Genomic DNA, 116982 nt, shown 5'->3' on the forward strand with positions numbered 1-116982 from the left:
GAATAAAAAGCAAAGACATAATTTTTAATTGTTTTACATTATATTCTTTATTTGTATATTGTTAATTAACCCCCATCAATCAATCAATCAATCAATCAGTACATCTATCTGTCTGTCTGTCTGTCTGTCTCTCTATATATCTGTCTATCTATCTATCTATCTATCTATCTATCTATCTATCTATCTATCTATCTATCTATCTATCTATCTATCTATCTATCTATCTATCTATCTATCTATCTATCTATCTATCTGTCTGTCTGTCTGTCTGCCTGCCTGCCTGTCTGCCTATCTATCTATCTATCTATCTATCTATCTATCTATCTATCTATCTATCTATCTATCTATCTATCTATCTATCTATCTATCTATCTATCTATCTATTTATCTATCTATCTATCTATCTATCTATCTATCTATCTATCTGTCTATCTGTCTGTCTTTCTGTCTCTCTGTCTGTCGATCTATCTATGCCAAGCCACCCAGAGAGAAATAGAAAAGGCGAAAGAGAGAGAGAGAGAGGTAGAGAGCGAGAGAGAGAGAGAGAGAGAGAGAGAGAGAGGGAGGGGAGGTGTGGTGGGTGGGCAGGACCGTGAGGTTAGCGCATGCTTTTATTTTGAAACGGTCTCTCTGACGTGTGTGTACGTGCGCGTGTGTGTGCGTGTGTGTGTGTGTGCGTATGTGAGTGACTTCAGATTGTCTGGAGCGACGCGCGGGCCCTGCCTGTTGCGCACTTGTCGTCACACACCGACAGCAACGCACAGCAGCTGCGTGGATGCGCGGAGCCGCTAATGGACTTTCCCAACTCTCTTTTCCAGGCAGTGGTTTAATGACTAGGAATCCTCTCGGGCCGGCGGCTGCTCTCATCCAACCGGGACTCATTACAACGTGGCACCGTTACGCATCCAGTGGCCGCGGCAAAACACGCGCGCACACACTCGAGGTGCGTGGATTTCTCTTTAAATCTCTTTTTCAGTGTGTGCGTGTGCGTATTTTAGCCTAATTACCTGCCCTCGTGCACTAACAGGTGTGCGTTTAAGTGTGTGTGTGTGTGCGCGCGGGTCTCTCTTTCTTTTCCTTTGTGTGTGCGTGCGTCCAGCAGCACTTTCACTTTCATCAGGTGCGTGTAGGATTTTCATTGCACAAGAGGTGTTTGAGTTCCGCCACAGGACAAACCAACCCCCCCCCCCCCCCTTCCTCCTGATCTGGGTGTTTTGATTTGTGCACGAAGCAAATAAAGTGCGCGCAGCGGAAGCTGCAGGGAGCTGGAGTCCTGCAGAGCAGAGGTCCCAAGCGACTAGGTGAGTCTTTGTGGCTTCCCAGTGGCTTCCCAGTGGGGGATTCACTGGTCCCACTTCGGCAGACCAGTAGCCTGAGGTCCGAGTGCATAAACGTCTGCGCTCAACCAGTGAAACAGAAAAGTGTTCAACAGTTCAGGTTACGCACTCAGCGGAGAAGTCATTTCCAATGAGCGCAGCTTTAGAGGAACAGAGGACAGTCCGAGTTAAGGCTCTGTTTAGAAGGTGGGGAAGAGGCAGAACACGAGGTTTCATCCTTTCTTCCCTCAGGAGTGAAATGAGAGAGAGATCGGGGAGAGGATTGGAGGAGGTTCGCGCTGTCATTTTCTTCGTCGTATCTTAAAACGTTCAGTTTTGGTGACGACTCGCAGCTTCTGCTCCCACTGCGAGATGAAGGCTCGTTTTCCAACTGTGACCAACTGATTGAGCTGTCTGTTCTATCGGATACCCTCCTCTTCTTCACCTCTCCCCAGGAGCCTTCTCATGCTTTCTCCTCTATGATCATTCTCCCTCCTCAAGTGTCTCATATTTCTCTCTCCTCTCCTCTTCTGTCTTTTCTTCTTCTTCTTCGTCCAATTTATCAATTTGCTTCATGAATATAAACTTGTAACCACTTATTTGGACCCACCAGCCAGCAGCAGATCACACAAAGCAAACTGTTCCATCTCCGGCTGTTGTTGCTCATGAGCTGACAGTCCCAGTCGATATTCACATCAACCAGCATCATATTGATATTCCCTCTCATGGATTGATATGTCCCACCATCAGTACAGCAGTTGGTTGAATGGATTCTCTGCTCTGACATCATTCACCTTCTATAACATCATCTCACTGCTGCTCTGTGCTTGTTGCTCGGTCCCGTTTCTCTCCGGCCGCGTCCACACTGATACGGCTTAGTTTTAAAAAAACATTCTTGCCGTTTGTGGCAAGTATGTGGCTTTTGATTTACTCTGCAGCTGAGAAATTCCGGAGTAAACAATCAGCCTCCGGTGTGTTTGTGCGATATGTAGGTTCAGGTGTGTTTGTGCGATATGAATGTTCATGTGTGTTTGTGCGATATGTAGGTTCAGGTGTGTTTGTGCGATATGAATGTTCATGTGTGTTTGTGCGATATGAATTTTCATGTGTGTTTGTGCGATATGTAGGTTCATGTGTGTTTGTGCGATATGAATGTTCAGGTGTGTTTGTGCGATATGTAGGTTCATGTGTGTTTGTGCGATATGAATGTTCATGTGTGTTTGTGCGATATGTAGGTTCATGTGTGTTTGTGCGATATGTAGGTTCATGTGTGTTTGTGCCATATGTAGGTTCAGGTGTGTTTGTGCGATATGAATGTTCATGTGTGTTTGTGCGATATGTAGGTTCATGTGTGTTTGTGCCATATGAAGGTTCAGGTGTGTTTGTTCGATATGAATGTTCAGGTGTGTTTGTGCGATATGTAGGTTCATGTGTGTTTGTGCGATATGAATGTTCATGTGTGTTTGTGCGATATGTAGGTTCATGTGTGTTTGTGCCATATGAAGGTTCATGTGTGTTTGTGCGAAATGAATGTTCAGGTGTGTTTGTGCGATATGTAGGTTCAGGTGTGTTTGTGCGATATGAATGTTCATGTGTGTTTGTGCGATATGAATTTTCATGTGTGTTTGTGCGATATGAATGTACAGGTGTGTTTGTGCGATATGAATGTTCAGGTGTGTTTGTGCGATATGAATGTTCAGGTGTGTTTGTGCGATATGTAGGTTCATGTGTGTTTGTGCGATATGTAGGTTCAGGTTTGTTTGTGCAATATGAATGTTCATGTGTGTTTGTGCGATATGTAGGTTCAGGTGTGTTTGTGCGATATGAATGTTCATGTGTGTTTGTGCGATATGAATGTTCATGTGTGTTTGTGCGATATGAATGTACAGGTGTGTTTGTGCGATATGAAGGTTCAGGTGTGTTTGTGCGATATGTAGGTTCATGTGTGTTTGTGCCATATGAATGTTCAGGTGTGTTTGTGCGATACGAAGGTTCATGTGTGTTTGTGCGAAATGTAGGTTCAGGTGTGTTTGTGCGATATGAATGTTCATGTGTGTTTGTGCGATATGTAGGTTCATGTGTGTTTGTGCCATATGAAGGTTCATGTGTGTTTGTGCGAAATGAATGTTCAGGTGTGTTTGTGCGATATGTAGGTTCAGGTGTGTTTGTGCGATATGAATGTTCATGTGTGTTTGTGCGATATGAATTTTCATGTGTGTTTGTGCGATATGAATGTACAGGTGTGTTTGTGCGATATGAATGTTCAGGTGTGTTTGTGCGATATGAATGTTCAGGTGTGTTTGTGCGATATGTAGGTTCATGTGTGTTTGTGCGATATGTAGGTTCAGGTTTGTTTGTGCAATATGAATGTTCATGTGTGTTTGTGCGATATGTAGGTTCAGGTGTGTTTGTGCGATATGAATGTTCATGTGTGTTTGTGCGATATGAATGTTCATGTGTGTTTGTGCGATATGAATGTACAGGTGTGTTTGTGCGATATGAAGGTTCAGGTGTGTTTGTGCGATATGTAGGTTCATGTGTGTTTGTGCCATATGAATGTTCAGGTGTGTTTGTGCGATACGAAGGTTCATGTGTGTTTGTGCGAAATGAAGGTTCAGGTGTGTTTGTGCAATATGAATGTTCATGTGTGTTTGTGCGATATGAATGTTCAGGTGTGTTTGTGCGATATGAATGTACAGGTGTGTTTGTGCGTTATGAATGTTCAGGTGTGTTTGTGCGATATGAATTTTCAGGTTTGTTTGTGCGATATGAATGTTCAGGTGTGTTTTTGCGATATGAATTTTCAGGTGTGTTTGTGCGATATGTAGGTTCATGTGTGTTTGTGCGATATGAAGGTTCAGGTGTGTTTGTGCGATATGAAGGTTCTTGTGTGTTTGTGCGATATGAAGGTTCATTTGTGTTTGTGCGATATGAAGGTTCAGGTGTGTTTGTGCGATATGAATTTTCATGTTTGTTTGTGTGATATGAATGTTCATGTGTGTTTTTGCGATATGAATTTTCAGGTGTGTTTGTGCGATATGTAGGTTCATTTGTGTTTGTGCAATATGAAGGTTAATTTGTGTTTGTGCGATATGAAGGTTCAGGTGTCTTTGTGCGATATGAATTTTCAGGTTTGTTTGTGCGATATGAATGTTCATGTGTGTTTTTGCGATATGAATTTTCAGGTGTGTTTGTGCGATATGTAGGTTCAGGTGTGTTTGTGCGATATGAAGGTTCAGGTTTGTTTGTGCGATATGAAGGTTCTTGTGTGTTTGTGCGATATGAAGGTTCATTTGTGTTTGTGCGATATGACTTTTCAGGTGTGTTTGTATGGATGCTGATTGACTGATTCACTCTTCTTGTACCAACTGTAGCTTCACCTTGTGGCTGTCATGTCTTCTCTAGCTGCCGTCACACCCCAACAATGACAAGTGATGGTCTGTCGCACAAATAGAACAGTAGTGTGAAGTAGATCTGCAATGACTGGGACGACAGATGAAAAGATCTGTTAAAAGACAGAAAGAAAAGCATCGGAGGGATGATGCAACGCTGTTTATACCTCAATCAGTCAATTCCAACTTGATATATTGTAATAATCACATTTCATGATGGTGTCATCATGACATCATTTCTACAGTATGATGGTGAATGACTGGTTAATCTATTTAAACTGTGGACCATGTCAATAATGTTGCAAAAGTTAAAGCATTTCTACACGATAGGAAGTCATTTATTAGTAAATCATCAGCTTTTCATTCATCACATGACATCTCATGATGGGATTAATCTTCTGATCAATCTAAGCTTTTGATCACGATTATGATAGAAAATTAGATATGTTTTTTATTTTTTGACCATATCGTTGATCTTTGACAGATGCGCTCCAATAGTGAATCATTCGGAGATTCGCTCTCATGTGATATTCACACCAAGTTTAGTGAAAATCTGTCTACAGCAACGTTGAGTTATTTTGCACACACACACACATACACACATACACACACACACACACACAAATGTATTTATATAAGATCTAAAGATAGAAAAGAGAGGGAACTGGAGGAAAGAGAAATGAAAAACGTCCGGTTTATCAGATCCAAGCAAAGTGTTGGTGTGTGTGTGTGTGATTGTGTGTGTGTGTGTGTGTGAGGTTGTTGGCTAAGGTCAATAAGTCGTGTTTGCTTAAGAAAGTTCCTAAATGAGTAAAGTGAGGTGTCATTATCAGTCACAGCCTAGAGGAAAGGAAACACAGCTCCTTGCAGCAGCAGCAGCACATCACTGCAGTTTAATAGTCAGGACAGGTGCATGTAAAGAGATCGTGTTTTTTCATGAATCCCCCCCTTCAGCTGATTTGCAGGATTAATATTTATTTAATAACAGCTCAACTTCTCCAACCCATATAATCCTTTAATATTTGTGTCCTCCCTTGTGTTGAAAGGAGCCAGTTGAAGTGGTTCGATGCCTGCTGGGCGCCTTTCTATAGAGATTTTCCAAGCACTGTCTTGGTGGAGAACCTGTGGTAGACCCACAACTTGCTGGAGGGATTATATGTCCTGTCTGACCTGGTATTGCCTCGGGATCCCCCAGGAGGAGAAGGAAGTGTGGATGGGTTTGGAAAGTTTTTTCAAAATCAGCAGATATCGGTTTAAGCGTTTTTCGGTCGGGAAACGTTTATTTGACAGAATAAACAATCACAAAAAGAGATTATCTTCTTAATTCAGGTTTTATATATTTGGTTTTATTTGTGTTGTCTTTTTATTTTCAGATGTTTATAGTCGAGCCTCAATTACCTTTCTTTGTCGTAAGGGCTGAACGATATTTTATGAATTATTGCTTATATCGGAATCAGAAAGGGGCATGACACCAGTGTTTGTCTACCCAGCAGGATTTCCGATGGCTATGTGTGTGTGTGTGTTTGTCTGAGAAGTGTAAACCTTTTTTGTGGATTCATAATGAAGCTGTGGCGGTTGAAATTGCAAGATGGGTGGGCCGCCACACTCTAGGTAATTAGTGGGAGACACTGTGTACTTGTGCCCTCGCTGTAATTACAACCTGTATCATCCACTGAACATGTGAAACCAACAGTCTGGTTTACTCATTTGAGGCTGGCAGGCTGCCGCGCTGACTTCGCCCCTGGTGGAATATTCATGCATCCAGTTAGTCGAGGAGTCGTAGTGAGCTGGTTGCTCCCCGGGGACGAGGTGCAGCTGTGGACTGTTAAAAAACAACTCTCTCTGAACCTGAGAGTCTCTGAATAGAATGGAAATTCCTCAAACGTCCCTGTATGTGTTTCTGATGTTCTGGCAGAAATAGGGGAAACACTTTTAGCATATAATAGGATGCAATCCATTGCAACACCACCACAAACCGGAGCATGACAAATGATCTTTAAATTCCAGTGTGAACTTTATACACTCGGAATTTATCTCCTTTCTGCTCGTCTCTCTGCTGCGTGCTGTAAATTTAAACTGGGCTCTGGAGCTGCATCTGAATTGACCTTGTGGTTTGTCAGACGATGCGAGATTGTCTTACATGTCGGAAGAGAGAGGACAAACATATTTTCTTAACCAGAAACACATCTGATCACCATATGTGAAGAAGGTGCCCGAAGGGGCAGGTTTGAAACTGAGCTGGTGCAGCAGGACTCCTCTGAACTCCAGAGAGACCTCGTCCTTTAGGTTCTGCTCATGGGAAGGTTCTTCATTGATGATGGGTGGAAGATGTCGTCTCTGTGGGATTCAATCGCTCTCTGGATGCTCCAGTGTGGTCAACCCTGTGATTTGTGGGATTGTAGATGCAGTGATTTCCTTCTGTTATGAGTATGAAGGCCACATTCAATTTAATGAAATTATATTTGTATAGCACCAAATTATAACATACATTATTTCAAGGCAATTTGCAAAGTAAGATCAAGACCTTAAAATTCTAGAAAAACACAACAGTTCCCACAATGAGCAGCACTTCTTTCTTTAATGCTTTTTTTGTGTTGTCTTATGTTTTACAATTTGTCATTATGCCTTTTGTATTGTATGTAATGCACTTTGAACTGCCTTGTTGAAATGTGCTGTACAAATAAACTTGCCTTCAGCCAAGAAAATGTGGAAGAGAGGAGAGAAGAGAGAGAGAGAGATAAAGAGGGAGGAGTAGGGAAGAGAGAGGAGAAAAGAGAGAGAGACCAGGAACAGTTGTGTAACCATAGAGGTGTGAGGTGTATGACGACATTAAATTGTGATTAAATGATTAAAATGTCTCTGCTCCTACATCCTCCCCCACCTGGAGCAAGGAATGTGTTATAAGGATAATCTGGCCAGAGGTGAGGAGATAGCAGCTGGATTTTTATCCATTTTTAAATACTAGTCGTATATGAAGAACATGCAGACACTACAGGTGCTCCATAAATCCAGCGCTTACCTCTGAACATGTGTGGGCCTCTTTCTTTTAGCACTAACTGGTCAAAGCTGTGATTCAGCCCGTGAAATATCCCAAAATGAAATGGTTCAGGCCAAAATAAAAAATTAATTCAAATGCCCCTCGGAATGAACTGTAACGTCTAAATGTTTCACTAAATCAAAATGTTAAATTATAAACAATTTAAAAATACGTTTTAATGATCAAATACCTTGAAAAAAATAAAGCAATTCCCATCAATAGAGTTTACTGATATATAGGCTGGTAGATCTGCACATCTGTTATAGTTTTGTTTTCTTAATTTAAGGTAAATATATATGTGTTTATATATATTTAAATAGGGATGTATTTTTATGGTTTTCCTAAATTATCTACTTTAACCTGCATCCATGTCCACATTCGTCTTTACCAAGTCGACCACACGAGTCAGTGTAGTCGAGTGCAAACCAGTTCCCTCCTGAAGTAAACTGCAAACTGACAAAAGTAAGACAAAAAAAACATCAAAATCGTCGGCATTCGGGGGGGCAGACCTAGTTAAGTGCTGCTGTTCTAATTGGAAACATAACCACAGGAGATCTGGAGCTCATCAGAACCCGATGTGCGCTGTAACTGATTTCTTGCTCATAACATGCCGATGCAGGTGTAGAAACATTTGGGAATAAGTTGGGTTTATTAATAGTCCTACGATTGCAGGCAGCCTGATGAATGGAAAGCACACTGTCTTAAGCAGAGTATTGAAGGGATTGAAAAAAGAAAATGGCTACTTGTGGATGGTTTATTGTTTTGCCTTCTTACATTTTCAGAATCATTTCAGTGATGGATTTTGTAACATTTGTTTTTCTTGTTGCTGTGTGTTAAGCTGTTGGTTGTTTGCGCTGGTATGAGCTCATTGGTTATCACTTGCTCTCCCTGAATCGTCCATGATTTGTGGCACAGACTCCACATTAGATTGACTTTGGGCAACTCATTTCCACATCTGATCATGTAAATGGAAAACGAAAAGCAAAAAGTTTCTCTTAGTAATAAATCCTGAACTTGGGTCTTGTCCAAATATATCATAACATAGCGAAAGCTCATTGAACTCCCTGCACACATGTGACATACTGCTGTAATTTAGTATCCCGCTCGACAGCATAGCCCAGAGCGGCGTACTCTGTTTTCTCCTGTCTCTGTGTGTGTGTGTACAAAATAACTAAAGAACAAATACAAAGATTTTCCCCATCCCTGGCGGAAATTTTAGCCGGGAGCTTCTCTCCAGTTGATCAACTTTTAGAGACGAACAGATGAGTGTCATCCTACACTCTGAAGTCTAAAGGCTGGCGCGTGGTTCTGCTGTTTCAGAGTCAGGCAAGCGCAAGAGCCCCTTGCCTGCTTGCGTACCCCTCCTTGCCTGCTTGTGTACCCCTTCTTGTCTGCTTGTGTACCCCTTCTTGCCTGCTTGCGTACCTCTTCTTGCCTGCTTGCGTACCCCTTCTTGCCTGCTTGCGTACCCCTCCTTGCCTGCTTGTGTACCCCTTCTTGTCTGCTTGTGTACCCCTTCTTGCCTGCTTGCGTACCTCTTCTTGCCTGCTTGCCTACCCCTTCTTGCCTGCTTGCCTACCCCTTCTTGCCTGCTTGCGTACCCCTTCTTGCCTGCTTGCGTACCCCTTCTTGCCTGCTTGCGTACCCCTTCTTGCCTGCTTGCGTACCCCTTCTTGCCTGCTTGCGTACCTCTTCTTGCCTGCTTGCGTACCCCTCCTTGCCTGCTAGCGTACCTCTTCTTGCCTGCTTGCGTACCTCTTCTTGCCTGCTTGCGTACCTCTTCTTGCCTGCTTGCATCCCCCTTCTTGCCTGCTTGCATCCCCCTTCTTGCCTGCTTGCGTACCCCTCCTTGCCTGCTTGCGTACCCCTCCTTGTGTGCGTCCCCCAATTTTATACGACAAAGCTACGAAAGCCTCACGCAGCCCGCAAGGCTGTGATTGGTCTGCTATTTACATCTTTTCCGGAGTCACATTTCCGGTTTCAGGCCCCATGACCCATCAGAAACCACGGAAGATTTACAAGAACGAATATGGACCAAATAGAAGAGGTTTTGGCAGAAGAGATCTATAAATATGCCATCGTTCACTGTATGTGTGGAGAACATGACTAGGAGAAGGTAAATAAATAGTCAATGACGACTGCCACACACAAAGAAGGTGTCTCTAAGTTCGTCTTTGACAAAAAACATTACTCCGCCTAGTGTTCTGGCGGTGAATTGCTTTGCAACACTTGCAACCCTTGGAGAACCATCAATTAAAACGAGTCCGTCGACACAACTGCGTGAAAAGCCGCAGCCGCAGTTGCAGAAGCATGCGCCGGCCTTTAGTGCAGGCTGAGAACGATATGCTTGACATGTGAACAAGGGCAGTATCGACTGAGTTTATGCTGAATCCTGCCTGGCTGCCCAGGATGGTCAAAACTTTACTCCTGTTTTAACAGGCCACAGAAAGAGAGAGAAAGAGAAAGATGTGCCGGTTATGCGTTGCCACTCGGACGCCATTCATTCTAATTTGTGTTACTTCAGCTCGTATTTCTCTCCTTTTCATTGACAATCCGGTTCAAACTGATTCATACTGTTTGGACGTTGGCGGGATAACCTGGTGATGGCTGCGGATAAACCGTCAGACAAACTGTTTAACTATGACTCAGATTGTGTTTAATATTTGGGCTGAGAGATAATTAAATGTTTTGTTTTTTTCACTAGAGTTTTAATTATCAAATAATTATCCATAGTAAATACTGAAAAAGTATCATCCGTCTCTGTTAGAGGAGATGTACAATGAGTTAGAACTCATCTTAGTTTTTTGCAAAGATTTGAGGGAAAATGTCAGAATGTGGAAGCTCAATAGCTGCTTATTTAAATGTGAAGGTGCAGAACCTGAATCGTCGTTGTGTGGTCCTCATCGGTTCACTCTGATCCATAGTCTTTGTAGTTTTCTGTCGACTTCATCTTTAGAGCTAACGTGACGTGTGGACCCACATGTTCCATTCAGGAAGAAACTTTCAGATTCGATTTCCATCCTGTCTGACTGGTTTTGTCTCTTGTTTTCAGACGTTCTACATCAGGAAGCACAGGAGCCGTAGAAGGATCTGTCTCTGCCAGAGATGCACACCAGTGCAATGAAGACCTGAGAATCCATATGTGCCCCGCTGAACACACACACTGACGAGTTACAGACACCGGTGTTGTAGCAGTGTGTGTGTCTGTGTGTGTGTGCGTGTGCCTATGTGTGCATGTATATGTGTGTGTGTGTGCGTGTATGTGTGTGGCCGACCCTGTGTCTGTATTTGTGCCGAAAAATTCAGCTGAGGACGTAAACCAAAGAGTATGATCCAACTGTCCACCTCAGTCTACCTGCTAGGAGGCCTTTTAGGTAAGAAACGTGTGAGTGTGTGTCTGCGCTGCTGCACGCTCTAATTGATGCTTGTGTGTTTATATGCGTGACAGATGTATAAGATATGTGATAATGGTGTGAGACAGAGAGGGAAAGATGATGGTTGTATAGTAATGATATTTCTGTATTTTTTAAATCCTTCTTCAAATCCTGCGTCTTTTCATACCTGACCTTTTTAATGTTCTTTTCATGTTGTCGTCATACACACAGTCATCGGCAAATGTGTAAGTGGCCCTTTGAGGCTCAGTTACTTGCCCAAGGACCAAGAAGATTAGGTGATGCATGCTGGACTTAAACCGATGTTTGGTACATTTTTATTCTCATAACGTCAGAGCCACTATCACTATGTTATTGTTCCCAATAGGGCCTGCAGCTTAACTCATTGCAGTACATGTAGGCAGCAGTGGTATAGCTTTAAACTCCTAGAAGCAAGTTGTACAACAGAAGCATTGGTCTATTTCTTTATTTTCACCTAGATGCAGATAAAGTTTTCACTCCAGTATAAAGTTTCATCCTTCCCAGAGTGAGATGCGTCAACCCCCCTTCAGGCTTAATTCCTTTATAATTACTTTCTCTGTGTTCAGGTTTACGACTATTTCAACACACTAGTAGCATTTGCGGAAGATATAATACATCCTATCAAAAATTATGTGAGTGATATAAGGTACCACCATTCTCAACACGGATCACATTGAAGGCATATGATCAAAGCAGGAATTTTCCACACGTGTTTCATCCTGAAGGGCTGGAATCAAATCTGGAAGTGTCAAGGTTTCATGACATCCCATCAATTCACAGTCATTATCCGAGTCACAGACAGGGTTTTTTCCTGTGCTCGCCCACCTTGGGATGTAGCTAAATGATAGAGTAGAAACACAGAGTCAGCGACAGTATGATTTAAACAGTAACCTATATTTCAAACGGCGCAGCTCCTCATGCAGGTGGTGTGAAGTGCAGTATAAGCTGGGCGATGTTATCATGTGCATCACAGTCAAATACTGTCGGCACACATTTCCCCCTCTTGTCAGAAAGGAAGCACTTCCCTGTTCTTACTTTCCACTGTGGCAGTGAGGACAAGATGCTGAGTAGTGAGGTTTCGGGTTAAAACCAATTTTTGTGCCACTGTTATATTTCACTTGACCTTCTGAGTCTGACACATGTAACCGTGCACCCTGAACTTTTCACAATAATCCATGAGAGAAAAAAACATTCACATTTGTGATAATTGCCACTTTTTAACCACATGTGGTTTTCATCAGTTTCTGCTGATCATGGGAAAAATATCAGTCGTTCTGTTGTTGCAGAGAGAGAAAAGTTGAATCTATCCAAGATGAAGAAAACCATTTGCACCATTGCTGCTATTTCACGACATGTGGTCCTCATCGGGTGATGAACTGTATCGAAATAAAATGAGAGATTAAATTATTATAAATTTATGATCTATTAAGAACATGTTCTGTCTATAAATGTGTGATAATTGGAAATTCCCAGTATAACAATATTCTGATCCCCATTCAAATCGCTGATTTCATGATAGGTTATATATTACATTATGTTTAGAGCAGCAGCTAAACATTGTGTTCATTATTGATTAATGTGCAGATTGTTTTTTCGAATAAGAGATTGATCCTTGAGTCTGTAAAAGGCTGTAAGTCTAAAGACAGGCTACTTTATTATTCATTAATCCTCAAATACAAATCTGATTTATGCTCCTGGAGTGCTTTTCTACTGTTGTCCCAGCGGGGGCAATGTTGTTGTCAGTCACCTTGTGTGCATATCATTGTTAGAACTTGAGATTGAGGTCACAAGTATCTCTCACGATGAGGAACCTTCGTTCTCCCTGTGTCTCCTGCTGCCTCCCACAGTGTGAGGACTCATTGCCCGTAGGTGTGACTGGTTGCCTGTCTCTTTGTGTCGGCCTGTCTCTGTTTCCAGGTTGGACCCTCAAAGGTTAAACTTAAATGTTGTGCTTTGCTTTATTCCAGCTCTTTTACAAGTCAAACAAATCATTACATCATACAACTTAAGCTTCTGCTACACCAGAGTATCTCCTAGAGGCAAAATGTAAATATAGAAATGCTGTCAAAGTACAGTCAGACTAAAAATAAATACACCTGTCTGCTCGGTGCTGTTACTCCTCTCCTCTGCACTGCCGCTGCAGGGTGCGCGTGCAGCGGCATGACACGTCTCCAAAACATCTCATTTACCCTCTGGCAGCTGACTGTCAGTTTAGGAAGCACTTGAAATGATGTTCAGTATTTTTCTTAGACCAGATTCAGTCAATCATGTTCATTAAACTGTGGGAATCCCCAAATCCTGATGGAGATAAATATCTGAGCCCAGCTGTGGATTAGGGTTTGGTACATTTCACCAAACGAAGGATCACTGGCTCACTTATCTTCATTTAAGTCTTTAAGACTATTTTATTCAGTTCTTTCAAAGAGATAATCTCTCTCAACTGGGTCGTGACATTTACTCCTATTACGGTAAATGTTCACTCATTTTCTCTTGATATGGGATGATACGCGATGCAGACCATGTCAGGTCCAATAACTGGGTGTTCAGCAGATCTGTTTTGTCACAGCGCAAATCAAAAAGTTTGTCTGTCAATGATTAACATCAACCGCAAACACTCTTAAACCAGCCATTCCAAAGTACTGCCCATGCTGTGGCTCATGCATCTTTGGCCATGAAAATCCCAATAATCATTGATCAATAGTGTGTGTCTCACAGAATCAGCGCCATGCTTGTCCTCAGGCCATTAAGCAGGCCTCACAAAACATGAAAGCGACTTGTGGTACCTCTCTGAGGAATGGAATGAAGGCACTGCATTTAGATTCCTGTGGGTGATCATGTTGTCATGTGGACCATCAATTAGAAACATGACAACATGAGCTGTTAGTCAGACGGATCATCATACTGCTGTTGGTTTGCTACCGGGCACAGAAACGTGTGAAAATAATATGTTGTAAATCAGTGAATCCAACTAACACTAACCCTACCCTGGAACTTTATTTTCTGATCTATTTGTGACTTCTTCCTGATATTAAGACATTTTCTGAATAAATAGAAGCTTAAGATATCGTTGAAAATGGGTTTCTCTGACAAACAAGGCTGTGGAGCAGCATTAGGAAGACACAAGGACAATATGGACATATTTGTTTAATACTGCACATTCCTCTGTGACTAATGGAGGAAACCTGGAGGCAGATGTTGCAGTTGGCATTGCGCACGTCCTCGCTCATGCACCCCAGCCTTTGATAATAATTCTTTAATAATTATAAAAATCATAATCACCCTTTCCCTGCTGTATCTCTACAAGCCAAAGTTTTGTTTTTGTAACGCTGGCATACCAAGCTCATCTGATTCCCTAACCGTGTCTTTATTGGTTCTAATGCCTCCTGGATTTGTTTTTAAGATAAGAAGAGCAAACGCGTGGTTTGGGTCCTCCCCAAAATCAACAGTTTAGCTCTTGGATTTAAAACCCAAAACAACACGAGTGTGAATAAGTTAGACTGAGGGCACCATGAGAACCAAGAATGCATCAAGAGCAGTAAACAACAGGCTGGATGAGGACGGGACATGATTATAAGACAAATGGCTGAAATTATACTTCTAAAACCATTATGCAGCCTGGAATGTTGTAGGTTTCAGGCTACGAGGACATTGTCCAGGTCAAACAAGGAAAAAAAGCAACCTCGTAACAAATCAAAATATGATTTGGATAATTTAATCTGGTTAAATGTTAAACCTATTTTCAACGCTCACAAGGCCACATTCAAAGTCATGCAACAAAATAGTTTGTATGAGAGAAACAAACGCACAACAATAAAACATCTGATTCCTGTAATACCACCTTTATTTTACACACGGGTGAAATAGTGATGGAGATTCCCACAGTACAACCACACCAGCTAGTGGAAAGGAGTGAAAACTTCAAAAATATAGGTCCTTTTAATGCACAAACCAGAAGAGGACTCGAGTTGTTATCATTTTACTCGAGGACGAGACCTTGCTGTGACACCATTTTATTTTCAAGTGTTGTATAATGACAGGGATGTAAGAAAAAGCTTCCTTCAGCCAACACAAGCTCTACCTGGAGGTATTCAACAGGGCCCCATCTGCTGACCTCAGGGGTCAAGAGGGCACCAGGTCAATACATTTGAGAGGTTTTAAAGAGCAAGGACACTTGTGGAATGAGGCCATATCTGCGCTATGCTCCACTGGAGATGACTCCAGATCCTTTCCTCTTTACAAGGAGGTTATGTTTTCACCCCTGTATGTTTGTTTGTTGATTTGTTTGTTTTGATAGCAAGATTACACAAAAACAACCCTACGGATTTTTACGAAACTTAGTAGGACTCTGCCACTAGAGGCCTCTCACTGCCTTGTCACGTCTTTTCTTAAACACTAATTTAAACTTTTTGTTGTTGCCGGACCTCCCGCCTCACATAGGAATCACAGAATGCCATTCTCATCTGCCACTTTCATCTCCAGTCTGGACACTTTGTTGTTTCCTTGACACACCCTTGTAATAGATTATGGTTATAGATCACAGTCCTGTTCTCTATATCCATCTAAACACTCCAGCTGTGTGTCTAGGTTTACGTGATTTAATGGGCTCGTTCCACTCGAGCCACTCAACCCTAACCCTAAACCTAACCCTGGATGTTTTTGTCTGTCCCCAGTCCTGCAAAGAGGTGTTGACCTAAACCCTGAACCTCTCTTGTTCTGTTTATCCCATAATTGTCCCCATTTACTCATGTTGCAGTCATAATTTCCTCACATGTTTCACCGTCATGCTCGGTCTTCCCTACAATGTCTTGCATTTTCTTGTTTTCTTTTATGTCAATTTTTTTTTCACCAAATTGTTTTATATTCCACACTTGTTGCCTGAAGGCTGCGCATTTGTTCTTGTTTTGTCACCACAAAACTTGCAGCAGATCTTGTTGTGTTTGTCTTGAACTTTCTCCACCATCAGTTATTCCTGTTCTCCCGTGACATATCCCTCTCAGTCCTGGTCAGATTCTCTTCCCTGACTCATTCCTCCCTCGTTTAGCAGAGTTGTTTGTGTTATATGAAAATCAACAGGTGTCCAAATTTCCCAAAATCACAAATGCTTACCCAAATTCTCAGGTCTGTCGCAACGTTTTCATTTCATTCTTGACTCCATACGGAATATCTGTACCTCTTTAGTGTCTCATTTACTCTTGGTTTACCGCATTCATTGTCACAGTCCAGTGGTTCCACAAGACAAAATAACTAGGAACATTATGTACTATTGGTTCAACTGGTCGATCTACAGCCTGCATGATCCCCTGGCTATAGGGTACGCGACAAAGTGAAATAAAGGGCGGAGAGAACTCAGGATTCCTAAATTCTGACCGTGAAGTTTTCTACCCCGCGAGTCAGCAAAACCCCCTTAAACTAAAAACTCAACCTAAGTGTTTCTACCTGCAATAACTTATTCTTTATTGCTAGATGTTAAATGGTGAATATCTAATTTATTACCGACAGATAAATATACAGGAGGATTCTTAACCTCATGCCAAATACTGATAACAGTGTAATTGTATTTTTGGACGAGTTTATAATAGATTTTCTCTGTTCAAATAGCAATTTTATGGAACTTTACCTGGAATAAGTATTTTTACAAATTCTCTATAATATCAGGATCAAAGCTTTACAGCCACTGGAGAAAAACATGCAAACATGTAGGTCAGAATCTTGAGCGATGATTGATGTCACATTTCAAGAAACTCGTCAGTTTATTACAGTCGGACATCTGTGAACATTTATTTGTTTCAGATGTTCCAGACTGAAGCAGAATGTAGAGTTATTTAACTAAAATCAAGTAAGACGTTCTCCTTAACGTTTAATCTTTATAAAGCGATCAGAATGAGAATGTACACAGCTTATGTTGACATGTTCAGCTATTCCCTTTGGACTTGTTTTTGAAAATCTGAACCATACCAGACAAAATGACATTTTCAGACATAGAAAAGGAAATAAAGCATACTGTTTTGAGGTTTTAATGGTATCAAGAAATGGAAACCAATAAAAAAGACAGAAAAGTAAACAAACATGAGTTTTTAGAAGAGTTTCAAAAGAGGCCACCAAGGTAGCTTGTCATTCCACAGTCGGAGTAGCCTTACAGCAAATGCCCTACCATCCCCTTGTCTCAAGCTTTGGCCTTGGGACAGGGAGGAACAGCTGGTCTGCAGATTGGCAAGTACGAGCATGGATGGAGGTGTTGGAAAGGTTGTTAATGGAAGATGGGACAATGCTGCTCTCTAATTTAACAAGCAGCAGTAATTCTTTGTAATCTATTTTGAAAATGTCAGACGCAGTGGAATTTGGAGATGCTAGAGGTAGTCTTTATGGAATTCCTCCTAAATAATATGTCCATCTTTCTATATTGTCTGTAGTTTAATGGGTTAATAGCCTCAGCATCAGAGGCGCTAAGAAAGACACCACAGGAATGATGGGGTTGTCCAAGAATGCACTGACGACCATGTTTCTGGATTTCTTGAAGTTGAAGTCCTTGGCTTCACCTAAGTGTTTGCCAGAACCGTGAGAAGACTTGTGGCAGCATGAGGAGATTTTACAGAAATGCAGACTCGAGGGGATCGCTGTGTAAATGGACTAAAGATGTGTCGCACATCACACACTGGGAGCCATTAACCTTTGAGTTTATATTTGAACCAACCATTTTTGAACCAACTGTTAGTGGATCTGTCGGTTTTGGGGAGTTTCAGCAATGAGTTATCATTCTATTCAGTGAGGACTGGAACATGTATCCTGCTTGACCAGTTTTCAGAGATTGTACAGTATATTGTATATATATGTATATATATATATAAATACAAAAATGGAAGTGTTAAAAGTTTATTTTCATCAATTTACAAAATTCAGTGAATGAACAGAAGAGAAATCTTAATCAAATCAATATTGGGTGTGACCACCCTTTGCCTTCAAACAGCATCAATTCATCTAGGTAGACTTGCACACAGCTTTTGAAGAAACTCGGCTGGTAGGTTGTGCCAATCATACGCCTCCCTTCGTGATGGATGAGTATCTGCCTGTGTTTCTCATCATTGAGGATACCATTAATCCTCTCCAAATCTCCAACTCCATATGCAGAAATGCAGCCCCAAACTTGAAGGATCTCCACAATGCTTCACTGTTGCCTGCAGACACTCATTATAGTACCGCTCTCCAGCCCTTCTGCGATCAACTGCCTTCTTCTACACCCAAATATCTCAACTTTTGACTCATCAGTCCAGAGCACCTGCTGCCATTTGTCTGCACCCCAGTTCCTATGTTTTCATGTGCGTTGAGTCGCTTGGCCTTGTTTCCATGTCGGAGGTATGGCTTTTTGGCTGCAACTCTTCCATGAAGACCACTTCTGATCAGACTTCTCCGGACAGTAGATGGGTGTACATGGATCCCACTGGTCTCTGCCAGTTCTGAGCTGATGGGACTGCTGGACATCGTCCAATTTTGAAGGGAAATAAGCTTGATGTATTTTTTCATCTGCTGCACTAAGTTTCCTTGGCCGACCACTGCGTCTGTGATCCTCAACGTAGCCCTTTTCTCTGTGCATCTTCAAAAGAGCTTGAACAGCACATCTGGAAACCCCAGTCTGCTTTGAAATCTTTGTCTGGGAGAGACCTTCCTGATGCAGTTTAACAACCTTGTGTTGTTGTTGTAGTGCTCAGTCTTGCCATAGTGTATGACCTGTGACATCAAACTGTCTTTCACAACCTCACATTGGTAGCAGAGTTTGGCTGTTCCTCACCCAGTTTGAAGCTTCCTAGACAGCTGTTTCTGTTTCAGTTAATGACTATGTTTCAACCTACATGTGAAATTGATGATCATTAGCAACTGTTTGGTATAATTGGTTGATCATACACCGGACTATAATCCTACAAAAAAAGTTTAACTATAAGAATTGATGCTGGTTTGAGGGCAAAGGGTAGTAACACCAAATATTGATGTGATTTAGATTTTTCTGATGTTCGCTCACTTTGCATTTTGTAAATTGATAAAAATAAGCAATTATTATGTATATTTTTCAAAGCATCCTAAGTTTACAGCATTTTTTCACACCTGCCTCAAACTTTTGCACAGCATTGCATATATTTAAAATTTAATGAGTTAATGCAGCAAAAATTTTCACATTTATCATGGGTACTGCGGTTTCTGTTTGTGGATTGAGGAAAACCAAGAGCCTTATCTTTTTAGAATAGGTTGACCCCACGCTCAGGCTCAGCTCTCCGGTGGAGGCAGCCTCTTAAGCAGCTTTCAGACATGAAACACTGCAGAGGTGCAAGTGTGAGAGCGAGACGCTCAGCAGTTTCTACAGACTTTATCCACCTTGTATAAAGTAATGACATGATCTCTGCAGTGGAGTTAATCCGTCACTTCCTTCCATACGTTGTGGAATCGTCAATACATTCTTTGCATATTGGAAGTCAGTCAAATAGATATGATAGAAGTTTTAGAGTTGTGAGTTATCATTCAAAAGCATTGTGGATGGTTTGCAGTAGTTTCCACATCCTTCATATTTTTTCTATAATTTTCCTGACACCTATGATACTTATTATTATGTATTGATCCCTATTTGTGACTTGCTGCTGTATCATTGCAAATGTTATCTGAAAAACTGTTTGACCAATGAATCACTCCCAGTTGTGTGTTTGTGTGTGTGTGTGTGTGTGTGTGCCTAAAACAGATTCAACAGACTGAAACACTGCTAAAATAATGCCTTCATTGCCAAGAACACTTAATGTAAACATTTTATGTGCAAATTAGTCTACTCAGTCTCTCTCTCCCAGACTAAGACGCAAACACACATGCAGACAGAGTTACAAGCGTTCGCATGTGAAGGGAAATGTGCCTGCACACAGGATCAGATGCAGAAACACATTTTATGAAGCATTTACAGCCTCTATGAACTTTTCACATGTGCAGTTCTTTGACAGCCAGCACAGACTCATACACACATCCATCATCATTTACAACCAAGCTTACCAAGATGACTCAATTCATATTGTTCCACTGCTAAATCAAGGGGCCAGTCGTTTTCGTGTAATATACGAGTAATGTAATGTGAGTAATGACGATTTAAACAATTATAACGAGCTGCTCATCTGCATCAATGGTCTAGATTTAGTGGAATTAATGCAGGTAAAAAGAAGCAGCTGTGAATAAAAACCAAAACAAAGACTTTTCTGGGATATTGAGTTTTTGCATGCTTCATCTGACAGTCATTTTCTGTGCTCTACACGAAGGAAGACTTCCAGATGGAGCAGCAGCTCTTCCGCTCTCTTACCTGTGGGTTAATAGGCTGTCAAAAGAGTGTCGGCATCACATAACACACAGACGCATGATGCAAGGACACATATGGTTGTTCTTATAGAAGATGGAGTGGTCGGAGGTGGTTTTTCACACACTATTCAAATAGTGAAGAAAATTTTTACCACCAATGGTGTGAGAATATGAAATTGAAATTATTGTGACGTTGAATGTGACAATACTGCATTTATTACCTCTGGGAGGGATTGTACGCTTTTGTCTGTGTGTGTTTCGTTAGCAGGTCTGAAAGAATCCACTGGAGGGATTACCATGAAACTTGGTGGAAGGGTGTGGTGTGGGTCAGAGAAGAGCCCAGTTAAATTTGGTGCAGATTCAGATTTCTGTCACTTTCTTTAACATCTTTATGAATTACGTGTTGCGAATGATTGTGTGCAATTTGGAGCAGATCAAAGTATCTTAAGTGAATTTAAATGTGGGTTAATAGGCTGTCAAAAGAGTGTCGGCATCACATAACACACAGACGCATGATGCAAGGACAAATATGGTTGTTCTTATAGAAGATGGAGTGGTCGGAGGTGGTTTTTCACACACTATTCAAATAGTGAAGAAAATATCAAGAAAATAGGATTTTTACCACCAATGGTGTGAGAATATGAAATTGAAATTATTGTGACATTGAATGTGACAATACTGCATTTATTACCTCTGGGAGGGATTGTACGCTTTTGTCTGTGTGTGTTTCGTTAGCAGGTCTGAAAGAATCCACTGGAGGGATTACCATGAAACTTGGTGGAAGGGTGTGGTGTGGGTCAGAGAAGAGCCCAGTTAAATTTGGTGCAGATTCAGATTTCTGTCACTTTCTTTAACATCTTTATGAATTACGTGTTGCGAATGATTGTGTGCAATTTGGAGCAGATCAAAGTATCTTAAGTGAATTTAAATGTGGTTTCATAAAAGGAGTGAACCAGTTCCAGTTCCAGTTATAAATACATGAACTTTTCCTTAAATTGAAAGTGAACACTGCTTATGTAGAAATTGGTAAAAGTGGTAAAGTAATCTATTTAATTTAGATGTGGTTTTCATGGGCCCTGGCAGAGGAATGTGCTCTCAGCGCCCTTCTACTTTGGGATTCAGTGGAAGAATAAATAGATTAATATAATATATCAAGAACAAGAATAATAATGTATCTCATCTTATAGTCTGGCAGATTTTATATACTCACATTGCATGAAGGTTTGGATAGAGTGGCAGCTACAGTTATAGCTCCGGAGGAAGATCTCCCACTCGAGCTCTTAGGTTTCCAAATAATTCATGCTGTGCAGGAACAACTTTGCACAACAAGTGAGATCCCCAGAGTTTTGTGGTCAGTGTGTAAAAGTGGTTTCTAATGAGGTCAAACACACTTTTGAAAACCCTGCAAGGAATTGTTGGAAATCATTTGGACGATGAACTCGTCAATGTTGTTTTTTCCTTATTCGATTATTTGCTTTTGCATTGCAAAAAACCTGAAAATGTGTTAAATGGCAAGACAAGCATTTTCATGTGAGGTGAGATGCAAATCCCTTTTATTGAATTCTTAAAATAAGTGATTTTATTTATTAGATCTTTAGTATTCCCACGACACAAATAGTTCTTGCAAATTTCAAAGGAAGGTTCATCGGGCAAGGTACTGTAACTCAAGTTGTGCTCATCAGCTCAGTTGAGAGCAGGCTCTAGTCTTTACAGGACAACCTCCATTTCCAAACATCTGGTTTTATACATTTTTTTAAGACTTTTTGTTGAGAAAGTTTGCCTGACATGTTTTTATTGCAAAGAGATGCCTGTCAAAATCATTGAAACCTTGTCTTACTTACACAATAACTGAAACATGAAGTAAACTAATTTGATTATCATCAAAGTCAATCAAAGGCTCTTGGGAGCTGTCATAATAAGTTTATATGACTATTTTTTTCCCTTAACCCTCTCCATAGAAGACCTTACACTGTGGCTTTCTATTCAAAAACAAAGTCTGATGCTGTGAACCTGTAGTTTTCATGGAATGTGAAACGATACCAAAAAACATTTCTGTGAGATTCATAGAACTGTTAATGAATATATCGTATAATCATGTCCAGAGGGATCAAAATCGTTTGTATAATGATCACTAAATGATGTAAATTACACTTGATTTGGGACTCTAGTTCAAATTAAGAGCTTTCTGACTCTATCTTTGTGGAATTGACAAACTAAGAAAATGTTGATTGGGGTTCTTATATTTCAGGACTTTCCAATGTTTCGTTATTCCATAATAACCTGCAAGAGTTTCAGAAGAAGCTAGTCTAGCGTGCTGTGCTGCCAAAGGGGAAATAAATCCATGACAAGTGTAAGCTAGCTATTGGCGTCTCGCATGCAGCAGGCTTTCATGCGCACCCCAGTAAAAAGACAATAAAAAGTTAATGGATATTTTTACGGCCCGCTGCCTATGTGGCGGTGCTGAAGGCCAGTCCATTATGAACCAGAGAGAAAATCTGTTAGACTGCCAGGAGTTACGTCAGTCACTGATGATGAAGACTGAGGTAGTAAAAGCCGCTGTCAGAGGGTAACTGTGCCAGAGGAACGAGGGCGAGAAGGAAATCAATCATCAGTGAATATGAATCCCTGAAAAGAGTAAATACTGACGGCAGTAAAGTGATGAACAAGAAGCCATGTAGAAGGAGTGTACCAGATTGAAGTCCTGAAACAACACTCCATCTGTCTGTGATAGACTGACACAAAAGAAGTGCGAATGACTCGCGAGCCCGATTATCTTGAAGCTTTCTGGAAATCTGATCCCTGTGTGTGTTTTACCAATTAGGACTAAGGCTTAGGGACACTGAGTCAATATAAATGAAACAAAGCTCCTGGTGTCCAGGTGACGTTCCCTACTAACTGTGGGGGTTCCCTGACTTTTATAAGTCGCCATGAGGTCGTCCTTTGTGCTTTTGAATCAGTGGCGTGACTGACAGTCCCAGAAGGGCTCAAAGAAGAGGTGCTGAAGTGAGACTTCAAGTCTGAATGATTATTATCAAAGCGCTGTCAAGCCACAACACAAGCATAGAAACACCCTGTGCACATCCACATGTTGCACACATAACGGATTTACTGAGACAGGCCGTATACAGCGGTTTGGCAAGTCAAGTAACCCCATTACTCTATGTGTTGTAGCCAGACTGTAAAACAAAGACAGACCCAGTCCATATGTAGACTGTGAGCATTTACTGTGAGTCCTGGCCCGTGCACGGCAGTTTTACGCTTAGCTGAAAAATGACAGTTCATGCTATCTGTTGCTCTTGTCTCCGTAGGCCTGTGTCTGCTTGAACCTGTTCTGACGGCCCTTACGCCAGCCAGCATGTGCACGCCCTTAAAGACACTCAACGACAGCCTCAGCCACAGACGACGGTACATGGTGAGAGAATAATGACTTGTAAGATTGTCTCCGTGAAGTTGTTGTCAGCTCAGCAAGCGCCTCCAGGTGTGAGTGGTCAGTTGTCATGTCTTCTGACTCAGGCCTGTTATCGTGGTGAAATCAACCTCCTCCCCTGGGGCACGTTGACCAAGACAAAAGCATCTGCTTAAATGGTTCTGTTTAAATGGAAATGATGGTGATTGACAAGAAACCAAATATGACCCACCCCTGGATACGCCCCTGTCTGACTCATTCCTGAATTTTGGTCACTGTCAAAATCACTTCCTAGTGTCTTAAATCAAAATATCTCTGTCTGGTTAAAGTTAAAAAAACTCAACTGTTCAGGGTTTTTCATATTTGCGGTTTTCAAACTCTAATAACAACAATAAAACCTCAGTCGGCTCTTCAGTCTTGATAAAGTATGAATTTGTTCCTATAATAATCAAACATCGTGTTTATACAAATTAAAATACTGTAATAAAACATCGAATTTTAACTCCAGAGGACATAACACAATGGCTGCTTTGTGTCTTACTGAACTGGATTTGTGGGCTATGGAAAAAAATGTTCCTACTAATTTAAAAACATTGATGGATCACTAAGTGTGCAAATTGATCATTTGATGAATAAAATATTAATGGATTTGTAATTTTTCTCTCCCTTATTTTTAACTGTGTTACAGAAGCACAACTTCCCCATCAACTACAGCATCAGGGTTCATCAGAAGGAAATCTTCAAACTGTCAAACATCCGCAGAATGGTAAAAATTATGACAATCTTTTACCCTTTGAGTCTTGAGTTATTGACTCTCTTCAACTTCCTACCAGAGGACATGGTGCTAGTCTCACACATGCATAGTTGAAGCCTTTGGCTTTATTCCAGCATTAATCTGGAGATCTGGAGACATCAGACCATAAAGCCTCCAACTGAACCTGAACCATCAATAATTTAACTTTATACATCCTCTCCTCTCCTCTCCTCTCCTCTCCTCTCCTCTCCTCTCCTCTCCTCTCCTCATTAGAAGTTGCAGGTGGAGGGATTGGATGAGCTGGTTCTCCAGAGGCTGTGGTTCCAGGTCAATCAAGGAGTGTTAAAAAAGGTACGGAAAAAAGCTTCTCCTTTGAGATAAGGTTCACTTCAACAGACCAAGTAGAAAGACGGTGTCTCTCTGTCATTCAAAACCAAAACGAGAGGATAAGAGACACATCAGCAGCTGTCAAAACTCATTTAGCTTTAAATGCTGTAAAATTGAATTGAAGATGATTGAGGGTCATTAAACACAAACAGCCCTATGATGTCCACAAATCACAGGCTGTTCAATTAGAACAAGCTTTCCAGTGAGTGTTTGTTCTACTTAATACACAGCAATATTAATATGTTTGACCAGTAAGTATTTTTGGCTTCCATTATTAAGGAGTAGAAAATCGAAATGCTGATATATTGGCTGATTTATGAAATAAAAAGATGGCAGTGACTCCTAAGATGTCGTTATCAAATACTTAAGACAAATCAGTCGTAGATAAACAAGAACACCCAAATACAACCAATTATAAGAACTTGTTCAAAGTGAATGAAATGTTTTTATATAAAATGTAAACTCTTCTCATTTTAACTATCTTTTCTGGATAGGGTCTGTTCATCCTGTGAAATATAAGTTATCTGAGATCCCAAAATCCTGCAAACAAGTGATAAATTGTTAGACTCAACAATATATTGCACTTTTTAATGTGAATTTATTGTATTACAAACAATTTAAAACGTTGTAAATAAATAGTCGTGTAAATTCAGTTTCTTTCATTGCTTAATAAGAAGAATCAGATGTGTCTGTCGCGTGTGGTCATTGGCGGTGTTTCCTCAGAGAGACTCGTCCAGAGCTGACTGACCGATGAGCTTGAGCTCGCATGTTGAGACCCTTCCCTCCTAAGTGGAAACGCAAAGTATCAGTTACCGTTGGAACATATTAGTTGGTTAAATGCAGAACTCACCATTTTATTAGAGAACTCAATCCCGTCTTCAGTAAATCTGCTTGGACATCAGAGTCCTGACATGTGAAGTATTAATGACCGTTACTGTCGTAAAACGCTTCGGTTCCTTTTATTACAACTCGGCCAATATAATTACGCCGCTCACTAAAACGCCTTTTTGTTTTTACAGTTTGGTCGAAATGCTCCTTGATGTTTTCTATCCCACCTGCTCACACTCGGACCTAAAGAGTGAGGGAGGAGCTCATGTTAAATTGGATCATTCCCGTTCAAACTAAATAGTAACTTACAGTTTATCCACCGAAACAGAGAAAGAATATTGTTCTTGCTATTTATCATTTTCATATCTTAAAATGTCCCAATATCAGCAAATCATAAAATATTACATATAGATTTTAGTTGAAGCTCCTGATTTGAACCTTGGTTTTGCTTTGAACTATCTTTTTTTTCATATGTTGTATTGATAAGTGCTTGCGTCTGCTAGTGTGATTCTAATGTTTGGTTTGGCTTTTATTCTTTATGTTTTTATTCATGCTGTAACGTAAGGTGTGTTTAGATTTTTTTTTTATATGAGATAGATAATGATTGTAAACAAAAATTATTTAAATTAAAGAAAAGACACTTAAACAACGTGCAACACCCTCCTCACCTGCTTTTTGCCTTGAGGTCAAAACTAAACGAGCAAGCTGCTGAGAAACCTAATGAGGCGTGCCCCCCCCGCAGCTCTCTGTTGAGCTCTTTAACCTGTGTTATCTAACCCTTACCCCTAACCCTGCCATAAGTAGGGACTAATTGCACATAACCACCAGTTATTCAAAATGACAACACCCTCAAACAACAGTTGATGCCCACTTAACCTAATACTGACTCATTTAGAGCTAAGTGAGTCTCATGGTTCCTCGCAGTCGCTTGCAACACACCAGGCTCTGTGGACAGTAATGCACTTAGAGGCTGACCACCAACTTAATGAAATCAACCCCCACAAAGCTAAAAATATCAACTTCATTACATGTTGGATCCGGCAGGAATTCCAAGATTCAAGACTTTCTTGTCATGTGCACAAAAATTACATTCGGCAGTCGCTGGAAATGAAAAGCTGTGGTCACAAAATTTGAATTAATATAGAATTTCATATTAAAAAAAAAAAAGAAAAATACGCAGCTGTGCAATGTGCAGTGTTTAGATGAATTTATTGCAGATTGGAGGAGTTTAAGGTCTTATGGCCTGGGGGATGAAACTGTCTCTGAGCCTGGTGGTGCGGCCCCAGATGCTGCGGCACCGTCGGCCAGATGGCAGCATGCAGAGCAGTTTATGGTTTGGGTGATAGGGGTCTTTAATGATCCAGATGCTCTTCTTCCTGCACCGCCGGATGTAGGGGTCCTCCATGGATGCCAGCTCTGTCCTGGTGATGTGCTGAGCAGACTTCACCACCCTCTGTAGAGCTGCAGTACCAGGTGGTGATGCAGCCAGTCAGGATGCTCTCTATGGTGCAACTGTAGAAGCTGCAGAGAATCCTGGGATCCATGTTGAGCCTCTGCAGCCTGCTGAGGAAGATGAGCCGCTGTCTGGCCGTCCTCCTGAAGGAGTCTGTGTGGTGAGTCCAGGTCAAGTCCTCACTGATGTGACTGTCTCCACCTGGACTCACCACAGAGACTCCATCAGGAAGACGGCCAGACAGCGGCTCCAAAGAGAACAACGTTATAAGTTAGCCTGAAAACAAGGCCAACCTTTTACCTACAGCGATGCCCTGCATGCTGCAGATTAGTGTTAGAGGGTCCAGGTCTTTCCCTGTCGTGGGAAACAGCTTCCGTGAGGCTGGTAAGAGTAGCTGTGGCTCATGGGCCTCTTTTGACCTTAAAAGGATTCCACTTCATCAGTGCATTGTAGCATATAGCACATGATAAACGTTCCTCATAGCTAAACCACACATATTCCAAGTGTGAAGCCCATAAGCTGAATGCATTATGTGCACGTCACATACAGACAGATGTTTCTAGAATTATAAGAAAGTAGATACTCTGGACGTCTTTATACTGTCATTCAATGGTTAATGTTGTTAAATACTAACCTAAAGTCTAATTTAAATGTCAGATCATCCGGATGATGGCGGAGAGACATCCTTCGCGGCCATACACCGCTGAGCTGGAGCGACGGTTCAGGGACGCTGAGGGAGTCTTTGTGGACTCGCATCCCGCTGAGGTGAGGCAGAGGTCACGGATCTGCACCTCAGCTGTAGTCACTTCCTCTGCAAATGAAGCAATTCAATAAGTGAATCAACTTCCACCAGACTCTGAGGGTCAGAGGAGATTTGGCAGCAGATGGATATCACATTGATTCTATTTATCAATACAGGGAATGAATGCCCTCATCATTAGAAGATTAAACGAAGCAATTTATGACCCTAAAAACAAAAAGTGAATTGAAGGTGAATTTAGTAAACGCATTGATCATTGAGTGAAATGCGTAAGAGGGGTTTTTCGCCGGGTCATGACGACTTGGATGCTGTTTTTCTTCTTTCTGTGCTTTTAACTCATCTTCACTGTTATTTGATCAAAAAATCAAATGTTCCAGAGCATTTTTCAGCATGAATAAGACCAGTCTGAACTCTGAGTCAAAGAAGCTGGCCTTGAATAAAACTTCAAGGCCAGCTTCTTAACGTCAGACATGGATAATCGAACAAATTAAATTCAGATCCATTTACCTACGGATGTTTTTATCAGGCATCATTACCCCATAACTTAGGCCTAAGCAGTGAGAGTGTTTTTTAATGTTGGAGATTTTGAAAAGCCACATTGATGTCCTCCGTCCAGAAGTTAACCCCTCACTGAATTCAGGAGCTTGTGCTGCACTCCCCTTCTTGAATAATCCACTTTAGGAGAGAATATATATCGAATATATTGATCGACATCAGTTTATTCCGTATGTGAACATGAATAGTTATCTTCCAAAGCTGGATTCTGAAATACTACAACATCAGTGTGAGATGCTATGAAGCGATAAAAACATTTTGGGCCTCCTCAGTGGGTAAAGAGTTGGAAGGAGTTGGAGATTTTACTCCAAAATGAGCTTTATGTAAAGTAAAGAGTCCAAATGCTCATAAAATAATATGAATGCTGTTAATGTGCCTATTGTTTCAGTCTGCTTTGATTTATGGAGCGTCTCCATCGGATCGGCCCTCTTTGGTAGATATTGAGATGTCTTGTTTCGCTGTGGGTCGTCCGTTCACCCCTCTACCCCGACAGCTAATGATACAAATCCCGAGTCAGTATCCACAGGGCCTGCGCCCCACTCGGCTCTTCTCAGCTTTCGTCTTTCTTTCGGCCTTTCTTCCGATGGAAAACGCCACAGTCTGTGAAATAGACAAGATGAGAATCCATTAAGGGTCAAGGAACACGATTGGTTTGCTCATATGCCTAAATTAAGTAGGTAATAACTAATTAAAAAAAACTTAAGGTAAATCATACCAAACTTTTAACAGCTACAAGTTAAAGTAGTTTAAATATCTCAAGAGGGATAATTACCCTGAGTCTCAAGACCCCACAGGCACATTAAAGTCATTTTTTTAACTTAATTAATCCAAAACCCAAACTGTGGCTCAACAATCGAGGTCTAAAACGAACTGTGGATTTCAAGCTCAACTCAAAAGCTGCAGCCCTGATTTTTGTAGAGAGTGAGTTTGATGTCGGCAGAGACAACAACATCAGACGTTCTACGTTTGATCCTAATTTGTCCTTTTCTTGTGGCGTTCCATCGCTATCTCAATCATTTGGTTAAATATATATTAAAAGTCGAAGAGGTCAAGGACGTGCATCTCTTCCATTCATCTCAATTGTCTCAGCTGTCCATCTTCCTGACTCACCTCAGAATCCCTGAGAAACATTTACAAAAAAATGCTTTTTATCTTATCCCAATGACAGTTATCGTTCATGTGTGTGTAGGTGTTCCAGAAAGAGCTTCCAGAGACAATCCAGGACATTTGGGATTGTTTAACAGAGGAGCCTGAACGAGTGCCGGAGACCAGCTGGAAGTTCGCTACTCCAAAATCCCTCTTAGACAACTTCTGCCAAACCATGTACTGCCTCTTCAGCGACTGCTTTGCCAGCGACGGAGTGCAGCAGGACTGTGAGTATAACCGAGCACCATGGCCTACAGCTAGAAACATTTAATCCTAATGTGACTGCTATGTAGTGACCCACATTTGTTGGCATACACTGAATTTTGTTATATTTAAGTTTCAGTTTAGACATGACTCAAATTTATTGGTACGCACAAATAACTTTTGTTTTTGAGGCCAACTGTGATGTGTTAGTGTCCTCTCTGACAAAGCCAAGCCTTTGGTGTTTCAGATGCATTTGGACAAATCCTGGAGATTTACAAGTGATTCTGATATTAATCTGCAGACACACAAAAACACATTTATCACTGGATTTAAATTCCAGACCGACACACACAGATCATATAACTAGACGATATCTCAGTCATTTTTACATCTTCCTGCGTGAACGATTTACAGCACATCACAGAATCAAGGGAATGGACCAAATATGTTTCAGAAAGGCACAGCTGAGGCTGACGGGGTTAATAGTCTACAATTTAAAATATTTTGCATAACACACATTATATCCAGCACCAAATCTAAAAATCATAACCAACACAAGCCGATTTCAGAGGGAAGCTCTGTGGTCTGAAGCAGCCTTCTCCTTCTTGGACGTTGCTCTACTACTAGTGGTTTTTTGGTGGGTGAAACCTCATCATTTGAGAAGTAGACAGCTACATAAGAAAAACTTAGCAGTATTTGTCAAAGTAATATATAATATATTTAATAATACAACTATAAAAAGGTTTAATATTGAAACAGTAGTGAAAACTGCACTTTAACGTTTTTTTCAAGACATTCAGTTATTACATTTGTCGTACACAGAGTTCTGTCCAATGCCGCGTAATGTGTCATTATGAACTGGTTTTGCTAACAGAGGCTAGCTCCTGTGCAACTGGGATGCTATCGACTCCGGTAATTCAGGTGTGATGTCATTCCAAGGGCCGAGAGCCTCTCTCCTCTCTCCTTTTTCCAAGTTTCTGGACATGGGTGGTTCTGAGTCATTGTCATCTCAATGCATGGGTTTCTCCCTGTGCAACAGCTGTTTCTGCTCATCCCAATATTGTAGTGACACCTTCTCCTCTGACATTTTCATGCTGGATTCTCAGTACAGGATTGATGCCCTGGATTCCAGAACTGGAGAATTTGCTGGCCACTTCGTGCTCCTTGACTTCTTTGAACTTCAATCTTGATTTCCTGTTGAAAACTAAACACCACTAACAGTGTATCAAGAAATATGTTACACAGATGTTTTACAAATGTTGCAATGGGCTGTAAATGCACTTATACCAAGGGTAATCATTTTCTAGATGGAACAGTATATATGTTAACATCGGGAAAATATAATATCACTTCATTCCTTGAAGAAACATCTCTCTTGTGGGTTTTAAGTGACAGTATAAGAAGTAGCTCATGATCTTTTGAGATGGATTTAAATCATCTCTGAAAGATGGTCATGAAAACTTTCTTGGGTTTTTTCCTTTGCAACAGTGTCATTGTTCATTGTAGAAAATCCCTGAGGGTAATCCATCACTCCCTTTTCTGTCTTTGAGTCACAGTTTGTTCCGAACACCCAAATATCAATCACGCCTTTGGCTCGAGGCAAACTAACTCATTTATGGCCAAAGTTAAGAATCTTGGCCTCTTTGGGAACAAAAAGCGTCCTGTCCTCAGCAAAAATTGAATCGTGTACTTCGTCTTTAGAATTTAATTTAGAATTCTAAATCCTGGCGATGAAAGGGATACACATCTACGATTTATATACTTGCTATATACTTGTGCTCATCCTTGTCAAGGCAGGCTTGTTGGTTTTGTTCCCGCTCCTTTGTTTCATCGGGGGAGTCAGCCTTAGGAGGGAGTCCATGTTTGAGTGACATGCCAAAGCCAGCCAGTAAGATACAATAGGATTTCACAACAATAAACTATTCATACAAAGTGTGTAAGGTGAGCCAACGACTAAGCCAAGACAGAGCCGGATAAATTACCATGCACTCTTTGTAGTGTTGTGATAACAACATTATTTGTCAACCATGTAATTAGTCAAACTCCTCAGTCAGTCGAAGGGGCACTTGTGTGCACCTGAACAGGATTGCACCAAATAACTTTGAGCCAGGATTAACCCAAATGTTTATAAAAAGCTTCTGAGGCTGAATCCCTCGTCTCAAGAAGAGTGAAAACCTCATAAATCTATGGACATGTTTCTCTATTTAAACTCTCGACCCCAAAAACTTGCTGACTATTAGAGCTGCTCACAGATTTTCACCTTTCAGGGGACACAAGCAAGTCACATTCCTCTTTTATTTATGTGCACGTCATCCACTTTTACAGTTCAAAGTAGTAAATCAGGCTCATATTACCGAACAGAACATCTTGGAATCCAGCTTGAGGTGTGAAAGTCAGTCGTGTGTGGCTTCTCAGTTGTGTGAACACTGTGTGATGTGGGAGAGGACTGCGGCTCTGTGGCAACACCACAAACATTGATAAGCATCTGAGATTTGATAACAATACGATGGGTTTATACGGAGGCGGCCTGAAGAAAAGGAGGAGAAAATTAGACATAATCCAAGTACACAGAGGGAGCATGTTGCTACTGGAATGGTTTACCAGTGCCACTGGTCATGGGAAAGTGAACAACGTATGTCAACACTTCAGCTTGAGCTCCAACAACAGGATTCTTAAAACCCACATTCAGATATATAAATGAAATGAAATAAATATATTCTACAACAAATAACAAAAATCAGGGCTGCAGCTTTTGAGTTGAGCTTGAAATCCACAGTTCGTTTTAGACCTCGATTGTTGAGCCACAGTTTGGGTTTTGGATTAATCAAGTTAAAAAAATGACTTTAATGTGCCTGTGGGGTCTTGAGACTCAGGGTAATTATCCCTCTTGAGATATTTAAACTACTTTAACTTGTAGCTGTTAAAAGTTTGGTATGGTTTACCTTAAGTTTTTTTTAATTAGTTATTACCTACTTAATTTAGGCATATGAGCAAACCAATCGTGTGCCTTGACCCTTAATGGATTCTCATCTTGTCTATTTCACAGACTGTGGCGTTTTCCATCGGAAGAAAGGCCGAAAGAAAGACGAAAGCTGAGAAGAGCCAAGTGGGGCGCAGGCCCTGTGGATACTGACTCAGGATTTGTATCATTAGCTGTCGGGGTAGAGGGGTGAACGGACGACCCACAGCGAAACAAGACATCTCAATATCTACCAAAGAGGGCCGATCCGATGGAGACGCTCCATAAATCAAAGCAGACTGAAACAATAGGCACATTAACAGCATTCATATTATTTTATGAGCATTTGGACTCTTTACTTTACATAAAGCTCATTTTGGAGTAAAATCTCCAACTCCTTCCAACTCTTTACCCACTGAGGAGGCCCAAAGTGTTTTTATCGCTTCATAGCATCTCACACTGATGTTATAGTATTTCAGAATCCAGCTTTGGAAGATAACTATTCATGTTCACATACGGAATAAACTGATGTCGATCAATATATTCGATATATATTCTCTCCTAAAGTGGATTATTCAAGAAGGGGAGTGCAGCACAAGCTCCTGAAATCAGTGAGGGGTTAACTTCTGGACGGAGGACATCAATGTGGCTTTTCAAAATCTCCAACCCTAAAAAAATGCCTGTGATGTGCTCCCATGGGCCTGGATGGTCCAACTCAGAGACCCGACCAGAGGCAACAAGAGAGACTACACATTGGATTGTAATTGGATAGACCGACTTCTCTTCTCTGTTTGCCACATCACATCATGTGTATGTGAACTGAACTTCAAACCTTTAGGCAAACTGATAACTACTGTTTTCTCTTCCTTCTTAAATTGTTGACAATGCATTTCTTAACCTACAGCCTACATTTAAAGTGATATACTACCAGTGTGTCATAGACCCAAACTGCATAAACATCAACTTTCAAAAATGTATTTATTTCTATTTGTTTATCGTGTGTGAGTGAGAGCTGAACCCAGAAAAACTACAACATAGGATCACCTTCCTCCATACGAGCCGTGCATCTTCATATCTACTGTAGAATATAAATCCTGCTTCTAGATTAGATTTTTCCTCAGATGCAAACAGAGTCTAGAGAGTTTGCGGTGATAAAAGCCGACGCCGGTGTCTACGCATGTTAAGAAAAATCCTGTGATCTCCAGCAGAGTTAATAGGCCTAAATAATTCTGAGGATTAGTTGCTGTTGTGAATGCAGGGAACCTCCTGTGTTGTGCAGGTGTGAAAGGAAAAAAGCCGCAGGTCATGTCTGAAAATGGGTTTTGTTTCACTCAGGGTGTTGAACCAAACCAGTCAAGATACCCAATGACCTTATGTACTCACTAAGTAACAAGCAGCAGAAAATGATCAACAGCTGGGCTCAGAAAGTCAAGCACCTGTTTAGTCGAGGTTGAGTTGCGTAACAACTGTGATTTCATTATTTTCTCACTTACAACACATCAGCTCCCTGAAAGAGGAAGTTAGGAAATCCACTCAGCTTTTCTCAGCCATTGTTATCAAGTGCTGAGGACGTTCACTGCTGAGTGGATCAACAGATCACCTGAAGGCCCTCTGCAACTGTCGGGGTTGGAATGCAGCCTTGATCTTGTCTCGCTACTCGACTGAAATGTGATTTTTTGTTTTGAATTCCTCTCGTGGATTTTACATTCCTCGCGCGATTATCGATGATGATGAAGGTGGAGGAATAAGCCGATTATGGTGGACGGTTCCCGGTCGGAGCATACAGAGCAAATATGTCTGGGTGGTGCACAGGAAGGATTTAGTAATTACACATAGAGGATACTGTCTGCCTATTGAGAAGTGTGTAGGAATACAATTTTGTCCCATACAAATTGAACATTGCAATGTTTCACTATTCTTCAGGTATAAATTTGAGTTGCACCCAAGACTGCAGTAAGAATTCACTTGTTTTTGTGAAAGTTAGAGTTTCAGTTGATGCGCTCACTCATGTCACATATGATCTACGTACAAGATATGCAAGTCCAATCGTGTCAGTCTTTAGACAGGAGAATGATGATGTTAAATTATTACTATCTATATATATATACAGCATTGGGTTGAGCAGCTTCCATGCGTTTCAGGAGGCAAAACCAAAGAAGCCCTGTTATAATGTAACAGATGAAAGATAAATATTGGTGTATTTCTATAAATGCAGTAAATGTATTTTATTATACTTTATCGATCTTATGTAACCGTGTGGTTGTTTTTTCGTAACCATAAGAGCATTTAAGGTGTATTCAAAGATCCTTCATTGTAAAGATGTAGTGATATTTACTACCTGACTGACTGGCAACAACAGAAAGATGATAAACTACAAACACGGATGGTTGTTGTCTGTGGTCTGAAGATATGTGTAAGAAACATTTTTTTTTATACACAAGATATTGAATTATTTATTTTTTGGAAATGTATAGTGCTAGTGACAATACTTTTATGAAAGAAAAATAAAAACCAAATTTTGTATCAACTAATCCTGTGTCCAGAGTCCAGTCAGTGTTAAAGATCCATTAAAGACTTTATTATTCCACTGTGTTCAGTTGTCTTGCATAGTAAACTTCGGATCTTTCAATGATGTGTTGATCATATTTAATCTTTTAAGATGATAATCTAACTTTGTTAGGAGTTAATAAGGTGTACATGGAGAATAAGAGAGAAAGAGATAGACTCTTTTTGTGATTCTTCGCTGCTCATGGGAACCAGGTCAGTCTCAGCTTGTTTTGAATTTTTTTTCCACCAGCTGAAAACAGAAGTTGACAGGAACCAGAGCCGGCCTAACAAGAGAACCAGAGGGTAATGACCAAACAGACACAAGGCGGAGAGAGAGCAACCAGGAAAGGAAGACCCTGACTGCACCCTACCACCCGACTGAGAAATGCAACAAAGCCCGTCTTCACTGGGACTGGGTTACACGAAATTCAGAGATGTGATGCCAGCCATGCTCAGAGAAATCGATGACATGTGGGAGCTGCGAAAGACCTTCAGCAGATCAAAGACGTGCATTAAAAGAGCATTGACGACTTCAGCGAGACCACCTACGCTCTACCAGTTGGTCAACGAGCCGAGAGAGGAGCCGGAACACATACCGAGCCAGGGCAGGACAAGAACCTACTGCTGGTCAACAGACAGCCTCTCAACCCACTCCCTACCCTGGACCCTTAAGCCTGAAACATGCTTCTGCGTTTTCACGGGCCCGTAAGCTCAAGAGCCCTTCCGGGTCCCTTACGTGCTTCTGTATCCCTCCTTACGTGCTGACGGGTGTCGACCCCCTTTTCTAAAATTTACGGCAAAGCTCCGCAAGCTCACTCAGCCTGCAAGGCTGTGATTGGTCTGCTCTTCATCCCTTCTGGAGCTGCATTTCCGGTTTCATGCCCCATAATACCGGCAGAAATCATGGAAGATTTAGAAGAACGAATATGGACCAAATAGAAGAGCACTTGGCAGAAGATATCCGAAAGTATGATCACTTGTATAACCTGTCACTGACTGACGGATTTGTCCGGCAGAAAAAGGCTACGAGGAGCCGCAGTGGCTATGTAAATAAACAATCGACGAAGAAGAAAGAAGGCGTCTCTAAGGTCGTCTTCGACAAAAAGCATTACTCCGCCTAGTGTTGTGGCGCGGAATTGCTTTGGAAGACGCGCAACGGTTGGGGAAGCATGAATGAAAACGAGTCTTGCGCCACAGCGGCGTGAAAAGACGCAGACGCGGTCGAAGAAGCATGTTTCAGGCTTTAGCCTTGGTTGAGATAACCCAACACCCCCCCCCCCCCCCCCCCCCCCGCTGAGCAGGTTGACTCTTTCGCTACACCTTCATCTAATGTACCAGCCAAGCTAGAACCACAGGCGGGGCTACTGAAGGACTCCAAACTCCTCTTTTGCCAATGTGTTGATTCCAAGAACCGCAGGACCACTGGACAGTGTTAGAGCGGCTGCTGCAAGATTCCCAAGGTTGTCCCCAGAACATTGAGTGATTTTGGAGAAACCATTAAAGATGCAAAGTTCTTGCATTATACCTCAGCTAAGACACAAGCCAGGCAGTGTCTAAGGCTGCAGTGTCCTCAGGCTGAACTCTGAACCCTAGCTTGCCATATCGGTTTAATTTGGAAAATGATATGTGATTAAAACAGGTGAACTATAGAAGCAATGTATTTTTCACTTTGAGTGATCGTTAAGACTAGAAAAGAGCCACATAAATCCACTCCACTTTCCACAAGGATCCCTGATCCTCAGAAACCACCCATTTCTATGAGCAGTGACAACATGAACAACTCCTGTGTCCTGAGCAGAAGGTGGAGGGAGCCGCTCATTGTCTTGGAGTGGAAATCGAAATCTAATACCCAACAGATTCTTGGTCGTGAGCAATAACTTCCTGGTGTTGTCTTTAACAGTCTGGAGACATTAGCCACTTGAGAGCAGCAAACTGTTGTTTTAAGGGTTTAACAAGATATAACATATTTGCTACGGAGCTTTAGAGGTTCTGGTTTGTGGATTTCCTTATATTTCGGCAGGGCTATATATGCTAACCCCCCCCCGTTTCTAATCCTCATACCGAGCTAAGCTTATCGGTTCTCCGACTTCAGCTGCACATGAAAGCCGTATCAGCCCTCTCATCTATTTCTCAGCAAGACAGAGAATAAATTTATTTCTCAAATATTTAACAACATCTTTATGCACTTTGTTGCGTATAACTGAAACATATAGTTTTCACATATTTCAAAATATTAGCCAAAGATTTTAATGTCTTTCAGATAAACAATCTGCTCATGAGATAAATGTCTATGAGTCTATGTGGAAAGAAGCCAGATAGAATCAGTTAAATATGCAGCGACAGGGCTACAACTTAAAACTCAAAGCATGTGCACACTGTAAGTGAAATATGACAGTGAAGCGGTGCTTAAGCTGAGAAACGCCGGTCCCTTGGATCATGTTGAATATCATGTGGAGACAGTAAAAGAGTGTTGATCCATTACCATAAGGAAGGACTGTGGTGAGAGACACTTACTAATATTCATGAAACATAATCCCTGTGGATTTTTCCCATTCCCATGGTAGCAAGAAAGACTTGAGACTGAAAGAGGAGAGGAGTTTAGGGAGTTGAAGGTCCTGTTCACTCTGATTAGGGATTAAATTTGCCTCCAGCCTCAAGCCTCAAGCCTACCCATCATTTACTCCGACCTTGCTATTGTCCGGACGGACCCACCCATTCACATACCTATTTCCACTTATCATAAACACTGCAGACCCTGGACTTAAAATCCTTGGGTGAGCCTCTAGGGTGTCCAAACTTTTTATCCCGAGGGCCACATATAGAAAAAATTACGAAGGTCTGGGCCACTCACGCCGCCAACCCCCCCTGCCCTGGAGCTGACTGTTGACAGTCAATCGCATGCGGCATGCTGAGGGACAGCAGGCAGGTCAGGGGTGAGTTGGGCGCCACCTAGTTTCTAAAATGAGAAGTGCAATACAGTGGCCCATAGTCCATTACATTACATTACATTTAATTTAGCTGCCACTTTTATCCAAAGCGACTTACAGGGCATTCAACCCCGAGGGTCCAAACCCTGAACAGCAAGATCAACGAAGTACAATTTCTTCAAAAATAAAGAAAAAATACAAAGCGCTATATGTAAGTGCCATTTGAGTGGTATTCAATTGTTAGTTTAAAACATTCTTTTTAAATTTTTTTATTACATTTTGTATTTATTTATTTTTTGATGCGGGCCAATTCAAAATGGATGGTTGGCCGCAGTTGGCCCGCATGCCGTAGTTTGGACACCTACCTCTTGTAGTCTACCTGACCAGACTGGGAAATTTGGGTTTTGATTTTCAAAATAAAATCTCTGGCAACCGAATGGATGTATAACTGTCCATGCCGGTCATGGCCTTGCCACTAGAATACGCTATGAAAAGTATCTATGTAAAATGAGTCAGTATGAGACTGTACAATGTTTGTAATGTTAGCATTTTGGATGTGAAAAATTTGATTAAGATGATCAAATCAAACTTCATTGACGCCAAATACAACAGAGCTTTTACAGGGAAAATGTTTCCAAATGTGTTTTTTAGAAAGTTAACGTTTACCAGTGGCCTGCCAGGGAATGCCAGTGGTACACCTGGGAATGTTAGTGGGCAGCCAAGCACTGTGAGTGACCAGCAAAGTCAGTAACACACCCATATGGTTTGCCAAGGTAGGAATGTGAATTGTCCACGAGGAATGTTGTTTTCCTGCTGAGTAAGTTATCATCCAGTAGGATAGTGAGATACGAATGTGAGTAACTTTCCCATGGTCACGAATAATGGAAATGCGATTAACCCCCAAAATTGTGGCAAAATTGTACAATCAAATAAAAGAATAAAATTTAATGAATAAAATAACAAAAGCATGCAAAGGAACAAAGAACAACATTTTAAAAGACCAAAAAACAGGTTTGGTACGCAAAATGTTAAAAAAACGATGTTTTAGCCTTTCTGTTAAATTGTCCCATACATTTTAAGGACTTAAACTAGTTAAGTAAACACAGTGAAGAATGGGGCACTGCTGTGGATGGTATTTTCCCAGAATAATCACTGAGAGCAATACAACACATGTTATGTGTTCAATCCCTCCCACCTTATAAAATGTAAATCTTCTTCGAAATACAATTAATGACAATGTGAAAGTCGATTTTTCAATGGACCCTTTTTACAGACAATACAACAACATAATTTCTCAGAACCACACAATAATACCTGGTAATGAAGCAGCATGAAGTATTTTTTTTTTTGAAAAACAAGCCATCAAAGGATACTGTGCGTTGATCTACCTGCTTGATAGTATGAACAGAAAACCCCTTAAAGTGTCTGGCATTTAACCTTGACAATGAAAAGGCTTTCAAACATTCACGATGAAAGTTAAGTGGTGGCATGTTTATGCTTGAATGATGAAGTCATAGGATATCTTAAATCCATCACTCACCAACTGCCCAGATCAAATTAAATGGCTGTGTCTTTGGAGACCTCCCCTCGCACAAATTATGGAACCACTCTCTTGAGCATTTAAAGCAGATGTCAAACTGACAAGAATTCCAATTAAAGAAGCAGATCAACTGACCTGTCTGTTTGATGATGACTTTCTTTTCAGCCCCACTAATCCAGACCAGGAAGCGACATTAAGTCCTGCCATGAACACTTTGTTATTTCTATTCAGGATTTAAATAAAACATACAACTCAGGCTTTACGGCATTAAAAACATCTGTGAGTCTATCTAATATTGATAGTTGCATACCTCCACCAAAGCCCAACAGTGCCCTTATAGCGCCACATTTAAATCCACAAAATCCAGGACACACATCTGTGTCACAATCGTTATGTTAGGGAAAACAATCTTAAGTAAAATCTTGCACATGCTCCTTTGTCCGGATCTATGCCAAACTAACATGGCTTCTTTCTTGGCCCATCCGTTTTGAAACATGTTCCCATAAACAAGGTAAAAACACTGTAAAGTAAAAAAAAAGTAAATGAAGCTGCAGGGCTCCAACAGCTGTGTGCTCAATGTGTGAAGGTTGAGGTCACTAGTGTTGCGCAAGTGGAAGACACTTAAAGCTTTCTAAGGGTGAGGCATGGTATTAAGTTTAACTTCTGAGGGCATAATAAATCAAACATGACACTTTCCAGTTTCCCACTGTCAAAGTAGGTCTCGTCTCAGATGCTAAACGATGTTAAATTGATTTAGAGCTTTTCCAGTCTTGATGACAACTCAAAGAGCTTAACAGTACAGTTTCTTTCCCCATTCAAAGACATTCAAACAGTGCATCTATGACAAGGGGCATATTGGGGTTCAGTATCTTGCCCAAGGACACTTCAGCATGCATGTGGGGAAGACTGGGATCGACTTGCTGACCTTCTGGTTAGAGGACAACCGCTACAGCCCCTGGCTTATTCACAATTTCACAGACTCCCACTGATGGAATCTTTGACCTGTTCAGAATATCGCGTGAATAACAGTAGCTATTAAGATTATGTATTTCTTAGAGATATGCTCTATACGCTTACACACAACTCAACAAGAGAGTAACAAAACATATTTTTTATAGCTAAGCAATAAACGTTCCCTCTGATATTCTCGAGCTTTACCTTCTAATGCACCAGGTGCTTGAAGATAAAGATCATCTGGTTGTCAGAGGGGTACAGACGGGTGTGGGATATCAACATCGTGGCTTGAGTTTGGGCTGATGTTTATGTCAGATGATGCCTGTGTGATCTTTTGTCAGGTATTCTGATAAGGTCTGCGTGTTCGTGCTGTGAGGCGACTGAAAGCTCCTGTCACTCACCGTCTGCCTCCTCTGAAGCGGTTTCAACGCTTGCGTTACACACAAAGTTAATAATGTGATGTTTCAGGTATTTGTCTCATATAATTTAAGTTCCTTCACAAATGATCTACCTGTGAAAGGTCTACTTGTGTGAAAGTAAGAGTTTCAGTTGATACGCTCACTCCTCATGTCACATATGATCTACATTCAATCTTTGCAAGTCCAATCGTGTCTGTCTTTATGAGGGATGATGATGATGATGTTAAATCATTGTGATATATATGAATGGGTCTAACAGCTCCTTCCATTTCAGGAAGCTGAACAAAAGAAGCTGTATATTGGTGTTTTTCTATAAAAGAGTGTGACAGACAGACAGACAGACAGACAGACAGACAGATAGATAGAGAGATAGAGAGATAGATAGATATATAGATAGATAGACAGACAGACAGACAGACAGACAGATAGATAGAGAGATAGAGAGATAGAGAGATAGAGAGATAGATAGACAGACAGAGAGACAGAAAGACAGAGAGATAGATAGATTGATAGATCGATAAATAGATAGATCGATAAATAGATGGACTGATAGATAGATAGATAGATAGATAGACAGGTTTAAAGATAGATAGATGACAGATAGCTAGATAGCTAGATAGATGGATAGATAGATAGATAGATAGATAGATAGATAGATAGATAGATAGATAGATAGATAGATAGATAGATAGATAGATAGATAGATAGATAGATAGATAGATAGATAGATAGATAGATAGATAGATAGATAGATAGATAGATAGATAGATAGATAGATAGACAGGTTTAAAGATAGATAGATGACAGATAGCTAGATAGATGGATAGATAGATAGATATATAGATAGATAGACAGACAGACAGATACGAAATGTATGCATTGAGTAGCACATAAACAGTCAAAACCAAGATCATAATAATAATAATAAAAGTATATCATGTATTTTGAACATGTTGAACTCGAACTTCTGCCTCTTCGCGTGTGCGTCTTAGTGTGATGAAGTTTGTCCCTCGGCGCTTACCGTGCAAACAAGAGGAAGCAGGAGGAGGAATAAAGTGTAAAATGATTGATGTCAGAGTGAATAATAACGCGAGAGAATCGAGAATCCGCAGAAATATTGTTTGATTCTCTCTGAAGACGCGTTTTACTGGATTTCTGCTGATTATTCACGAGTTAAAGTCTCCGGGGAGAGTTTTATTTCGTAACTACAACCCGGAAGTCGTATGTTTACATCTGCCCCGCTCGTGTGACAGTCGGACAACTCTCAGCTGTTTGTGTTCGCGGGACTCCTCTCGCAAACCGGGGCTTGTGTTTTAACTAAACACAACAACAACAACATCAGACAATGGCGTCCAGCGACGGGATCCAGATTCCGAGCCGCCTCCCGCTGCTGCTGACCCACGAAGGCGTGCTGCTGCCGGGCTCCACCGTCCGCTTCAGCGTGGACTCCCCCCGGAACATGCACCTGGTCAGCCAGCGGCTCCTGAAAGGCACCTCGCTGAAGAGCACCATCATCGGACTGATCCCCAACACCAGGGACCCGGAGCACGACACCGACGACCTGCCCCCGCTGCACAAGTAACACACTCAGCCCCGCAGCTGCTATGGAGCCTCTGAACCCTTCACTTTGTTGTTTTGGGGGTGGGGGGGGAAGCACAGTTAGACGTGCAGGAGGCCAAGATAAGCCACTTAAATGCAAAAACAAACAGGGTGATGATGATTGATTGATTGACAGGAGAGAAAACGTTTTGAAAGACCATATTCTGTCTGTTGACTCTCCTCTAACATCTGCTCTTGTCCTGTGAAGGAGATACATTTAAACCATCTGGATCACAGATGTAACCGGGCACGTCTCTTGTCTACTTTCTGATTATTTACCCTGCTTCTAAAACAACTAGTCATAATTAGACTCAGTTGTTATGTCCGGGACATGCACAGGTCATATAACGTGTGTGATTTTGTTCCCGAGTTCTAGAAAGGTCTACAGTTCACAAACGGCCCCGGGGTCACAGAGCAGTGGACTTTGACCTTTCGTCAGCAGGCCAGTCGGGACAGTAGAAACTGTTTGTCTCTGTGACACAGCATTTCCTCTGAATAATGCACGTTCAGTGTCAGAGCTGGTCATTGTCAATCTTGCTCATAAAGACATATATAACTTATATATAAGATATAAGTGGAATAGAAGAATTTCATGTGTGTTATTCAACTTTTCACTCATTTCACATGTCCTTGATTTAAAATGAGACGTCTCCGTCTTGGATGAACGTAACTGTGGTGACTGACCCTGTGCCTGTGGTGACTGACCTCTGTGTGTGGGTTGATTTAAATCACCAAAGACAGTTGACTAATACACATGTCAAGTGAATAAATGGTTGACGAATATAATTTAAATAGTTATGGTAATGAATGCATTCGTTTTTGTATTTGTGTTATTATTTTTCCGTCTTAAAATGTATATTTCGTTGAGTAAGATACTGAATATTTGGTCGATAGAACTAAAAAATCCGCAAAATTTATAATGGCGTAGGCAGTGTACCCTCTCATTAGCCAAAGATTTAACTTCACCTTAGAATAAACTACTGGCCCAGTAAAATACAAGAAGCTTGACTGGCTGAAACCAGCAAGTCTTTCCATCAGATGTTGCATCAATGCAGCAATCACTGAGGCCCCTGACACTGCATGTCAGTTCATCTCATTTCCCTGGAAGTCTGTTTTACCACCAGAGAAGTTCAGATCTCCTGGAAGCTGTGAACGCTGCAGGCAGACGGGGGTTTTATAGATGGAAGTGGGAAGAAGTGGGTTTCCACTGTCCTCTCACAGGAAGGAGGTTCTTTCCTTGTGTGGGTTTCTCTGGGCACTCCAACTCAAACCCCAAAACATTCAGGCTGGTGTGAGGTTAACTGGAGATTTGGAAATTAGTACGTTAAGCTATTAGTACTCAAAAGGCACGTCTGGCAAGAATGAGACTTATATAATATGGGACAAGTATTATTTACAGACGTCAGTATTCATGATTGAAAATCAACAATTACTATATATTATATCACCTCAATCCTAACAGCTATCTACCACTTCAGGGTTAAGGACAGAGGATGTCACACCGTGTTAAAGCCCTATGAGACAAATGGGATTTGAGAATATGGGCTATACAAATAAGATTTGATTGATCAGTTAACATGACCTCTACCGTAGCCTGGCCTCACTGGGGTCGACCCAGATGGTCAGGGTTCACTTGTGAGGAGCTTTCATGTCGTCTACCTTTACATACATCTGTGGTTGGGATTTTCTTTAAGTGAGTCGTCTCTCAACACTTACCTCCCGTGTCTAAAGCGCTCTGACACTCTGTCTCCGTGTAGGATTGGAACAGCGGGGATCGCGGTGCAGGTGGTGGGCAGCAACTGGCCCAAGCCCCACTTCACCCTCCTCATCACCGGACTGTGTCGCTTCAGTGTGTCAGGTCTGCTGAAGGAGAGGCCCTTCGTCCTGGCAGAGGTAAACACTGATCAGACTTTGTCTCATGAATCAGAGGATGTCAAACATTTGGAGATTAACCTAATATTAATTATTGCTACATGTCCTTGCACTGTATGTCTTAGTTCCTTCTTTATTTTGGAGGTAATATATAAGATTAAAAAACACAGAGGTCTCTCATTAATAAAATTGCAGGTGGAGCAGTTGGATAAACTGGAGCAGTACACAACACCAGCATCACGAGGGGTCACCACTGATGATGGAGAGCTGGGGGAGCTGTCTGACAAATTCTACCAGACGGCTGTACAGGTGTGTAGGTGTGTAGGTGTGTAGGTGTGTGTGTGTAGGTGTGTGTGTGTGTGTGTGTGTGTGTGTGTGTGTGTGTGTGTGTGTGTGTGTGTGTGTGTGTGTGTGTGTGTGTGTGTGTGTGTGTGTGTGTGTGTGTGTGTGTGTGTGTGTGTGTGTGTGTGTGTGTGTGTGTGTGTGTGTTTATTGTTATTGTTATTGATTGCTTGTCTAATCAGATTTAGGGAAGAAAACAGTGAATTTTTAAGTGAATAATAAGACTTATTAATTCGATAGACTTGCACCCGTCAGTTATTTAATTATTATTATTTATGATAATGTTTATGCTTAATCCGCATCTATTGATAGATTTCTTTTTTTCTTCATCATAAATTTGATGAACACATCTTTCTGTTTCTATATCACTATTTGAATTTTTCACTCCCTAATATTGGAATGGGCAAATATCCATATGGTGAAGTTTGGGCTCTAAACATCAAGTCATTTGATATCAGACCTTTTCCTCTCATTAGCCTGATTTCACATCATTATTGTTTTCTATTTAATTGTGTTTTGCTTTTCCCTGCTAATTTGTGACGGGTGGACTCTAAGCTCTGTCGTGGGAATTCTTTCTTTTCACTGAGGTGTAGGGATTAAAGTTCTTTGCCGCTCTGAAGGATTTCCATCGTTTGGATTCCTGAAGATCCCAGCATGCAGTCAGTAAAGATCACCAATCTTAAAAAAGCAACGGCTGGGGGGGACGGACTCTGTTAGATGTAGAAGATAAACAATTTGAAAGGTAAACAGTTTATGACCCAAACACAAACGCTAATTTAGGCAAAGGGCCTGTCTGCTTGTTTTCTCAGCTGCCTCCAGGTTCGTACATGAAAACCTCTGGGAAGTGACCAAAGGGCAGATCACCGTCTAAGTCCAGCCGGCTTCTCTACTTTATTAAGTTTTGAATCCAATAAAACAGTTTGAATGAACATGTAGTGTGAGCTTAGAGGGTCTGTCCTGCTGAGTGGAGCAGCGTTTGACAAATAATAGCTAAATAAGTTATGACAGATCACCTCAGGAATTAGATTGACAGCACAGACAGAGGACATCAGACTGGAGTCCTCTGAGAATGATGCTTTTTCAATGAACATCCACAGAGAAGTGTGAGGGTTTTAATAAATGAACAAACTGATGAATTTATAAAACTGAGTTGTCTGTTCTAAACCCGCCTGTTTGGAATGAGCTGCATCAGAGTCCCAGCCCCCCCTTGCTGTTCATTTGGCTCCAGTGTCTCCTGAGACGGAACAGCTTTGGCTCGGCTGTTTTGTCAGGTCCAGCTCGTTTGTGTAGCAGATTGACTCCAGGATTGAGGGTCATTGTGTTGTTGTATCACCCAGTGTCCACTGAGCTTCAGCTGCAGACAGCCACCCTGGGAGCTCATTTCCTCTCCTTCATGCCAAGCTGTTGTCGCTCAGAGGCAGAGGAGCAGCTCGTGATCCTGTCTCCACTATATTTAAGTGTTGGCTTAATGTTTTTTATTTTTATTTTGCACTGCTCTTTCTCACAGCGTTTATAGGATCTTAGTTTCATCACAACACATTTTCGCAGTAGTGCTGTTTTTATTCACAGTCCATGAATAAAGCTGCTGACGAACTTCAGGTGTGCAATTGAAGTGTCCGAGGGTCCCTGAACGCGTCTTGAGGGAAATCATATGCAGATATTTATAACACAGTGTAAATTTGCTTGTTTCATGTCAGCAACAGACCTTACTTTCAAACACCCCCCTGTCTTGTTTCTTCTCTCTGGTCTTGCAGGTTGCAGCACCTGGACTTTGTCAAACCTTTAAGTTCTCAAGTACTAAAAAGCTCATTCTTCCTTCAGCAAATGAATCACATTTTGACGTCTGTCTTTGCATTCTCTGTTCATGATGAAGCTGGTCGCACTCCCACTGGGCGTGATCCTGGAAAACTCTCAATGGACACTTTAAATCTTGAGATTTGTCACAGTAACAAGAAACAGGCAACTTTTACCTTTTCCAACATGGACTTAACTGGTGATGGATCGGAACAACTACTCACTTGCTTAATTGTGTCAGTAAATCAAGTTCCACTGTTTCTCCACTGTGTGTGTGTGTGTGTGTGTGTGTGTGCATGTGCGTGTGTGTAGTTGTTAGGAATGCTGGACATGTCCGTTCCAGTGGTGGCTAAGTTCAGGCGTCTGCTAGACAGCCTGCCCAGGGAAACGCTGCCTGATGTGGTCGCCTCCATGATCCGAACGTCAAACAAGGAGAAACTAGAGGTGAGGTGACACTTCGATGTGTGTGTCAGTGAATTTCTAAGAACCGGACGTCCACTATCAGCTGCTGGGAAATGTCGTGCAGGCTTCTGGTGACTGGGACCAGAGACACTAGTACAAATTGTTGATTTCCCAACACAAATGACCGGTGCTCTATTTACCGTCTTTTGCTGTGAAGGTCTTGGATGCGGTGAGCCTGGAGGACCGTTTCAAGACGGCTCTGTCCATGTTGACCAGACAGATAGACGGACTGAATCTGCTGCAGAAGACCAGGAAGAAGAGTCCTGATAATGAGAAGAGGGTAACTGACGTTTGCATTTCGGTTCTTTAGGTTCAGACTGTGTGTGTGTCCGCGCACACAGTATATACCTCATGATCTCTCATCGTCCAATCAGGTGTTATCGGTGCGTAAAGGTGGTGTGTTCCCAGGCCGGCAGTTCAATGTGGATGAGGAGGATGAAGATGATGGAGATGACACCTCAGTCCTGGAGAGGAAGATTCATGCAGCAAACATGCCTGAGGCTGCTCTGAGAGTTTGTCTGAAAGAGCTCAAGAGGTGAGCTTTCTTTTTTTCATCTAAATCGTATAACTTACTATAAGTAAGTAAGGTTTATTTCAAATCTTGAAAGCCCCCTGGTGGCTTGCTACGGTATAGGTCGCAAACTCCTCCCTGTCCGCACGCAGCTAAGTCTTTTTCTAAATCGGCTTCTGTCATTTTAAGGTAGCTTTTAATCAAACTGATGCATATTTGTTTTTCCATAAGTTAACTTTTATTCTCCGTCTTCCTCGGTTCTTCTACTTCTATGATTTTTTGCTTATCTTATCTTGGACTGGTGCAAGTGAGGATAAGAGCCAGACAGCGAGCAATCACATTTCAGGCTGCAGACGCACATTAATGCCAGATGTAAATGCCATCAGGCTAAAATGTAAGAAGAATCTGGATACAAGAAACATTTTCATAGCAGTTTGAAACACAGTCAAGACATTTGCAGCTGCTTTTGTGTACTTCATGCAGATCCAGTATTATTGAATTAAATTGAGATCCCATTTTCTGAGAAGAGAAGTCAAACATTAGGAAGAATCCAACATTTTAAAACTTTCTGAACCGTATTTAGGACTTTTGATCTTTTAAATCACTGCTCTCATGTGGTTTAGTCTTAAATAAACACAAGTGTCTGTTTTTGTGTGATTCCCCCCCGAGGAGCCAGAAACAACAGGCCCAGATGTTAAATTTATCCTTGTCATCTGTTTTCAGATTGAAGAAGATGCCTCAGTCCATGCCTGAGTCTGCCCTGACCAGAAACTACTTGGACCTGATGGTTGAGCTGCCATGGAGTAAAAACACTAAAGGTAAATGAAGGTGACCTTTTGAAAGGTCCAGGTCGAGAGGTCAAAAATGTTTCTTTAGCTACTTTGAACCACCGCTTATTATTATTGCTTTGCTGCTGTCAAAAGATTGATTTCATATTCAAAGGAATGCTTCATGTTTTTATTCTGAGTAATGTTTGACATGTGGTGACTGAGAAATTGTTGCAATAACTGTGTTAAATACTTCAGTCAGGATTTTACTGATGCAGTAATTTGCTTAAAGTACTGCTGGGGCTTTTGAAACCATTTGAATATTAACGGTTAATGATCATTGAGCTGTTCCTTTAAGATGTTCATCGCTTAAGTTGACTCACAATTTAATTCAAAATGTTATTATTCTTTGTATCGCACAACTCGAGAACCGTAAACTTGAGAACACAATCGGCTTTTGTAATGCTTAGAGGTCATGGAAGTGCAGTGATTGAATAAACATGTGCTTTTTTGCAGTGGCGGTTCTTTTTATATTTTAAGAAAGAAATCTGCCACCAGCAGCAAACAAAGAATCGTGCCAAAAAAGTGTAAAATTCTTGAGCTTTTACTTTGTAGACAAATTGGTAAAGAGGACTCGATTCTATGTGTGTCGTTGCCAGGACAGATCAGCACCTGTTTGTGGAATAGAGTCAAATCTAAATTTGTAAACTTCTTGCCAATGGGTCAGATCTTTCATCCCGGATCGCTCACGTGTAAATGTGAACCCAGAATCATTTCTATTTTAATTTCATGGTGATCAAATTACTCGGACAGAGCGTGCTGTGCTCCACACGAGGACATGAAGTTTATGTGGTGTCCAGCCACAGCAACGAAGACGGCCCACTGCCAACAGATGTCACACACGGACTTGTATTGTGCCAAGACCCACAGTCACCACTTTGCATTGTGTCTCTCTCTGTGCAGACCACAGACTGAACCTTTAGTCAGCAACAGCAAGTCCCTCCAGGGCAAAGTCTATTCAGTGGCAGGGGCGGAGGGTATAATCAGGGGGGTATTATGACCTGCGATAAACATTAAGTGCTTTTATTTATCGGTTTGGGAGAAACATCTCGAACAGACGGGGGGGGGGGGGGTCTACCTTTCATCTTCTCTGGTGCGTGTGTTTTGTGTTTTTTTTATGATTAGCTGCAGCTGCTAGTTTCTAAAGCTCCACCTGGTAGTAAACTCTCATTTTCTACTGTCCAAGCTTCCGTCATTTTTTCTAGAGTTGCAAGTGAATCATTCATCGGCTCTCTCTTCACCGACTTTAATGCTTTCTCCCTTTCCCCCCCCTCCCCGACTCGCACCTCCTCAGACTGCCTGGACATCCGATCTGCTCGCACTCTGCTGGACAACGACCACTATGCCATGGAGAAGCTGAAGAGGCGTGTGCTGGAGTACCTGGCTGTCAGGCAACTCAAGACTTCTCTCAAGGTGCTGCAGCCTATTAGACACATATAAACGCAAATCTTATGTGTTATATGAAGCTATTTATTTAATGCCTCACATGTGTATCTGCTGTTTTGCCTCCAGGGCCCCATTCTGTGCTTTGTGGGGCCCCCAGGAGTCGGTAAGACCAGTGTGGGCCGCTCCATCGCCAGGACTCTGGGCAGAGAGTTTCACCGCATCGCTTTAGGAGGCGTCTGTGACCAGTCGGACATCCGGGGACACAGGTAGGCTCAGAGCGGCTCCACAGGAGGCTCTGGAACAGCAGATGCTTTAGAAGCCACATCGAATTTAATGGGGCTTCCTTTTGTCATTAGCAGAAGGAAATATAGTAAGTTAGTCTCAGGATAATTGAAGCACAGGATATAGCAGTGTCCCACATCAGTTGTGGTTTTGATGGTGTAGTCGAACGCAGGACTCTCTGCTGCTCAGTGGAACATGAACTCTTGTGGTAATATATTTAGATAACATTTCAAACACGATCACAATCACACTGACAGAAAATAAAAGAGACTAGAAAACCATGAGGGGAAGTATTTGGATGGAAGCAGCTTGTGAGCATTTAGATTTTTCATGCGTAAATTTCAACTTTCCCCACCAAGGGATTCAAACCCGGGACCTTTGTGCCGCCACAGAATGTGTCTGACTGTGATACTGGGGAGACGCGTTTTCCACAAAACTTCTCAAATCTCAACTGAGGCAATGACAGCAAACGTGCAGAAGTCGGGTATTTTTGACAGTCTTAAAGATTTTCAGAAAATATCAGATGCTCTGCTGGTTTTGCTTTTGTCTTCAATTAATTTGAAGTTTGATCAAACATTTGGCGAAATGAAAAACACTTCATACAGTAACAAATACAGAGTGACACTGAATGACACATTTTGAACACAACAGATTCTGAATTCTCTTAAATCGGTTCTCAAAAAGGCTTCTAAGAAACTTGCCGCATTCTCAAACTGCAGAATTGTTTGCATCTGTGTTGTGATATCGATGAATTCCAAGTCTTCGTAAGTTCCCAATAAGCTTTGACAAACTCCACATCAATGACCATAGAGGAGCATCAGGCGTGTGTGCGTGTGTGTGTGAAGAATAAACATCGCTAATAGATGAGAAACATGTGTCTGACATACCAACGGGGGGGTGAAGGGGCTCACTCCTGGAAGATTTGTGGTTGATTTTACATTTTCAACTCAGAAGCTGGTATTTTGTCACAGAGTTTCTGTTTCACGCGTTCAACACAACAGGGGACGTGTTCTCACCGACTGGGAACCAGCTCGTGAGGACGGTGCGCAGAGAGGAACCAGCGCTCACACGTTATCGTCTCGGGTTAACACCGGTCGCATGATAGCTTCTCCTTTGAGTCCTGTGGCGGTGGCCTGCTCCATTCTCACATGGATTCATCTGGACGTCACACTGAGCTGCTGGAGTCCAACTGTCTCAGATATTTCCGAGCCTGTGTTCAAGCATTAGCTGGGACATGGAGGTTCTGTTACCGTTTCTCTGTTGCCTGCAGGATTAACCACTGAACAGATTTCCATGAAGAAGAACATTCTACTCTCTTCAGTTGTCAGCTGGATTTCGCAGAATTGACTCGATGTGTATTTATTTTGTTGACGTGTTCAGTTACACACAGAATCTGGTTTCCCTGTTGAGAAGGGTTTTGTTCTGGTAGTTTTTCCTGACTCTTGCTGAAGGTTAAGAACAGAGGATGTTGCATTTTGTTAAGTCCCATGGGACAAATAGTAATTTGTGAACATAGGCTTTACAAATAAGATTTGATTGATCGAACATGGACCAAGAAGGAACCCATTCGATTTCAGGGCAGATCCAGGATTCTTTCTCTCCTGTTTTTAACCTTTTCAGATTGGTATTTTTTTTCATGGATCTTGATTAAAACAATCAGGTTCATTCAGGGGACCGACATCCGTGAGTGTGTGGAATCTGGTGCAGCCTGATTGAGTTTAAGGAGGCATGGCATACTTATTGTTCTATTTTAAATTTTGATATTCTATTTTATTCTATTTTATACTATTTTATACTATTTCTATTTTATTTTTTTAGGTTGTAATTACTTGAGCATTGCTGGAAGAGAGCCTGTGACTCAAGCATTTCACTTCCAGCGACTGCTTAATGTTATTGTTGTGCATTTGATAATAAAAATCTTGAATCTTGAATCAGCAGTTTAATTTCCTGCCTCTGTCTCCAGACGTACGTACGTGGGGAGCATGCCCGGTCGCATCATCAACGGCTTGAAGACGGTGGCTGTGAATAATCCTGTCTTCCTGTTGGACGAGGTGGACAAACTGGGGAAGAGTCTCCAAGGGGACCCTGCAGCTGCTCTGCTGGAGGTGAGTCTGCTCTTCTTCCGTCTGGAGTCGTGTCAGACGTCTTCCCTGCATTTCAACTCTCTGATGAGAACCTCCCCCTTTCCTAATAAGGACTCATTACTCCTCTAACTGTGTTTGTCCTTCGCTGTTCTTCAGTTTCCTCACTTTTCCATCTAAGTTTGATTTAGTGTGAGGAACTGAAACCAGCGTCCGTCTGTTTCCCGAGGTCCTGGATCCGGAGCAGAACCACAGCTTCACAGACCATTACCTCAACGTGGCCTTTGACCTCTCACAAGTGCTCTTCATCGCCACGGCAAACAGCACAGCCACCATTCCCCCGGCCCTGCTGGACCGGATGGAGGTGCTGCAGGTTCCAGGTGGGTTCAGGCTCGGGTCAGACATTTCGAATAGATTCACTGACCCGTCTGGTTATCTAGATTAAGATTCCGATGGATTTGACATTTGTATCCAGTTCTCACACTTTGTTCTGAGTGTTTTGACAAGGTTAAGCTCAACCGATTTGACCTTGCGTTTGTTTTTCCAGGTCTTGAGGTTTTGCAGATCGCTTTTCCCAAGTAATTGTAAAAAAGGCAGTTTTCAGTCTGAACTGAGGATTTAAAAATCAGATAGGTTTGAAGCTGGGGGCATTGCCCTGGGGTTGCTCCTCTGAGACTGATGTGGATGTGGATCTTATCACTTTACCTTCTCACAACAGAATTTAGCTGTGAAACGTGGGGCAAGCTCCTCCTAAACTGACCTGAGAGATCATCTTACTTCTACGCTTAACGTTTGAGGTGATAGGTTAAGGTAACAAAGAAAAGATCATTTGTACCCATTAAGCCTTTATTGATGAGAAAAAATGAAGATGTGCAGCAAAGGGCCGAGTTGGAATGGTTTCAGGCCTCGAGACCTTGGGATTCCACTCTATCAAGTCTCTGTGCAGGTGTGGGAAGCACATCTGCATACACTGAAGAGAAAGTCTTCTTGTGGCTCCGCAGGGACATGTGTCGGGTCTGATGAATTGTCGACGGGGGATGAAATATACTGAGTTTGAAAAGGGGGAGCGTGAAGTGAGAGAGAAGTGAGATCACCAGACCTCTGATCAGCCCAGTGGCTGCTCACCTTGATTTCACCTCCTGGTGGGGGAGCTGCTGATTTGTCCAGAGTCCTCTCGGTTCTTTTGAAACCAGAAGTAGGAGCCAGACTGAGAACTTTAGATCTGTGACCTGCACCTATTGGACGATACAGGCTGTCAATCACTCTGTATCCATGCATCATCTACTTGAACATCATCCTGTAGTGGAGAAGACTTGACACTAGAGATTGAGGCATAAACTAAAATGTTTACTGATGTTATAAAATGAATCAGATTCATTTTCTCATGGGATTCTATACAAACCACCATGGAGTCGCCCTCTGCTGGTCAGTTGAGAGAATATATGTTTCAGGCACTTCAGTAGCTTCACTTTCTGGACCTGAATCCTTCAACCATTTTTATATCCAATCCATGGACTAAACTGTTGATGGTCAAGTTGCATTGTGGGTAATACAGGTGCCAGATTTAGGTGAGGAGATGTGTAGAATAAAGAATGATCACATCTCTGGTTCTTCTTCTTTGATTTCCCCCTGTGACCTGTTTCAGGCTACACTCAGGAGGAGAAGGTGGAGATAGCTCATCGTCACCTGATCCGGAACCAGCTGGATCAGCATGGATTAACACCTCAGCAGCTGCACATACCACAGGACACCACGCAGGCTATAATCAGCAGGTAAGTCACTATAGAAGTGAAGGTCCACTTTTCACTGAGCCTTCGTTCTTACTCGTGGTTTCACTGCAGGAACTGACGATGACAGACCGCTCACTCAAAGCAGTTTTTCTAGGTTGATAAAGGAACATTTTAACATTTATGGAAATGCATTTATTCATGTTATCTGCTGTGATTATTATACAGTAAAAACGTTGATACCACTTAGGACTGTTTTGTGAAATATGCCTGTGGACCCAGGAGCTGATGAGCTTGGTTTGGCCTAGACTCCTGGATGCAGGGGGAAACTAAATCTCTGACTCAGCTCCTCTGAGGTTCACTTGATGCAATATCTCATTTGTTTAATCGTTACAAAAACCGAAAATGAAATGAAATGTGAGGTTGTTTTATGCAGATATGGGATTTGGCAGGGCGCAGTGGCCTCTGGACGCCTGGCTTCTCTGGACTCTAGGAATATTTGTCTGCGGATGAATTAGGAAGCTTGAGAGGAGCGATTTAAGTGGAGCCAAACAATCAGTGGCGTCCTCTGGATCTCATGCAGAGTTGGCGGTGAAGTGCGTTCGAGCTGCATGTGTAGCAGCTCCGAGAAACCAGAGGCAACACGGAGAGAAGATGATGATAAAAGCAGCTTCATGAAGAAGTAGCTGTGGACGCCTCTGTCCAAACGTCTGAGGCCGTTTCCCCAATCACACGGTCTTTGGAGAGGTTGAGAAAACTTGTTAGAAAGCTTTTATTGCCAAGATGTTAAACTGTTGAACAGGAGTAACTCACACTGATCCTCAATAAAAACACAAGCAGCTGAATTTCTGTTTTTCTGCAGGATTATGCAGAAACCAACAATTTCCATGAAACTTGGTAAAAAGAATAGAATTTGAAAGAATTCATTAATTTTTGTTATTTTAAATCTCTTCAACATTTGGAGATGTGAATTTTCCCTGCTCCACCGGCTGCTTCTCTTTTAAAAGACCAGTAATGATTCAGCAGATCCAGGAACCAGTGTCCGGTTGCTGCATGGCTTTGCAGTGATTTGTGTTTTCTTTCTGCCATGTGGTCCTCTCATGTTGCCTTGTGTCTGATTACGATCCACATCAAGAGGCCGTCACTACAGTCACGGTTCACACTGTTCACCAGCTCTCATGTGATTTAGTTTATCAGGATTTCTGTAGAAAAAGTAAAAAACTAATTTTATCTTAAACAGGCTTAATTATATTATATCAATGTTATTGATCATCAGAGAAATTAAGAGTTGTCTATAATCACCATAATCTATCATTTTCCCCTTCATTAATTAAATCATTATTATTACTTGTAGTAGAAATCAAATTAATCCCACACACACACAGGCAAATTATATGAAGAGGTGAATTCGATGGTAATAAACTAACTTTCAGTCTTGTTGTGTGGTTGGAAAATAACTTTTGAGACCACATATAACAGATTGAATTGTAATTGAAACTCAAAAACCCACAATGAAATATTTTTATGGAAATATCTGCAAATCATCCATTCATGTTCAAATTGGCAGTTTTACCTAGTTCCAATCCAATCTACACCTCAGTGAGGTGAAGGGTTTGGAACTGCTGTCTGAAACCAGTGTAGATCTTTTATTTGTGTTTCATTTTCATTTACCCTCAGTTAGTAACGACTGCAGAAATCTGTTACCTGTTGTTGCAGAGCTACACACCAATCCCTCTGTTGTATGTTTGTGTGTCTGTGTTTGTCGTAGGTACACGAGAGAGGCAGGTGTGCGCTCCCTCGAGAGGAAGATCGGAGCCATCTGCCGTGCGGTGGCCGTGAAGGTCGCTGAAGGTCACAGAGTTGCCAAGACAGAAGCTTCAGTCCCAGAGGGGCCTTCAGAGCCAGGAGGTGAGTCTGTGCTGGAACTGCAGCCTCCCTGTGTCGGGGTTTCTCCCTGAGCTGTCACACCGAGGATCACATGTCCTGTGTTTGAGCAGAAAACGGTTCCCTGTCAAAGAAGGAGAGGAAACATCACGACCCTGAACTTCAGAGATACTCAACGACCACAATAGAATAACACAAACCTAAAGAGCAGGATGGAGTTCAGAGAAAAACGCATCAAAAGAAACCAGTAGAGTTCTGGAATAAAGATCTAAGGAAAGTAAGGAAGAAAGTGTGGAGATAAACAAAAGGAGCAGTTCCTGATCAAAGTCACATACTGTCAAACATTGTGGTTCTGTTCATCTATACGTGTTTAACAATAGATTCACCGATTGTTTCCTATTTTGCACAATAATCACAATCATGAAGCGACACAAAGACACAGGAGGGTCAAAGGTCACACTCTATGTTAAGGAGAGGTTTTGTGAAATTAAGGAATTCTCAGGTTCCAGATAAATCTTTGTAGAGGTGATCACAATACATAAGACAGTTTTTATCTGGTGACCACAGAGTTGGCGGTGAGGTAATGTGCCGCATCTCCTGTTCCTGTCAGACGAGCACAGTGTCCACACAGCAGAGGAGACAATTACAGCCGCCTGACACAAGGTGGTGCTAGTGAGTCTCAAATGGAAATCAATAAAAGTTCAGAAAGAAGAACGTGGAGTATTCAACATGGCCCTTTAATGAGTGTGGATTTATAAAGTGATGTTGGGCCTGTTTACGTGTGTGTAATTCAAGTGGCGTCATTAGAAAACAGTTTAATATGTCCGCCGCGGGGCGTCGGGTCCTCGTAAGCACAACATGATGTTTCAGTGGCTGTGTAATGAGCTGGAAAATGTGCAGCCAGCTGCTCCCCAGTAGAAAATAAAGCTCCTGGCAGCAGCTTGTGTTCAGGGACGGGCTCTTTATATATTATCTCCTCCTCATCTGCTTTTCATACTGAAGGCAAAAGCCCAGGTTTGTTTATTTGTCTGTCGAATTCCCCCGAGATTAGAAGGTGTCTCCCGGGGATTGTGATGAAAACAGCCGATCTCGTTGTTGTGAAATATGAAACTGTTGTTCGAGAGAAATGAAAGAGGAAGAGGCCAGAGCGGAGGTTTGCATGTTTTCATGGAGATGTGTTTATGTACGTCTCCATATTTGATTTTCTGTGCATCTTTGCATAACGTCATTGTGTGTGTGCGTTTGTTTAAACAGCTGATTTTCCAGGCTCTGCTGTTTCTCTCTCTCTCTCTCTCTCTCTCTCTCTCTCTCTCTCTCTCTCTCTCTCTCTCTCTCTCTCTCTTTCTCTTTCTCTTTCTCTCCTTCTTTCCATATTTCTCTTCACTACTGTAATCTAGAAAGTCTCCCTGTAGAACACACACCTCAGCCCAGGAACAACAATCCTCTTAGAGTTCACCCACTCATAGATCTTAATCCCTTAAATCTACCAGATCCCTTAATTATTCACTGGGGAATTAGTGAAAGTGTCAGAAACATCTCACAATGTTAAATAAAGTTGGAAAAAACTGAACCTGCTCTCCTGGATTTTGACGGATTGATTTTGGGCCCTTTGAACAACTTGAGTTCACTCGAGTCCAGAAACATAGAAAACAGAAACGTGTATTCTGGCTTCTCCATCGACTACTGAGCCGGTTTCATTGGAACCTGGTGTGAGGACGGAGACCCGGCCAGAGAAGAACACTTTGACATTTGGATTCCTTTAAGACGGCAGATCCAGGATTTTTCCCCCCTGGATCCAGTGAGGCTGTGTGTCCCAGTGACCTGTGATGGCCGGGCACACAGCTCCCTGGTTTGGTGCCGACGTGTCGCTCTGTGATTGGAGGCTGTGACGACGCCTTCCAGCTGTTTGACGACGCCTTCCAGCTGTTTGACACTTTGTGCTGCTGCAGCTGCTGAACTGATGCTGCTGCAGATGAGCGGCGGCTCCTCTCTGACCTCAGGGGGCTGATCTCTGATCTGCAGCGTCACAGTTGAACTGATGAATCAGAGGCAGGCCACCGTGATGCGTCTCATTTAGTAACCACACGCTCATTGTGTGTGTGTGTGTGTGTGTGTGTGTGTGTGTGTGTGTGTGTGTGTGTGTGTGTGTGTGTGTGTGTGTGTGTGTGTGTGTGTGTGTGTGTGTGTGTGTGTGTGTGTGTGTGTGTGTGTGTGTGTGTGTGTGTGTGTGTGTGTGTGTGTGTGTGTGTGTGTGTGTGTGTGTGTTCGTGTGTTCAGACAAGGCGGCGGCCCCCCCAGAGATGCCCATTGTGATCGACCACATCGCCCTGACAGACATCCTGGGCCCTCCGCTGTTTGAGATGGAGGTGGGTGGGGTCAAGTCCAGCTGTCATCAAACAGTTTGATGTGGAATGTGATATGATTCTCTTTTCCTCTCTTCTCCTCCCTCGACACATCCCTCACTCTGCCTCATGCATTTTCATCTCACGTCTCTCTCCGGTCACGTCGGCCTCATGTTTCACTTCATTCCTGAATCGTTCTCCCCAAATACAGATTGCAGTTGTTAAATGTGTGTCTGTGTGTGTGTGTGTGTGTGTGTGTGTGTGGTTTGGCAGGTGTCGGAGCGGTTCATCCTGCCCGGTGTCGCTCTGGGTCTGGCCTGGACGCCGCTCGGGGGGGAGATCATGTTCGTGGAGGCCAGTCGGATGGAGGGAGAGGGTCAGCTCACTCTGACCGGTCAGCTGGGAGACGTGATGAAAGAGTCCGCCCACCTGGCCATCAGCTGGCTCCGAGCCAACGCCAAAACCTACCAGCTCACCAACAGTGAGTCCACACACACACACACACACACACACACACACACACACACACACACAGACACACACAGACACAAACAGATATACAAATAATCTGCAGTGAACGAGGTGGAGGCGAAGTCAAATGAGAGCACATTGTGTGTTTGAACAGTGGTGGGGGGGCCAGATCCTCTCGAGGGAACCGACATCCACCTCCACTTTCCTGCCGGAGCCGTCACCAAGGACGGCCCCTCCGCTGGTGTCACCATCGTGACCTGCCTGGCCTCGCTGTTCAGCAGCCGCCTGGTCAGATCCGACGTGGCCATGACCGGAGAGATCACGTTGAGAGGGCTGGTGCTGCCGGTGAGTGATCACATTTAACACCAGGACTCAGACCAAGGAACCCACGTTTGACCGGATTGGCCTGTCGTCCTCAGGTGGGCGGGATCAAGGACAAAATCCTGGCGGCCTACAGGGCGGGAGTGAAGCGCGTCATCCTGCCGCTGCGCAACCAGAAGGACCTGGAGGAGCTTCCCGCCAACGTCCGAGCCGACCTGGACTTCGTCACGGCTGCAAACCTGGACCAGGTCCTGAACGCTGCCTTCGAAGGAGGGTTCCCGGGGGTGGAGCAGCCGCACACCCCCCCTCAGCTGAGCAGCAAGCTGTGAGCGAGTTGGGAGCGACTGGGCGAGGGACTGGACGACCTACTGGGCGAGCAACTGGACGAGTGAGTAGACGAGGGACTGGACGAGGGACTGGGCGACCTACTGGGCGAGGGACTGGGCGAGCGACTGGGCGAGTGACTGGACGAGGGACTGGACGAGGGACTGGGCGACCTACTGGGCGAGCAACTGGACGAGTGAGTAGACGAGGGACTGGACGAGGGACTGGGCGACCTACTGGGCGAGGGAGTGGGCGAGCGACTGGGCGAGTGACTGGACGAGGGACTGGACGAGGGACTAGACGAGGGACTGGACGAGGGACTGGGCGACCTACTGGGCGAGTGACTGGACGAGTGACTAGACGAGGGACTGGACGAGGGACTGGGCGACCTACTGGGCGAGTGACTGGACGAGTGACTAGACGAGGGACTAGACGAGGGACTGGACGAGGGACTGGACGAGGGACTGGGCAACCTACTGGGCGAGTGACTGGACCAGGGACTAGACGAGTGACTAGACGAGGGACTGGGCAACCTACTGGGCGAGTGACTGGACGAGGGACGAGGGACTGGGCGAGCGACTGGGCGACATACTGGGCGAGAGCGACTGGGCGAGCGACTGGACGAGGGACTGGGCGACCTACTGGGCGAGCGACTGGACGAGCGACTGGGCGAGTGACCTCAAGACCCTTTGAGATTCAAAGTTACACAGACACAAGTGTTCGAACTCTAATTCAGCTCAGAGGCATTTTGCTTGATTAGCAAATGATTTTGTATTTTATTATTTGTGTATTAATTTTTGTGACAACTCACGACAAAGAAATGTTTATTGTTGAGGTTTCTATGCAACATATGAAGGATTATAAGGGTCATGTTAAAGATTAAAAGATATTTTCAGAATAGGAATATTTACAAGAATAGTTGTGGTTTATTCAGAAAAAGTCAATTTTATGAGAGAATTCATAATGAACAAGAAAAGAGTCGTAATAACTAAGAACAAAGAAAAATGTGTTATCTAGAAAATGAGCAGCAGGAGAATCTGATGTTTTTTTCTCTGAAATCAATTTGATCTTATAAAATTGTGTTTGTTTCTCGTATGATACTTTTAATCTTGTCAAATTACAACTTTCTTTCTTGTGATATTATTGTTTCATTCTTGTAAAAATTAAGATTTTTATTTGTAAAATGTATTTTTTTCCCTGAAATATCACAACTTAATATTATGACTTTATAAACATAAGATTACAAATTTTAATCTTGGAATAATTTCAATGTATTCTCGACATTAAGGGAATAACTCTTAGTTCCGTGTCATCACTTTGACTCTGATGCTGTGACTCCAGGTTGTGATTCTGCGGATCTGACTAACACCTGGATTATTCCTCCCACTAACATGACACACGTGTGATGTAGCAAACGTACTGACTTTAAAAACTGTGATTTCATATTAAACCACCTGTGTCTTTGTAGATAACGTTAAATTAAAGATGCTTAAAAACATGAAATAATGTCGCTGTATTCCGAGCCTGTTAAATACACACGTGTTTGTTTGTGCACATAAAACTGAAATAAATCCCCCATGAAGCAGAAAAGATGAACTCCGCTCCTCACGTGGGACATGAAACAACATCCACTCATGAATATGAATATTTCCTTTGAACTGTTTCATCAGCCTCCGTCCTGGGCTTCATCCCTTTTATTTGATTTTGGGATGTAACAAATGCATGAGCCTCCGGGGGGCGCTGTTTGACCTTAGAGGATTTATCAGAACTGCAGATGTTTCTCCTCCTTCTCCTCCTCCTCCACCACATCATCACCATCTCCTCGTCCAGACTTTAATCCGTCCCTTCGCTCCTTCATGGTCACGACATGAAAACCTCAGTTCAGATGTGGCTCCTGTAGGTTCTGTGCATACGAGTCACACCCAGTCTAAGTGGAACCCCAGTATTAGAACTCCCTTTGTAGCACCCCCCTCCCCCCCGACCACACACTCTGCTGACTGGAGGACCTGAACCTCCACATAATTACCCAGAGTTCCGCTGGGCACCCTGGCAGCTTGCCCACTGCCACCAGGGTGTGGACCCACGTGACCACATGAGGGCAGGAAAGAGGGTCGACCCCACGTGTCTGGATTTGTCTTTAAACTCAATTCAGTTTCTAAGTGACTCCGTCTGCTTCTTCATTTATAAATAAATTAGCATCGTGGATGTGAAACCTGAGGTTGAAGGGTTTAGGTTGAGTGGAGCCCGGGAGGATCATGAGTTTATTATGGGTGTGTGTGGTTTATATTTCACTCTATGAAAAAGAAAGAAGTTGAACGTGCAGATCTTTGGAACTTACAAGACAAACACCAGGGGGCGATCAAGACTTGGCTTGTCTTTTAGGGAGCTGTCAAGTCGTCCATCTTTAAATACCGACGACGGTAGAAAGTGAGAGAGTCCGTTATCGTACAATTGTTTACACTTTCATTTTGTACAGATTTAATAAATAGTGATAAGAAAAGAGCTGTTGGCCCCTGTTTCCTGTTCAAAATATCAGATTCTTTACTTTTGTTGAATAACTCTTATTTAATACACAAGTATCGATTCACAAAATAAAGAGAATCCAGTTCCTAACCTCCCTGAAAAACCTGTCAGACGTGTGACCGACAGAAACTGGTCCCAGGTTCAGGTTCCTCTGTGTTTCCCTGTTGTTCAGTGAATAACTTGTGATCCGTGGATGAACTGATAACAGGAAGACAAACAGAACAAGAGTTTGTGAACGATATCTCACTGCAGCACCTGGAGGGCATTCCTCTAAAGTTGGTTCAGATGTTCACTTGGACTCAAGGATGAACTGATTCAATTTCAGTGGTCAAAGTTCAAGGGGATCTCACGAGGCTGGAAAAACAAAGAATGCATCCTGAGGCTGGGCTGGTTGCTGGGGCCGACAACCACAGTGTGGAATTACAGTTGTTGACATCGAGGAATCACCGGCGCCAAAAATCCACCAGTCGGGTTCTAACAACCAGACGCTGCTCAATGCTGGATTCCAAAAACAGAGACTCAGGGTCCGAGTCGCACAATAACACAAGAAAAGACACCCGGTATGAAAAAGATAGATTTATTTAATGACAAATTAAAACAGAAATAAAGTCAAGGAGTTGAGGGAGAGCAGCAACATGACAGACTCCACGTGGAGAGAAAGGGAGAGATGATTGGCTTGACCTCCCTCCCTCCTCACAGACAAAAAGAAAAGGAAGAGACTTACCACACAAACAAGAAGGGACAGAGACAAATAGATGAGGGGGGGGGGGAACAATCCACTTGTAAGAGGGGAAAGAAAAACACAAACCTTCAGAAGAACGACACAACTTGCTTTTTAACTACAAACACTGAAGTTTAGCCACAAGTTTTACAACTGCCTTTTAACTGTGTTTTTAAAAGTCATTACAAAAATGATAATTATGATAATCTCCATTTAATAATAACAATAGCAACATTGTAACGGTAGAAACTGTCCCTCGTTCCTGGTTGGGTGATCAGTCAGTCAGTGGTTGAGGCCGACGCCGGCGAAGGAGCGAGAAGAAGAGGAAGAGGAGGAGGAGGAGGAAGGTGAAATGAAAGAAGAGTCTCGGAAGAGGAAAGAGAGAAAGTGAGCAGGCTTCCTGCCAAATGTCCGGCTCGCACACACACAGACTCACAAAGACACACATCAGGCGTTCTTCTCTCCTCTCATACAAAAAAAACTGAACTAAAATAATTAAAAGAAACAGACTTAAGAATAAACCCGAAAAAAAAAAAACTTTGAATCAACTGAAATGCAGTGTTTCTTCTTCTCCTCGCTGTGAAAAACTAAAACAAAAAAAAACGTCCTCTCCTTCTCAGACACACACTCTGTTCGCTGTTACACCTGTACACACACACACCAACACACACGGCCTGTTACACAGAGACTTTAATGTGTGTGAGTGTCAGGACTCCACTGATGCGTCCTGTGAAAATAAAGATTCAAGAACAAACCCAGGGCTGACGTCATGAATCCTACAGTACGAGAGCAGACTAACAACTAGGACGACGGTCCAATGCACAGCCGTGAGCCTGTGTGTGTGTCTGTGGTGTGTCTGGGGGGGGGGGGGGGGGGGGGGGGGGGGACCTTTGATGCGGATCATCAAAGGACAGAACCGTGTGGGAGCTGCAGTGGTCCAGGCCTGTGGCTGACGATTCCAGTCGCAGCATCAGTGTCACAGGTGGACATCAGAATCCAAACGGTGGACTCTGGGGTCCAGCACAAGCCAGAGCCGTGGTTCCGGTCCTACTTAGTTTAACGGTAACCAGGACGGGGGGGGGGGGGGAGTACTAACAGAAAGAAGCTAGACCGCTGGCGAGCTGCCTAGCCCTGACCGGGAGTCCACGTTGAAGCTATAGTTCGAGGCGACCCCGGTGCGGCCGCCACAGAGCTGCTCAGCGGCGAGCGGCCTCCGGCGTCCTGCAGCTGCAGCGTGTGAAATGTGTGAGGATGAGGAGAAAGAGAGCGACACTGGGAGTGAGTTCCCACCACTCATGGTTCAGAGGAATGAGAAGGTTGACGAGTTTGACAGCTTCTCAGTTTGTGTCTGTGTGTATGACCGAGAGGACGAGACAGCGTGTGCGTGCACGAGTCCCACATACAAGTTTGTGTGTGTGTGTGTGTCAAAGTCTATAACCATCATTGCAGTTATGTCCTTGTGTTTATTATTCCTCCACTCATTCATCCACTCATTCATCCACTCATCCACTCATCCATCCATCCATCCCACCCACCCCCTGTGCCTCCACGGCTGCCCGATCTGACAGTCCAGTTCCACGTCTCTAGGGGTGGGGCAGAGGGGGCGGGGCGCTGTGAGGTCACAACTTATTTGACCCCCGAAAAAATGCCCCCTGACAATCTGTAACTGTTTGACCCTCTGCTCTTCAAAAAGGTTCTTAGCACATGGAGATGGTGACGTTGATGCCCAGGTTGCCGTTCTCAGCGAACAGCTGCGCGATGGACGTGTCGAACACCAGGCAGTCGCTGTTCATGATGGCCGTGGCGATGCCCTCGTGGATGGAGCGCGGCGTGGCCTCCCAGGTCAGGCGGCGCCGGTGCCCGTTGAGCTCCAGCCGGTAGGCGAAGTTCTCCGCCTGCTTGCGAGTTCCGATGAGCTGCACGATGGCGAAGAACTGCTGGTGGCCGTCGTACTTCTCCTGCTTCTCCAGCACCAGCATGAAGTGGAAGCCGAAGCACGACTGCATCATCACCCAGTCCACCGCGCCGGGGAGGTTGATGTCCGTGGCCAGGAACACAATGTCCTCCCCCTGCACAGACACACACACACAAGATGAACTGGTTAACAAAGCTACACAATCATTAGAAATCTCTGAACCTCTAAACTTTTAGAGCCACTAAAACCCAAGCACTGCTAACTTGTTTAAGTGAAGTAAACAAGTCAGGGGCGGTGTGGCCTAGTGGTTAGAGTGGTGGCTCTCCAACAAGAAGGTTGCTGGTTCAAACCCCACTCTCTCCCATCTGCATGCCGAAGTGTCCTTGTCAAGATACTGAACCCCTAAATGTCCCCTCATAAATTTTGAGTGCACTAATTCTAAGTCGCTTTGGACAAAAGCGTCAGCCAAATGACATGTGATGTTTTTATCTGTTTGTTTATCTGTTTGTTTGTCAACAAGATTACGGAACAAATACTCCACTGTACATCTCAGTGAGGTTTATATGATCAGTTATTAAATGAAGGTATGAAAATCAGGCAGAAATGAGCAGAGATCAGATCCTGCAGAAAGGGGTGGAGTCTACTTGGTGAAGGTAGTGAAGGAGAAAATGACCTGCAGTGTGGTGATGGACTTGTGCTGGTGCATCAGGTGAGGCATGACGGCGTCCAGGGAGCCCTGCCACTTGCAGGAGGCGCCGGGGCAGGGGCAGGAGTACGGCCGGAACTCGCACAGCTCCTCGTGCTCCGTCTTGTCGGTGTGGGGCAGGGTGACCTCGCAGCCCGACGAGGCGTACTTGCAGGGGAAGAGGACCGAGTTGGCCACCTTCTCCATGGCCAGGTTCCTGATGGAGCCCAGGGGACCTCGGCAGGTGGGGCAGCAGGTGAGCTTGGGCCGGCAGTTGGAACATACCTGGAAACGGAACACGCATTTGAGACGGAGATTTAGAGACAGGTGATCGTCTCTGCTGGTCTCTGAGAGTTCAGCTGGACTGTACGTACCAGGTGCCCGGACTGACACTGCAGGATGGGGGGGAGGACATAGTCGAAGCAGACGGGGCACTCGAACAGACTGGCCAGGTCACTGTTGGAGGCTGTGGTGCCCGACAGGGTGGGCACGCGCTGGGAGGGGGGGCACTTGGAGGTTCCTGTGGGCAGCGCGGTGGCAGTCTGGCGACTCATTTCTGGTGAGGAGAGAGAGAGAGGGAGTGAGAGAGAGAGAGAGAGAGAGAGTGAGAGAGAGAATTCTTCAGTGGAGCAAAAACCTTCACCTGCTCATTGAAGATGTGAACATGATATCTGGAACATCTCGTCACACACATGCAAACAGTGGCTCAGAGCAGCCGCCTCCACACGTCTACCTTCCTACCGGCACTTTGGATTCTGAGATGAAGTATTTACATGAATATGGATTCAGACATTTAAATGTAGATTTCCTTTCATAACTTTGTTTTTGAGAGAAAACACCTTTGTATTGAATACAGGTGCGTGAGTGTGTAGCTGTTTGTTATCATGCTGTGCAGTTGCTGTGCTAACATGTTTGTGGTTATGTGTGTGTTATGTCTGTGGAGCAGAGGGTAGCGAGGAGGCTGGTGAGGGCTGGAGAATAAGGCATGTGTTGAGGAAGAGGAGCGGGGGGGAGGGGAGTTAGGAGGAAAGTAAAGAATCCCCACTTCTGTTATGTTTTAATAAAGCTTCAGATTGAAAAGGCAGTGACCAAACGCAGAGGAGGGCGAGGAGATTTTAAAATCAGGAAGGTGAGGAGGATGTTTCTGGGGTCAGAAGTAGAGGAGATTGGGTGGGATGACTGTGCGTGCCGGTGACCCCGCCTACTCTGCTACCCGGCATCCTTTTTTTAAAGCCCTGCCCAAAAACAGAGGCAGCTCAGGGTGACGCAGAGGAGGGAGAGAGAGACAGGGGAGGAGGGGGGAGGGAGGGAGGGGTGTGTGGGAGGCGATGACAGCAGAGGAGAATCAAGTGGTGAGATAGTGAAGCAATGTGGAGACAGACAGGACATCAGCTGTGTTGCCCCTTCTCAGCTAACAGCTAATTTAACCATTTAGAAGGAGACGCATCATATGAACATATTCAGGTTTATAATCTTCATCTGTGTCATCACTTGAAAAGGTTCAGAAAACACATGACTTCCCTCAAACTCTTCATTTCTGCAGCTCCTCTTTTCTACCTCAGTCTGGAACACGTGGATTTAGCTCCTGTCTCTTTAAGGCCCCTGGTTTTGTAAGCAGGTATATGCTTGGTGTGCATTATGTCATGTGACATCACAATGGTGCAGATTTTTTATTTACAAATTCTCTGGCGTTTCTGTTGACTTCAGAACATGGTGAGTGTTAGTCAGCGGATCGTGTCGGAGCTGCTACCAGGCGGACCAATCACAGCTCTTGCGGTTTTCGTCGCCTTGACGTGTAGTTACGTTTTTGTGGAGGTGCACGCCGGGTACGGTGTAGGGGTCTGCGTAGGGCACACGTCTAAGCCTAGGCTGCGGGCGTAGCTTCAACGCAGAAGCATGACTTGGCCCCAAGTGTAGCGTGGCAGCTAGCAGCATGACCAGCAGGCTGCAGAGCTACACACTGGATCTATTGAGAGACATTACAGTCAAGCAGACGCAGGGACAGTTAAACACATCTGCTGTGGTGAAGACACTGTCTTAGCAGCTATATATAGAGCTTCTTAGCCCGGCTAGCATGTTAGCACAGAGGGACCAAATTAGCTCAGAACATTCTGCTAGACCAAGGCCAGGGTCACAGTCAGCTAGCATGCAACAGAGATATCTGACATGAGAGTATCTTCAAACAGCTGTCACCAGTTTGGCTAATCCAGCTTGAAGACAATGCTGTGATTGTGATCAGAGGGGAAGTCCTTTCCTGGGGTTGTGTAGCTTCCTTTAATACGTGTGTATAAATCTTGTGTAAATTTAAGTTCCTGAAATCCATATAAAATATAATATATAAATACCTTGCCTGGGACAAATTAAAACGATTGCTTGAGACGATTGGTTTTCATCTTCATAGTTTTTCTACAGGGCTAATATCTATATCTAGCTTGGTTTAAATGAACCATAATCTAATCTATTTAAGACTCATGAAGTATGTTCATATTTAAACTCTGTTGCTTAAGAAAGCCTTGATGTGTTTAAGACATCATTTTATCCCGACAGAGGCCATATGCTGCTGCGTGTGTGTGTGTGTGTGTGTGTGTGTGTGTGTGTGTGTGTGTGTGTGAGTTTGTGTGAGGCTGATTGTTACCACAGAAACAAAGTGCAGAGTCATCTCATGACATGTGTGGATGACAAGTGCCAATGGAAGTCAGAGAGAAAGTCTCGGCTCATATTTGATTAATAGAACAAGATGAAGTCTGACAGCAGAAAACAAACTCCCCTGAAATGGATCAACCCTGGACCTCAACCAGGAGGCCATGAGAGGGGGCGGCCATTATGGTCTTAGAGCCGAGAGCAGAGGTGCCAGACCAGATCCCAGAAACACTGGATTAAAATGTATTGTTTTAATTCAACAGTGAGGATGTCATCCGTTTAGGAACAACGATATACAGTCAAACTTATTATGGGATTTCTGGCAGGGCATCCACACTCACTGCTTTTCACTGGTGCACAGAAATCTTTGAAAAAGCCAGCTCAGTTGTGACTGATGTGATTAAAACATTGCTTCTGATTGGCGGAGCTACACACAGGCTCTTGGAATTTGGGGAGCATAAATGTTGCCAGCATGGCAGCACAGACGACGAGCACACTTTGTCAAAAGCATTGTTCGCTGTATGAAAGACATTCATAATGTTCTTTAGCTGATGTCACCCTGAACATGGAACATTACCCCCTCTCTTTGTGCATCTAAAACCTTTTCTAGTCAGTTTTTACAGGACTATGTCATTAAAGTGTGCGTTTTATTTTTTACATTGATTCCTGTCTGTTTTGTGTCCCTGACAGATTGTATCTCAATGGGATCTTCCTGGTTGAATAACGGATTAATAAATCAAATAAATAAATGATTTAAACTTTACTTCTAACAATACCCTGCCCTTCTGCCTTCTAAGAACCGTCAGAACAGACAGTTGGCAGCACATGAGGGTAGAACAAGTAGCCACATGCTCAGCTAAAAAGAGAGTGTGGGGATAAACATAGCATCACTTGTTAAGCTGGCACATGGGGGGGCAAAAAAAAATGACACTGCCATGATAAAGGCTGCGTGCAGATAAGCAGGGCTCCACACTCTTGCTGTGAGCAGCAGGGTTACAGCTCGTACAGTGTGAATTTACAGTTTACACGGCTCCTGTGATTTGCTTCTTACAGTGTGGACACCTGGCTGCTCATTAGGGATGAGATCATTTATACAAAAATTATACATCCAAGAAAAAGTTACCAAAAAAAACGTGTAAAAGACATTTTAAGTGTGCAGGATTGATACGAGCAAGTTGTTATAATTGAGGTTACTCCTTGAACCATTAGGGTTGTTTCAACTCAACAGAAGTTGGGTTAAAATCCAGAGGCAGATGCTGCAGCTTGTGCAGAAGAGGAAGAGACATGATGCAAAGTTACAGTGTGAGGGGAGAGAGGCAGACGCAGGCAGGTTTTCTAAAAACAACATCAAGTTACTTATTGTAGTCTGGCCTCCGTTGCAATGATGCCCAGCTCAGAGGACTGTGCATAAGGCAGGATACTGTAATAAATGTGCGAGTGGTCAGAGTCATAACTAAGTCGAATCCGAGTCCACATATCTTTTAAATCTGTGGGACGCACATTGTTAGGACATAATTTTCTCTGATGACCACTGCGGATAAAAGCCCATAAACTAACTATTCCCCCTCATTCCTCATGTTGCTGATGAGGTCACTACAGATTCCTATGCATGGCACTTTGTAGAGAGCGAGGAGGGGGGAGTGAATATCGAACTGAATGCATAGCAACATATACTTCCTGTTTTTGAAACACTTTCATCTGTTAATATAAATTAAGACCAGTATCCAAAGAAAAAAAACAAAAACTCTCCTGGGGGAAAATCAGAAACTGGGCGAACGATACTTTGATCACACAGTATATCTAGGCTCTGAAAAAGGAAGTGAAAACAAGGTAGAGAGTAATGAGCACACACTGCTCTGTCTGAAGAAGGTGGAGGGAAGGATGACGGCAGAGAGAAGAGAAGACAGGCCCAGAAAGAGAACATGCTGCCCGACCAGTAAACAACTCAACTGACAATATGACAATGAGGAGATCAGGACACAGACGTGAGCCGGGCTCCAGAGGAACATTTGATGACACAGATGTAAAGTGAGGGGAGAACAACACCAACACTAACCTTCGTCCATAAGATTTCCAAGTAAGGCTTTCGTCTTCTCTTGAAATGTGGGGACCTCTGAAACACAAAAAAAGGCAAACAAACATGACTTGGAGAAACAAAGCTAGAACATATTGTCTGGGATTTCCAGAATAAGGATGGAGGAACAGACAGGAAATGAAAAACACATATCTATCTTCCCTGGCCTGACCGAGGGCCTGGTTCTGGACCAGCTTATATCTGTTCATATATGAAGCGGATCAGATTTGAAACATAAGTGTGTAATATTTATGGCGGCCATCTTCAATAAAAATGCACCGTCTGTCATGTACATTTCCACGGACTGAACCATGTTCATTCAAGGCATTTAAGCCACTTACTGTGCTGCTAATGCAAAGGGGGCATTTGCGTGAGACTTTTACAATCATCGATTCCCACTGTACGGTCTGTTGGCTCCACACCATTTTCCCAGCACAGTTAATTCATGTTCCATTAAGCAGTTCACTGAACTCTCAGCAAAACACTTTTGATAAGTTTTCACAGGACTCTCATATGAAGTCAAGGAAACTGAGGCTGTGATAATAGATTTTGCTCAGATACAGTATGGGTGGGTGTGGGTCAGGAGGTATGGCGGGTCGTTTCATTACCAAACGTTTGGTGTTTTGACCCCCGGCTCCATCATCGTGCATTTCCAAGTGTCCTTGGGACAAACCCCAAAATGAACCTAGATTTAAAAGCGCTGTATGAATGAGATTGTGAAAGGGGGAATGTGACCAGGACTGTGAAAGCGCTTTGAGTGGCCGTTACTATCAGTAAAGAGCTGTACATGTGAAGTCCACCAATCAGAGTACGTCCATTGACCACACAACTGCCACTAGCTCCATAAGAGCTCAGTCTGACCTTGATGAATTGCATATCTGTCATTGATGCTGAAAGTTGAAACAGCAATGTAGTGTGATGTGGATTCAGGTCTTAATGCAAGATTTAGCTAAACTCACTTTAGCTTAAAAAAGAAGCAACTGTGCCTCTAAAGCCATAAATTGCAACTACGGGACATTTACAGTGATAATTATCCATATCCTGATATCTTTTCTTTTTATCACAATAACATTTGTCATTAAACCTCACTAGCAAGAATTGTCTATAAGCAGTGTGTGCTTAGATATCTTCATTGTCATATAGTTGAGAAATTAAAGGGCTATCATAGCATTCATTTAAAAAAAAAAAGGGCTATGACATTCTTCAGTAATTATGATTCAAGAATCAACAATGGGAACGTTTATATGAACACAAATCATACGACTGAAACGATAAATCAGGTGGAGCCGATGCAACCATCACACTTATTACATGAATGCAACTGTGCTCACAGGAGGAGCAAGTTAACAGCATATTAGTTGAGGAACTTTAAAATCATTCTTCAAGCGAGTTTCTTAATCCAACATGAGCTGAATGGGTCACCGACAATAAACTGCTCTCCAACACATACCAAAGATTTTACCTCCGTCAACAATATTGTATGGATTCAACGCTCTATAAGCAGAAGATTTACAGTGACAACAACAGGGATGTTACAGAACAAAACCTTCACAGCACGAGTTTGTCGGGATCTGTTAATAATAAATTGGACATGTGCAAGCTGGATATAAGAGGCAGATATGTGATATGATGAGCGACTGCTGGTTGAACACTGAGACAGAATAAGCTCAAGAGAAGTTGAGCTCAGTGTGACACATGTGTGAAGAAGAAAGTAACGAAGAAGGAAGGAACCAGCTGGGTTGATTTCTGGTGCAGGAGGATAAACTGGTTTGATTTTATCTGAACTGGTAGAACCAACATTTGGTCAATAACATAAATTAGCATACAGCCTGTGCAACACTAACCTCAAATTGTATTAAATTAGCAATACGCCCTATTACAGTGGGATTAATCAATATCATGTTGTTTGTAGGTGGACTAATGAAGCCACTAGTTGAGCAGTAGCTATCTTGTTAATTAATTAAACGCCAACCTGTTATACTTCAGGCACGGTGACTTTGTGTAGTCTTCTCCAAAACAGCAATAGTCGCCACTAAGAGAAATACAACAACATCACTGGATGACGGCAAAGAAGATGAAACACAAACCAAACTATTTTGGCACCAGCTCATTTCCTTCAGCTTTGGGCCTTCTTCAACTTGACAAACTGGTGGCAGAGGGTTTTCCATAGTCTCCTTCAGAATGCCTCATCTTTACCAACAGTCACTCTCAATCTCCCTCCAGGAGCCATCTGGGAGTCGCTGTGCTCCCTCATTAGTGACGGGGTCATAAAGCTAGCATTAGAAACAGACCTGAGGTTCTAGCCAGACTCCAGCCATGCGGTGAGCGCCAAGTAAAGAGGTTGGGAGGTGCAGAACCAGCTGAAATGACAGTGTGCCAGTGGAAATTACGTAATCTCTGGTGCAGGCTGCTGGTCGCAAGTACAGGAACACCGAGCATAAAGCAAGCTTCAATCAATGTCCGCTGAGTCAAGGGCAACATCTAGAAGATAAATTCTATGTACACGTCTGGACTATCTATACAGATACAGAAAGATGCAGGAGATAGATGGAGAGCATGAGTGGAGGGGAAGGCAGAGAACAAGCTGAGCTTCAAAACAAACAAGAGAGAACCATTCTTTGTTCTCAACTCATTGCCCACTCACATACACACTGTACAGTGTTAGACACAATGCTAGATATAATTCACAATGCACGCAGGCAGGGCTTGTTTAAAGCGTCCTCTGTACTCAAATTATTCAGCATAAATTTTGTCTCAAAATAAAGTGTTCACTTTTTCTCAACAAGCTCCCTGTAAAAAAAAGAAACTGACAAATTATCGACTTGCTTCAAACACAGCTGAGATCCACTGAGGAAAGGAATTTATGACATTTTACAACACCAGCTAGGCAGCTAGGCCAGTTGCAGTTACAAAAACACAAAGCTGATGAGGGGAAAAAAAAAAGGTATAAATGTTTCCACGATGAAGTGCATTATCTTTTAAAAGCTCCTTCACCTTTAGTCCCGTGCACGCTCCTTGTGGCTATGCATGAGAAGAGGAGTCGGAACAAGGAGTTCCAGGGTGGAGCTTGCTGTGCTACGCTAGCTGGCTTCACATTCACTCGGACCTGAGACGTGGGGGTAGAGCGTTCACGCAGCCCCTCAGTGCCATATTTCTCCAGCCTCTCCATGGAAACCACACACTGTTGCCGCTGCCCTTAACATACCACAAAAAGGAGGATCATATTTCTTCCTCCTGGTCCCCCAGTTAGGAGGGGTGAGAACACGAGGGTCCAGGGCGAGCTGTAATGAAAGAATGAGTGCTGTGTCCAGACTGGGCCAGATGGGGATGCTTAATCGTAGGAAAAATAAATGCCCACAAGGGGATCGAACAAGAGAAAGACACCGGAGTGCTAATGCCTTTATCATTGGAATCTCAAAAACCACAAAAAGTCAAATCCCAAAGTCCCTCAGTCACCGTAACAGCTTAGAAACAGCCGCTGACATCATGTGGGTGAAGCAGTCATCCGTCAGAGCTGCCAAACTACAAGAGGAGGACCAGGCAGGTTGCTAGATGCTTATGCTTCAGCATGAAGAAACAGAGAAGGTCACTAATTTGGTTTCTCTTACACTGAAAGGCTTGCATTAGTCCGAGAGCAGTCTGTCAGTGTGTGTGGTCAACCCGCCACTCCCCGGCAGCTCCCGGCCACTGGGACCTGAAGGCAACATGAGATATTTTACACAAGGCACGTTTGATTTCCCTCAAAGCTGCATGATTCAGTTCCACCTTTGTTTCTCCTGCTGCCAAATATTCAGGAAGTGTAGAGCTTGGAGCGATGCAGCTTTTCACAGACATATCCTCTTCCAAGACCATTTCCCAAAATTGAAGTTTTGCAGCAAAAAAAAAGAAAAAGAGAAAAATTCCAATCACAAAATAATTATTAGTATTAAAAAACAAATATTTTGTCGTGTAGAAGAAATGCTAGGAAAAAAACCCTCCCTTTACTGATTAGAACACAAAGCCCTGTTTCCTGCTGGAAGCACAGAGCAGCTCGCAAGAGGGGGGAAAGAAGGGAAAGTCCCGGACAAAGTCTCTCTCTCCCGCTGACTTTTCCCTCCTCTGTGCTCTCTTATTCAAGCCATGTTCTCTCTGGAGTGTGCTAGGTGTCACTGCGGCTGGGTGTGTTCGTGCAGGACAGAGGAGCTAAGCCGGCATCCAATGTCAGTCCAAACAGAGCATGCTCACTCACACCCTGCCCCTCTCGGCGGCAGCCTACCCAAACACACAACCTCTTCTTCTGTGCAACACGTCATTTCTCTTCCACACAGATTTAACTCGACTACAAATTTTCTTCACCCCCCCCCCCCCCCGCCCAACTTAACTTCCTGTCTGCGTCCCTCCATTTTCCTTTTTTTTCCTACGTGCACACTTCCTTACATGCATTCCCTTCTCTACCCTGCATATTTTTTCCTGGATGGACGGCCTCTCTCCAACTCTCTCCCCCACTTGTGTTTCTTTCTCTCTGCCCCCTCCCTCGGCCTGGCTCTGTGGCTGTGCGAGTCTCAGATTTCACTCTTGTCTGGCTGCAGGCAGCAACACCACCAGCTGCCCTCGTTGACACCATACCTTACTCATTGCATTTTCTTTCCATTCCATCGACTTCCTCTCACACCATTTGCCTCAGCGTAATAGGTGTCTATATGCTGTATATATCACATTTAGTGACCTCACAACATGTCATTTATTTAAACTTCATTGGAAGTGTACTATATGTTAGTAGAGAGGTTCAGACCCCAGCATAGGAAATGCCTCCGATACTGCAACATACAGGACTTCAGTTTCTAGAAGTTGCACTATTGTTGCCAATTACAACAGCTTTTTAAAGAGGAAGCAAACGTGTCAATTTTGTAGTTTGAGATTTATTTATTTAAGTCCTTTCAGTTATAACTGTCAAACTAGATCATAACAATGAGTCCTATGCTACTCACTCTTTGTGCATTTGTTTTTCAAAGCCATGCAACAATAGTACAATAATCACTTCCATACAGGGTAAGAAGCAAACAGCTGGTAAAACATGTGTTTTAAATGCACTGGTGGTTACTGGTGGGCATCAGCAAATACAGAAAAGGTCCAGGTATTAGAATCAGTAGGGGAAATATGGGATTGGAACATCTCTATATCTCACTACTGATCTACAGGTACTTTGCAGATGAAAAACAATGTGATGTATTTCTGAGATCAGGGGACTCCATCCCTCAGGATTCAGTCATCACGGATATATAAAGTGTTCACTTCTCGTTTGTTTCTTTCTCTGACAAAAGCTCTTTTTTTCCTGCACACACACACAAACTCTGGCTTCATTTCTAAAAACAAACAGAACTGAGCCAGCCAGGAAAAGAAGCCCCAGTGAAACCGAAATCTCTCTGAGAGCCAGAATCTGATTGTCAGCAGGAGAGGAAACCGATAGCGAGCTTAGTGAACACAGAACAATACGTTATCACTGGCCCTGTTCACACGGCGCACTAAAATGCATCTTTTGCAATTCAATGGCATATCGACAGAACACACGATTTAAACAGAGGTGTTTTTCCCCCTCAGGTGAGACACTCCTGGATTCTGGCTGTGAAAGCACATTTAGAGGCGTGGGGTTGAAAGAGACGACAGGAGGCGCGCGGCTGTATTCTCCTCACCGTCGTTACACTGCATCTGTTCACATTATCACCACACAATATAAACATAATGTAGTCAGAAATTCAACAGCAGAGAAAATATGTGCACAAAGAGAGCCCGCTGTGAGACAGCCAAACACACACAGAGCTATAAAACAACACAATTGACACTAGTCCAATGCCCCAAAGTGTGCTATTAAAGGGGCCGAGCAGCGGATACAACAATGAGCCATCTGGACCAGGCAGCGGTTGATCTCCAAAGACACCAACACTTCCACACCTAAAGCCAGGGGTTTACAAAGGGGAGAAAGACGGACAGAAGATTTAAATTGGCGATACAGATGTCTAAATTTTGCAAAGCCATAAACCGGCTCTGAATTAAAATACCAGTGAGTTGGAGATGTGAAAAATCGCATCTTGGCACAGAGCTTCTAAAATATGCTTGAGCTGAATTGTACACAAATCTAAATTTCCATATGAAACACATCTTGCTCTTGTTTTCTTTTACAGTCTGTGATCTACCTTTCTGATGTGAGTCACTGAGACGAGGCCGAAATAAAAGGCAAAGAAGAAATATATAAATAAGTTCTTCACAGCTACTTGTCCAAAACCACTTGATAACAAGGCTCTGCTCAGATCTAATCACCGCGTTTGTTGTGATTTCACTCGTCTCCACTGGTTCACTGTTGCTCAGTTTATCCTGTTGCTAATTGTGAGCTAAATTTAAAACAAAGACATTTAAGTTCACCCACTTGTCCCCACTGTTGATGCAGAATGGCCCCGGTGTTATACTGGGCCATGGGTGCATGCAAAGTCCATTTAAAAGCTTTGACCAGCAGATTACTGTACTGTTCCCAGAAACAACTGTGTCTACAGCTTGTAAAAATCAGCAATAAATAGATTACACTAGACTGAGGTTCCCATTAAAGTTACAAGAGTCTAAAGGAAGTTTGAGAGGAACTGGCTCAAGAAAATGCTAATTAAATGTCTAGAAGTCAGTTGGGATAAACAGCTGGTGGCACTAGTTTTCCAGTCAACTTTTGCAAAGGGAGTAGATGGAGGAAGATGATACATTTAAAAGAGCATCAGTCAAATCTCAAATAGTAGAACATGTGTTGGTCCACTTAAATCTCCTGTTTATGTTTTTAGTCACTCGAGGGAAGCAGATTTTTTTGTGGACATTTCAGTCGCATGCTTCTACTGAAATTATTGATTACACACAAAATTTGTGTAATCCCCAAAAATGGTAGGTTGCATTGTGAAGCATGTGGCAAGTGGACGGAATGTGAAATGCAACCGCACATCCGACTAGACAAAAAAACAAAAAGGCATTGAGTAACACTATGTTTTATGCTTATTGTAAGAACCGTTGCAGCATCACTGTTAGAAGAAAAACAAATCAACATAATGTTCCAACCTCTTCACTGAGAGATGGGGCAAACTAATCAGTAGGCAATTCACTATTCATGAGGAGGTTCTCCCATTTGGCTCAGAGGTAGATAAGGTAACAGAGGAAACCACTCTTCACAACAGACAGAGGAAGCGAGTACATCAGCGAGTTGCAGGAGTTACCCACTGCTCGCTGACACAAACTGGACCCTGGTGAAGCAGATGAACAGTTTATTCACCGACTATCCCCTGTTGTCTAATGCATGATACATGTTTGCACCGACAGATGGATGAAGAGTTATACTATGACATTTAAGTACAGTATATAGCCAGATATTTGGAAGTAAAACATTTCACATTTAACCATAAACACTATGAAACATAACTATATTTAAAAAATGCAAATGCAGCTGCGTAAATAAGATGAAAGTAAAAGACTTAAGATCCTAACAGAGATCATCACAGTTTGCATTAAAACAAAGGACATTTAGTTGGCTACAAGAGCTGCAATATCATTGGGGATGAGTGAAGCCGGCTCAAAACACACAAAACCAACAAATCATGGACATCTCCTTCAGGGTAATGTTATAAATGCCCTCACTTTGGCAGTCGCCTCTTTTCCACAGCAGAAAAAAAAAAACAAGAGTGTAACAGGGCAGCTTAGCAGCTTGTTACCATGGAGAAGCCGCACAGAGCAGGGATATCATGGTGAGCAAAAAACTACACACAAACAAACACACACACAACTTGTGTCTTATGTTCATGCACAAACACACAGAGCGATAAAGCAAGCAGGGACTCCCTTTGGCATTAGTAAGAGATCTAGAATTACCTCACTGCTACACAGCCAGTGAGTCACTGTCTCTCCCACACATGCGCGTGCACACACACATGCACACAAACACACATGGCCAGCAGTCAGAACAGCTGTCGATCCTGAGCTGAGCTCTAGTCACTGAACGTGTGCTGCCGATGTTTCAACCAATCAGGTTGCAGTTTACTTCCCCGGCTGTGCAGACTCTTCTCCAGACTCTGGAGGAACCTTGTGAAACATTTCGGTATAAAGTATATATGATTGATTTAATGTGTGATATTTCAACTTCACTTTGTTAATCTTTGTGTTATTCTTCTAATGTGTGAGTCTACTGTATTTAATAGTGTGATGTGCAAGTTAAATTCCACTTGTGTGTCAACTTACTTTCCATGTGTATTTGACCTTAGACCTGCAAAACATGTATGACAAGGCTGAAGAAATTCACCCATGAAAAGGCGAAGGACAGAGGGACAAACCGTGAAAACAATGTCTAAGGCACACAGGCTTGGTTGTAGATGCCGGAGAGCTTACACACCACATCTCATCCTATCCTTAACAGATTAAATATCACAAGAAAGTACCAAGAGTCCAAAATATATACAAATACATCGATGTTTGATTTTATAAATGTCAAAATCAATGTAAATGTGTATATATATATATATATATAGGTCGACATAACAAACTGAGACACATCTTAAGACAAACTTTGCTACTTCAAACTGATAAAGATTTGTCACAAGCGAGTCCAGTGTGTTGTCATGTGACATGCTCAGGTTAACAGGTCGTTAAATGACGGCAGCAGGAGCAACACAAGCAGACAGACAGCTCAGATGGACCATCTGGAATTTAAATACAAAATGTGTAGATCAAGCGTATTGGATAGTAGGTAGGACGCGAGGCTGATCATTGCTATGTTATCAGAGCTCATCAGCAGAAAAAGATCTGGTGAATCATCGAGTGTGAGGCATCTTTTCAGATTCAAGTAGTGTCATCATGAACCATCTACTCAGCCTGAAGCACAGAGAATACAGACTGGAAAACTCTCTCTCTCTATATATATATATATATATATTTGTACATGTACCAGAGAATAGAGAGTATTCCATACGGCATGCTTTTCATTTCTGTCCAAGTTCGAAATTAAACAATGGTTTCAGGACAAACGTCAAAATATGCACTTAAATTTAATGTATATAAATAAAAAAGTACAATATGAAAAGTTATGCATATCCTTATACCAACTGCATACAAGAAAACAGTCCTGTGCTACATACTTTGAAGCTTATCCACTTAAATGATTTCTTAATAATTGGCCAACAGTGCAAAACCCCCTCCTACACTATGTTAATAGTCCTCAGTAAAGTCCAAGAATGGCGCAGAGACAGCAGGGGTCAAGGTCAGAGCTAATGACCCCTCAGGGTGATGTGGCAGGTGACCACGTGTTCCTCAACCATCAGTTCATATATGTGCTTAAATCATCCTAACTGCAGAGCTTGAATTATTAATGATACAGTAGAGCTGAGAACAAGAGAAGAACCCATCAGCCGGACCTACTGGACATCCGCTGCATGCAAACTGTTTCCTTTGAGCAAGGGAAACTCTAAATGCTGAAAAATGTGGGTCACAATTCAACACACTGCTAAACTGTTTAAATATCACTGTGAACAAAAAATACACTGAATTTACACTATGATTTAAAAAAGCAATGTTAATTTTGTGCATATACCTCAAGTGTAAGTCAACTACTAGGCTGATATTCATGTACGACTTATACCAGGATCTTCAGTTACAACCCCGATGCCAATAGCTGACTTAGTGCCACTGTAACTCAGCTACATTCGTTTTTCTTCCAATAGAACGAAAGTGTGAAGTGAGAAACCCTCCTTTATGTCATTTCATTTTTACCAACCACGAGGATTTCATGAGGATGAGTCTTTCCAATCCGTGACATAAATCCCCATCATCTGTCAACATCCATCCACATGTGAAAACCACCCCGGTGGCTACATTACTGTACGACTAAGCCTCTGTATAAGCTAAAAAAACCTGTGGGTCAGAGCAAGTTCATCTGTGCTGCTACATCACCAACAGTCAGGATCATATTCAAATTACAAGCAGCCAATAGTTTCACTCAGGATGACATGTGTGTTTTTGAACGTTTTACCTGATCTGCCGTCCTCTGAAGGACACAGAGGCATGTGAAGGCAGATTGATTGACACGTCCCTGACTCACCTGTTAGTCAAGCACGCTGGTCAACTTTAACCTTTATCACCCAGGCTCAACCGGAGCAGAGGTAAAGCCAGTCAGAATAATGGATGAGGCATGTGCAGCTGTGCAGGGCCCAAGAGAAAATGCTCCTTTAGGATTTTGTGATCAGCTGCTGGAAGAGTCCCATGTTAGTCTGAAAACCATTTCCCTGATTTATTCTCAGCATCACGTCTTGTAGTTGGCTCTGAGAGTGTGATGTCTGGATCCTGAAAAGACTTTAGTGCAGCTCCAATGCGGCAAAATTACACAATTAGTGTAATTACTCAAACACAATGATACTCATCGTCCAGGTGGTTGTCATTAGAAAAGGGCCAGAGTTTTTTTTTAATTCTCTTTATATCTTCTAATAAGCTTTGGGGCTCTGGTGTTATTCAGCATGTGGTTAAAAAAAAAAAAAGCCTCTCTCTACATTTAGCCATCACATAGCATATATACTGTTCCAACTTTTATTGTGGTTTAAACTCTACATACAGATCACGGGCTGACTTACTTTCAACCACAGCACAACAGTTCCAGCCTACTAACACTACATCTGAATGAGCCATGGGTAAGACTGTCCATCTAGTGACTGTTTAACCTGTGAGACCCATGGTGACACACAAACACCAAAGATATACAAAACAGGCAAATACTTTAGGTCATTTCTCCTCTACCAGCCTCCTACAGAAGCCAATCATTTTCTTTTCCAGCTACAACCAAAAGCAGGTCGTTTCTCCATCTCCACCTTAATCATAAACCAGTGGACATTTAAACTTTAAAGACATACTTAAGGTGTTTTGCGTTTACTTTTCCCGTATTTATTTATTTTCTCCCTACAGGCTAGGAGAATGACAAAATGATTAAGAAAGAGAGAAACACAATCAAATGAACAATTTGAGACCACAGTATCTGCAGTTCCCTCATACTGGTTTGCCAAGTGTGGCTAAGGTTAGCAGTGCTAACACCAGTAGACTTCTTTCCTCAGAGATTACCATGCACATGCCTCAGCTGAATGTGGTTAAGCGTCGCTCTGCTCAAGTCTACATACGACCTTATTTTCCTTTCCTGATCAAAATGCTGCCAAACCGCACTGGTTTACGAGATGTCATGTGTCCCACTTTCCACCTTGCTGGTTAACAACATCTGGGCATTAGCACGGGCAGAGTACATTCACTAATGAGAGCAAACGTAACACTGGACGCCTGCTTGGGCATTTCTTTACATTTCTTACAAAATGTGTCTTCTCATTTTGGAAAAACTAGCCCACGTCGCTTCAACAGCATGAAGCACATCAAGCTCTGTCCAATAATAACTTTGCTTTTGTTTTCATTTTTAAAACCAGTAGCGGATTTGTCTCAGATTAGTCATGAAAAAGAGAAACCTTCTGGTTGTCAATGAGGATGAAGACTGAGATGTGGACTTTAGAGTTTTATTCAAAATATCCCAAAAGAGATTTATGTTCTGCTGATGCAAGGGAACCAGAGATGTAAACTTAACTCAGACCCTCAGCTTGACTCCGGGGCTCCTGCGAGAAACTGCACAGATTCTCTACTACGCTTTTACCCAGTATTTCAAAAGTGTGTCAGACTCGTGAAATCACATTCACAAACCTGACACACATGATGTGATGTCAGGGAGTTGTGCTTGTGGAGAACTCAAAGTAAAAAGAGTCACTCTTTAAACAGCCACTTCTGCTCGTCCAACACAAAAACAGACCCACAACCATTTCCTAATGATAGTTCAATACATGTGACAGGCTCAAGTTGTGTTGAGCATGTGATCACCTTTCTGTCCATTCCTTCCATTGTATGTGTCTGTGTGAAGAATGAAAGCTTTAAGATGAAGGACACAGACGTATGCATTATTCTATATTCAAAACTAAAACTATTTTCATCTCTTCGTATAGATTGTGACACTAGAATCACTTGTTAGAACTCACTGTTTACTTATTCCATGAGTTTATCAGTACACCACTTTGATGAACCTCAGTTCCCGTCCATCCCACCTCAACAAGTGCAGAAACCTGGTCAGTTACAACAACAACAACAACCAATGTGCCTCGGCCCCTGGTCTGAGTGCACCTCCGTCACAAAGGGTCAAATCGGGCCGTCTTCAGCGTTGAGTTCCTGACAGCTCCTCTCCTGACACATCTACAGGTGTCCACGTGAACTGTCACGATCCGTCAGCGGCCACATACACACAGAGAATGAACGTGTAGTCAAACAGATCAGCAGCATCTGAAGGGAACAACAAGAGCTGGAGTCTGACGTCCACTCGTCCTCATGTCTCAGACACACACACACAGACACGGTGGGGTCTTCTCCAGCCACACTCCTTCCTCTGGGGGGGTAAACATTAGTCATCACCAAACCAGTTACCGCTGCTGCACATGACAAAGACCCGACTGGTTTCGGCTGGGAGCTGGACCAACCTGCTCCCGAAGCCCACCGGCCCCGTCCGGCTGACACAGACAGCGGCGTAGCCCACCTAGCTGCAACTGTTACACACACAGAGGCCTTGTCTGAGGCTAACAGCGGCTAGCCTGTTAGCTTTAGCGACTGTGCGAAACAAGCTAGCAAACAGATGCGTTAAAAGGGGGAGCTATTTCTCTCGTGCACAGCTCAACGCGCGTGTTTGCTCGACGTCGCCGCGAGTGCACCTCGCATGTACGCGTGCGTTTTTACAGACGTCATGACAACAAACCAGCTAGCGACACGGCTGAGCTAGCTCTTTTTTTTTTTCTCCTCCTCCTCCTCCTCCTCCTCCTGCTCCTGCCAAGCTCGGCTAGCTAACAGGCAACATTAGCATCGCGCTAACGAAGGAAGCTAATGCCTGCTGTTGTTTCCCCCCCTAACACACACACACTCTCACACATACACATGCGAAAATCCGGTGTTTCTGCCGCCGCGACACACCCGCTTACCTCGGACGAAATCTCCTTCAGCTCACTGCAGGGGAAGCGCCGGCTGTTTGGCGAGGAAACGTCCACACGAGCCGTGTTTATCGTCTTTCATTCGCTAGCTGGATCCTCTCGCGGCTCCTGATCTGAGACGAGACGCCAGGCGTTAAGTACCAGCCGCTCCGGAGCGCGCACAGTTGTTGAAGTTTGTCGCGGGGGCGCGCTCAGCACAAGCCCGAGGGCTGCACACATTTAATGTGAAGCGAGTGTTCCGGTGAATAAATATATATGCACACGAATCAGCGACTTACAGCTCATTACATGCTTTGATAGAATAATAATAATAATATTTTATTTTATTATTATATATTACTATTATTTTAATTTCAGATTCATAGGTTCATAATTGTAGGTCTATGTAAAATGACACAACTATTCCAAATACATATATATATGTAAGAATCAGTGACTTACAGTTCATTCCATGCTTTGATAAAATAATAATATTTTATTTTATTATTATATATTATTTAGTTTAATTTTAGATTCAAATGTCCACAATAGTATGTGTATATAAAATGACACAAATATTCCAAAAATAAATAAACATATAAAAATCACTGACTAACGACCCATTCCATACTTTAATATTATTTTATTTTACTATTAGTTTTATTTCAGATTCATTGTTCTATGTCCGTAGGTCTATATAAAATGACTCAAATATTCCAAATACAAATATATATGTAAGAATCAGTGACTTACAGTTCATTCCATTCTTTGATATAATAATATGTTATTTTTACATATTATTTAGTTTTATTTCAGATCCATAGGTTCATATTTGTATAAACTAAAATGACACTCAGTAAAGCTCCCAATAGTGCCCATATGAAACCTAGTTCAAATATATATATACATATATATATATATACATTACAGGTCATTTAACTGCTAATTAGCATCCATTAGGGAGCAATTCTAGGGGGGTGCAGCATCTTGCCCAAGGACACTAAGGCATGGGTGGGGATTCGATCTGCCAACATTCTGGTTGGAGGACAACTGCTCTACCCCGTCAGCCACAACCACCAACACAAGTTCACCATTTACACTAATCTGGCACATAAATATCATCACCCTTAAAATCCTGATTTTCAAATCAAGATCCACAATGTTGCTTCAATATATCAACATATTGATTATGCATTGTGGAAATATAGTCAGGACGACCATTTTGCATTTTAAAGCTCAACCATCGCTCAGGAAAGAAACCAACATGTGACATTCATCGGGATAATCATTGATATCAACTGAAACCCATTTTTTAATCTTGATATAATTTTTGGCCGTATCATCCAGCCCAAGGATATTGCACTTTCTTCCAGTTTGGAAGCTTGAGCAAATTGAGGATATGTCATCGTTTGCCACCTGAACAAGTTTTTCAGGTTTGCATTATTCTGCCGCTGCACCACAAGTGTGTTTGGTGAAGTGAAGTACAGTCGTCTCTCATCTGTTGATGAGGGTGATGGGTAGATAATCCCTCCCAGTCCCTGCTGAACACCATCACAGGAGAATCAAGTGTTACACCACCTTTTTTTCCCAGTTTGTTTTAGCGCCTCCATCTCCCAATCAGTTTATTGAGCAGAGTCTAACCCTGCGTCTGTTTTGTTTTGTAATTATCTGCAGGTATTTAAACCAAATCAAGTTACAACTAGAATAACTCCAGATATGATATTTAATTAGTTTAATTCATGTAATTCATATTTTAATGAACAAAAATGAAAAAAAGTTTAAAAATACTAAGTATGCTAGCAGTTGTGGTTCTTGTCTTCAGCTAAATTACAGTAATGCGATTGAAATGTTTTCCCCAAACCAGTTGTTCAGCAGTTCAGAATGAGGCCGTGCTATTCAGGCTCCAAGCTGCCGGGCATACATGTAACTGGGCGAGATTAAGATTAAGATTAAGAGGACGTGTCACCTCTTCCATAGTAATCTGGACATAAGGGAGTCCCCCACCCCCCACTTGACACCCACAGGAGGGGGGAGAGAGAGAGAGGGGGGGGGGGGGGTTGCAGGGTGCGGATGGGAGGGGCTGGGATTACACAGAAGGATTGGTTATGTAAATGCATTGTCCCAGTAGACAAGCGGCAGCCGGAGCTCATGGGAGGGCGAGAGAGGCTCAGACAGCAAGAAAAGTGAGAGAAAGAACAGACTTTTGAGAATATAATCCTATTGGCCTCTCTGGAGCCCGGGCTTTGGGCGCTGTAAGAATACCTCTTACTGTAATCACACTGAGACCAAGAGCTTTTCATTACATCTATTAACTCACCGCCCCTTATTCTGAACATACTGTACAGACTAAACCACATTTATCACACGGAGGGAATATTGCAAAGTAAATGTGGATATAAATAGTTTAATAATAAGTCTGAGACTGGGTGCCTGCCCTCAGACTAAGTTCACGTCCTTTCTGGATTTAATGATTTCCGACTACACTGAACACTTGAAAAAGTACACAAATACACATAAATACACTAAAAACACTTTTTTTAAATCAAACCACACACATTTAGGTCATTCCACATGAACTTCTAATGTGGTAATTGGCTATATTGATTTGGCCAATGGCACAGTCATGTTTTACTTTGTGTACTGGGCCATATCACTCACTGAAACACAGTGTGCATGCGCCAATGTAACAGGACTGTGCTCACAGAGGTCTAAAAACATGAACCTGTATTAATACAAGCTATAACTACGAAATCAATGCAACACAAATGTCCAGTTCCTTCACTCTGATTCCCTGAGCCTGCGCTGAAACTGGGGAGAGACCCCCTCCCACTTTCAAAACCTCTTATGTCGAGTATGTTGCCTCCTCATCCAATATAAGGATTTAAGTAACCCCTGTTGTTCCTGGGCAGACAGAATGCACCATGTCATAATATCATTAGCTTTGTTTTGCCGTGACAGTTGACATACTGTATCTCAAAAACTATTGATGGACCATTAAATGTAAATATTCAAGGTGCCCAGAGTATGAATCCTAATGACCAGCATGAGGCTAACGTATGTGTATTTTTTAGTAAAACACCTCAACAACATAGATTCCCATGAAATTTGGAACATATATTTTTTCCGCACTAAAACCGAACTCTCCTATTTTCATCTGCACCATCAGCAGGTCAAAGTTTTTATTTATCCTGTTTTATTTCTCAATATCTACAAGATGTATTGGTAGAAATTCAGGTTTTCCAGATAAAGTATCATAATAATAACAATTGGTGACGTCTACTCTGGTCTTCAGTGACCACTTGGTATCCCGACAAGGAGTTGTTTTGCAGCTGTCCATTTGTGTGATTGTTCATCAGCAGGATTACGCAAAAGCTGCTGAACAGATTTACATGAAACTTGCTTGAAGGATGGAACATCGGCCAATAAAGAACCGATTAAAGGGTTTGGGGCAGATCCAGGAATCTTTCATCACTTTTTGACCATTTCACTGATTATTCAGGAAATAATTCATGGATCTTGATGAAAGAAAATCAAGTATATTTGGGGGGATGTTAAATTTGGTGCAGCTTGATTGGGCCTTGGTGGAGTGACCGCTCTACTGAGTATCATTCTAGTTCAAGTCATTGGATCTTCATGGCTCAGGATTGGTCGCCTCAGTCTGAAAGGCAGCATCTGAAGGAGGAGTGATCTTTCACATGTAGGGTTAAACGGCTGCTTCAGGCAAACTAAGGCCTTAAGAGTGATGAGTAACATCCTTTCTGAAATTGTCAGGTAACCAGCAAAGCTCTACAGGGGTTTGTGTAATGTGATCGTATTTCTAGCTACAGTTGGATCAAGCCGAGGGCAAGAGAGAGACATGGCTACAGGACAGAGCAATCCAGCAGGAATATGAGAAGGGCATTCCTCCATAAGAGCTGATGCTCTATCTTGTCACGGTACAGTAAGTGAAAACATGCATGTGCCAGCAATTGGACTGCTTCCTCCCTGGGTCACACAACACCCCTGAACAAAATCTCATGGATATCGGTTCAGTGGTTTGGGCATAAATCTCTGGTTCTGCTATTATGGACCAATTATGAGGATCTTACTGTTTCTGTTATCCACCAAGGAAACGTCGTTAAATGTCCAGCTGTAAATGTGCTCTAGAAAGTCACAAAGTGAGTCCATTTCCTCAGAATGATGAGAAAAATGAGGCAAACGAGGCAGAAGCAGGAAACAGCAGGGTACGGGACAGCAAGGAGTATGTGGGAGACGGGCTGAGGGGAGAGAGGGGAGAGGAAACAGGGAGATCCAAACCCGAGAGAATGTTAAGCTGTGCTGGTATGCTGCAGGAATTCGTTTTTCTCGGTGGGACGTAACAGCGTTTGAAAGTAAGATACTGAGAGGAGGAGAGAAGAAGAAGGGAGCTAATTGGAGGATGAAAAGAGAAGAGAGTTTGAGAGAAAGGGAGGAAGGAAGTGTGGAGACAGGGGTGACGGATGTGAGGGAGGAGAGAGAGAGTGGGTGGAGGGGAAAGGTGAAAAGACAAGAGAGGAAGAAGAAGGTGACTGGGAGTCGGCAGAATCGCTCACAATCAAATCATCCGCACATTCCACACATGACACTGGATTCTTACACTGATGCAAAGTCTCTGCACTGGATTCATCAGGCTGCTCATGGAGGACAGTGTGTGAGCTGCTGCTCTGAGGTCATGAGTTTGACCTTTTTGTCTTGGAAACCAGAAGTAACCCTATTTGGAAGAGGAGGGGGTGGAGCCTGACGCTGATCGCCCACCTACACCTGCAAAATGCACTGTACTAGCTGTCAATCACACGTTATTCACTCCCCAATGCATAAAGTGCATTATCGACTATATGACAAAACCAAACTTACAAGTATCCTCAAGTAGTATCTGCGGTTTCACGAGCACAGGGCGGAGACTTGCGTGAACTTGACTTTCCATCGGTTCTTAAAACTACTCAACACTGTCCCTTATTCGCTCAAAGAGCAAAAATATCATGTGACGTTATAAGTAGTAGAGTCATTTTCTCATGGACTTCTGTTGCCTTCTATGCAACCAGTGGAGTAGCCCTCTGCTGGTCATTTGAGAGAATACAGGTTTCAGGCACCTTAGCCATATAAAGTCTGTGCTCAGCTGAGAATCTCTTTCATCAGAATGTGGGAATTGACATATTATGAAATCCCCAAAATCATGACTAAACCCCATGGACAGTTTTGAGTCGTTTGGCAGGTGTATAGCTACGATTAGAATCATCCATCCATCCATCAATCAGTTCCTGGTCCCTCCCCCTCTTCACCTCTTTCCCCTCTTTCTCTCCTCTCACCCCAACCTGTAGAGGCAGAGGCCCCGCCCCCGCTCAGTCTGGTTCTACTGGAAGATTCTTCCCGTCTTCTCTCTGCACCTTTGTCCAGAGTTTGCTCATCGTGGGATCTGTTGGGTCTCTCTCACGACGTAGAGGGAAATGAGGCTTGTTGTGATTGGAAGCTGTACATGTGAAATCAGACTGAGGGCAGAGGTTGAACGGGGGGGGGGGGGGGGGTCGTCCCTTTAATGATGTGTCCGGGGACCATCTTGTGTCAAGGGTACAGCCTCGTGTTGACAGTCGAACCCAAGAGAACTCATTAGTCATTACTACATTATTACATAAGCTCTCATGAGTCACACCAGCACACATCTGCAAACTCAGACTCACATGTTGATCTCAACCACCGGGGAGGATTTACAACTCTACCTCAAATGGTTGTGACACAATCACAGTTAGAAAATATTTCCACAGACACACAGACAGGCAGACAGACAGACAGACAGACAGACAACACTCATGGCTCGGACCATCATGTGTGTTTTGTGGTTGCAGATCCAGGATCATAGATTATTGATTGTTCAGATACACAATGTGACTTCACCTCCATGTGTTTCTACTGTTACTGGTCACTCCTCCATCACTGCTCTGCCCTCCATGCCTCCATCCCTCTCTTCATCTGTCAGACATTTCCTCTTTTTAAACATTTAACCTCTATTGCACTTCTAAGCGTCCCTGTGGTTCTCTCTGAGGTTTCTGCGTTTGTTCCTGCTGTTAAAAAAGTTTTTGTAACTTTTTCCTCACTCCAGTGGAGGGTGAGCCACAGAGGAGAGAGTGCTGAGCCCGTTGAGGCCAATTGTGATATGTGTGCTGTGTAAAAAAATAAAATGGGATTAATTGCTGCTTGTCGTTTGTGTAAGAGCAATAAATCTTTTGCAGTTAGTTGGAGTATTGAAAAGTTTCATTAAATACGAAGCTACCGCCAGCAGCCAGTTAGCTTAGCACAAAAAACAGATAAACACGGAAACAGCTCTGTCCAGCAGTGATTACATTGATGCCAATTAACAGGTTGCATTTAGTTTAAACTTCCCATGTAGGTAACTCTCACCGAGACAGAGAGCAGCTTCCAAAATACCAAACTCTTCCTTCCAGTATTCATTTCTTTATTCTTGAGGCTGGTCTAACTTTAGAATGTGCTGAAGTCTAAAATGTGACACAGCACGACTTCTGCTATGACACATTCCTACTGTGACTTTAAACTATAAAGTGTCACATTGCATAATGTCCCCCCCGTTCTGCGTGTCCTCTCACAAGCTCCTCTGGCCAGCAAGTAGCGTTACTGTGCATTCATGTAAATGACGTGGGTTCAGAGGTCAGAGCACAGCTGCGGCACACATAGCACTGTCCACTGTGTGTCTTCATAACCACAACTACAGGGTTGTGCATGACACACTCACGACCGAGGAGCAAGTGAGGACAGAGGCCGACTCGGAAAACATGGAAACAGTGGCACAGATAGGAGTTTAGATCTGAGTCACTTCACTAGGAGCAGAGAAACCACAAGTCTGCCACGGACAACCAGGGTTTCCTTCTTTTAACTGTTCAGGAGACACAGTGGGTGGCACCTGATTCACAAGTCCCATTAGAAATCAAGAGCCCAGCAAATGAAACAATGTGAACGAACGGTGAATTTTGTTATTAAGTTATGTTTTCATTGCTGCTTATTTACGGGAAAATCACTCCACAGATTTGACTGAGTCTTGGTTGAAGGGTGTGGTGTAATAAAGAACCCATTCAATTCTGGAGTGGATTCAACTGAGGGGGAAAATTCAGGGATTCCCAGTTTTTCTACATTTATGTGAATTTCTCAAGTAATAATGCAAAGATATGCTCAGGCATATTCGTGTGACACATCTCTGTGTGTGTTTCACTTGGTGCCATCTTCTCAAGTTAAAGGAGCCAGTTGTGCAAAAAAAAAACCACTTGTTGTGAGAGTGTAGCGTCGTCTCAATGTCGAACGCTAAAAATTCACTTGGAGACGAAAATATTTAGTTTCTCAACCTTCTGGGTCGGAACCTCGAGTGAAGCTGCCAAACCGTACGCTCTGCATGCAGAGGACTCCTATTGCAACAGGAGTCGTGCCGATCTGTTCCAAATTAAACTTGCCGTCCTGTGGGGAATTCTTCTGGAGATATTTTCTTTGGCTACGAGCAGGACCTGCACACGATTCCCTGGAGCACTTTCCACTGCAGCCCAGGAATAATATGTGGACACACACATTGTCAGCGCTGGCAAGTCCCTTTTCCTGAAACATGAGCCACATGCATTTGCATAACGAGAGCCAGGTTGCAAGAGACACGTTTGCCTATGCAATGTTGTACCTGATGGGTCTCTGGGGCCCGAGGCCTCACTGGAAAACAATAAGGGAAAAAATGTAATAAAGAAGAGAATGATAATATGGATGAAACTTAAACAAACAGGGACAAAACTCACTTGCAGCAAAACTCCACAGTTTGCCTTTTGGTTCCCACTTGATTTCTTTTCATCCCTGGACTTTTAAACTATGTTTTGTTTTAATGTAAATAATTTATGTGATACTTTGTGTGTGTGTGTGTGTGTGTGTGTGTGTGTGTGTGCTCATTGAATAAAGAAACATCTCTACATGACCAGGTCCACGTGTAGAATCCGATCTGTCATCACCACAAACCTTCGCATGAAGGCAAAGTAAAGTGTGCTCCATATGTAACCAAATACATGTCAGTGTGTTTTTGTGTGTGTGTGTGTGATTGTGTGTCTGTGTGATCCCCTGCACCCTTGGGAGCTCCCTCTTAAATCCCTCGATCTCCAGTGACAAGGATAATATCCAGTTTCATTCTGGCGAGACTCTTTCTTTCAGAATCTGTCCAGCCTTCATGGACACAACCTTTAACCCTGAGGTGACAGGTGACAGGTTTATTTGACACATAATGATATTGTTAAATTGTTGATGACAGTTTATTACAACTTGTATTTATTGTAGAATCACTTTCACGAAAGAGAACCTTTCTTGTACTCTTAATCGTAACTATCAACCATTCATGATTTTCAAAGAACTGACTGAACGAGAAGATCAGAAGTTGACCAGTTATGTATCATTAGTTTTAGTTTCCTTTTTTTAAATCAATGTATTTATTTTATCATTATTTATTTCTGGTCCTTTATTTGTCTTGTTTGGTTTTTCCTTTTTGTGATTGTATTTATGTATATGTAAGAGTATATGTTTGTGTGAATACATGTTAATGCAAATAAGTGTCATGTATGCAGATGTCAGTACATCTCCTCAATTCTGCAAAAATGTATATATATGTGTATATATATATATATATATACACATATATAAATAGCGCTGTAAGTATATTATGTTCTTCCTTGTGTTACATTTTGACATTATGGTGAATAATAAAAAAACCGTGTTCCAAAAGGAGGAAGGTTAAAGTAATGCCAAGTAGTCAAAGGTCCTTCACACCAAACAGATATTCTCAGATTTTCTATTAAGGCTCCAAACTCTAAAAAGGTCAAAGTTAATCTGAGCTGAACAGGTGCAACAAACTTCACAGTAAAGTCAGGGACACGCCAATCACAGAACAAATATCCTGAAAAAGAAGTAATTTATATTCTCTTGTTGAGTTAATGTAAATATAAATGTTCTATTCAGTCACTTGTAACCTAAACCACCACGTGGGTCATGTGGGGAGAACTGGCAGGTGGTTGTACCAGACCTACATGGCTGCAAGAATACAAGTATGTACAAACAGTTAAAGGAACCTTGGTGGCGATGGTAAACACATGGTCGTGGCTGTGGAAACAGGATTTAAGAGATATTACATTTTGTTTAATTATTATACAATCTGTCTTTTTCATGCACTGGTCTGACTTGTTAAACATGTGACGTCTCAGATACGTGTCTATGTGAAGGTGCAGCTGAATCAATGAGTCATTTTCTCCCAGTGGCTCCAGCTTAACGTGCACTGACCTCTAGTGAGTGACTGGCAGAAGTGAAAGTGTGAGTTCACTGACACCAGCGTGCAGAGTCACTGCATCCCGGCACCCAAATGTAAGACAAGCTCACAATAAAGTAATCATAGGCAAACTCTTGTTATAGTTATAAATGTTGGTTCTACAGGTAAAAAATAGTCCCTCTGTGTTTCTGTGCTGGAGTATTTCTTGACCGATGACTAGTGACCTCCTGAAGCTAAACTAAGCAGCTAAGCTAACTGCTAACATCCAGTTGTTAAAGTTCCTCTTATACACAATAAAAGCACGATTCCCCGAAATGTTTTAAGTGTTCGTTTTAATACTTTATACAAAATTTTTGGCCATCACAGTAACGTCGCCCCACAAAAACTGACTCCATGAAAACAAGAGGTGAAACGCTGCAGGTGACAGAACAGGAGGAGAAACAGTCAACACTGTCCAACCATGCAAACAGGAGTTTATGGGAACTGCTGTGTTTTTATTGAGTTTTGTTTTCCACATACATAAAACTATATGTGCACTGTAGCCAAAAATGCTTGTATTTACAAAAAAAGAGAAGAAATGAATATACACCTAAGAAATATAGTAATAAAAGTCCTTCAGTGATTCCTCACAACAACAACAACAAAAAAGTATGAACAGAACCGTTTGACACCTTGTGAAGATTTGTGCAGATTATTCTTTACAAGGAGAAAAGTGTTTGTATTATACAAAACTCAGCTGCTGCAGCTCCAGGTTCTCCGGGTATGTGAGGGTAGAAAAACAACACAAGCTCTCGGAGGATTCGTCAATGGCACAGTGTTAAACTCACAACATCGTCATTTACCTTCAGTGGTTTGAATTCAGCTATTAACAGTAATTACAAATTGCAAGTTAAAATAAAAAAATGTGGTGTTTGCTGGATTTTGGGGGGAGAAACCGAAACTCTTTTAAAAAGGGGCCGTTTCATTCAATCAACAAAACTGATTAAAATCCAAACTGTTTGTTTCCATCCAGGGTCAGAAGCACAAGTGTGTGTAAAGACCAATAACTTGCTAAATATCTCGGTAAACAAAACGCTGATGAAGAACTAGTAACTGCATCCTCCTGGAAACACTGTTGGATGGCGACTCAAACCTGAACAACTCACTCTGTAATTGAACTTGAACTCAAACTCTCGGTGAAGCGATGTTCAGAAACAGTTTATCTGAGCAGCAACTGCCGACTCAGCACCCGAGTTCAGCTTCAAACTTCAGGTTTAACGAGAGAACACGTCTCTCGTGAGCGGATTCTCAAATTTATCGAACATTTCATCTGAATATTGAGAAAGTTTCTCTAAATAACAAATGTCTGGCCGAAAAAATGTCACCTATAAGCGAGGGATCAATTTAAAAAGCAAAATCGTCACTGAGAAGAAGAAACGTTCTCTTAAAAAACTTTGTGTCACTGACTGAGGAGGGAGGAGATAATAAAAGCTTCATTTAGATTGAGCCCGGTCAGATGGGCAGTCATTCAATAAACTGGATATGTACAATAAGTGAACCATTTCTGAAATAATAATAATAATAATAATCTATATAAAAAAATACAGGTTGCTGTTACTACCCATCTATACAGCCTCAAAATAATGGCCCATTACAAGCCTAGGTGCGTTTCTTTAGTTAGGTTATATGTAATTATTCTGCTTTTGTAATCAAAGTTGCTTCTGGCATTTCTGTCCCGAAATTACACAAATTATTGTTTGTAGGTAAAGCTAAAGATCTCATCATCCCTCTGATGAAGGGCGCCACCGTCATCCTCGTTGAACTGAACCAGTGAAGGCGTCGTGGAGGAGATTCAGTTTTAAGCGCTCTACTTTTAAACATTTCCCTCTTTGATGATGAACCCTTGAACTTCTAACATGGTTCCCTCACGTCAAGTTCAATACCCTGCTGCTGCCCGACAGTGTGAGCGGACGTCCTGTGTTGAAAACATGCAAAAACCTGCGAGTGTCGATGATCTGATGAAGATAAAGCTCTGAGACTGTGGTATCGGAAGTCTGATGGTTTAATGAGGTTCTGGAGAAAGAAGCGGATCACGAGCGGCAGCCGCTGACCCACGAGACCAGGTCACCACTTTTGGTCCAAAATATTTCCTCCTGATTTTGCTGCTCTGACACTTTAGATCCTTCAGTGTTGTTCTTGTGGATCGAGTGGAAAGCGAAGGAGGAAGGAGAGAGAGAAAGAGGAAACACAAATCCCCCAAAACACTCTTTGCCAGTAGCAGCTAGTTTGATGATCAATCTTAATGTGAAATAATAATATTAAAAAGGAAAAAAACTTGAACTGTCCTCCAGGCTGGAAGATGGCAAAATAAATTATATTCCGGCTGACACCTGAACGCATGTCCTTGTGGGTGAGTGATCCGTTGTGTGTGATTCTCACTGCACAGTCATTTACCCCAGCAGCAGCCCAGACAGGGCGTTCAGGTCTCTCATGTACGGGTTGTCGCTGAGGATGCGGTCGATCCGCTGCTTCTGGTCGGGGAAGATGTCGTACAGCTTCCTCTTCAGCTCCGAGGTCTCCCCCGGGGACCGCTGGGGCGGAGGCGAGGGTGACGGGGAGGCGGGTTGGCGTGGTGGGTGCCATTCGGGGGGACCGGAGTGGGGCCAGTGCGCTGGGGGGTGGGCCATCAGGGAGGCAGGGGGCCGGGGTATGGAGGAGGGGGGGCGAGGAGCGGAGTGCAGGGCCTGGACGTAGACCGGCTGCTGCTGCTGGCTGGTCGGCCGCAGGTCTGAGGGTCTCTGAGGGGGCGGGGTGGCTGCCGCTCTCCTGAGAGGAAAGGGATGAGTGACATGTGTTAACAGGCTGTTTGTTAAAGACCACCACACGGAGACTTCAATGTGTTTACGATCACACAAAGCACGGAGGTCCCAGGTTCCCTCTGAGCTCCGGCCTCACACACCTGTTCTCTTTTCGCAGGAAGACGTCCAGGTGAGGTCCGTTTTTACCCAGAGGGTCGTCAGGGATCATGAAGAGGTCCTCCACAAACGTGAACTGAAGCAGCCTGTCAATCACAAGGATATTCAAAAAGATGTACATTTTACAGGTACTATTTTTTTAAGTATAGAAACATGAAATCTATATTTTCTTCTCTCATCTCTCTATCGATGAACAATCAGCACGAACTCTGAGCAGATGAGTTCATGTGTCACTTTCAGAATCACAGAAACAAATCCTCACTTCAGTGTGATAAAAAAAAATATGCATAACAACCAATAGAGGGCGACACAGTCTCACAGTTAACTCCTCAAGGCTCTGTCTTCATTCTCTGGTGACATGTGCTGTATGACTTAAACCAAGAAGCTTTATATGACTACAAACATACATACACTGAATTTAAATGACTGCGATGATGATGTTGTCATTTCACAAGCCAAATTATCTTATTTGAATATTCCTGGACGTGAAAATGATTTACCTGTGAGTCACTGTTTCAATCATTTATTTGTAATTTTTTTTGTTTTGTTTCTACTCTCTCATTTGTAAAAGTACAATTCTAAAATCTCTGCCCCATTGGGGTCAAACGGGGTCTTTGGATCGCTCGTCCCAGTCTCAGTGGACTTCCCAGTATCGTGTTGGGTAATGGGCTGTGTGAGTGAATGACTAATTGAGACGTCACCTCTCTTGAATGATCCTCCGCCAGGTGTCCGAGGTGTCCACAAAGTCCCTCAGGTTGTCGTTGGTGACAATGATCCCATCTGTTTTTTCCGCGAGGTGAAGCAGGAACCTGAAAGAGAGAGAGAGAGAGAGAGGGAGGGAGGGAGTGTGTGCATTAGATAATCAGGATTTTCCCTTTGTTCAAAGTCCACAGATGTGAATCCACAGCTAGAGGAGAGCCCTGTGTGTGGAGTCACGGTGAGTTGTCTTAAAATAGGACTGATAGAGCCACTGACCACAGAAGTGCATCATGATTTTAGTCATTTCAATGAAACTTTTTAAAAACCAAACATCCTTTAAATCTAGTTAGTAGTATTCTTATTCATGTCTTTATGTAAACATAGGGTGATAACTTCCATACTAAAACTTCAACTCAGCCCGGGAGTTCTAAACTTAAAATGGGGCCAGCAGCGTTTTCTAACTTCTCAGTTTCAGGCACTCAAAACCACTGGAGTCGTGTGGCAGGTGTACACGTAGCAGCAGTGCTGTGTTATAACAATAAAATGTAGTCCTGTGGATTTAGACTTAGACGATTGAGAGGACGACACAGTTTGAGATATTCATGTCCCTGGTTTTTACCTGCTGGCTTATGATTGAATCTCTTGTATCTGCACCATTGGATTGAAAAATATTCTGAGCTGGTCACTGTCTCTATAAAATGTGACTCCTTTAATAAACCTTTGTTTTAGTGTCACTGGATTATTGATATTCAGATCTTGTTGAGCACCTGAATATGTTTTAGATCTTATTTCATCCTGTATGAACCCTTGAGTTGCCTGAGATCCTCTGTCAGAGGTGTTCTCACTGATCCAGAGACGAGATTAAAAGCGAAAGGGGCCGGAGGAAATGATCCAGGAAATTATGCCGTCAGTGTTAGAATCAGTTTCATCTTTAATTTAACCGTAGAACTTTTGCTGTCTTGCTTATTAGGAAGCACCGTGTAACTGTGTTTTGAAAGGTGAGATCATTTTTAAGGATGTGGGTGTGTACCTGTCATCGTGAGAGCAAATCCTCTGACCACAGACCTCTCTGGACGGCGTGAAGGAGAGCAGCCTCAGGTCCTCCAGCTGGTTTAGAAAATGTTGCTCTGTGATAACGTAACATCAGATAAATCGGTGTTACAGGAGAGTGACACCTACACAGTGAGGTTTGTTTGGATTCTGCGTGCTCGACGAGGGTGTGACTTATTAAAGTCAACAACTCCCGTGTTTTGTTTGAGTCGTGTACATGGACTCTTTAATGTTTGCTTTTGATCAAATATAAAAAGTTGAACATCTTCTTCATTCACACTAAAGTCAGCCCGGAGCCAAAACAATGAGAAACACTTTGCTCCAGCACCTGCAGCTCATAGTTGTCATACCTGTTGTGAATCTGTCTCTCTTCTGACGCCACTGGGGGACAAACACCGTGATCTCTCTGTGGCCCCGCCTCCAAAACGTCTCCACAGCCAGGGCGATGCCGCGACAGGAGAAGAAACGATGGAGGCCGTGACTGGAGAAGAGGAGCGACACAGTCAGAGACGAGGATCAGAGGACGAAACAGACAAATGAAAAATGCACTGGACGGCAGTGGAGCGTCTCATGTCTCAAATAGATTTAAGTTACGGTATAAGTGGTTTGTAAGAAGGATCGATATTAAATCAATAATCAACACATCATCACCGGCTTCTAATCCCCCAACAACCAGCATTTTTCTTTCCATGTCCCGTCCCAGGCTCCACATCATTTGAACTTACAGTTTTTAAAAGCTAAACTGCTTCACAAGTGACTGAAAAGATTTAGACTTGATCCTTCAAGTTGGTTTGATACTGAATCTGGATGGGGATCCCCCCCAAACAACTCAACCACCGACAGCGGAACCATTACACAACAGATAATGAACCGCATGCATCACATTGCGACTATGAGCAGAACAAAGTGTCCTGTGCAAACCACACATAACTTCACTGTTCCAATGAGGGATTTTTCCAAGCTCTTCCCCATGCTTTCATTTCACAGTCTGAATTCTGACACAAAAGGGTAAATATTTATGCTGCATTAAAACCTCTGGGTATAAGCGGATGAGCACATAATTTATAAATATATATTATTGGCACTATCACCAATCTCTGCACCTTAGAACCGCACGTGCCCATAACTCTCTTACTGTTTATATTGTTGTTTTTATATTGTTGTTTGTACAGTGCACCAACCACACCAAGGCAATTTCCTGTATGTGCAAATATACATGGCAATAAAAATAATTCTGATTCTGAACAACTTAAAAAAAAAGGAAAATTAAGGGGGAAGTATAAAGCTCTGAAATCATAATAATGCAGCCAAGTCTTATTATTATATAATTAGCACCTGACTTCAAACTGGCTTTCAATGGTCTCCATGGCAACAGTAGCCCTGTTAGTACTCACAACAAACCAGCACCCAAATAACCACACACACACACACACACACACACACACACCCCGTCGCCTGACCCAGATTGTTGATAGTGACGTGAACAGCGTGTACGCGCACGTCAGACGGCCGATATACAACAACATGGTAGCTACAGCAGAAAACCACAAAAACAACAATCTCCAACAGAGACGAGAAACTCCCCGAGATCATCCAGCATCACCGGAGCAGGAAGCTGTCGAGCTGCAGACCCACAACACAACAAGTATTAAACACAAACACGCAGGGGCTGGGGTTGTCCCTGCATTTGACGTCCTGGTGTGCATTTGTTTAAAATTAATCTGCGCCACATTAATAAGCGTCAAAACCCTGCATGTGATCCTGAGCAGAGGAGAAACAGACAGCTACTTTTTTTATTTATTGATATTTTTCAATTTTAAATTGCAAGAAAACGCAGCAGTCTTCACTTTGCTTCTTTTTTGTTTCATTTATAATAAAAATATAATTCCCCAACTTGTAAATGAATGACGCGTCTGTTCACTTTTCTTTCCTCTTCCTTGTCATGTGAATTTCTGTCAGTTACTTCTGCGCTGGCCACTTCCCTTTTCGATCATCCTGTTCAGCCATCAGGCCTCACATGAGCTGTGGTGAAGCACAGAACGGCCACAGCAGCTGCTTCATACACAAAATGTTTAGCGGCCAGTAAAGGATAGGTCACTGGAAATGGTCTGATGCCGATGGGACAGGGACCAAGATGGTTTGTGTCATATTAGAAGAGGAGAAGCATCTTCAATCTCGATCTACAGTCGATGGTACTGACTCAGTCTGTGGCACTGACTCACTGTGGAAAACTACAAACACCATTCCAGTACGTGTGCAGTGTAGACGGCTGATAATAAACATCTGTGACATGACGTTCATTTTACCGACACAAAACAACGAGGTGGAAAGGTCGCACTTATATCAACAGTCAAGAATATGCGCAAACAAAAACACACACACGTACATACACGTACAGAAGACAGGGCAAGAACAGTTTCGTCTGTGGGTCAGAGCTGCGATGCCAACTCAGGGGAAGTTCCGACAGTTGAAAGAGAAAGTGATGAATGACACCACAGTGGGTAAAGATGATGCAACCAGTACTATAGCATGAAAACCTGGAGGTAACCTGAGGCTGCAGAGCTCTTCAGAGCAACTCTACATGTTTGTACAACCTCTGTCGAGACCAGGATCAAGATCAGATCCTGATTCTAAAACCTGCACTGAGAACATCACTTATAATTTAAAGCAGCAGCGGCCATTTTAAATGAAAACTAGAAAGGAGCTAATAACAGTCCTTAGTCCTTCTATGAAAGCGCATTTAATTTCCCTAGATCCAGATTTGGATCTGCACCAAATGGCCTGATGTTCTTTACACAGTAAGGTTGAGACCTTACAACTCTAGAGAAACCCAGAAGTTCCCACAACAAGCAAACATACTGGCGACAGTGGAAAAGACAAAAACCTTCCTTTCAACAGGAAGAACACACAAACAGACTCATAGTTGTGTGTCAAACTTTGTATTTCTAACAGAATGTAAGACTGATGAAGCTTTTTCGGCTTCAGCTTATTTCTGGTAAAGACCGGGTGAGGGAGAGAGGAAGTGGAACAGAACATGTAAGAAGTGGTTGTAAAAGTGAGAGTTCGAGGTAAGGTCATCTGGAATCAAAACTGTGATGACACATCGGCAGAGAGTGACGAAATCAAGAAGAGCGAAGCAAGAGTCAGAGCAATGTGCTACGACTCTTACTGTCATACTTGGCGTTTACCTGGTATTTTTGTTTTCGTAATGTTAAGAGGAAATTATGGGGGATTACTGGAGAGGAACTTATGGGTTAAGATGTTCCAGTAAACACAAGGGTTTCTGGGTTTTGTGTGTGTGTGTGAGAATGAGTAGACTCACGCCATAGCCACATTGCTGCCATCGATGATAATGTGTCTGAGCTCTGGACGCCCCGGCTCATTCGGCAGCTTCAGGGTGTAGGGCGTCCTCAGCGACTGATGAAAACGACCCAGACCGGTGACTGGAGGCGCGGGGGGGTCGTTGGCAGGAGGGCTCTTGGCCAAGCCCCCGTGAAAGCCCATGTGGCCGATGGTCTGATAGGGGAAGGCCGAGGGCCGGTTGATGGACTGAGCCGACTGAGGAGGACAAGAGATAAAGAGTTGGAAATTAATAAATTTAACGAAAAACTTCAGCTTAAGGTGTCATTTGTGGTCTGTGTTCATGAACTGAAGGACAATGTAGGTGGACTTGATTAATGTAAGTTAATTATCTTAACATGATAAGGCCCAAACCTTTTAGTTGCACGATAGGAGTGGTTAAAGTGATGAAACACAAAAACACTGTTGTAAGTGGCGGGGGGAGGGGGGGGACTTTAGGTTAATACCTACACTGGGAGTGGAGGCCAGGGAGGTGGTGGTGGTGGCCGCCAGCCACTGAGGCGTGCTGCGCAGTGCCGTCACACTCTCGACCTTCACCGATCCTCCTAAAGTCTGAGTCCCGCCCCTGGACAGGTAGTCCCTCTGAGGGACGCCACTCCCGCCGCCCACTCCCCGAGCCAGGTAGTCTGTCCTGGATCCCGATTGGGTGTCGAGTTGTGCCGCGAACAAACGTGACACACTGCCGTCTGCTGTTTTGGTATCGGAGAAGATGACATCATCGTCGTCGACAATGGTAATGACCTCATAGTTTCCTGCTCCTCCTTGTGCACTGGAGCTCCTCTTGATTGTGATCGCCTGAAATGGGATTATCATTAATGAGGCACAATACCATTTAAATGGATCAACCACTCGATTCTTTCATGTGATGAACCAATCAGAGGAGTCTTAAGATATGAAGCAGTTTAGTGGAAATGAGGTGAAGTGAACAGACGCAGAGATCAGAGTTAAGATGGATGATAAAATGAGTTATGACAGATGATAAGGTGACACAACTTTCACAATTGATGACAACAAAATGACAAGTCATTCACAGATCAACCTGCTCTGTGATTTTAGTCCAAGTGGTTTGATCCAGTTTTGTTCTTCTATCAAAGGAGAGAAAGAAAAGAAGGCGGTAACACGGTCTCTAGGAAGTGAAATACCTGCTGAGTGCTCGTCTCGCTGCCGCTGCACTGCCTCCGGTGGCCCAGTCCATTGCTGCTGCTGCTGCTCCCGGGCTGGTTGGGCTTAATGTTCTCTTTAGACCTGCCTGGGTCGACCAGCGCTCTGCTGAGCTCCTTGTCTCTGAGACGAGAGACTGTGGAGGACGAGGACGCCGACGAGGACGCTGCAGTGTGTGAGGAGCCTATGGAGGTGGGCCGTCTCTCTTTGTCGCCTCCTTTTGAGCCCTCCTCACAGCGCTTGGTCTCCTCAACGATCTTCTCCAGGACGAGGAAGGTGTCCTCCGTCTGTCCTGTCTCCTTGACAATACGCTCCACCACTTCCTGCTGGTAACCCATGGTCCTGGAGACATTTAGTTTTAGAAAATTTTAATTTGCAGCCTGATGAGTGTTTAGTCTGTCTTTAAACAATTCACACATGCCTATATGTTAAACATTAACCGAGGTATTTGCAGCTGTAAGTATTATTTCTCCTGCTTTTTTTACTCAGTTTTATATTATACGTTATATTTGCGTTGCATGTTTTGTTGCATTATTTTTTGTAATTTGCCCAGTGAGGAATAAATTGTGTTACAAGAATGAACAACCATTAAAGACAAATTGTTTGTTTAGATGCCACCGCTGCTGCTCAGACTGGAAACACTACACTGTGATCACAAAGGGAAATGTTGTACTTGTTTTGACTGATGCAGTCCGAAGCCTCATATGAGCTCCAGCTGAACTTCAGAATCTATTTTTACACAGATTGAGCGCAGTTGATTCTGAATGTTACACTGAACTTTATTCGTAGAAACTCATCTCCTGATAATTAAAACAATTAATTATTTAGTTAGTAAAAGACAAATTTAAAACAGTGAACAATCTCATCTCCCTTATTCCTAAAGTGAACTTTATTAAATGGCTTAATGAAAAGTCTTGTTTGGTCCGACCAAGAAGACAAATTCATATTTGAGAACATAAAACATCCAGCAACTCAATTCCTGTCATCAGGCTCATAGACCTGACATATTAATAACAGGATCATCAGCAGGGACTTGAAACTGTTTAAACTCTCACCTGAAGAAATTGACCAGGCAGCGGAGGTTGGTTTCTGGGCTGACTGCCTCCCCCTCGTCTGAGATGCCTTCAGCGGACTCCAGCATGATCGGCCCGACTGTGTTTGCTTTAGCAGAGGAGGAGAGAGACGATGAGGCTGAGGGCGTTTTGGATCTACAGCTGCCACTCGCTCCCTGGCCCTCCCTGTCCCTCTGTCGCTCTCTCGCTCTCTCTGGCGACTCGTCTCTCCGCTCCAGAGAGTATTGTCTCTTTGTGTCCCGAGTCTCGCTCTCAGACGAGCGCCGCTTGTGTGAGGGCCGAGTGCCGTTGAGCAGGACGGTCTCTGCACCTAAACCTATCCCTGCTCCCGCTTTCCCGGCTCCGCCGACAGATCCCACCGTGGCCCCTCTCTCTTCAAAGCTGGTGTCCAAGATGCGGTTGGAGAGCTCTGTCACTGGCGTGTTGCTCTGTGAGCGGTCCTGGTCGACCTCCGCCGTGCTGAGATGAGGAGACTGGTTGAGGAAAGAAAATGCAAATCACCTCAGATAGGAAACTATAATCTGAAACATTATAAACTGAAACAAAACTTGATGTATCAACCTTTGCTGCTGTGTGAGGATGACCCCTAAAAGAAAACACGCTAAAGACGCATTAAAGACGCCTCCACTAACCAGTGAGGATGTGTTTGTGCTGGTTGGGCTGTGAGCCAGTCCCAGTAACTCTTCCTTCAGGGCACTGGGCAGCAGAAGAAGCTCCATCGTGTATTTATCATCTTGTTCCTCAACGAAGGATTTGAACGCTCGTTTCACCGCAGGCTCTCTGTCACCGGGTAGACTTCGCTTCTCCTGGACAACACAAACAGAGAATGAGACGTGATGGCCCACAGTGCTACAGATTTCCAATATCAATCCATCTTCCTTGTTTTGTATCAATTAAATATATAATGATTTAGGAAATGTAAAGGTTAATGTTAAGTGAAAATGCCCATTGCAATTTCCTATAAAAGAAGGTGATATTTTCAACAAAAAAAATGTACAGGTCACAAGACTCGTACCTGGAATAGTGCTACAAACTGCTGAACTCTGCTCTGCGCCATCACAACCGGCTCGGCCTGGCCCACCAGCCGCAGGCGACCCGGCTCCAGCACCTGGACCTCGGCACTCGTGTCCCGTACGAGCCGGTCCAGGAAGAGGCCGCGGGCTCCAGCAAAGATACAGTGCATGTCCACCGGGTACCGCTCCTCTTTCTTTAGCTCTGGGGCACAAAGTCCTCGCACATATTCCTGCACAATGAGAAGAAGAAGCTATAATTAATTAACATCATCTGACTAATAAAGCAGTGAAGATGAATTTAATAAGCAAAACAACAGCAAACAATAGTTAATCCAAGTAACAACAGAAGAAAATGTAGTTTCTCAAAAGCTGCTCATTCTCTGTGCCCATAACTCTGGTACTGTATATATTTTGTACCATATACAGATTCATATTGTTGTTTTATGTTGTTTTTATATTGTTGTATTTCCTGTATGTGCAATCATACTTGGCAAATAAAATAATTCTGATCCTGATTCAATCAACCTCTTAACTCGTGACACATCGACAGGTGACTTGTGCTGAAACTAAACTGGTCATTGATTTAGGGAATCTCCTCACGGGGACAAGGTTTGGATGAATCACATCCAGGTGTGTGTGTGTGTGTCACATATTTTAAGAGTGTCTGGGTCGAAAAGAAAGGAACCAAGAATGTTAAATGACTCAGCGATGACTCATTGGGAGTAAAAAAAGAAAGAACCGATATCAGAATTGATAGAGAATCAGATCAGTAAATACTTGGGTGAGGCTTTTTAAAATGAAACAAAAGAGATGGACTTTCCAGTGCGTCTGGACCTGCAATTATCAAATCTGCGATGACGTTCTCCTCGTACCTACATGAAGGTTTTTAATGACAAAGTAAAAATAGAAATGTGGCATTCAGTAAGTATAAATAATACAGTATGATTATGTCTGGCGTGGTTCATGAGGTTAAACGTTCTCGGTAGGAACTTAAAAAGCTTTCACAAAGAGAATAGTTTAAAGACAGGTTTTATGTGAGGTTACAGATTAAAGCTGCCAGACATTTTCCAAAGGGGCAGCGAGAACGCAAATGTCCCGAGTCAGTTGCTTCGGACATTTTCTACAACTTTTCCGGGCAGCCCCCCTGGTAAACGGAAAATATAAGAGGGAGCCCATGTGGGGCTACAGCAGGAAAATGTCTGGAAAATGTGTGTTGATAATGTTTCAAGCACTTGACATTTTACTATGGGACAGGTGGGAAAAAATTCCGGGGAAAGTCCGGCTCTAATGACTCGGACCTTTGTGTTCCGGCATAAAGTCTCCCCGGAAAAAAAGTACCAAATTTCTCTGGAGTTCAGAGCACGTCTGAAAGCAGCTTTAGCCGACTCCCCCTTCTGTTTAGTTAAAACACTACAAAGCAGAAGATAGATGATAACAACCAAAACTTCAGCTAATAACACAAACTGTATTTCTCCTTCTGTAAGTCAAACAGCTTTATATCATCCACATGTCGACGCTCTGGGAAGTAACAGCAATCTGTGGCAGAGTGTTTAAAGAGACGACAACAATTATGACTATATCAATCATGTGCAGCACTTTTGTCACGGTTGCTTAACCCTTAAGAAACTAGATTACTGGAAAGCCATTCATGGGGTAACCAGCAGTGATTTCCCAAACTTTCGGATGGTATGGCTATGCAGGAAGTCACGTGTGGAATCCTCATTATGAGTCGCACAGGCCGACGGTGAAATGTCCTTCTCAGCATCGCACTCGTGGTTGACTGGCAGAGCCGGGAACAGCTGGTTGCAGACTTGCGCACCAAAGTGAGTCTCATGACACGAGATACAGAAGTGTGACCAATACTCGCGTACGGGAAATCACGTTGAAATCAAATCAACAGATATAGACCGCTGCTTTGCATGGGTAAGCAAAATGTAGGATTTCTAAATAGATCTCGGGTTCAGATGACTTCAACCGACAGCTGTGTTTCAAATCATCATCAGTTAAAGAGAAAACCTCCGCCAACGCAAAACTACCCAACTTGTCCTGATTGCTTTGGTCTTATAGTAGATTAGTATGATAACCTAAATTATATATTTTTATAAAAAATAGTTAAAAAGATTGGATCTCCACTTTAATCTACATCTGCTGTGGCTCAAAGCGGGTTGTTAATTAACCAGAGGGGTTGGTAGTTCTATTCCTGGCTCAGTCGCCATGCAGAAGTTTGACAGTGAATCCAAAATCAGCCCTGACATTTGTGAATGTGTGATCAGAGTCAATTATTTTGATGATTCACTATTAATTTGAGTATTTTTTGTAATAAAGAATTGGAAAAGTTTATCAGTTTCATATTATCAGTTGTGAGGATTAATGCCTTTCTTGTCGCACATTACACTGAGTGAGGTGAATAGTTTTTCGGCAACTGGTCAGCAGAAACTTTGTTTATTTTTGATATGATATAACTAAAAAAATGAATCAACTTATTGAGAAAATAACCGAGCACATAAACCGATAATGTAGTTTCATCCCTTAAAAAAGTATTCTGCCAGTTTGAACTTAATTTTTCACATCTTGACAACTTTCGTTACCTCTGACACGGAGGTTGCTTGTTGGCTGGTTTGTTTGTAAGAAAGATTACACCCAAAAACTACTCATCAGATTCTAAAGGGATAAAACATTGTTTCTCTATTATGAATATTAAGGTATAACTGATTTCTATGAGTGTGGGACAGTTGAACGCGCTCTACAGAGTGTAACTTGAGTGTCTGGTCATGACGCCACAACGCAGACCTGTTATGGGAAAACGAAAGTGAGTGAATGAAACTGAGCCGAGTTTGACCTAAATCAACAATTAGCAGCAGCAGCAGCAGTAACGCATCAAGTGACTTCATCCAAATGTTCCTCAGCCACAGAATAATGAAAACAAACATCATTTGAAACTAGGATGACGGAGGTGAGGCCTTCACAGCCGTCACACAACCTCCCTTTGTGGATCCGACAAACTACCACACTGTGCTCTTATAAAAACGGTGTAACTACACGTTGGTTAATTTTACCACTTTATCTTATTGTTGTTCTCATTCTACTCTTTTAACCAGAGGTTTGTTTTATTTTTTCATTTTATCAACTGTCTCTTGATTTAACTTGTTTTGTAATTGCAGGCATTTTAAGGTTTTATCTTCGTGAAGCACTTTGTAAACCAGTTTTTTTAAATGTGCCAAATAAATACAGTCTCTTTTACTAATTATCAATATAGTCATTATTATTATTATTAAACCAACTGTTTAATAAAGTCTAATAAAGTCCATCTATTGGTGGTAAATCAAATGTCAGGACATGGGTGATTATACCATGATCTTAAATATGTTAATAACAGTTTGGGAAAGTTACATCTGCTGCTGCTTTCATTAAACATCGGCTCTGAACTTGATGTTTTGTGATAAATCGTGTTTGTGCTGCAGATGTTATAACTTCCACATGAACTGTTTCTATCTCTGAGCTACAGCAACAAAGTTATACCTGGTGTGTTTCAGCCTTTGTAGACGAGGACAACACAGATGCAGATGTTGTGACATGAACCACATGAGCTGTTTGAATCTCTGAGCTCTGAACTTCTACAGAGTTAAACCAGGTGTGTTTCTGCCTTTATAGACAACATCTAATCATATGAGACACATATTGAAACCCCTGTGTGAGCTCAGTGTGTCTCTGAGGATGTGAAGTGTTGACATGAAGCAGAGGAGACTGGCGACAATCACAGGACCGTGATACACCTGCTCACCAGACACAAGGCGACACGGACACTGGGTATCGAACCCCCGCTGGTCGATGTGTGTGTGAGGGGACAGAAGCAGCTTTGAGTAACTTCACCTTCGCCTTGGACACGTCGTCCCGGTTCCCCCGGAGCTGCAGCCATATCTGCCGGGAGGTCTTGCTGCCGTGCGGCTGCCCAGTGTGGTCCAGCAGCCCGATGATGGTGAACGTCACTTTGAAGACCTGCTCCACCCGGGGCCTGGCGCACTTCAGCTCGTCTTCCTTCTCCTCCGGGACCGTGAACTCGTCCACGGTGGCACCGTCCTCCGGCTGCTGCTGCCTGCCCGCCGCGGGGAGCCTGCCGCCCGGCTGCTCCGCGCACGCTAGCTCGGTGACTCGTCGCATTCCGAGGAGGGGCCGCGTTGTTGACATTCCGCTTCTCGGTCGGACCGTCGCTCCGGACCGCGACGACTCAGAACTCGGCCCCGCCGGCCACGCTGGGAGCCTCCGGCGTGTTCATGGTGGGTTTAACGTGAACTGCGGTGCGACGCGGCGACGTTTTAACGGCGTCAAGCGACATGAGCGCGGATGTAGCGCTAGCTTCGTAACGCGGAAGCCCCGAGTGACGTATCCGGAAAGTCCCCGTGATCACGTCATCAAAGCACGACGGCGAGTCCACAGATGTTTATCAGTTTTTGTTTTTTTTCTCTTTCAGATGAGGTTTCCTGCTCCACCTGATTATTATTATCGTTATTATTATTACTATTATGAATATTATCATTTAAAAATAGGAATAGAATAATAAACAAGTTTACATGGTGTTGTACACAATAACAAACAGGAACATAGAAGCCAGGGATGTTGTACAATATAAATCAACATATATTATATAGGATTGAACGATATTCAAAGTTTGAACTGCCTTTATTTTGGATGATTTGGAAATTAGATTCACATATGTCTTTCCGAAATAAAATAAAACAGGGTCTTTTATTGATATTTTTTTTTGGATTTATCATTTTTATTTGGGGGGGGCAAACCACATACCAAATATTCCCCAAAATGATGACAATTATTTAAAAAATATGGTCAATAATAAACGTACAGGGGGCCTTTATAAAATGTCTTGGTGTTATATCAAAGTCCAAAAAAGGTGCAAGACTGTTTCTGGATGCTCGTCACAGAATGAACAGTTTGTGTTTATGTCCTATGTACATTTTTTGTGTTTTTCTGATGTGGTGCTAAAAGCGAAGGAGGCGTGAAAACCAGTTTGACAAGCAGTGACCAGGACTTTCCATGAATTTATTTGTGTTATTTGTGTATAGGCTTATTATTTTTACTATTATATCTCAGTACTTCACTGTGTATTGTAGTACTTTATTGTGTGCCATTTACTTAGTATGATCAGTTTTTATACATTTAATGTTAAATTCTATATTCTAATTTAATTCTTCGTATCTGTTTTATTGCCACTTCGCTCTATATGCACTGCCCTAGATCATTCTGCTGTAACTCAATCATTTGTAAATTTAGGATCAATAAAGTGCATCCATCCATCCATCCATCCATCCATCCATCCATCCATCCATCCATCCATCCATCCATCCATCCATCCATCCATCCATCCATCCATCCATCCATCCATCCATCCATCCATCCATCCATCCATCCATCCATCCATCCATCTATCTATCTATCTATCTATCTATCTATCTATCTATCTATCTATCTATCTATCTATCTATCTATCTATCTATCTATCTATCTATCTATCTATCTATCTATCTATCTATCTATCTATCTATCTATCTATCTATCTATCTATCTATCTATCTATCTATCTATCTATCTATCTATCATGCGTATTGCCAATTACAACAAACTAATATAAATTGTCATGGAGAAGACTCACTGGAAGTGAAGAAGTTGCTTCTCTTTCGTGTGTGTGTGTGTGTGTTTGTGCGAGTGTGTGTGTGTTTGTGTGTGTGTGTAAATCCTGAATAAAGAGCTATGCAAGATAGCACTACAACAATTTCCTGCAGCACAGAGAAGTCATCCAGTACAGTTATATATATTTCCTGTTCTACAACTATGCAATGTTTCCTTTTGTCATTTTTGTGGCGAATCACTACAGAGTTTGTGGGTGAATTTCCCCTTCATTTGCATAAAGTAACACGTTTTTTATTTCATAAAGTAACTTTGAAGCAAATTTTACCTTTTTTGGGGGGTTTTCTCAATTCAACCTAACTTTAACTGTCTTTATGCTGTTATGAACGTTAACGTTAAAGGGAAAATAATCCCTTTAGAGAATCAAACTTTTAAGATAAAGTGTCTGTAGTTGATAACTGGAACATATTCAATCACTAACAAAGAAAATTATATGTGTATTAAAATAAATCCATGAAAAAGTTCACAGACCTTTCTTTTTTGAACATCTGTTTGAACTCTATTTTAAAAAATAACGATAAAACTGTTATTTTTTAATATTTTGTTTGGAATGGACATTGTAACATGTTGTTCTTGGACCTTCAGATATTATGTCGCTTTCGATGTAATGAAGGTAAAAGAAAAACCTTTAGAGAGAGAGCAAGAGTGGGAGAAAGAAAGAGGGAGACAAACAGATTATTAAAGATTATAAAAGCTTTGTGTTGTTCATAAGATTGAGAGAGAACGAAGAAGAAGATGATAAAAAAAACAGCCCAGAGAAACATCTGTTATATTTTCCTTCTTCTTCAAATTAAGTTATGAAAACTACTCAAAGTGTGCCTGTATATTTTGATTTTCACTGAGCCAGTGTTGCTCTCCTCCTCCACTAGATGGCGCTGTAAGCTTCATAATGGCCTCCTGTTCCCCGTCCCTGGTGACAGTAATTCCGACTTCAGGTGTTACAAATCAATATTTCATTATTTGAAGTCCAGACAAATGCATCAAAAGAATATCGTCTTTATGAAAGTTCAGCGCGTTGTATCATGGGGAGGGAGAACCACAGAGGTGACAGCAATATCCACACTTACACCTGTGTACTGTACCGCTTAGATTCACTGTCACTTCACTGGCGGAGTCGATGCTGCTGTCAGTCTGCACATCTGCTGAAATCCGCCTGTGGCTTCGTGCTCGAGGAAAGTAGATGAAGTCATCACAATGCAGAAGACAAACATGGAGGAATAAATACATGTCAAGCTCGGCTTAAAATATCCAAATATAAAAAGCAGGGTATCCAGTGAAAACTCCCAATGTACACCCCTGTGTGTGTGTGTGTGTGTGTGTGTGTGTGTGTGTGTGTTTGTATGTGTGTGTAGTTGTAACAGCTGTGTCTGCCACCTGTGGGGTGAAAGGGAGGCTGACCTGCGACACATGCTCCTCTTTAGTTCCACATGACTGAGAGTGAGTGTTTGACTGCGTGTGAGTGTGGAGGGGTGTGTGTGTGTGTGTGTGTGTGTGTGAGATGGACAGAGACAGTGACAGATAGGCAGGCGACAATAACTTAGTTAAAATGTCTTTGCAACGTGAAATGAAAACCCAGCAGGATCCACGTGGTTTGAATTTTGTAGTAGTGGTTTTGAATATTGGAGTAAATCCCTGTAAGGAAGAATTTAGTCTGAGATCGTTATGAATAATTACTTAAATCATGGTTGCACTTGAAAATGAATGGAAGAGCAGATATAACCCCAGAGAAGCAGTTGAAAGAGAGAGAGAGGATGATGTTTTCATTTGTTGCACCACAACTCCATCATGTCTCCACCGCAGCGGCAGCAAGTTGATATTTTATGTGTTTTACAAATTGCAGCTCATCATTTGATCGATATGGGAACTCAAAGCTTTCAGCTGCTGTCTTCCCATTTTAATTTGTGTCTTTATTTCCTGAAAACTGTGTTGATTGTTTGCAGAAGGTAAATCAAAGTGTACGTTCTTTTGTTTCATAGACAAATTGCACAAAGAGGAAAGTTAAGCTCAGCTTTAATCCAGACAGAGCAGCTAAAGGGAGTTTGTAGCTGCTGGTGTGTCTCAGCTGTCAGTTAATGTCCAATCTCATTTGATTGGCTGCAGTATGGGTCATGAAGCCCATCTCCTCCATGTTAGCAGTTGGTACAAACTTATCGGTCAAAGAACACGTTACAGCTCCTACAGGGAACTTTTCATTGTCGTTGATTTTGGCGCCTCAGTGGTTTAAACTGATCCAGTCAGCATATACATTTGTTTTGGAAGGGGTGAAAAAAGACAGATGTAGGGAGTTCAGAACACACACCAAGAAACCGCACACCACCATTAAGAGGTGGAGTGCCTTGCCCAAGGACACATCGGCATGCAGACTCACAGCTGCCCTCATCTGGCCAAAGGGTTGTTCTGCATCTTCCTCGTGATCTTTAGGGATCAGATCAACGCTGATCACGAACCAAACGACCAGATGTTACATCACAAGGCCTCAGAGACACAAACTGATCCTTTGTGGATTTGACTGAAACGAATAAAGACTTGTCAATGTAAAGTTTAAGTCTTTATTATTACAGAACTTTGTTTTGTTCTGTGCAGCTGAAGTGCTGAGCACAAAGTTGGATTATGAGCTTCATGAGAAGAAAGTTGAAAATTACCAAAACTATTGTCTCAGAAAAAGAAGCAGAACAAATGGACATTATGAAAAGATGGAAAGAAGGACTGGTTCTTTCACAACAGAGACAGAGACATATTCCTTCATGTTCAAAAAAACATATGGTGTTTTTAATAATAAACAGAGAGGCTCAGAAACGTCTGAAGACAATAAGAGCAGAGAGAGAGACAGAGAAGAATAAATGAGGAGAGGAGCGAGAGAGAAGAGAGAGAAGAGAAGCTAAACGCAGGACTGATGGTTTCTGGACCTCATGGTGGGAGAATCAAACACACACATACACACACACACACACACACACACACAAACACACACACACAAATGCTCAACCACACCCGCCCACTTAACAAATTTATTTATGTACAGCTCAGCTAAAGCCTCCCTCCTCCTCCAAACACAGGAACACATTGACTTTTCCCTCCCTCTCTCCATCTTCCTCTCTTTCTCTTTCTCCTCATCCCCCGTTCTTTTGCTGGTCATGGGAGATAGTGAAGAGATAAATATCACTGGCAATAAAAGGCCTTCATCATGAATAATAAAAAAGCTGTAATCTCAACCAGTGATTTATACGTCGACTGTGTCTGATGGCTGCGCACGCACACACACAGACACACAGACACACACACACACACACACACACACACACTGAGCCCGGTTAAATTGAGATGAATTGTGAAGCAAAACATTGGCCTGGTGTCGAACACACACATTCACTTCATCTACACACAAACACACACACACACACGCAGACACACACTGGTCCAGCAGCAGGTAAGGACAAAGAAAAAACTGATGAACACCGCAAGAAAACATAAACAATGTATGAATAATAAATAATATCACAGATGACACACGATGAGATGACAACACTCAGGTCAACATGATGCCACAACCTTATGTGGGATAATTAGGACACACCCTCTGACCTTTGGCGACCCCGAAATCTGGCTAAAGTGTTCCAAGTATTTGTGAACTTTGATGATGTTGTGTTGTAAATGTCCGATCTGTAAACATGGAGGAAGCTTTGTGAGCCAGCCGCCAGGGGGCGGCAGTGGCAACACTTTAAAGTCAACACGTGACTCTAGTTTCTGTTGAGAACCTCAGGTAAACTCAGCACTTTATTTTTCTAGAGTTTGATGAACACACACAATAAAAATCACAGTAAAGACAATAATCACTTGACAAATCACCACAACACTTAGCAAGCATCTGTTTATAAGACCTGACAGGGAGCAAATACTGAAATATTGATTGTGAGTATTAAACACAAAGTAGTCACAGATGCACTCGCTGCTGCATCAATTCATGTAACAGAGAATAATGACTCGCTGCCTCTTTTAACCTGCTGTTTGTGAATATTAGAGAGTGTTGTGACTCTGACACACACTTTTTATTCACTGAAAACCACTGTCTATCCATCTATCTATCTATCTATCTATCTATCTATCTGTCTGTCTGTCTGTCTGTCTGTCTGTCTGTCTGTCTGTCTGTCTGTCTGTCTGTCTGTCTGTCTGTCTATCTATCTATCTATCTATCTATCTATCTATCTATCTATTTATCTGTCTATCTATCACACATAAAACTGCATCTGTGTGTGTTTGCTTTCTGAGTATAAAATTGCACGCACAAATATATATATAGTATAAAACCAACACACACATACACTAAAATTGCAACTCTATCTATGACAAACAAATTAATGATTTAAAATACACTATGACTGTTGCAACATTAATAACAGTATGTCTTCATAATGCTGCATTTAATGTTGTTTGTACACTAACAGTGGTTTCAGTGGTTCGATACCTGGCTCCTTGGACAAGACACTCAGAAAAAAACGTAGGAATTATATATTATTACTCAATCAGAAGTTATTTTTCAAGTAAACTTTTGCTGTGGTTTTTAAGACAATTCCATATCCACCAGGCATTTTAGGATGGTTTATATCTCACTTTGCATTTCTGTTATTTTGGACACGAAAATAGTCCAATAATGCAAATTTGCTTTTATCTCTGTTTCGTGTAAATCACCCAAATTGTATCTTGCATTAGGCTTCAGTGGTTTAATTTCTTAAGCTGTGCAGGAAATGACAGCTTCCTTTCATTTTCACCCACTCCTGCTCGCTCTCCTCCTCCTCTGTCTCCTCTGTCTCCTCCTCCTCTCTCCTCTTATCCTTCTCCTCACAAGCTCTGAACAGACAAGAGGGACAGGACGAGAAAAGAGGTATTAGAGTAAAAGGCAGGAGAGAATCGGGCTGAGCGGTGAAGATATGACGTGATATGAGACTAATCACATGAGGCTGTGGGACAAGAGGGAAAACGATCAGGGATGAGAGAAATTAACATACATGTATTAACATGTTTTAATTGTACTGTTAAGTACATGTAGAAAGCAGGGATGAATTCTCATTGTTTCTCTTCCTCAAGCTGCTTCTTGTCGTCTGTTTTCTTCTCCTCCTCTTGAATTTTCTAAAGGCCTGCGTGCGTCCTCCCTCTTCGCTCTGCTCTTCTTCCTTTGTCCTGTGTCTGAATCCTCTCTATACCTCCTCCTCCTCCTCCTCCTCTTTTTCTACCTTACAAGTATTTCCTCTTTTCCAGTATCACCCTCCTCTCAAGCATCCTCATCGTCTTTCTAGCCCAGTTTTCTCCTCTTCTTCTTTTTCTTCTAAATCTTCCTCTCCTCGCTCTCTCCTCCTCTTCCTCCTCTCCCACTGGGTGAACCATTGCAGACATGCCTGTTCGGTGCTACAACCCATTTAGGGTCCTGCTGCCGTAGCCACCAGGTAATTGGAGCTGGAGCCAGGACCAGCACAGAGACCACAGGACAGGGGGGGGGGCGTGAGCGTGTTAGTGTGTGGGTGTGTGTGTGTGTGTGCGTGAGGGTGTGTGTGTGTGTGCAGCATCAAAGAAAGCAAATAACAGACGAAGGTAGTGACACACACAAACCACATGTGTGTTAGAACATGTCAATGCTGCCACAGCAGCTCAAGTGTTTTCATAAGGTAAAGGCCAGAAAGTAGCTGCTCTAAATCTAAACAGATAAGAAATGGTCATATAATTAACATCTTGAATCATTTTTATTTTATTTTGATCTGTCGTAATATAAAGAACAAGTTAATTGATCTGCTTATTATTTGCCTGAATGGTCGCTTAATAATTTTGTCTGTTAAAGATATGATAGATAACTTTTACTCCCGGAGAGAAATAATCACATGAAAGATGATTTGATAGAAAAAACTTTGCATATTAAATCTTTTAATCGACCAATCGATGAATTGTTTCAGTTCCAATTACAGGCTGTTCCCTGTAATAATCTAAATTATGGAGGATAATATTTTAATGGCAATATAAAAGTGTTCAAAATGAATAAAAACATAATGAAATTAAATAATGATGACAAAATACAGACATATGATATCTTCAATTCATAATTTTCCTTCAATATTATAAACATATATGTTTACTTCTTTATCAATGCCAAGGGAAGTTTTATTATCTATTTGTATTTATTAACATTCTAATTTAGTTATTTTTTTTGTTTATTTATGTAATATTAAAATCCTCTGTGCCTCAAGATTGACTCGAATTTGGCTTTGAAGCGATTTATCGGTTTGTGTGAGGCGAATGTTTTAAATATTAACACAAATGTCATTGCATATTCATTGACAGAAAATTCATGCCTGTCAATTATTCCAGTTAATTAAAATGTTATATCACCATCATCAAAAATAAACTATACCACTTCATCCCCAGTTTCAGGATGTGCAGAGGTTTTACCAAAGGTCTCACCTATTGTCTTCTCCGATGAAGAGTGGCTACTACACATTGAGTACACACAATGGTATTACAACCATAATCTACACAGCAGCTAAATGTTTCACTATGTTCAGACCAGGTACTTACATGTTCAGACCTGGTACTAACATGTTTAGACCTGGTACTAACATGTTCAGACCTGGTGCTAACATGTTTAGACCTGGTACTAACACGTTCAGACCTGGTGCTAACATGTTCAGACCTTGTACTAACATGTTCAGACCTGGTACTAACATGTTTAGACCTGGTACCAACACGTTCAGACCTGGTGCTAACATGTTCAGACCTGGTACTAACATGTTCAGACCTGGTACTAACATGTTTATACCTGGTACTAACATGTTCAGACCTGGTACCAACACGTTCAGACCTCGTACTAACATGTTTAGACCTGGTACTAACATGTTCAGACCTGGTACTAACATGTTCAGACCTATTTTGGATATTTTAGCTTCATTGAGTTAAAGTGGGAGAAAGTTGAGTGTATGAGCTGCTCTGTTTTTAAAGTGTTTTGTCTAAAAGTCTCAAGGCAGTTTCTGTTCAGGGGATATTAAACAGAAACTGATGCCCACATACTTCAGCTCAAAGCAGTGGGAGTATAATACTCAGCGTATGTTAATGGTAAAACATTTTAGCACAACACAAGCTATTTTTAATAATAACAAAGAGTGTTGTTGCAATGACACAGCGGCGCCGTCGCGCAGCCTCATTAGGTGAAATTGATGGAGAGACTTTTAGTGTCAGTTAAGTGAAAAACAAAGTGTCAGAAGTAAATGCTGGATGAAATAAAGACTGAAGAAGAAGAACTCTGTGAGAATCACTCACATAAACCAGGGTTATAAAGTTTGAGAGGTGAAATACTCAGGTGTCTGCGGGTTTAAAGAGCTGCATCATCCAGGATTTTCATTGTATTTAAACATGGATTTAAATTGGTCTGAAATCAAGATGTTAAATTGGCCGCGGCACATTTACGGCAGGATTTTTCGCAGCAGCTTGTGAAAATGTATTTGTTAAAAAGTGGTGACGGGCGTTCTTCACTTTCACTTCGAGATTCATGGGAGAAGTTGAGATTCCGGAGAGAGAGAAAGAGAG

General features: G+C 42.6%; 4 protein-coding genes across 7 annotated transcripts; 2 read left to right on the forward strand and 2 right to left on the reverse strand.

Annotated features, from left to right (window-relative positions):
- Nucleotides 1-681: 681 nt before the first annotated feature.
- il34 (interleukin 34) lies at nucleotides 682-35456 on the forward strand. 2 transcript variants are annotated; one of them, XM_062390344.1, is made up of 8 exons: nucleotides 682-943; nucleotides 10798-11119; nucleotides 23782-23885; nucleotides 24568-24645; nucleotides 24907-24984; nucleotides 27959-28066; nucleotides 29806-29989; nucleotides 33013-35456. In XM_062390344.1, exons 2-8 carry the CDS (start codon nucleotides 11074-11076, stop codon nucleotides 33060-33062), a joined length of 648 nt encoding a protein of 215 aa, XP_062246328.1. In that variant the 5' UTR covers nucleotides 682-943; nucleotides 10798-11073; the 3' UTR covers nucleotides 33063-35456. The 2 variants fall into 2 exon arrangements, with proteins under 2 accessions (XP_062246328.1, XP_062246329.1); XM_062390345.1 differs by lacking the exon at nucleotides 682-943 and adding an exon at nucleotides 1246-1301.
- A 6890-nt stretch (nucleotides 35457-42346) lies between these two features.
- Nucleotides 42347-61043, forward strand: lonp2 (lon peptidase 2, peroxisomal). Its single transcript, XM_062389789.1, has 17 exons — nucleotides 42347-42890; nucleotides 44669-44804; nucleotides 44979-45092; nucleotides 47232-47363; nucleotides 47539-47661; nucleotides 47756-47916; nucleotides 48616-48710; nucleotides 50014-50132; nucleotides 50232-50371; nucleotides 52351-52492; nucleotides 52698-52848; nucleotides 54114-54240; nucleotides 55964-56103; nucleotides 58357-58445; nucleotides 58695-58902; nucleotides 59047-59237; nucleotides 59312-61043. The coding sequence occupies exons 1-17, from the start codon at nucleotides 42658-42660 to the stop codon at nucleotides 59540-59542; spliced, it is 2532 nt and encodes an 843-aa protein (XP_062245773.1). The 5' UTR covers nucleotides 42347-42657; the 3' UTR covers nucleotides 59543-61043.
- Nucleotides 61044-63658: 2615 nt separating this feature from the next.
- siah1 (siah E3 ubiquitin protein ligase 1) lies at nucleotides 63659-83303 on the reverse strand. Of its 3 annotated transcripts, none has more exons than XM_062390481.1 (5): nucleotides 83121-83303; nucleotides 70078-70134; nucleotides 65756-65937; nucleotides 65370-65666; nucleotides 63659-64850 (listed from the first exon to the last, which is right to left on the reverse strand). In XM_062390481.1, exons 2-5 carry the CDS (start codon nucleotides 70085-70087, stop codon nucleotides 64479-64481), a joined length of 861 nt encoding a protein of 286 aa, XP_062246465.1. In that variant the 5' UTR covers nucleotides 70088-70134; nucleotides 83121-83303; the 3' UTR covers nucleotides 63659-64478. The 3 variants fall into 3 exon arrangements, with proteins under 3 accessions (XP_062246465.1, XP_062246467.1, XP_062246464.1); XM_062390483.1 differs by lacking the exon at nucleotides 83121-83303 and adding an exon at nucleotides 73704-73994; XM_062390480.1 differs by lacking the exon at nucleotides 83121-83303 and adding an exon at nucleotides 73301-73680.
- Nucleotides 83304-92724: 9421 nt separating this feature from the next.
- Nucleotides 92725-108200, reverse strand: n4bp1 (nedd4 binding protein 1). Its single transcript, XM_062390034.1, has 12 exons — nucleotides 107590-108200; nucleotides 103722-103949; nucleotides 103339-103512; nucleotides 102689-103179; nucleotides 101615-101975; nucleotides 100923-101267; nucleotides 100435-100670; nucleotides 97463-97593; nucleotides 97093-97189; nucleotides 96065-96172; nucleotides 95348-95449; nucleotides 92725-95214 (listed from the first exon to the last, which is right to left on the reverse strand). The coding sequence occupies exons 1-12, from the start codon at nucleotides 107902-107904 to the stop codon at nucleotides 94839-94841; spliced, it is 2964 nt and encodes a 987-aa protein (XP_062246018.1). The 5' UTR covers nucleotides 107905-108200; the 3' UTR covers nucleotides 92725-94838.
- Between the last annotated feature and the right edge of the window lie 8782 nt (nucleotides 108201-116982).

The sequence above is a fragment of the Platichthys flesus genome, chromosome 6, assembly GCF_949316205.1.
Source record: "Platichthys flesus chromosome 6, fPlaFle2.1, whole genome shotgun sequence".
NCBI classification, from domain to species: Eukaryota; Metazoa; Chordata; class Actinopteri; order Pleuronectiformes; family Pleuronectidae; genus Platichthys; species Platichthys flesus.

Coding starts and splice junctions, on each gene's coding strand:
- il34 (XM_062390344.1), top strand. CDS start 11,074: ATGATCCAACTGTCCACCTCAGTCTACCTGCTAGGAGGCCTTTTAG. Junction 23,886..24,567: donor GCCACAGACGACGGTACATG/GTGAGAGAATAA, acceptor ACTGTGTTACAG/AAGCACAACTTCCCCATCAA. Junction 28,067..29,805: donor TGGACTCGCATCCCGCTGAG/GTGAGGCAGAGG, acceptor ATGTGTGTGTAG/GTGTTCCAGAAAGAGCTTCC.
- lonp2 (XM_062389789.1), top strand. CDS start 42,658: ATGGCGTCCAGCGACGGGATCCAGATTCCGAGCCGCCTCCCGCTGCTG. Junction 52,493..52,697: donor CTGCAGCTGCTCTGCTGGAG/GTGAGTCTGCTC, acceptor CTGTTTCCCGAG/GTCCTGGATCCGGAGCAGAA. Junction 54,241..55,963: donor ACGCAGGCTATAATCAGCAG/GTAAGTCACTAT, acceptor TGTTTGTCGTAG/GTACACGAGAGAGGCAGGTG.
- siah1 (XM_062390480.1), bottom strand. CDS start 73,502: ATGATAAAGGCATTAGCACTCCGGTGTCTTTCTCTTGTTCGATCCCCT. Junction 65,667..65,755: donor AGTGTCAGTCCGGGCACCTG/GTACGTACAGTC, acceptor TTCCGTTTCCAG/GTATGTTCCAACTGCCGGCC. Junction 64,851..65,369: donor AGTCCATCACCACACTGCAG/GTCATTTTCTCC, acceptor GTGTCTGTGCAG/GGGGAGGACATTGTGTTCCT.
- n4bp1 (XM_062390034.1), bottom strand. CDS start 107,904: ATGTCAACAACGCGGCCCCTCCTCGGAATGCGACGAGTCACCGAGCTA. Junction 101,976..102,688: donor TGCCTGGTCAATTTCTTCAG/GTGAGAGTTTAA, acceptor AAATGTCTCCAG/GACCATGGGTTACCAGCAGG. Junction 96,173..97,092: donor ATTTGCTCTCACGATGACAG/GTACACACCCAC, acceptor TCTCTCTTTCAG/GTTCCTGCTTCACCTCGCGG.